The sequence below is a fragment of the Ischnura elegans genome, chromosome 8, assembly GCF_921293095.1.
Source record: "Ischnura elegans chromosome 8, ioIscEleg1.1, whole genome shotgun sequence".
NCBI classification, from domain to species: Eukaryota; Metazoa; Arthropoda; class Insecta; order Odonata; family Coenagrionidae; genus Ischnura; species Ischnura elegans.
The window spans coordinates 74,280,791-74,424,969 of record NC_060253.1 but is presented as its reverse complement, the minus strand read 5'-3'; the positions used below and the strand labels follow the sequence as shown (position 1 = coordinate 74,424,969).

At 37.4% G+C, this 144,179-nt stretch overlaps 4 protein-coding genes across 4 annotated transcripts; 3 read left to right on the top strand and 1 right to left on the bottom strand.

Moving 5' to 3' along the window:
• Nucleotides 1-28,677: 28,677 nt before the first annotated feature.
• Nucleotides 28,678-44,642, bottom strand: LOC124164095. The gene is made up of 4 exons (XM_046541267.1): nt 44,384-44,642; nt 43,126-43,890; nt 35,310-37,103; nt 28,678-31,656 (listed from the first exon to the last, which is right to left on the bottom strand). Exons 2-4 carry the CDS (start codon nt 43,810-43,812, stop codon nt 29,965-29,967), a joined length of 4,173 nt encoding a protein of 1,390 aa, XP_046397223.1. The 5' UTR covers nt 43,813-43,890; nt 44,384-44,642; the 3' UTR covers nt 28,678-29,964.
• Nucleotides 44,643-52,386: 7,744 nt separating this feature from the next.
• LOC124164097 (bladder cancer-associated protein) lies at nt 52,387-53,074 on the top strand. Its single transcript, XM_046541269.1, has one exon. It carries the CDS (start codon nt 52,504-52,506, stop codon nt 52,744-52,746), a length of 243 nt encoding a protein of 80 aa, XP_046397225.1. The 5' UTR covers nt 52,387-52,503; the 3' UTR covers nt 52,747-53,074.
• Nucleotides 53,075-54,824: 1,750 nt separating this feature from the next.
• Nucleotides 54,825-103,233, top strand: LOC124164096 (pre-mRNA-splicing factor ATP-dependent RNA helicase PRP16). The gene is made up of 22 exons (XM_046541268.1): nt 54,825-55,089; nt 55,161-55,284; nt 55,616-55,830; nt 58,194-58,413; nt 61,733-61,876; nt 63,181-63,296; nt 63,852-64,066; nt 65,548-65,736; nt 76,790-76,948; nt 77,264-77,422; nt 78,238-78,480; nt 80,195-80,341; nt 81,719-81,929; nt 90,563-90,781; nt 92,168-92,327; nt 93,112-93,262; nt 96,848-97,019; nt 98,038-98,179; nt 99,233-99,393; nt 101,589-101,743; nt 102,696-102,913; nt 103,036-103,233. Exons 1-22 carry the CDS (start codon nt 54,939-54,941, stop codon nt 103,118-103,120), a joined length of 3,756 nt encoding a protein of 1,251 aa, XP_046397224.1. The 5' UTR covers nt 54,825-54,938; the 3' UTR covers nt 103,121-103,233.
• Nucleotides 103,234-105,053: 1,820 nt separating this feature from the next.
• LOC124164378 lies at nt 105,054-105,604 on the top strand. Its single transcript, XM_046541687.1, has one exon. It carries the CDS (start codon nt 105,203-105,205, stop codon nt 105,587-105,589), a length of 387 nt encoding a protein of 128 aa, XP_046397643.1. The 5' UTR covers nt 105,054-105,202; the 3' UTR covers nt 105,590-105,604.
• Nucleotides 105,605-144,179: the final 38,575 nt, after the last annotated feature.

The window sequence follows — 144,179 nt, the reverse complement described above, 5'->3', positions numbered from 1 at the left end:
TTTTTCCTCACTTCATTTGCCCATTCTTGTTGACACTTTCCGTTGGTGTTTGCTTACCCTTATCCTGGATAATCGTTGTCCGCAACTTTTTCAACTTCAGCACACCTGCTCCTTAAAGTTCATTAATACTTGCATATTATCACGCCAGCCACCGCAGAGGACTTTGGTGTTTATTATTTCCGAATCATTATGATTTATGAGGGAAGTTGAGAACAATTTTAAGGAGGACTACTCTCGTGGAAAAAATTCTTTGTGTAATTACACTTTATGCACTCAAAAGTATCTGCATCTTATACGTGCGATCATATGTAGACTGTAGTATGTCCAAGAATATTTGAGTTTATAGGGGTAATGTTTCTGGGTAAACTAATGATTTTGTACATTTACCTTTGCATGAAGATGGACGCATAATTTGTTGGTGTACCTATCATTTTTATGGCTGTGCGGTGTACATGTGGGATTCCTCTTGCGTGTTGGTGAATGATCACCCCCTGCCAAACACCCTTTATATAGCTATCAGGGTACTATAAAGATGTACATTTGCTTTTGTTGCTTGTAACTTAACTCGGTGAAATATTCGCCACTCTTAGTATGGATTGATGGTGTACTTACTATAAAGTAAAGTAAATAAATAAGTGTTCACTACTGAATAGTGAGTATGCCCAGAAAAGAAATTTTCAATAGAGTTCGTAGCTAATAAATTTCAGCCTTTTGGAGGCTCTAAGGGAATACACGAATAAAAAAATAATTTATATTAACCATTCCCATTTTCCCATTATAATATTATCACTCTGATATATGGAATTACTAACAGCATCTCACATTTCATTGGGAAATCATTCTGCAAGAGTAATTTATGTAAGTTCTATCGTTTGCACGCACCTTAACTAAATTACTAGAAAATTAGTTCTTTATTTCAAAGAATTGGGTGCCAACCAGCATTGAATCTTAGACTTTATCTTAGTTCTTTCAAAGATTGTGAGAATCCACTGTAAATGTGCTAAAAGTCATTTTGACGCGAAATACAACGCACACATTATGTTTTAATTTGTTGAGCTTATTTTAGGAGTACGCTCTACAGAATATCCCCTGCCAAGCACCCTTGTGGTGGCTCGCAGGGTATTATGTAGGTGATTGGGGGAATAGAAATGCACGGGTTTTCGTCTCCTTAATCTATTCCAGCACGGCATATTTTCTGTTACTAAGCCTAGCACAGGTAGGTATTCATTCTGTCGGACATTGTCAAAGACCTTAGTATAAGTAAACAGCAGTCTCTTAAAGTTTTATCGGCAGACATAATGACTAGCTTGGAACAGGAACTTGTCATAAAGCCTCTGATTGCACATGGATCAATTAAAATTGCCTTCTTCACGTCACATCCTTCTCGTCAATATTCCGTATCTACGCTTATAACTCATCGATTTTTCTTCCCTTAGCTTAAAACTGCTCATTAGCGCTGCTTCAGCAATCGAGCACTTTCTATCTCTCTTCGGATTAAAAATATATTTTTAGAGATTCACTTTCTTCATTTCCCTCTCGAGGTATTCAGTTTTCAAAGTTGCCCCTTCTAAATTATTCCGTGAATGGCATTAAGATTCTCGTTATCGGTTCCGCTCGGCATTGAATCTACATAATAAATATTGAGGCATCTCAAGGGTGTTTAGTTTTCACCAACATCTTACTGATCACACGCGTTTCTTCCATTGATTTTTACCTTTTTTATGCAATGAGCCATTGTTTTATTTTAAGTCTGCAGTATTCCTTAGCATATTTGGAGTAATAACCATTGGAAGATTTTAGTTGTCTCTGTAGGCCTGTTTACACGGTACATTTATGAAACAGTTGTGTGCTGCATGAGCCGATGCATGCTAATTGGGATCTCAAACCAATTTTTTTTGGTGGTAAGACCTTATTTCAATTATTATACGCATATTTCGATAACCATGGGGTACGCATGTGGCGCATCTATTGCATGCTACATGCTGGTGATAAGTCATCCCCACAAAACGGCCTGTTGGTGGCTCGCAGTGTATTTTGAAGACCTAGGCATGTGCATGTAATAGCAATGAAAAAATATTCCACAGCCTAAGTGCACAAAAGGGAAAGAAAACTGGAGAGGAATCTCGAGTCCTTTGAATCCTGATGTTGCTGTTTCTTCGTTTATAATTGGTTTAATACATAATCGGTATAATTTTTAACTTCGGCTATAATTGATATAGTGATAAGATAAGAATAAGATAAGATAAGAATAAGATAAGAATAAGATAAGAATAAGATAAGAATAAGATAAGAATAAGATAAGAATAAGATAAGAATAAGATAAGAATAAGATAATGATGACATAAAATACATACAGTCTGTATTTTATTAAGCAAAATCGTAATGGTAGGGTATGTGCTACGCCAGCAATCATGAACTGATGAAAGACTAGGGAAGAAAGCCGACAAGAAGACTGATTCTGACCTATCAAAGGATGGAATACCTTTCTTGAAGACGAATGCGACGTAAGTAGTGCGAGGTGAACCAATAATGGCCCCTTTTGAAAATCAAACATTTGTCATTACCTTGTTTAAGCGTGCTAAATTTTCCCAGCTTTCAATCCAGTTATTGATAAATACATTATATTACCACAAACATCCCTTTTTATCTCTGAAGCCGAAAGAATTTTTCTCGTTAAGCCAGGAAAATGAGTTCTAGGGCTTACACGAATTCTAGAAATATGCCCGCGCCCTGGATTATTCACGTCTCATCAGGCATTGCTCTACGAGGATTAACTACACAGTGGCGTAGCCAAGGGGAGGGGGGTTACAACCCTCTCTTGAGCCTTTATAAGAGGCGCCAAAAACGAGTAAGATGGCCTCAATAAATAACTTTTAATAAATACTAGTAAAAAATTACTGTTTTTGAGTCCTAAAAACCACGTTTTCAGCATCAAAAATCCCAAAATTTTCCGGGGGAGGATCCCCATTTACTCTGGGGTGCTTCCCATACATCCCCGGATGGACCCCGAAATCTCCGGTAAACCCCATCCCTCCCATTTCAAATTCCTAGCTACACCACTGACTACACATACATACTTACGAAAAGTCAACTGTGGTTAAACTCTAGAAATTTTATAAAGATACTATAAGAGACGGGAAAAATAATTTTAATCATTAATTATTCCTTTAAGTCTCTCCACAAGTGTGGGTGTAGAGTTGCGCGGCTTGCAATAATTGCAATAATGAATGTAAATAAAAATAATGCGGGTAACAAAATTTTGTCGAAGGTAATGAGGATTTGATGGTTAGATTGCGGTCGAAACTATTTATACTTTTGTTTAAAGGTTTATTCGGATACTGCATCGACACAGGGCCTGGACGATGCATCTATTCTACTCTGAATGGCTTCCGCGTTTAGCTAGTCGAGCGTTTAGCTAATCAGATAATGTATCATCCTTTGAAAGGAAGAGGACTCCATCGAGATGTCTCCTCGAGAATTGGCGATGCGCGTCGTGATGTTCAGACAATTAAGTGAGACAGTTTTAATTGGTCGACGAAAATGACTTCCTTCGTGATCACGCGTTCGTTAAAAAAATAAGACATCACTTCCTATGAGGAAGTAATCATTTCCGTTCAAATCGCCGACATGTTGTGATCACCTCCGTGACTCTCGCCAAATGGGAAATGTAGGTGAGGATTTAGAACGTGGAAAATGACTCACTATTTGAAAAGGGAAATAATATTGGTAGCGGAAGGGAGTATTTGGAATGCCGCAGTAGTTATGCTTTGAAAATTATTACGTAAACAAATGCTCTGAATTGAGGCTAGCGTGACTTCCTACCTAGATAGAATCAACCCATACACTTCTAAGAACTACAGAAAACAAATCACAACTTAGTAGTCAGAGAAAATATAATAAAGTACAAGAGATAATTAAGACAAGCTGTACAAGGTAAACAAGGATATTCGATTTGAAAACACAAGTTAGAAGAAAAATAATCTTGAGGTATTTTGCACCATCATTGTTTCCCTTTCCTCATCCGGTCGTTATTTTCAAGCGAAGTGCACGGGAGAAATTTGAGCGTTTGGTTCTAACGCGCCCATCGGAAGTTTTCAGTGTTGCATTCAACCACTAAAGGAGGTACGTGAATTGCACCAGTTGAGGGAACCCAGAATTCCTCTTTACACGGCCGTACTCGTCAAGGAAAAAATGCACAGTTCTCAAGGATAGGATAGTGCAAAAGGGTCGAGAGCCGATTGTCATTCGTCGGTAGTCAGTGTCTAGCGGCCGTTGTGCGAGCCACGTCGAGCTAGTTGGTTCTAGATCTTTCCAGTGAGTCGTAATAATCGTGAGTGTGAAGGTGTGTGACAAGTGCCTAGTTCTCAAAGAGTGCCTAGCATATTCTTGCCCGCGTGAAGTGAGCGCAGCTATGATTGAGGAAGGCGAACCATAACTCCCCTTTCCACAGAACGAAGTACCTCAATTCCCTAGTGCTATTTAGATGTGATTTTTTTTTAATACTTTTGAGACAACATCCCAGTGGATTTCGGTGGAGACATTTTCGTTTGTCAAACACGTGTGCCAACCCAACGCCCAACAGACGCTTCCGAAGTTGTAAAAGTGCTGCTGGTGCTCTCCGTGTGTACCTACAAGTCACCAATTTCCCTGATCCCTGCTACCGCTGTTATTTCGTGAAAGAGGTAAGTGCTATTTCACACCTAAGTGCTGATGTCTGATGTAAGTCAGAGCATGAAATGTCGTTGCTTCGGTCACAACGCTCTGATGCCAACGTTCCGAGTGCACGTACACTACGCCTTTGCTTGAAATAGAAAGTATCTCTGTGGACAAAATTGAAAGCTTCAGGTGTAAAGGCATGTTTACACGATGTATTAACACGTTCGACTTTATGTCTGTTTGCATGAATGATTTTTGTGGACAGTAGCGGAACATGTACGAATGCATGAACTAAATTAGAACAAAGTCTATTTTCTGTGCATGCATTCGCACAATTTGGTGCGCAGGTTACACGGTGAATTTTGGCGTTCATTCTCGCGTTCATACATTTAGACATTAACCCGTACGTGCTAACACTTTGCGCGCCATGGGCGTAATATTACGTTCTACTAATCCTTCTGAGGATTTCCATGGACGTAATATTACGTCTTTCTATTTTATTGCTTTGTTTGCGTGAAGATGTAATATTTCGCCCATGATACTTTTCCAGTTTACTGCTTAGTGGTTCTGTTATTTCAAAAATCAACTGCTCCATGGAAAAAGTTATTTTAATGTCTTGAGGACGAAAAGTCCTCTGTAGCTACCGGCACCCTTATCTCAGCCTAATTAGTGTGAAAATTGAGTGTGAGGAAAGAACCGTTCATTGAGGTATTAGTGACCCCTTTTGTCATCCAGGATTTTGAATGATTTGCTTGGAACAAAGCTTTTGTATGATTTCCATGGCTTAAATAGTTCAAATTGAGCGTAATAAAAAATATTATGCATTTTATGGCGATACATCATTTGTTGCAACTTTTTTTTATTTTTCGAAAACAGTTGGTTTTCATTATTAAAATATATATTTAAAAGTTAGCAATGAATGTTATTCAACTCATTCATGAAGAAGAGCAAAGTCCATTTTTATTGCAATACACATCGATATAAATATATTTTTGATGATGATGTTTTAAAAAAATTTGCGAATTCAGTAAAAATGGCTGGATTTTTCAGTAGGGCTTAAAAATTAGTGGCCGGCACTCAAAGTGTTAATGTATCGTGTAATCAGACCTTCACACTCAGAACATCGAGGCGTGTGGTTGACCATGAAAAGGGACTTGAGGAGGAGGACCGGCAGACTGTGTATGTGAAATCTGGAGACGTTCCCGAACGAATTTGTTTGACGCTGCAGGCTCTCCACGACCGACGCCCCATTTCTCGATTTATTAAAAGCTCGCAAGTGCTTTTATACAAATGTATGAGAGCAGAAAACGAACTTTCTTACAACGCTTGGCATGCTTCTTTTAAGTAACAAAGCTCTTTTCAGGGCTGCAGCTCATATTTTTTGTTTTGCTTTGATTTATGTGGCGAAGCAATTTAATAGTGGTGGCAGACTTGTAAATAATCACAGGGTGACCCAGCCAGATCCCAAGCAAACGCGATGGAGATTGTGGGTAGAGCAAATTATAGATATCAATGATACTTAGCTGTCTTTACTACATTCTAAAACGAATCATTCATTGTATAACTTATACAACTCGGCTATGAATTGATAAAATAAAGTGGCACATCCAGCGTCATTAAACCTGTGTCTGTCCCCCTAAATAATCTATTATATTGGAGATATAATATAAGGATATATCAATAGATAGATAGGAGCACCACTGCAGACAAACGCCCACACAAGAAGGGGGGCGTGAGTGAGACTAATGTCATATTACATGGAAATTACAACATAGCTAATGAGATACCATCAGCATCAAGAGAAATTTGAATGTAATATTAATGTGATTTACGTGTCCCATTATTGGTGTATTATCTCAGCCAAATAGACCTACAAAGGTCCCTCCTCTGTACACTCCTATATCCATTCAAATAATACCCCGTTAACTTCTTTGCATATTGCAGGTTTTTCCATTGATCCAAGAAATTAATCTATCGCTTTGTACACGCCTGATAAGTGCATTGATACGTAAAGCCGATGTCCCACGGTCAAATTTGCGTCAAAATATTTTGATCAAAATTTTTGTCCAAAAATTTTGATGCAAATATTTTGATACAACTGGACTGGGGGTGTCCCACGATGCATCTCATTTTGATCAAAAACAAACGAAAGACGATATTTATGTAAACAACTAGGAAACTTGTGGAGGTGGAGGATTCTTTCTTTTTAAGCAGGCGAAATTGTTTGAACAGGCCTCTTGAACATTAAAGATGCGAAAAAAAGAAAACAGAAGGAATGCTGAACTTGGCCTTGGCTGGAAAAGGGGTATGAAAGCGTTGGAATAAGCATGCTAAACATGTTGGAGAAGGAGTTGGTCGCTGATGTTCCCGTTTATTATCGATAATAATTGACGACAAGTCAGGATATTTTCATGTCCCTTATCAGCAAGGTTGAGGGCAGAATAAAACGCCAGGATACAAACGTGAGGCAGTTTATTCCCGCGAGGAAAATGTTATTAATAAATGATGGACATTGTGGTTGAGGAGATGTTATGAATAGTGCTGTAAGCGTGCATTTAAATCACATTTTTCTCTCCTAATCTAGCAGTTTATAAAATAAGGTCCTTATCCTATAACCATAGTAATAGAAACGGGCAGCTGTAGTGTTTCACAGGTACAATCGTCAGTTCATATGAGTCATTTCTCCAGCTGCTCGCTCGCATTTTATGCCTTCCATAAAGCGTAAAATTCGGCCTCGATACCTTAAGTAAATCTTTCATTATTTCCAAAACATCCCTCCTGGGATTGCGATTCTAAAGATCGCTTCCTTTCTATTTGAGATCAACTGATTATTACGGATTTCCTAGTTGAGAGCTTCCATCGCCTATCACTAAGACAAATTTTTGCTCATATTTACCTTTAGGGCCACACCAGGCGATGAAATAGACGATCACGAACGTATATATAAATTTGAAATAATGTTTTGTGAATTCACTTCGTGGTATGGTGATATTATAAATTTAAAACTAAACCTTTTAGTATTCCATACAATACTAATGAAAAAACTCAACCGGTTTCGATCTTTTCAGGTCCTTACCTAGAGGTTTACGATTAAGATAACGACCTGAAAAGGTGGAAACCGGTTGGGTTTTTAATGCATACTGTGTGGAATACAACAAAGTTTATTTTTGTGTCCATAATATACATAATTATTAATTAAAATACTCATGCAGACGATAAATAAGTTTAACGTATTTGGCCTGTGTGTCAGCGCTTGGCGATGCTTTTTTGTCAAAGGCCCCGTGATTGGTTGGTTTCATCCAATTGGATGAAAATTTAGAACCTGTCCTATCCATTTGTACAAATCGGTGATTTGTACAAACGATAGGACCAAAAGCCAGTTGGACAAAATTTTGACCGTGGGACAGGGTGCGCGTCAGTTGCATCAAATTTTGATCAAAATATTTTGACGCAAATTTGACCGTGGGACATCGGCTTAATGCGTTGAATGTATTTGATTCACTCCAAATTCCCAACTAGGGGGATTCCCACAAGGACGAGCTTATCTGAGGAAACTTAGACGGACGAGTTCAAATGTAGATTTCCACGGTGCGGTTCGATTCGCTTCTGTCAAACAGTCGAGAGACAAGGTGCGTATAATAGGCACCTATTATGTGCACCTTGGTCGAGAGATATCTGTTCATATTAAGGGATCACTCAAAATCTTCTCTACCCGAGTTTTCGTAAATGTTGTTCATTGCATTTAGAGGCGCGCATAGCTGCGCGGTATGGGAACGCATCCAATGAGCATCTACTTCGTAGTCTGAAAAATAAAGTAAACCTATTAATTATTTTGCAAATTCAAGAACAGTATATTTTCCGGCGAAGTTACCCATATCTTACGAAGGCCCACATACTTAAGTAGATCAGATCAAATAAATAAAATAAGAGAGATAGACTGTAGAACAGATAAATCAGAAATTCGTTTTTTCCACGATCAATAAAAGACTATAAAGCCAGCGTTAGAACTTACAAATAGGTTAGTAAACTTTTAGTGTAGCCTAATAACTTATGTATTCCTTAATGCATATTTCTGAATTAGTAGTATTAGTAGTAGTAGTAGTCCTAGTATTTTTAATAGCATGTTTTTTGTGTTGAAGATTTGTGTATTGGCAGATTTCCTTTATGAGTAGTTAGCAAGCTTTGCCTTGAAATGGATGTGGAAGTATAATGTGTTAGTATGCGTAATAATTTTATGACCGTGTGGTGTATACATGGGAATCATATTGCATGATGGTGATTGATCACCCCCTGCCAAATTCCCCAGCGGTGTGTAAAAACTCTGTTCGGGATACCGCGCGGGTAAGATCATATGAGAGCGCCGACGCGACGTTTCGGGTACCGACTCATCGACTACCCTAGCGGTGGCTCGCAGGGTATTATATATATGTAGACAATTTTATTTCACTGTCGACTTTTATAGAGTTTGAAAAATAAAGATACCCGCATTTTTTTCGATGACCTCTCGTGCGATGAAAAATCAAAAGCCATAACCGTTTGATGATAAGTTTACGTTACGAACTCATGCGGTGTGGATCCACCGCTTCTGAGCTACTCCTCGGCTTCGTGCATCAGCACTACGTATTTAGTTTTAGTTTATACTCTTTGAGCGAGTCTCCCCGAACGAGTAATTGAACCTTGATTCTAATGACGTCACCAGCTCGAATAAATTGGGCGAGAACTTTGGCGTCTTCTTATTCAAACTTAAAGAGGGAATGGCCGTTTGGGGAAGATTATTTTCGTCGAGTTCTATCTTTCCTTCCATGTACGGGATTTTTATAATTGAGCATTAATTTATACATATCTTTTTTAATTTACTCCTATACCACCGAAAGCAGCACCATTGGCCTTTTACATCAGGGTTTTCCATCTTAATAATCAAACGTAAACGAACAAGTATGCTTTGGATAGGGTCAAATTAACCAGGCGAGAATCGGGCCCGCGACCTCTTGTGTTGCAGGCAAGGGAATTATCCCACCCCCAACGGGGCCGGCAGTGACTTGGAGTGTACTGTACATACATCTACATAATACCCTGCGAGCCACCTAAATGGTGTTTGAGGGTGAGTTTACACCAAAATGCAGCATGTAATATGCTACGTATTCATAGTCGTCTAAAAAAATAGGCTGTAACATAATCACGCAGGCAGTTTGAGCTCTCACAGATCATGCATTGTACCGTGCTAGTTCACTGAAACCATGCAAAATAATACAAATTATTAAATAAATATCTATGCAGTTGCATGAAACTAGTCGAATGCCGAACAGCAAAACGAGTACCAACAAAATCAAACTAGAAAATAAAATTTTATATTATTTTTACGATTTATAATTTACATTAAAAAACATTTACATAATACCCTGCGAGCCATCTCTGGGGTATTTGGCAGGGGGTGATCAATCACCAGATGTAGCATTCAAGAGGATTCCCACATCCACACCACACGGACATAAGTAGAAATGTTACGCATACTAACAAATAACGCTTACACATTTGCCAAAGGCAAAACTTGCGAACTACTCATAAATGCAACATTCATTTGGTGGATTCGAAGTGAACGACCCTCTTGCGACCATAAGATTTTTAACTGAGTATTTGCCCGTTTGTTAATGAAACTTTCATTTTTGGAGACAATGAGTTCCTTGCACCTAAATGTACACTCACTCGTCTTGAGTAAGTTCAAGACGAGTGAAAATCCTCGTGCACTCAATCGAATCCCTTTGACCGCGTGAGAAACTGAAAACATGGAACTTCTCGATACGAAACGGAGAAGAAGCCATTTCTTTTCTCAGGATGATACTTTTAAAACGCCGCAGGGATAGGATGGTCGCATCGCGAACATCTTTTCCTCTTTCCGAATATATGCGACGGCACATCTTATAATAATGGGTTGCAAAGTGAAAGTTCCATAGTCCTGTGGCAGATGAGTGCGTTACCAGTTTTTCCGTAATCGGTCACGACTTGCGTATTCAATATATATTTTTTTTCGGGAAAGTGAAATTTTTACCTTGACTCGTTTATGCTTTATGGAGATATGAATTTCGAGTATTTGCATGAAAGTATAATTTCTATCCTTGAGAGTATTTGCATGAAAGTATAATTTCTATCCTTGAGAAAAATTGCACAGAAATACTACGTGTTCATTCGCTAGTAGTAATGTGCTATATCCTTCGGAGTACACTTGAAGATATAGTTTTGATTTTTGTCACCGCAACAAATTTTCAAATTTAAATTTAGATCGCCATTAAGCTATAAATTTGTTCTTTATCTACATGAGTAAATCTCATCATGTTATCGTGACTTTCATGTTTAAAGAGACTGAATTATTTGGGAAGAACTATATTTGGGCCCAAAATAAGTTTTGTCTTGGGTAGTGTTAACCATTTTTTACTCCTGAGAGCAACGAAACTCCGACGCCTACTGCTCCAGAAGAAGTTTAAATCAGTCTTTATAAATAAATTTTATATGCCATTTAAATGTGCTGTTATTAAGTTGAATCCAAAGTCGATTGGTGCCCGTCAAATTTCATTTGTTCTTATTCTATTTACTGCTAAAGGTACTGTCATCGATTTCCTTGATAATATTTACCCCTCTTAACAAGGCTATTAGATATTCATGCTTATCTATCCTCTAGAGATAAAATCCATGAGAGCCTCGCTTCACCTCCATGCAAACTTAGTTACCCCTTACCAAAGAGGCAGGTTACTCTGTGATATTACTTCAGCAAAGGAAATTTTTTTTAATGATTAGCATAAATCCAACTTTTACGCGTGAGACGTTTATAAGAGCAAAAAAAATTAATCATCAAATTTTGATGATCAAGTTTTTTGTTTGTTTTGAGTTTGATTTGACAAGTTTTTGTTTGGAAAATCTAAAGATCCAACATTAAATATTTAAACTTTGAATCGCTCAGCCCAGCTTCAAGACATATTGCAGACAAATTCTAGAGTTACGTAATTTTAATAATAAGTTCTTATTACCACAGTAGTAATGTCGGATCATTCGTTTGGAAAATTATTCTCATTGTCCTTCACGTCTGCTCTCTTTTTTCAATAGTTTCTGTACTCTTTTAAGTTTAAATCTTCGATCGAATCGTCAAAATTAATGATTGCATCGTTATGGTGAAAGGGAGATAGGTAGCCTTTCACAAGTCGTCATGGAAGACAGAATATTATCACGAAAGTTATACATTAATTATCATCGATCGTATTCAAAATATTCTTGTTGAGTGACCTGCGTTAATTATCATTTTCACCTGAGAATGATCTGAGAAGGTATGTTTTATTCATGAATTCAAGTTGGGGAAAGGGAAAGGAGGGTATTCAAGAATGGATTCGTAGTATCCCAGAAGAAGGGAAAATAGATAGAGAACATACGTATAAAGTTGAGCTTTTCTCTAACAATGAGGAAAAATAGTAGTTACAATGGAATTGGGGTGGAATGAAGAACGCTCGTGTGTTCCGACTTGTGTTTCTTGACAAATACGGTCTGAATATAATTATCTTTTCTACAGTACCCGGTAGTGATGGGTCGATCATGAACGATTCGATCAAAAAGATTGAATCACTAGGTGAATCAAATGACTCATGATTCATTTCGTTAAACAAGTCGATCATCAATCATCAATCACTCCGACTTCCGGTTTCATATCAATCATCTCGGTTTCCGGTTTGATTCAAAATTTGGAACGACCTATGCTTAATCTCTTTTCGTCAGGGTAGAAATAGTTGTGATAAAATAAATACTATGTTATGAAGAACTGAATACTTGTGTAATCTTTTTCTTAAATGTTTTCCAGCAGTTATCAGTATTAATAACACCAATACACGTAAAAGGAAAATATTAAGATGACTCCTGTAGGATAACGTTAAGAAGTAGAAGTTAAAGCTGGTTATATTTTATTGTGCCGTTCATAAAATTATCCTGCAGATCAGATTCATGCATAGTGTGTGGTGTATTTTGTGTTATATTTTGATCAACTATAGTTAGAAATTATTTTATTAGTGTTAAGAAACTGTGGCAGTTTCGCCTTCCCAAATATTTTCATGACACTGCTTCCTTCATTTTTGCAATCTAATTTACTCATCTAGGAATTCACAATTAAAATAGTATATGAAATGATAATATGGATAGCAATCAGCGTTACCAATGCTCTTCGCAGATGAGGCAGTATTTATTCGATTATTCAAAGTGATTTATTACATCCATTGATTGAGTCTTTTCGATCATGATTCCTTTTGAGTCTTTTCAATCATGACTCCTTTGAGTCTTTTCGATCATAGTGATTGAATCTTGATTTGAGTTTTTTCGATCATAGTGATTGAATCAATTGATTGAATCACTTATGTGACTCGAGTCAAAATGATTGAATCACTAAAATGATCGATTTTGCCCATCACTAGTACCCGGATTCGTGGCTGTTATTTTCACGATGGAGTAATTTTTTGTGATTCACAAATCTGGCTGCCCTCGCTAATAGTGTATTTTCGCTTACATCGGCTACCGAAAAATATGCCCAGTAGTCCTGATGCATGAAGAGATGGGCAAAAGTGTCTGTTTTTTCAAAATGAATAGTGGGGTTTAACGCTTTATGATATTTATAACTCTGATCTTACATCTATAAAAGATTCATCAAATGAAAGAGCAACTAAATTTTTTTTGTCTGTTGGCAACAATCCGCATTTGCATTCAATGTCTCCACCGTCATCCGCAAGAAAGCGCAAGTAGCAAAGAAGACTAGTGAATAAAAAGCTTTTTTTTGTATTTCAGTTTGCAAAGACGGAATCTGTAGTTACTGTGCAACGTGTAGTTCCTGTTCCGTATTAGGTTCGGTGAATAGCGGAAGTAGTGGTGCGTATTTGGTGAGAGATAACCCTTGCCACGTAATTGAACTTTGGCAGAACAGAAGTTCTCGTTGAGCAGATAAAACCCCTGACACACACCATAGATGTGGCTCACAGGATATCATGTCATTGAAGTTTTCTTTTTCAGCTATTTTTCTCACTATTTGTGGAGTTCCCCTGTTAGAGTTAGGTTACTTATGTACTCGGATATCGTCTTGCATTGGCGAATATATTTGTAGCTCCTTACACTTAAAATGAGTTTTTTCCCTCTATTTATCTTGAAACAAGCCTTGAGAACTTTCTCGTATTGCCATTAGTTCCATTCTTTACTATTGGGGAAAGTTTTGATGACTCTTCCCTCTGGAGGCCCACTTGCGAACCCCAGCACGACACATTTAATGACCACAATCAATCGCTATCAGCTAAAGTAGAAATTTTGAGAGCTTGAACCCTGCTAGAAGCATCTTGTACGGCCTTATACTCAGAGAGAGCATCTTTGAGCTATAAGCATCGGTTTGACATTAATGGCTATTTTTAAGACCCCTCTTAGATCTTATTTGGGAGTAAATTTGGTTGTATTTTGTTTTTTTTCCAAGGGGAAGTCACCTTATTATTAGAGGTCAGTACCCTCCGTGGTTTTTTATGGGCGAAATTTCTAATTTGGAAAAATAAGGTACAATACGAGGGTGGATAACAGTCTATAGCTGGCAGCCGCCGTATATCAGAAAAAATGCCAAATTCATTATTGACTGACTTTCCAAAAATAAAAAAATTTCTCCGTCCCGGACAAAAGTCACGAATCTTGACCCCCATCTCCATTATTCAAGTATTTTCCCAATATGAACAGTTGAATGGACACCTTTTTCCAATTATTGTGAGTGGGAATGACAAAACAAGTATTTTTTCATTCTTGCGGTTTCCATTAAATACGAAGAGCTCTGCTACAGGAATTAAGATTACCCTAAAACTACTCTTTTCTGTGTTATTAAATATATATCCTCGCTGAAAATATATGTATGCAGTTCTCCAAGAAAAATACAGTCATTTTCTTCAGAGTTGCACCGCCTAAATATTTTAATATTCTCTACAATTTAGTACCCTACCGTTACCAACACCGAAAAATCTGACTGAGCATTAATTTCAGTTCTTATATTTTTATCACCTTATTAATCCAAATAAGGGTATGTAAAAAGGCTAAATAATTAGCATTCCCGAAGTTAGTTGGCTGTTAATATGTTTATTATTTAATGTAAATCATTTATGTTATCATTCTTATAGTAAGAATTTTAGAGTAGTTCAAATACTTTAGTAAGAACTTATGAGATGATTGGGCTATACATCGAAAGACATTCTGCTAAAACTCGGAAAGCTAAAACGCTTACGGAAATGAAATAAACAACTAAATACGGACCTAGTGTAATTTGGTGGTGTATCAAGAATGCAGTGCAGCTTTTTCCATGTTTGATACTTGAACGATTCATCCTAAATTTGAGGCATAGACTTTCAAGTTTTTTAAGCTTAACTGTAAAGTACACCATATCGAAGCGTTACACTTTATTTTCCGACATTACATATAGGAAATGTACTTTCGACAATGTTAAGTTTTACGATGGCAATATTTGGGAATCATTTCTCACATACGTAAAATAAATACGTAAAATAATAAGTATTCAAATTTTCTTTTCTACGCTCTGAAAGGTCCTTTTATATTTAACAATCCGAACCTCCTACTTTTCAGGAGGAAAAACCCGTTATACAACTTCACATCCAGTCAATAAGCGGGAAGTATTCCTTTCAATTGAAAACCGAAAGCATGCATTGAATTTCGAAATCTTTACGAGGTATTGAAGGCCTTACTTTGTGCGAGGAGAGGCGGCAGAACTTCAATCAGGTGCGACCCAGATAACAAAAAGATATGTGGATATGCCCGGTCAAGCTTCGCGGAATAGCGTAATGAGTTGTCCTCTTAGCTATTTACCGCCTACTTAGAGTTAAGGGTTTGAACTACCGTTGCACGGGTACCCCTATTCTGGAAGAAGATGGGGAAAACCATAGGGGGCTTCCGGAGTGGCAAAAACCCTATACCCCACAGTGAGAGTGGAATGTGCTCTTTTTAGCACGTGTTTTCTTTTTACGGTATGCCATTTAGGAAGTGGAAGCGGTAGATGGCCCGCGATAAGGAAGAGGCTTGTGCGAAAGGGTCGGATAAAGGCCCCTTCGAAAGGACGTGGGAGGGCCTTCAAGGAGTAAGCAGCCACTGCATTTCTCATTGTCCCGATGAGTGCTTCCCGCAGTGCGGGGAAAACCCTGGCAAGGACAGTGAGGGATTTCAGCGAGTTCACTGAACGACGCGACGGGGCGCGCACGTTCTTCAGACCATACCACTCTGGTCCAAGGTTAATGTCATGTTTTCTACTACGCGCGTTTTCAGGTTCGTTTCGAACTCCCCGTTTCCACACAGGGGTGCCGGTGGTCAGACACAGGGGTGCCGAGTTATAAAAGATATTGGGGGGGGGGGGCATAGCAGTGGTCTTGCCCCAGAAAATTTTATAAATAGTGAGTTTTAAAGTTTTTTTTTAAGCATTTTAGAAGTGACATATGATCAAAATTAGAAGTCTCAAAACTCGACTCTCGATAACTGGACACTCTGGGGAAAATCGACAAGCCTGACACATTTTTTTCCTCACCCTCACAAAGAACTTTTGAGGGGGCCCGGGCCCTCTCAGGCCCCATGGAGCCGGCGCCACTGATCAGACAGAAGATACGGAAGTCATATGATAAGTCAGGCTATAATGAAATGGAATACATTTCTTTAACATGATTGTTACTTTTGCCGACCACAATAAGTTGATAGTTCTCATAGGAGAAACTAACCATTTGGCTCATAATGGAACACAATGGCAATATTCAGTACACTCAGTGATGGCAGTAGTTATAGAGTTCATACTTTTAGAAAATGTAGTGCGTTTCCTTATTGTACTAGAAAGAAAATATTTCCTGAGGTTGAGAAAGCCAAGGAATACTTCCTTACACAACTCACACTTCCAATATTTTTTACAATAATTTGATATCAAGTGACCTGGGTTTCAGAACAGAAAAGCCATTTTCTGTTCAATGAGGGATATTGCTATTGTGTTCCATGAGTTTCTTCAATGTCCGTGCCTTACTGAATATTTCTTATTATTCGCTGTATTTTGTGAAATTTATCAAAATATATGGAGTAACTAACGAGTTCCCCCAATTTACATATGGACTCATTTTGTTGACTGGAACATTCGAACAATGATATTTGTTCACGCGAAATTTCTGTTTCCTATGCTCGTTCAAAATAAACAGGCTTCATTAAAGTTGTTTGGGTTTATAGAAAATCGATATTTCCTATTATTTTACTTCGCTATAAAATCAACGTGCGTCATTCACCGAAAAATCTATCGAAATATATGCTGGGAAGTCAGGACCGGAATCATAAGCTGAGTTAATAAAATTGCATACATATATTATCATTTTCAGAAATACTTAAATTTTATCATTGTGCTATCGAAGCATTCACCTTTCCCGTTCTGTCAACTCAGTGAGTGTTCCCCAAAATTTAGTAGCAATTATATATTAACTTCAGCGGTGTTTCAGTCAATAAAGCTGTTGTATATTTTGTAATAACTAGGAGGAATCAAGTTAGAGGACAAGGAATATTGTTGTTTGCTGAGTTACAGGCAATCTTCCTCTGTTTTAAATATAACGTTTTGTTCTTTAAAACAGTATAATATCTCCTGCATACCTCTTACCGTAATTAAGAAATATTGTGCGTCTCCTTATTGTTCGAGAAGGAAAATTATCTTCCGACGTTGAGAAAGCTAAGAAATATTTTCTAGCACAAAATAATACACCATTTCCCGAGACCAATTCTGGTGCATAGCTCATCACTGCCCTAGTTTCTTGAAGACAATGTCGGCCACCCATACACCTACTGTCTGATCCTCTGGAGAAAAAAATGAACACGGGAAAATGTACGAGATCGCAATGCCACACACTCCCATGAAAGTCAGCTTTCACACCTCGAGTATATCGAAGACGATCTCAATGATTCTCATGGCAATACTTGTGTGTTTCAGCTCCGTTTCTTTCGCCAAACAATAAAATATAGAGCCTAATAATTGTTTTGCCTCGAGAGCTATTTCAAGGCTATTGCAAAAGCAAATATACTCTTTCCAATGATTTTTCATTGCTCCCCCATCAATTTTGTGACACCTAAGTGCTATTTTCTATTATGTGTGCACTCATTCATGCCCACGATTTAAACTGTGAATAATAATAATAAATAAAGAATAATAAATAATTTTATTACTCCACACACAAATTACATGACAATAGCAAAATTGAGTAATTTTAGGTAGCCGCGAAGGATAACCTGTTTGAGGCTACCATCCAAAATAATAATACATTATGCTTTACATATAGTGTAGCTCATTTTGTGTTACCTTGATAATCTATACTAACAAAGCTTAAGTGTGTACATGAAAAAAACAACTTAAGTAGTATTTATAATTCATTTACATCAATATTTTATAACAATATTTGTTATAAACTTTCTTTAGTGAGAAGCCAAGAATGTGCATTTTGCAAAACCTTTCTCAAAGACTTTGAAATAAAGCATGACTGAGGTAACAAATTAAAAACCTTTGGTCCTACGTACAAAAAACAAGAGAGGCCCATGCACATAATAGAGAAGAAGCGGAGCTCGCTCAGCATGAGATCGTGACGTCAGCAATTCCTCTTAGAATGCGACGTCGATTTTTCGTCACGAATATCTCAAGAAGAAGGCGACGATAAACAAACGGATAATATCAAATCCACATTTTTAAATTCTATCGTAATCAACATTCTGAAAAATTGGTGAGCGAGCCCATTTGAATGAAATCTATTCAGGTTTTAATTTTATATTTTTTTCAAGTGTCCATGATAGGTCGTATCGGTATTATTAATACTTTTGGGGGCTATAATCTTGTCCCCAGATTATATCTGAAGCGTAGTTACATTTAACTATCGTATTTAATCCGAGCAGGCACATAGCCAGGAATTTGCTTCGGAGGGATGCTTGGGTGGTAAATGGGTTTCCTGCACCTGTAATTTTTTTTTTCAATTTTCATTCATCGGATACCATTAAATTTAATTTAATATGCTATGATTTTCATTTGGAAAATGTTAAAATGTGTAGTTATTTTCGATTTTCATCGAATCGGCGGTAGTTATTATTTATGGATTGGTCTCAGAAGGTGTTTTTTTTTGTTTTCCAAACCCGCCTGATTTTATCGAAAAAAAATTAACCTCTGGGCACTGGCGGTGGTAATTAATATTATTTATTTATTTGCATCAAATTCAAAAACAGTCTACAAGACCTTTTACATTGGATTTGTAAACAAAGGGTTAAATGATAAAGTTCAACAAGAAATAACAAAAACACACTCAAATATCACTTATTATTTCACTTACATGACCGACTCATCCGCTCTTTTTAAATATAGGGAGAGAGGGAAGAGAGAATGAGGAGGGATTTGGTGAAGAAGTTTTCTGATGGCGGTTGTAAATTATGAGATTATTCGATCTTGAGAAAATTTCGGATCTTATCCTGATTTCAGCGCACAACTTTCAGCGAACAGTCGGTACAGCGAAAGTCAGAGTCTAAGTACCGTAAGGTTAGTTTTCTCCCAGAAGGTTATGTATGGCGGGCGGTCGCTACAGAGGAAAAAATTCGGGGTACCCAAAGCCCTGTCCCTGGCTTACGTGCCGGACGGACTCTCGAACAAAATTGTATACTAGGGGCTGTTGATCATGTCGCGAGATATTGTTCGGAGGACTGGGTCTGCATTCATGTCGATGGCATTAAGCAGCTGATGTGTCGAAATAAGCCGAATAATTAGGGCAGCAGTGCAGTTGGAATTCCGTTAACGCAAGGTCAAAAATGTGTCGCTAATGACACAAGTAAATAATCACATCGATAGGTCTCCTTTCATGAAGAATGGAATTCGCTTACTGTCAGCCGGAAAGTAGGAAACATAGCCAGGTCTTTGTTTACATCGAGTTGAACAGACAATTGTGAAATGTGGTTTATGGTGTCCCACTCAACAGTGGCAGTCAATGAGAGAGTTAAAGTAAACCTTATTTTGTTAGGAGAATACATTACGCCCCAATAGCTACCCAATATTGGGCAGTGTTGGCTCTTCATTTACACCACTTATTGGGTATATGATGGCAATGAGATGAGAACCAATGCGTAGCCAGTGCAAAGGCGTACCCAGGATTAAAACTAGGAGGGGGGGGGGCACCGTGGTCGTTCAGGCTGTAACATTCTAGCACAGTGAAGGATAATGAAACCAAAATTTTCAGAAATTTATGACAGCGCTTTATTAGTTATTAAAATTTTTGCTTGAAAAAATAATTATTATTATTTTAGTTCTATATCTTAAGCTGAGATCATCTTTCTTGAAAAGAAAATATTTTCAAAACTTTCGTTTTGAGCTAAATTTATTTTCGCTTCCGGGGGGGGCTGCTGCCACCTGCTACCCCCCGCCGAGTACGCCCATGAGCCAATATCTGACTTCTGGGGGAAACTAGCCCCCCACAATCGTCCTTGGAGGGGGGAGCAATGATGTGACTGCGGATATTTATTATAGAGCGTGTATGAAAAAATTGGTGTCTCTGGACTCAAACAAGTGGGCCTTGAATTTGTAAATGGGAAAACTATCATGGAAATGTGTGCGCTGATGCATAAAGTATTAGTGAACATGAGCCTATCCAGCGGAGGGCAGGGGAGACAACTGCCTCCCCTCTAGAAGCGAAAATAAATTTAGTTCAAAACAAAAGTTGTGAACAAATTTTCCTTTTGAAGAAAAATGGTATTATTATAAGACATGGAAGTAAAATAGAAATCGTTATTTTTTCCAGCAAATTATTATAAAAACCAATAAATTTCTGTCATAATTTCCTTAAATTTTGGTTTCATTAACCTTTTCTGTGCAAAAAAGCTACAACTTGAACGACCACGGCTAGTTTTGCCTCCCCATTTAATTTTGATTCTGGGTACGCCCATGTTAGAGAACTCTATGATTAACCATTAAAAATATAATACGGTAGCCGATATTAAGTTTCACGCGAAAACCAATGTCACTAGATATTGAGTTTCGTGGGGTTGCCAATATTTGGCCATTATGGGCTTTCATTGGCTGCCCATGGCCAATGAAAGCCCAAAATCCCATAAGTCTATCTTGATCCAACATTGGCCCAATAAGATAGGATACTGGGGATACTAGCTTGCTTATATTGCTTAAATGGTAATTCTCAATATTCATGAAGAACGATTGGCTATTTTTACGCGTGGATACGGTGTCGAAAAGAAACCCAAGAAAATATTTTGGGTGCTTGGTCACAAATTTGTTCCTCAATGTAAGAAATTTATTGCTAAACTAAATTCTGTCAGAGCGTTTATAGCAACAGAAATCGACACATCTTCGTATAATATGCGTGCAAGCATCAGCACAGAAAACTAATAGAAAATCTTATTTTCATACGATATATCAAAAAATATGCCAGACGCTGTGGGTCAATGCTAAGGCTCGATTTGACAGTATACTATAGCTGACACACCAACCTATGACCATCGCGCTGTAGCGCTAGACCTGCGCTTATATGTTTCAAAAAAATATCCGATGTAAGAATTCGTGAAATGAAGAAATCGAGATACGACATACCAGTTGAAATATTCGTCCAGAGGGCTCTAAAATACCATTTTTACCTTAGGAAACGTTCTAACCGGGTCGAAAACCTCAAGCATGCAATGTAAGTGCATTTCGGCCCTACAGGCGCCTCAGACACGACTATCCGTCGTCTCACGAACCTGGTGCTTTTTTATATTTTTTTCCTCACATTTTGAGACCAGTAATTCTTAAATCGGATCTTTTTTTTTTAATATAAGCGCCGGGCTACCGCGGCGGGTAATTAGTGGAAGAGGAGGAGGGGAGCCTTCCAGGTGATTTTTTAGATGTTTTATTTGAATTTCTTAGAAATCGCGAATTTTAGCGAAAATTCACAACATGAAAATAAACCGGAAAATTTTTGCAACAAAAAACATCCGTGTCACTTTTTCTCGAATAAAATATGCATAGCATGTACGAAAGATCGCGGTACGCTAAAGATACGGGGTACCTTTCCCCTCTGGGCGGCGAAGGCGCCCACGGGGGGCTAAGAGGGCGGGTCCCCCTAATGAGCACGCGCGCTGCGCGGCGAGACTCAAGTGTAATGTTACAGTTATTTGAAGGCATTTTTCATATCGCGAGCGTATATATAATTGATAAATTGATTTAATTTCGTTCTCCTAAAATATTTAGTTTTATCTTATACATCCATAATAATGTAGGCCATCGACATCATTAAACGATACTAATACCTTATGCCACAATGTACTACTACATATGTGTCAGAAAATGTTAAAAAAATAAAGCACACATTCTGAGTTAACTTTTGAAAAAAAAATGAACTTTGGGTAAAAATAAATAAATATCTCATACCGTGTTCAACGACAACAGAACAGCTTAGATTGATTATCCCCAAGCTTCAGTATTTTTTCCATAATTTCCCATGTACTTATTAATACGTGAAGTAGTGTACTTATTAATACATGTAGAGACATATTGATGGGAAGGCCATGATGAATGCATTATATACATATTAATGTATTAATCATTGGAAAGGCATAGGGGCTCTCTACGTTTCGCCAAATTAAAATTTTGTTTACGTTTAAAGAGGGAGATCGTGGCAGTGAAATCCTGAATAGAAGTTCTGCAACCGCTAATGACGAAAAAATACCATGCATTCTTCCTTCAAGTTTCTTGCAGCGCAATTAAATATACTTTTATTCAAGTTAATAATCGCTCACTCCTCAAAAACTCAAATTTTCCACCTTTTAATGCTGGTAAAAAAATGAGCAACGAAATGCCCGAAATATTTACCCGCGATAATTCAAACCAGCGCTGCGTACTGAGCTGGTACCATGCCAGGATGTTCATATCGGCAAACACATTTGCAGGTCTTCCAAATCATAAAATAACTATAGAGTACGTGAAGTAGGCAAGAGGCGTTTTTTCAAGATACTCACTATCTATGATTTATAATAGGTTTCTAAGAGATTACATACCTAGGTATTAATGCAATCTATTTTACTGTTAGGTTCTTGTCAAGGGAATTAAATGCAAAAATTATATTAATAAACCTAACATCATATCAAAGTGTAATTAAATGCTATCGAGTATGCAACAAAGGCAAAGGCTGCCCAACAAACTAGTAGAGAAATTGACTTAGGTCAAGTAGGTTTTAATTTCAAGCAATATTTATGTCAAAAAAATAATTGTAGTCACAATATTCCAAGCATGTGACTTATGATACTTGGAAGTAAGACCTGGCACTTAAAGTACGTAAGTAAAGTCTGGCACTTAATCTTGTGGTTGACAGAGTGCAAAATTTTCATAAAGCTTCTAAATGAATAACATAATTTATGCTTAGCACCTAATTGATCCAATTTTTAGCCATCATGCTATCAATGATTAAAATTAATTTTAACCAGCCAATCAAAATCAGCTCTCAGGTAGGTGGATGACCCACTGACCAATGGAAATATGTATATTGCCATAAATGAAGATTGTTTCCATATGACTTCAATCAGCTGAACCTAGGACACCTAGCACACCTAGGTTTAGTAACTACCTATGTTGCCTTCTGTATGCCAGTAATTAGGTCTCTCTCCTTTGAAAGCAGTAAAGGACGGTATAAGTCACTTGCTATCCTATGTCAAATGCTTTTAAATCTTGAGTACATAAAAGGAACTATATATTTCCAAAAAGTTTATAATAATCTTTCAACAGGTCATGGTTCAGATGCCTTTATCCTGGCTTAGATGCTGACAGAAAATTTAACTTTCAGCAGATGTAGTTATTATGTATCAAATCTATACAAGATTTTCAGATAATATTTTGATTTCTCAGAGGCTTTGGGGGGGATACATCCCCTCATCCCCCCATAGTTACGCCACTGACGTAGATACTAAAAAGAATGGGCTTGTTCAACCATTACTTTTATTGTGGTAGAAATTGAAAAATGAAGATCCATATTTTTCTATTTTTTGCTCCATCACCTACTTCTTGATGAATTCATATTGGAAAATTGACTGCCTTAACTCTTTCACGGGTGTCTTCATGCAGTGGCATATTTAGGGGGGGTCATAATTTTATTTTTATTAGTTTAATAATTTTTGTATCCTTGTAAAGGTATGTAAATGCATGGCTACAAGTCCTAAACGTGAGAAAAGTTGGAATTTTATTTATCTAAAATTGTTCAATTTCATCTGTTGTCAAGAGTTCATCCGAAATTTTCGGCCCCAAAATATGTTGAAAAATGAGTATGTATTTTATAAACATTTTTTAGGGGAGAACTGCCCTCTCTCGTGGGGGGTATTCCATACTCCCCAGGCCCAGGTCATGACACCCTTTATAATTGATGCTGAGTTCGCCTCTGTCTTGATGTTGTCACGACCTCTTGTTAAGTGGGTCACCGTTGACTGTTGATTAGCTATGAACTCCTTTCTTCCTTTCATTCAAGGGCCTTATGTAGCTTATTGTTACTTACCCTCTTGTTAGCAATTATTTCCCTGATAATCAAAGATAAATCATCAAGGAGTAAATGCATAAGAACAATAACTATTTCCCTAACTCATGAAAATAAGGTTTTAAACTTTTGTGTTTTCTTATTTTCAATATACCAGAGAATGATCAAATGGGAGGATTTTTTTCTATATCAACTTATCTTTCCCTTCCATCTACCAAATTATTTTAATGAATTGCAATTTTGGGTCTGAGTGAACAACCCCAGTCGTGATGAGTATGACCAATTTTGAACTTTAGGCATCAGCCAGCAGGTATTATTCCTAAAGAACATGAAATATGTATTAGGCTCATGCCTGAATCATACAATAATTTTTTCCATTCCTTTGAGTGATAGTTCCAGCAATAAGTTTTCAGGGACTGAAAGATCAGTGATCACTCAAACCATCATTTTCTGAATCACGCGGTCATAACCACCGTACCTTTTTCCATTGCTTTACCATCACATTCTGTTTTACACAACTATTTACAATTGTTGTTCAATTAAAAGCCAAGCATAGCATAACAATCGCTGTTAGTGCATTCTGATTGGCTGAAGGACATTGCCAACTATGGTTTCAGTGATAGAAAAGTAAGCCTAATTCATATTTCATGTTCTCTACAAGATGGGACGTGCTGAGTGATGGAAAAAGGGATAGAAATCCCATCCTGCGAGCCATTGCCGAAAAGGGTCATGAGAAATGGTATTTTTTTCTGCCATTGCTGGAGCTGTCCCTTGGAAATGATGGAAAAAATGATGATTCAGGCTTTAAATGCTTTGGATGTGGCATTCAGGGGTCCTCCCCCAGGAAAATGTTTTCAGATAAAATCCAGAAAAAAGTTAATAAAAAATAGCAATTTCTTTAGAAAAAATATAATGAAAAGTGAGAATTTCACAGCTTATAAAAAATAATAATGCTTGATGGTTCTGTTATCTATTATTTAGTGTATTTTTTCCTTGAAGCCGTTCTGAAAAAAAACCTCTAAAACAGTCTTTTTGAATAACCCTTTGAAAAGCATCAAGTTCTTATATCTTCTGACACCTTTATTTTATTTTTTATATAATCTTATTACACAGAGTATGTCGTAAGTAAAGCATCCTATGAAAACGTAAGATTTTATAATGACAAAAAATACTGTGGTTCAAGTACTCTTGGGTCTTTTTATTACACTTTTTCTACACGCTTCACGATAGACATTGCGAGCATTGCGGGGGTCCCCTAAGCTCTGGGCCCTAGGCGATCGCTGACCAGCCGACCTGGCCAGACCACCCCTGGGTCCAAGGATCATTGCAAATTTGTATTTGGTTGGTCGAACTCGGTGCAAGGAGAAGGATTGGGTAGATCTAATGGGAGTGAGGGTACACTTGGACACAGGTAGTTGAATAGTATGTGGTGAAAAGCTTTTCATTTTACAGTTTTTCTATCTTGTGATTATGTCTCACGAGCTGATGTAGGGCACCAAGTCTACTTCCAAATAATGTAATAATAACACATTCAGCACGGATCATGTCAATTGACGTGGTCCAGTCCAAGCCGAGATACGGAGCACGTCAATTGACGTGCTCTGCCGGTCGGACAGCGGACCTTTCTCCGCCTCCGTACGTGACTATTATCCACTTCTGAGTCTTTCGATCATGTGCAAGGCCTTAAGCAAGCTTCCCTCTTTTGACCCATGTGTGCCGTTTGTAAATAGCAATAACAGTATTTGAACTGAAGTTATGGTGCGAAAACCTCTCTCTATTTTTCTTTCTTATTTTATCGGCCGATTCCGATGACGTTCATGAAAATAGGGCCCGCATTGAATGTGTTAAGCATATACTTACTACAAAGAACAAAATCTCATTATTGAGACTTGATGCCACTGCCTTGCATGAGGGAAAGGGGGGTTGGCCTGAACAAGGCACACTTTCTGGGTGTGGCAGCTTGGAATATGTTTTAGGTTATAAGACATAAAGAGGCTGGCCTCAGTGGCGGTGGGGTAAAGTCCTCGCGTGCCCAACTGAAGGTCATGGGTTCCAATCCCACCTGGGTAGGTGGTATCTATCCAGGATATGGATGTTTGGGATGAACACTGTTTATGTTGAAACACCTGCTGTGTGCTGTTTACGGGGAAGTTGGAAATAAATAAATAAAAGTAAATTAAATATTTTTCATGTGCACGAGCTCATTGTTGCTGATATAATTTTTTTCTAAACGTTTCCCAAAACAGTGCTGAATTGATGCCATGTCACTGGTGAAATAATTCTTTTTCTACTTAACTTTACCTACCTTCACTTTGTTCTTTCATTTTCTTGACCTACAGTATGATTTTTTATGAAAGAAATATCTTCTTCATAATCTTATAACATCTTAAAGGCAAATTGGCAAAATTCTGAGAAAGCGGTAATGATATCAGGAGCTGAAGGATATAGGGAGCAACCGTTCCAACAACCCCAACAAGTTTCTTTTGCCTTCCCCAGATCATCCTTGTACTGCTGAGTATTCCTAAGTCCTTTACTCCCTGACCCACCCTCACTACCTTTAAGGGGTCTTAATGGTAGATTTAAGTATGCAGCTATTTATCTTACAACTTTTAGTTTCAGCCACTGTGCGGAACGTATTCTCGGGGAATCAGGGGCACAAAACTCGGATCAACTGCCCTGGACATCATGCAATGTGGTCCCTCACTTTCAACCAAAATCTCAAATCAATTAAAGAAATCCAAAGATGGGAGGAAAAGAAAGTGTTCAGACAATAAATAACTTTCCCATTCAACAATTCTCTAGTGACTGTAATAAGGATAATTCTCTTGATAACGCTCCCAGTAAGAGGAGCTTAACATTGGGTGAAAATTTTTTCCATGCAGCATTTCCCGAAAGGAACATTTAAGATAGATGAAAGATGGTGTGATAATCTTAAAAAAAAAAAATGTTCTATTGCAAGTTTGAAATTAAAGAAAAAAATATATATAGATGCCACCCTCATTTGATGATTTCATCTCACATTAGTCTAGGTTCATTTACTCTTTTGGGGAGAATGGCTCATTAAGGGAAGGAATTGCTCCCAAAAGATTGAACTATAAGGAAAAATGCAAGGCAAAAGCAGGGGACTGAGGAGTAGCTGAGAAGGCGTAATATGATCGGCATGACCTCATGACATCAACAACTTATCTACAAAAGAGTTAAGGGCATCGACTTTACCCCTCACTCAGCTCAAGAAGTAAGTGATGGATCAAAACACAGTCTTTATTTTTCAAAATATTACTACAATAGGCAATGAAATAAAATTGCTTGACTAGGCCCACAACTAGAGGGTGTATTTTTCTTGCTATTCCAAAAAAATGCATACAATACTTCATTAAATGAGCACTCTAAGCCCGTGCATGTATAGAATAAAACTGATTTCCGAAGTCTACAGTCTTTCGTGGGAGACTGAGAGGATTGCAAAAAAAGAAGAGTAAAATATAAAAATATATAATTTGAGCATATTCGTTTACTTTTTATTTTTCATATTGATTTATTTCATTCCCAACGTTTTCTATAGCCCCACTTAACTGGCCTGCTGGAGAGTATGACCCTGAGGAATACATTTTATTTAGCCATTCAATAAGGTTTGAAGGAGACCACACACAATCCTTGACAACTAAAAATTGTTGAAAAGGTGAAATTATCTGCCATCTATTGCTGAGAATCACGTCCTATGTCATCATGTAAGCAATTCATAGGGGAAAAGAATCAGACGGAATTCACAGGTTATACAGGGCAGGATAAAAGCAAAACTTAGAGCACATTGAAATATTTGATACAATGCAAATGGACAGTTGACTCATTCACAAAAATCACACAATGCACCCTGTAAGGGTTGAGCTGTGTCAGTCGTCCTCCATATTATGATGCATAATAGATTGCTTAAACTCTCCTCCTCTACAGGATAAACTCCCATGTTAACCGTTGACCCAAAATACTTTTCTGTGATATTGACACCTCATTACTGACCCCAAATTGGCACTGATTAAAGGACACCTTATCTTTACCGCGGAAGCAAGCCTATGTTCTAAGCAAACCCAATCACATCCTGGGATGAACCCTTAATAATTTTCGTTTTATTATGCATTCATCCATTTACAACCACACATGAGCAAAATACCCCTGAATATTATCAAATTGATTTTTTGCTTACCTAAATAGTGGCTGTAACTTCTTTTTTAATACTTAGGGAATATGGAGAAGAAATGAATGGCTAGGTGCATGATGACATGCATACGTTAACTACATCATATGATTTTAAAAGCCCACCTCACATTAATAAAAAAGCCGCTTTCCTTTTTAAAAAGTAAGCATTTTGTAATACTTCACCAAAATGAGACAAATATCACAAGATGCAGTATCACACGGTTGAAAATTTATTCTACAAATAATGGTTCATGAAAACTATTTACTTATCGTAAATCATCCCAAAAAAATGAAACAACTGCATAGAGTTTGCATGTTTCATATATTTTTTGCAAAATTTAGCAATGCCTTAAAGTTGATTATAACCAGGCAATATTTAAAGACACAGAAAGAATTAAGAATAATTTACAGGAAACAAATTTTTATATCATCTACAAATCATAAGGAAAGGGAAAATATAAAAAAAAACATTGCAATGAGAAGTCCCTTGCCAATTCCTTTGCAATACATTTGCAGACAAATATTTGTTAACAGTTCAAGAGATACACAATTTTCTTTCAGAATTCCATGGTTTATAACCACACCATACACTTAAAAGATTTTGCATGTACACACTCACACATACACACGTCCGATAATTTTTTTGTAGAAAGAGAGGTGGCTTGGGTTTCTTTTCGCGGATTAGGAGGGAAACATGTAAATATATATCAAACAGAAATAAAACACTGATCACATTAGACACACAAAAACCAAACAGGAATTGAAGTTGATCACATAAATATGTAAAACCAAAGAGGAATTTTTCTTAATAAATTGATCACATATACCTGAAAGAATGAATTTTATAGTTTTTTCCTGTAGGGTCCTCCTGTAATCTCCAGTTCTTGTATTTAACAGCTTGAGGATGCCCTAGAAACTAATTCCCAACAATTAGGGACATATACATGTAACGGCATCTAGTACTCAGCCATTCAATTCACTGGGAACACAAACATAGTTTATTTTTTATTTACTTGTGTGCAGAAAGCATATCTCTTGGAGCTTGCTTAATTATACACACAATTTGAAATATTTGCTTTTGGACAGAGTTAATTGCACCGTAAATAAATATAAAACCATAGATTATCCAAACATAAATTTCTGTATTTACAAAACAATTAGGAAACTTTTGCCTTCTCATCACTAAAGAAGTTGCACATTCTGCGTCAATAATAAAATTAATTCATAAACTCCAAGTATTCAAAATGTGAAATTATGTACAAAAATTCATATTTAATCTCCAATGAGGCTAAATTTCTTTCCTAAAAATTTGCGGACAAAAGAAGAAAAGAAATTTTCCTCCAGAAAGAGCATTTTCTAATTATGTACAAAAAGATATTTGCTAAATATGATGCACATAAATGAAATTTCATAAGCATCCAAGACATACATGATAGGTCCCAATTTAACATATTTCCAAGGTCTCCACTAAAAAAACCCTGTTTGAACTGGCTTCCCTGCAACTCCACAATATGGATTTCACAAAGAAACACCTTTTTCTTTATTCACAACTTATTGATTTAAAACCACATTTTCATGCTGAGAGCCACACTTAACCTTCCGTGTTGACAGGTTCCCTAGCATGGTGGATGCGAACATGTTTATTCATGTTAGATTTAGTACCAGATGCCTTCCCACACACATGGCAAACATAAGGTCTCAGTCCTGTGTGAATCCTGAGATGCTCCTTCAGGTAATACCGCCGATGGAAACGCTTCTGACAAATTGTGCACTCAAATGCCTTCCCCGTCTCATGCTCCCTAGAATGTCGCACGCAGTTGTACTTTCTCATGAACCTTCGGCCGCACGTGTTGCAGACATAAGGCCTGACCTTACGGTGGGAACGGACATGGGCAATGAAGTCAACTCGCCGGTGGTAGGCTGCCTTGCATGTCGCACACTTGAATGGCTTTGAGTGGGGACTGGCATGAACCCAGCGGTGGAGCTGGAGGTTCCACTTGGTGGCAAACCCTTTTCCGCAGATTCCACAAGAAAAGGGCCTCTCCCCAGAGTGGACTCTCATGTGGATGTGGAGGGAGGACTTGAGGTAGACGGCCGAACACACTGGGCACTCGACGTTGACGTCCTCTCTAGCTCCGAGCGGGACATAACGCCGGTCATGGGCCTGCCGTATGTGACGCGTGAGGCCTGCACGGTGCACAAACCGATCACTACAGTGGGGACATGCCTTGGGCTTGTCCTCGTGCGTTTCCTTGTGCCACTCAAGCTTCTTCACGGAATGGAACACGGCCCCACAGTGGCAGAAGAAGTCCCTGACTTTGCGCTTGACTTTCAAGTGGTGGTGCTTGCGGTGCTGAATGAGATTGCTGTGGCGGCGGAAAGCTCTGGGGCACAAGGGGCACTGGAAAGGCGTGCGGCCTGTGTGGGAATTGAGGTGCTCCTCCATCTTCTGGTTGGTGACAAAAGCTTTGTCACACTGGGTGCATTTGTACGGCCTGACACTCAGGTGGCGCTTCAGGTGAAGGCGGAGAGACTGCTGTCGACAAAATTGTTTGCCACACATTGAACACTCCAGGGGGTGAACAGTTCGGACATGGTTGGTGAAATCAGCTGAGTTGAGGAACTTCTCTGCGCATGTTGGACACTTGAATCTCGAGTCTCTGTGAGCAGCTCGGCGATGAGCAGTGAGAGATCGTACAGAGGGAAATGAGCGGTCGCAGTCGGAACAGGGGTGAGTTAACTTGGCGGCAGCAGCTTGTCCTGCTTCCTTTGAGTCCACTAAATCAGTGGAAACCTTGGACTCATTTACATCCACATCTGCGGGATCCTTGGGCTCCATCTTAGCCTCCCTCACCTCTGACTTCACCAACGGCACACCCACTTCTGGGCCAGCCACCAAGCTTGGCTGCTGCCCATCCCCTTGGGCGGGAGGGACAAGAGAGCCATCTGCAGGAGTAGCTGCACCCATCGCCTTCTCCCCCCCATGCTTCTCACGCTGGTGTACCCTCCTCTCCTTAGGGCAGTTGAATACTTCCAAACAAGTCCAACAGTGATAGAGTCTCTTGGCCTTTGTCTTTGTTGCAGAGTCTGCGGTAGCCTTAGAGGCACTCCCAGCAGTTGCACTCTTCTTCGCACGCGGCTTCTTCTTTGGCACTGTTTCTGGCATAACAGAAGGGACAGCAGGCTCTTGTCTTGCCTTGAAACCTTCGACGGGAGACCAGGCTTCACCTCCAGGCAGCAGATCACATTGTGCACCACCTTGGCGGGCAGAAGCTGGGAAGAGCTGTGAATTAAACAAGAGTGCAAAAAGGAGTCAATTATTTGAAGACACCAGCCATCCTATAGAGAGTTTGACTGAGACAACAAAACTACATATACAAAAGCCAACAGTGAAAGCCACAGCTTTGAAAACTAAATTATAAGCAAATTTGTTGAAGTTCGAGTTGAAGGGAAGAACAGCAGGGGAAGGGAACACATAATGAAGGATCAAAGATAAAAGAATTGTGTTAGTGTTAACAAAATGGATGGTAGGAGAATGGAGAGGAGTACTGCATCACACCAATCTTAGGATAGCTAATGAAAATGATGATAAAATTATGAAAATCAGATTGGGTTATGGATCAATGGAAAAGAATTCTCACAGATATGAATTCTCTTTTACCAAATACATGCATAGTTAAAATCTAATATGAATCCATACCATTGTGAGGCACATATTCTTTTTGCGCAACTTACTTCATACAGTAGATACCATTTATTGTGACAGGCAAATCTTAAAGTAGTAGGCAGCACAGTAGTTGAACGTTGAGAATAAGACTTTTGATATCACTTTTTTAATTGACATGAGAAATCACCGATATACCTTCTAAAACATAGAATTCATACCATCTAATTTAAATTGTAATCAACTGCCTGTCCTTTGAAAACATTAACTATGCTCATACATTTCTATCCCCACCACTGTTCATATCTAGGATTAAATGTAGTAATAATATGGTGTCCAATCATCATAATTTTTAATGCCATTGTAGTAACATAAGTTGCTGAACAAGGTTCAAACTGGTTTTCCCACCAATTACTTCAGTACCAGTTCTTCTCTGCAGAGGTTTCCATAACTGCAGTGAGTGAGAATCAAAGAACCAAATCATCCAAAAAATTGGAAGCACTCTTGTCATACAATCCCAAATTCACATAACCTTAAAATAGCTTCTTAAGGTCTGGTTACACGGGGCATTAACCTGTACGAGTTAATGTCTGCTTGCATAAACAATTTTTGTGGACTGGCACAGAACACATGAACCAAATTAGAACAGGTTTTATTTTTTGTTCATGCAATTGCACAAGTTGGGTGGTTGCACGGTGCATCTTTGTGTTCATTCATGTGTTCATACATTTAAACATTAACTCGTATAGGTTGATACATCGTGTAATTAGGCCTTAACTCTTTGGAAACATTGATGGCAAGTTTACTTTCTAAGGAAGACTAAACTACATATATGGATGATTATTGATGATGGTATGGGAGATTGATTTTTACCAGTAAAAATTAATCTTCCATGCCAAATATGGATTTAATTAGGCTGGAATTGTCATCAAACCCCTCATTGTAACGAGATGAGTTACTTTCCAAAAGTCCTAATTAGGGATGTGCGAGTACTCGAAAATTCGAGTCAAGTCAAGTAGTTGGTATTCGACTCGTATGTTTTGAGTAGAATTACAGATGTCGAGTAGTAGTTAGAGAGTAGTTTCGGTTATAGTGCTGTTGAGGCCAGTAAGTTCAGGAAACTGCCGACAGGAGGCTCTATCATGAAATTCATTCAATAATATCGTTTTTAAATTTTTAAGTCGTCGTAATTCCTTGACCCGGGAGTTTCAGCTTGCTGTATACATAACAGTCGACTACTATAGTGGTCCGCGTGGGTGCCGAGAGCGGCTGCTGACTGTCTTCCGACCCGGCGGCATATTCCGAGTGGACCGCTGCATCGCTCATACTTTCTTAAGCAATACATATATACCCTACTTACTAAAATGCCGAGAGAATAGGTAATCGATGCCAATATTTCTTTGAAAGAAATGTAACTTTTAGGCTTTCGTGGACAATGCCCATTTTCTTCAGTGTTTTACATCACAATTAGCACCATCTCTTAGCATATTTGAGTACTAAGAGTACTACGTGCTTCCGATGTGAATTTTCGTTTATTTCTTTGTTGCGTTTAGCCTCCTTGTAATTACAAAGAAATAGTGGCTAATTTTCATTAAAGGAAGTGGGAAATAAAGAAACATTTTTTGGTCAATAGTTTGTTCACTCTGTCAATTTAAATTCTATGAAGATTAATGATCCATAAAAATTGTTGATATTATTTTTAATAAAAATTCCCAAGGATCCCAAATCTTGCAATTTTGGCAAAAAATGCTGGTTCAGCCACACAAGTGTGTAGCGAAAGACAATTTTATGCAGGCAGTAATACTGTAACATGGAGAAGTCAAAACCTCCTGCCTGAAAATGTAGAGCAATTGCTTTTTCTGCAAGAGAATTTGAAAGGATCAAACATTTTATGACTCAATCATTAATCTTTATTACAATTGTGCTAATGCATATACTCAGGTTTTTTTAGTAGTTTGAATACATAAGTAAATTAAATCGCCAACATATTACGAAAGGTTAATTTATTTCAATAGTCCTTATGGAACTATTTAAGACATATTAATTTTCCTTCAATTCCTAATTATGATAAATTAATGATAAAGTTCCACATTATCTTTTCCTTTTTACATTAGTCTGAGCATTCAGAATAGAAAACTTACAGGGGAAATGGAAAAATGAGAAAATGTTGGAGATCAGAAAGTACTACTCGCACATCCCTAGTCCTAATGCTTGGCCAAAATTTACAGTATATTCCTTATAAAGTCACCATCATCATCAATCGCTAGCTATTTATTGATTAGTTAGATGCAACTCTTCACTCAGTTCTCCAATCAACTATGTCATCTTTTAAGACTGACGTGATTCTTCTGCTTCATATTCCTCATCATCTTATTCATATATGTACATATCTTATTCAAGGATATTGTCTCCCAACCAAAATTGATGAGTATTCAGTTTCGGAAAAAAACATGAGTCACTAGCACTGGAATGTCTTCTCTCAATACACATTACTTATCTCCTGGAGATACATATTAAGCAAAAATGAAGAATTATAATCGAGACAATATAGTTGCTACTGTAGATGAACCATGATGGCCAATACAATCAGGGTATACAGCCAATCATAGCAGAAAAATTCCTGGTTTTCCAGGGAAATTTTATAAAATTCCAGGGTTAATGTTACATATTTACAGCGATAAATAAGAATTTTTAAACACTCAAAATTACTTAAATACTTTTTAATAATAATATTTATGTATTTACAAGGACGAAGAATATGTTAGTTAACACACATTGTCTCTAAAAATTTAAATTTATTCAATGCAAGTCAAGAAGCTGCTTCAACCTCTTAAAGTATATGTTGCCGTCACCTGGCATTCTATTCTTAGCACTTTTGAATCTTACTTGAGTCAAGGGTTCTAGAAATTTTGATACTTTTGCCTTGCCTGACATTTCACATTTCGTTGCAGCTGTAAAAATTCTAATTGGGTACTGCACTTAAAATTTTGACAGACACATTTTAGGCCAGAAAATGGGTGTTGAACTGGCAAATTTTTATGTGAAATAAAAGACTTTAAAATTCCAGGTTGGAGCATAATTCCATGAAAAATTCATGCGTAATTACAAGGACTAAAAATTCACGCACAATTCCCAATTTTTCCGGTCGCTGGACACCCTGACAATTGTAACTTCCAGCATGAACTTGAATTAACCAAAACGATAAATCCTTAAAGAAACAGAAAAAATGTGAAAATACGAATGAAATGTTTTCTGCAGATCAGCCAACTTACCGAAAATCCTCCAGATGTCCAAACAGTGGATCCCTCGGTCTTGGGCAGGGGATCTTCAATGGGTCCACCATCACTACAGTTGCTTCCACTACCCATTCCCTCCTGTCCAGAAAGTTCACCTCTAGGGGGCATGGCCTCATCAGCTATTATATCAGACACTACAAGGCCCTCCTCTTCCAGTATTCCTTCTGGGATGGAAATGTCCCCATAGCTGCCAGCCATTGGCCCTAAGCCTTCGAAGATTCCCAACCTCTCCCTCATTTTGTCAGTCTGCTCGATTAGCCGAGATGACAGAATGATGTTCATCCCGTCAATCTGAAAGATGTTAACCGGGCTTGGTGGTGCAGGGAGAGCGTTCTCAGTGTCCCCTTGAGCAGGATTTAGGCTCGCACCTCCAGGGTGAATATTGGAAGTACCCTCCAAACATTCATCTCCAGCAGCCACAGGTCGACACTCCGAAAGATTTGGCCGACTTTCCTCCGAGCCACAAGGCCTACAATCCTGACTGTATTCCACTGTGACATTATCCCGCTGTTCCACCCCCATGACATCATTGGTCTCCAACGAATGGCCCCCGAAGTTCTGATCCTTGACCTCATCAGTCATAGCTACAGCCTCGGATGTCGGTACCCAGCACTCGGAGTTCTGGACTTGATTGTTTTCGTAATCCTTCTGCTCTCCATTGTACTCTACTTGACTTTCCTTACCATGCTCTACAGCCCTGTTGGTATCCCTGCTTTCATGAATAACCCCGACCACATCTGCCACAGTGGGTGGATTCTTAGAGTTGTCCTTATTTCTGGCATTATCCCACTGATTGAGGACGATAATCTCCATGTCCTCACTATTTTTGCTATCAGCATTTTTCAACGGATCTTCCAAGGGACCATCCATCTCTTCATTTTCAAAACAACAATCTGACTGGAAGTGGTCGTCATCTTGATCATCATGGTTCATTCCTTGTTGGGCAGAATGCACAGTGCCTTGGTCCGTGTCCACTGTACCTCCATTTTGAGGAAATAAGGAGAAGTCATTCCAATTATCACCATCTTTAACTTCATCAACGACTTCATTCATGGGACTTATCACAACCCTCTTTGGCTGCCCATTATGTGAGGCCTCAGCACAATTGTCAACAATTTCAACACTCTCCTGGTGCTTTGTAGTGAAATGCTTTCTTTGTTTTTCGAATATCGGTTTCTCTGGATGTTGTGAACTACCCACAAATGGCCCATCCATTACCCCATGGTTTTCTTCAAAAACTCTGTTAATCTGCTCCGGGATACTTAACTGTTTCGGATTTTGCAGTTTATTCAACATCCTTTTAGGCCCTGATTTGTCAGTAACTGGCAATAATATTGTAGATCCTGGTAGAGAAGGGACAATATTTCTATTTGTACTACTATGACTCTGCTGACGTTTAGGATTGGGGGCCTTAGTGAGAGACTTTGTCCTAGGTCTTCCACGCCGATTAACTCTCTGTTGTGATGGTCCAAATCCCAGAGGTAGAGAACCACTCTTCATCGCAAACTGGCCACTGGATGATGGGATTGTGTTTTGATGGATAGTTAAATCACGAGGGAGGTGAGACAAATCCAGGCCTCCAGTTCTCTCTCTTTGCATTGGCTCAATTTGTTCACGTACTTCATCAGTGATAACTTCTTCTGGCTGTGAAAGCACTTGATTCTTGTTATCATCCGTCCCTCTTTCCTTATCCTCGACTGGAACTTGAGGAATTGCAGCAGCCACTATGGGTGATGCTGTAACAACCTGCTGAAGCACATTTGTTTGGACCTATAAAAGAAGAAAAAGATGTGATAAGAATTGGTGACCCTTTATGGTGAATAAAAGCTGTAAGCTTTATTTGATAAATATCATTGCCCTATTCAGTTTATTTATTTCATCAAACACTAATTTTCTGATCATCAATGGGTTACACATTTTTACTATCGCTTAAGGTTAGTAGGGATGGTTTAAGATAAATAGGGGAAAGGCAAATTTTTTTAAGATGCCTAGAAGAAAATGTTGCTATTCATTTTAAACCCATCAATCTGCAGGTACACATACATGGGGAAAACATACAAATTTGAATAAAGAATGGCTTAATTTCAAATGAAAATGGCAGATAAAATTGAAGAAATTGAATCTTGAAAAAATTGAAATAAAAAAATTCCTCTCCTTTACCACTAGGCCAACTCACTCACTGACTGCAACGGAGTTTCATTACATGCTTTTCTAAGTCATGCAAGGGAATGAACCAGTCTTCTAACTTCACTAAATCAAACTGAATGTTAACACTGGCCTTATTTGCTGAGATATTCTGGTGGATATTTTATATACGCATGTCATGTTTGCTATCTCTCCTCGAAAAAATTCAGAATTAATTGTAAAAAATATACTTCGACGGATTGACTAATTTACGAGAGAAAGTAAATTGAAGTTCTGGAGGTAGAATTATTATTTAACATGAGCTGCAAAATTTATGAGGGCGGAAGATCTACAGAGAAAAAATCATTCGCCTTGACCGGGATTCGAACCCGGATCCCCCGATTTCCGGTCGAGTGCTTTAGCCAGTTAAGCTACCGAGGCGTCAGTCTTCCCTGTGGATATTTTCGGACACTACTGGAAAAGATGTTGCTGGACTGCTGAGCATATGATGCCACAGGCAGTCCAAATCGTGCGCACAGCGCCACAGCCGGAGAGCAGGCCCGGACATAGAACACAAAGAGGTGTTCGCCGGAAATCGGGGGATCCAGGTTCGAATCCCGGTCAAGGCAAATGATTTTTTCTCTGTGGATCTTCCGCACGATTGTGCATTGTGGGTGACTCTCGTAAAAGTTATCACCGCTGCTAGTCCCGGTATACTTTAAATTTATGAGGTATTAAACATTACACATATCTTGCATACATATCCCCCTAATAATGCTGCAATAAAAATATTGAGGGAGGTGGGAATGTTGTTCAAATTTCTGTCCTACAGGTGCAATTGAAAATACTGAAAGTCAGTCTACAAACTGTGGAGAAAGTGTCACCGCTTTATTTGTTGCAGTATTGTTGAATCCGACAGTACATTCCCCTGGAATTGAACCAGCATCAGATTTTCAAAACAGGACTTGAATGTTTTTGACATAGAACGTGACTTAGTCACACTTTAGAAAAGAATAAATGATAAAATGATATATTTCCATGCAGAATATGCGGAAAAAAATGACTCAATTTTAAGTTATATTTAATGAAGACTTTGACAAATATGGAAAGGACGATGGCCAGATATCAGCTGTAAATCAACGAAAAGAAGACTATGGCACTAGCATGAAGCAAAAAAGAGGAGGCTGGGACAAGCATTAAACTAAGGAAACAAAAGCTTGAAGACGTAAAAGAGTTTTGTTACCCAGGAAGCCGCATAACCAACAATGGACAAACCATGAAAGAAATAGTCAGTGGAATAGTGCAGGCAAAGAGGGTTTTCGATAAAAAGAAGAGCCTCCCTACAGCTGAGAATACAGGCATTGTGGTAAGGAAGCAATCATGGAACAAGTTTCTCTATGGGAGCGAGGCTTACTCATTGACAGCAGCTGAGAAGTCAAGAGCAGAAGTTTTCGAAATGTGGTGCTACCAAAGAATGATGAAGATAAAATGGATACACACAGAAAGAAATGAGGATGTACGATGAATGAAAACTGTACTTTGTTTTTCCACATAAGCAAGGATCCACTGCCTGAGGATGACGCAGTGCGTCAAAGCCGTGGTCGTGATTGAATAAATATTTAAGTGGAAAAACAAAGTACAATTTTCATTCATTATGAGTAAATTCCACAAAGTGACGCCTCAAACCATCAACTTTAATGAGGATGTACCATGAAGATAGGGAGAAAATAGAAGTCTTCTAAAAACCTTAAGGAAACGCTAGCACAACGTAGTTGGATGCATTATGAGTCATGATGGCCTGATGAAAATAATTGTAGATGGACAAATAGGGGAGGAAGGGTATGGGATGGCCCCGATTGAGTTACATAGAACAGGTATTCAAGGATGTAAAAGAGAAGAAATACGTCCAAATGAAAAGGCTAGTGGATAGGAGATTGGAATGGAGAGCTGCATCAAACCAATCTTAGAATTGTTGACGTATGATGATTTAAACTGATAGGCTTGTGCCACATCACATGCATAGATTAACTCTTCCCAGGAGACAAGGTATGAATAAACCTTGATCACATCATTTATTTGTCTCCCCCTTATTTCCCACTTAGTATTGCAAATTATTTATTTTTACATGTTACAAATACCAACAATAATCTCTAAAGGGAGGAAAATAATCTGTTGAATCATTTCCACATTGAACAATGTCAATTGGGCCCATACTTCACTCAGGGAATATATGGGATCTGACAAAGAAAGACTTAGTCCATTAACCTGCTACAATAGGAAGGAAAGCTATAGGATTTGTCAAAAATTGCAACAAGCAAATAGAGAGTGTTAAACATATTTTATATGAGTTAGGGATATTGCTTAGTTGATTATTACAGTTGGTACTTATTCTCTCTATGGAGTTTTCCTTCATGTTGTGAAACTGACAGATAGAAATAGATATTGTTCCCATCAGGGTGACCATTAGTAACCTCCAGTTGGAAAACATTTCACCACATTGACTCTGAAATTTTAAGGATGGTAGTATCTGGACAGAAAGCAGAAATGATTACTTTCAGCATTGAAAAGGATACAGAATAATGCTGAATACCGCAAAAAGCATCACTATATTATCATTACTTGTTTATTTTGTAAATTATGCATGAAAATATCCACTCAATACTAAAAAAAAGCATTAGGACAAAGGCCAATATAATTTTTTTCTAAATTAAAGTAGAAAATCCTTTAAACACCATAATTTTCTTTACTTGTATTAAAGAAGGTATTTTCTCATCACTGGAGGAACCAAAACACAATTAACTCTTTTATTAATAACTAATCGTCTCTCAGGTATTTAGATTATAAGATAGATTGCCATCCGGTAGATTATTTACATTGCATTTTCATATCTTGTTCAGAGAATTTCAACATAATTTCCAGATGCCCTCAATGAGCAATACGCTCAAATCAACTTTCCCTAGTGTCAAACATGGGCATTTATGTATAGCTTATAGAAGGCTACTTTTAAGATATGATCTCTCTTCTGAGCTGACAAAGCTTGAATGCTTTAGACTTTTAGCGTAGTTTCATTCACATTTCTGTAGAAAAATGTAATGAAATATGTCTACAAGTAATTATGGCAATAATAATGTTAAGTCATAGTATGAGTATTAAAATACCAAGCTAGTTTTCCGAACCCTCCCCTTAACATGAGGCAAGCTGGCGAGACAGGATAAGGAGAGTTCTGTGGCAGCGCATGCTGCTGTAATATTTCTTAACTTTAAGCATTCGTAACTCCCTTCCTAATTGATAAAGCAATGAAATGAAAAATAAAACGAACTTTTTTTCATCAAATTTCAACTGTATATTCAAGGGCCTAAATCATAGGATACATGAACTGGCAGGTGACTACTTTTTACACGACAAAAATTCCAAACTTTTTGTCCTGAAGTCATTCAGTTACACAAATGCAGCTTTATGAATCGATCATGAAGTTAAGCACTTCCTCATGGAGAATAACTCAATAAACTTTCTGTGAAAGTTTCAAGCAAATGCTGGGAACAGTAAAGCAGTGGCCGGAAATTGAGTGAAAAAAATAAAGAAAACAAATCAGTGTAAGTAGTGGAAAATAACAATTTTTTTAATAAATTGTATTATTTACTTAATGGATAGATATTCCCTTCATTAATGAATCGTGTACTCATGCATTGAAAGGCATCATTATAAGTTGGATAGTACTGTTTTTATGATTTGGAAATGAAACAAAGGACAGTTGGTGGAAAATAAGATGGGAAACTAATCTCCATAAGAGTCCATACTGTCAACTAAATGTGAAATGCTCAATGACGTGCGTTCACCCTAGAGGCCATAGGAAGGCCGCAATCCTGGAACAAAGAGAGTGTAAAGGGGTCATTCATTCAGATTCTATATTGACAATTCATGATAAGAATTTGGTAAATGAAATGTGGAGAAAAATTACCACAAAAAAGCCATTCAACCAATCTTTTGTAAGAATGAAACAGAAACACACTAAAGTTGCAGCCCACTCATAATGAGCTGGTGCCATCATTACAGTGCTGGTTCATTAATAGGTTCAGGGTGAAAATTCCACTGAGGGAAGGAATCGACCACAACAGTATGGCCAGCAATGAACCATGTGAAGCCAGAGCACATTGCACAAGGTCAAGGAGTAGCTGAGAAGCCGTGACTTGCATGCCACTAGTTAATAACATCAACTTATCTGTACAAGGGTAAAGGCCGTCAAATTTTCATCATGAATAGCTCAAGAAGCTGGTCATGGATAATAAGATGGAAAAATATTTCATAATTAGGTAACATCATAAATTAATTATTTAAAAAATAAATCTCCATTTTCAATGAAATCTCACAGTGGGATTGAAGTAAGGTTACAATCACCAGTAATTTCAAACCCCCAATTATCCGTCATCAATTATGTTGATTTTTGCAGCTAATCTGTTATGAACTCTATGATATTCATAGTTGAAGCTTATATTTCAACATGTAATCATTCTATCACATATATTTTTTTGCAGACGAGAACTAACTTAGTAAAAGAAGTGGCCACAATGACCGAATGTGCAACACGTAAACAAGATAGAATCCTCGATCACTTTCATGGTTTCCAAAAGCAATACCTTTAATGATATCCGGATACCTATGCAAAAAATTCCTATCTACCTGATTCAGGCTTACGTTAGGCATGCATTAATAGAAAAAAGAATCAGAAGAAATTCTTAAGCAATAATTTTTTCCTGCTCATGGAGACTGAAATATCTTTACTTACTTGAAGATAGTTTAAAACATGGTCCTTATATACGTATATATGGACCATGGTTTAAAACTTCCTTTGATCAAGAAACTTTCTTTCGTCTTATTACATATGTAAAGGTATAACATTTACTTCTCACAATAGAGGATTTAATCAATCAACATCATGAGCTATTGATGAAATGCTAGCATCAAAATAATCGATGAGAATAGTCTCTTCTGAGAAATGCTGTATGTGAAACATTTTGCTCAACTCATTTGAAATGTACAAGAAAATTAATCTCTCGACAGATACAACTATAATAAATAATAGAAGCTACAAGAACCTCCAACCAAAAATCACAGTCACTTTCCCTTTCAAATGACAAGCTCCTCTTATTGTTACATACTACACATATGTGAAATAACTACTATGAATTATTTAATTGATAGGGAACAAAGTTGCAAGACTAAAGTGATTACGCACAAAATATAACGAAAAAAACTTTTTTTGAGAAATAATTTCAATAGCAAGTGCTTTTGATGCAAGCCGTGAATGAATAATCTCTTAAATATAATGAAAATTTCGACAGGTGATTCAGCCGCCCAAATGACTTCATGAAGTGATAATTAAATATTATGGTCACAGGTAGGTAGAGAAGAGTATCATCAGGAAGAAATTGTTGGAGCTTGTTCGAACTTAAGTTTTTCGGAACTACAGCACCCTATTAGTTCTATCCTATCTATAATACAGCAATTTCATTGACTGCAGAATCAAATAGACACCACTTCAAAGAAAAAACAGCATTAAGGCTAATAGTTACTTCACTCCACGACCGAATCTCAACCAAATTACTTTTAAATTTAAATGTCAATAATGTTTAAAGCGTTTGCTTAGTAATTCACTCAAATGTTTCATTACCTGTTGGCACGTTTGCAAAGTAGGTCCGATACCAATGCCAGCTATAAGTCCTGATGTGGGATAGGGCTGACTTCCAATTACTTGGTCCACCGAATAAGGATTAAAGACCATTTGAAGGACTGAATTACTGCTGCTGCTACTACTACTGCTGCTATAAGCAGCATATTGCTGTTGAGGACTCATGGTAAGCAACAGAGGGCCGGCACCAAACGCGCCATCCCCACCACCACAGAACTGCTGGTAAGCAAAAGTACTAGCGTACTGATTTCCAGAGCTGCCCAAACCTATAGTGAATGGCTGCAACGGCGCAATGGGAGTGGAGTTCTGGTTGGTAGTGGTAATAGCATTTGTTGAAGGAATGGCATTGGGTAAGGTTATTGAGCCTGGGATTCCATACGGACTAGAGACTGGCACAGATGCTGAAGTCGGTACAGATGCTATTGTCTGCAGTGGACTCGTAAAGTGATGAACAGGTGTCGTTGAAGTCTCGATGCTGGGCTGAGTGGCAGTAATGGGGTCTTGAACACTATCACTTGTCTCGTTCCTGACTGAACCGGGCACTCCTAGAGATGCACATCTCACCAATGCTTCAATAACTTGGTCTTTCGGGTGGGTATTGAGATGGTTATGTAGCGTGATGCCCTCCCGAAGGTAGAGCGTGCAAACTGGACACACATTAGGATCCATTTTATCGTGTGTTGAAGAGATAGGCGGTATCCGATAATGCTGCCCAGTCAATCGGAGAGATCCATCAGGTAATCATTACTGAAACGCAAGAAGAATGAAAATTGGGGTAACTAATGCGGAAGGGTCAATACACACTTAAGCATAAATAAACATTGTCACAGTATTTCACAGCAAAGATCAACTCATCGGCTCAGATGCAGGAACACAGCTAAATATAGACTAAAATGATCAAATACGGGTCAGACTAAATTTCCTGAACGCGTATGATTGATTTTTGCATCATGGCCAGCATTAACAACGATGCTCACAATGACAGCGCTTCAATATATCATCTACATGATAACAAGTTATACATATAGTAGTCAAGAACAACTGGAATTCGAAGAAAATGCACGCAGAACTAAATTTTAGGGTAAGTTTTCTTAAAGCTAGAGCCAGAAGTAGAAAACACGAAATAACCTAAACAGGCTAGCAGGTCAATAAAGGGGTGACGAGGGGCACCATCTTTCTCCCCAAACCAAATGCTACTGTTTAAGTGACTACAAAACTATGAGATCAACTGGATACAAACCTTAATGTACCATATTGGCGTCAGAAGGTGGTATAAGTATTGAGTTTATTCTTTTTTAAATGATTACTACACAGGATCATTTCCCTAGTTGGTGTTTCTTACTCGCCATCCGCCATGTTGCGCACTTACAGAAATTTAATCCTTGGACTAGAATTCAATATTTGATTTCGCGTCCCTTAAATAATGCGAAATTTTGTTTAAAGGCTTATATATTTTGATTACTCATTATAATTCTTTACTTCATATATTTTCTCTGAGTAATCATGAAGGAAACTTTGGAATGCATTCCGAAAAAAAAGTTGAAGGAAGTTGTAGTTGTCTCAGGAGAGGGTTCTGCTTGTTATGATATTTCATGCTGGAATTTATTTCCCGATTGTATTTATTAATGCTTTTTGTATAACCTGGACACTAATTAGCTGTAATGGGAGAATGAAATGTTATTTTTTCTTAAAGTTTATTTGAACTATGGAGTGGAATAACAATCGATTGTGAAGTTTATTGGTTTACGTCAATATGTTTGTCGCCAGTTCGTCGCCGAATATGCTGAAGTTTATCTCCAGTTCTATTAAGAGGAGCGTATCTTTCAGTACAGTTATTATTCTCATTAAAATTTATTTTCCTTTATTAATTCGTAAAACTATGGCCAACGTTTTTACTTTCGCCTCATTGACCGCATTTGTTAAAGGAAATAAGTACCTGCAAATGTTTGTCTGAGTGCAATGATCTCTTGACGGAAATCTTATTGCTTGTATTGAGATTATTTTTCAGAGTTATTACCTCAATTATTTCCTTAATTATTTCCTTCTTATCTTGATATGTCTGTGCGTGATGGATTTATCAATGACAGTGCATGGGTTAACCATGTAGGAGGAAAAGGCTTTTTTGGTTTTTTAAAGTTGATTATATGTTGTTCTTAAGATAAGTAGCCACAACGGTAATGAAAGGTGAAGAAAGTTCCAGTGTCTCACGGAATAGAGCATGATTTCATTAATTGATTGGTCATTATTACTGAATTCTCGGTAAGATTGGCTACGATATGTCTGCAATTATCAATAAACTCTGGCTATATATTTAATTTGACCATTAGATTTACAATTATTTAGTCACAGTAAGAATTTAAGTTAGCATTCTAAGTGACTAATTATCCTTAGTCACTAAATACCAAGTTGTATTGTCCCTAATTATCCTTACTAATTACTGGAGTTGTTGAAGACCTGTCAACGGACTTAGTTTAGGTGTAGTGTTGTTGAAAAATCCCTACGGTTGTTTATCTTAAACCATTTGAAGACTAGAGGAGGTTTCATTTTAGTAATTTCATTGTAGCCCTTAATTGGTGAGTGATATTCCGCATTGGAACTTGTGATAGTCAAAATAATCTGTACATCAGGAGAACACAGAAACGTTGGAAGGAAGGTCGTTACTGGTTTTCCACCTAATTCAATTGCTTAGCCATGAGCAAAGTCCTATCGGCTGATCCCGCACTAAATGTCCGGAGTAGGAAACGAATTGGTGTGTTTGCTAGGATATTGGCTTCCCACTAAGTGAGCCCTTGTTCTAAACATTGGTGGTGGCTTAGATTTTTCAGTTTCAGTCAATCCCTTCGAGTGTGTTCAGTGGAGGGCACTTCTAGGTCAATAATTCATCTTTAGGTTGGGACATAAATCTGGAATCCCCAAGTAGACTAATGCCAACTACCAGCCAAATAAATTATGATTTCAACATTATTTGGGATGTAGTTGATTGATTTAAAAATTATTAAGTGATGATATATTTAATTGTGGTCGCCAGAGATGAGGTTGTAGGTGAATATTTTATAATTTAAATGGAAATTTCACCATAAAGCGGGGACTATTTTTGGGATAGATATTGAAATATAATAGGCCCAATCACATAATTGTTTAACTTTCTCCTTGGTTCAATCATCCAGTGCTGATGATGATGTGTACATCTGCATAAGTTTTAATTTATATATTTCTGCCAGTCACCCTGCAAGTAGCCTCAGCTGAAGTAGGACACTAAGAGAACGGTGAAACTGTTGTTTACTGGGCCGGTTTAGGCTGTAAGCTAAGTATGCCGCCATGTAGGGCACAAGGTGAAAGGGGGCACCTAAGCGCTCAGCCCAATGTTCAGTACTAAACAATCTTGAAAGCTAACTTGTGTTTTTCATATTTATTGATTTATTTGCATTTTTACTCTGAATTTTAATACATAATTAGTTTTTAAGCTCTAAAAATATCACACTCATTATGTTTAAGAGCACGAACTTTATAAGTTCACGATGGTATTTAAGTCTCGACCTTACTATAACTCGGTTCATTATATCTCTGTGGGTGAGCTGGTGTGGCTAAAGCAAGTAGAGATGAGGGAAGGGAAAGTTTCTCGACTTGTGACTTTGCCTTAGCCAATCTGCAAACAGTAGGCGTGGCCTCGGTGAGTCGCACTCAGACCTCCGCTGAGTGAACATCGTGGATCTAATTGTGGAGCAGTGTTGCCAAACCTGACGCGTTCACCTTGTATGTGACTAAGTATGCCTTCCACCAACGGTGCCCCATTCAGTGCAGTAGCTGACAATGTCATTGGCTTCTGTGAAAGGATTATCCCCAATGGCTTCCAAATGAGTAGGTATATTGTCTCGGTGCCGGGGTCAAAATACATGTGGTCACCTATGACTCACACGTTTTCAGTGACAAAGTAGGGCGGCTATGTACATTTGGCAACGTTAAGTTCGCTCCTCCTCTCTCTCGGTGCAACCCCTCGCCTATCAGCGAAGCCATGCGAGAGTGTCCGGGCTCTCACGAAAGCTCACCCGCAGACATAAAGTGAATAGACTTTAACTCTCAGGTTATTTTTGAGGGGGGAGGAGGTGGAATGTTGTCCGCTTGCACTAGAAAAATGTGTAGAACCAGCCTTGGTTGTTTATTACTTACAACTGACATGGATGCATCCTGTATAATATGTACATCATCATCAACACATCACCATAGACATAGGTGGATCTAGGGGGGCACAGGGGCATGTGCCCCCCCAGACCCTTAAAAAATATGCAAGATTTTTTATATGGTCCCAATGTCATTACGCTCGTTATGTATTACGAGGTATCCTTGTGCCCCCCCAGAACAAAATCCTGGATACGGCCTTGCTTGTGCTCCCCCAGAAAGAAATCCTGGATCTGCCCAGGTGACCATAGAAACATATGAACGAGCATTCAGTGCTGATTTTCTCACGCCCCAAGTGGGTTTGAGTTGACGAGAGGGTTGTCCTCCCAGACCAAGTTCAAATCCCAGCCGTGGCGGAGATATTTCATAGACTGCCCAATCCCTGCTCATGTTCTTTGTGTGGGGCACTTAAATTTATTCATTGTGCTTCATCTGTCAGTTGGGATGATAAGCAGTGTTCCCCTTAGTAAGTTTTGTTCTAAGTAAGTGAATGGCAATGCCAGGTTTCTCTCCACCTTCCCTTTCATGGCCTTGCCTCATGCATCAGTGATCTAAGATAAAAGTAACCACCAAATACCATACCAAGCAGTGGCACAGTCAGCCTGGGATCAAATCTTGGTGGTGGTGGAGATTTTTCAGAAGTTGCCTGATCCCTACTTGAAAGTTTTGTGTAGGGCACTTCAAGTAAAACACTCAGTCTGCTGGATGGGACATTAAGGCATGGTCCCTTTGGTACCTTTCTTTAAGAGCAGCCTAATTTTGATGACTACATAGACGTCAGGACACAGAAAGCTGAAGTCCATGGTTCAACTCGTGGTTCCTGGGAATAATGTTTCCCCCATAGCAATTTAAGTGAATTTACTTGCTGTTTGCATTGCAGGCCTGAAATATTTTAGACTATTACTATGTGTGGCTTTTGCACAGGTTTGAGGCTCTCAACAGGTTGTGGTTCCATGGATGTCCTTTCTCTCCTCTGTTGCTATCTTTGTTGGATTGCGATGGCCTAACATTTAGTGCCCAGTGCTTAATTTCTAAAATGTTAGGTACTGGAACACATTAAATCACAATCCACATGATTTTCAAGCATAAGCCTCCCCCTCTTAAAATTTCTAATTACTTTAGACTTGTAGAAAGAGTAACAATCAGGAACCATGTTTTACCAATTATTAAAATGAAATTTTTTGGCACAACCCAACCAGGCCCGTGCTGGACTCCTTCTCAGGGCAGTGGACAGCCATATGCAGGGGTAGGACTACCGGGAGGTGTGGGGGTGTGGAATATAAGAAATAAATTTGAAATTTTAATCCTTACCCTCTTGAGGTTGAATTAAATCTGTAGCGATTGCTATGCTGAATAACACTTTTGTAATGATTACTACGCTGAATAACACACTGGTGTGGTTTTTGCAGTGGAGTTTTTAATGCCACTTTAAATTACAGACTGACTAATTGTAGGCCGAGATGGCTTGTTTATATAGTAATTCCGAATGCCACGCTGGAACTTCCTGGAACATTCCAGATTTTCTATACTGCGTGTTGTGGCAGATACTGTGCCGCACTACTCCCCCTCTTGGAAGAGAGAGAGAGTGTTGACCCCAAAACGGTTCGGAGGACGGACCGGGGTCACCAATGTAGTGATTACTACACTGAATAACACTTTCGTAACGATTACTATGCTGAATAACACACTGAGAGAAGCTCGGTTTTCCCATTAGTTTGCTATTAACGACAGGCACTAATGGGACCATGGCTTTAGGTCCCATCTGATGGACAAAGTGCCATACTTGAAATGTCTGCCATCGTGCAAGGAGCAGGCAGCCTCTGAAAATTCTTTGCCACCATAGGGATTTAAACCAAGACCCACTGGGCAGAATGCCACCATTCTAGCCTCCTTAACCAACTGACACCCCCATTCAAAGGACTCAGATGGAGTAACTTTTTCAGGTCTTAACAGCGTAATCAGAGGTCTTTCTAGTCTGCCCAGGCTGAGGTGATGATAAAAATTTCACCTCTGCTACCAGATAGCTCTGTTTTCCTAAGGTCCACCCTTTCATTGCACTACACGCTTCAATATCTAAGGGATTTTTTGAAATTCAAAGGAGTTTGTTCATAAATAAACTTCTTAGACTTCATGAGATTCAAACATTTGAATATTATTTATGTATGAGGATGCAATATGTTCATAAAGAATATTGTCATCTTGTAAATCTGGATATGCATTTTTTTCCCCACAATTAGTATTCCTTTTTGTATCTCCAATGAACTAGTCTGCATTCTTCATTATCATTGTGCATCAAATTACACAATGGAAGAATTGAACTCTATGTTGTTTTATTTATGCACAGCTTTTGGCCCTCAATACCTATATCCTGTGAGTTGCTACATCCATTGGAAAGCTTGAATGAGGATAATTTTTTCTTTAATAAATTTTCCGCTCTCTGTCACAGCCTGAATTAATTCCAAATGTTCTGAATTTATGTAAATTTATTATCCACAAGTTTCTTTTTCCTTTCCTTTTTCTGCCCTTTCTGAGTATGTGCAGAATATCAGAATGGTAAGGGAACTGCAAAAGATCAGGATTGCTTTGTTATTTGAGTACGATTAAAAAGAAATGTGTATGGCTAAGCTTCAATGTTATGACATTGACTTTTGACTGGAATGGATAGGAAAAAGGAACATGTGAATGTGCATATTCAACAACTCACTGCCTCATTGTGCAGTCTCACTGAAAAAATAAAATTGTAAAAATGGAATGATAGGATTAGAACCAGAAATATTCATGTAAGCCTCACACCCATATTTGTCATCACTTTTTGGGAACAAAGGTATTTGCCTTAAACTAGAACTGCAGTATTGCATTGCTGTAGTAATAATTGTCCATCTCATAAGAAAAGAGTGATTTTTGTGAATTAGTAGGCTGGATTTAACCCTCTTAGCGTATTACTTGGAGTGGTATAATTAGCAAGAATTGTCATTGGTATTTAAATAGAATGTAATATCTTCAAAAACATATTTCTGTGATTAATTTCTTTTATTTTTCAATACGTTGCTTTTCTTCTTGTATCGCAAAAATATTTATTGTTGCTGTATAATTTATCTTCATGATTTAATCTGAACTACAGCTGCTGCATAATTATTCATTTGAAGAATCACTTAACTCAAAGCCTATATGGATCAGCTCGTGGCACTTTTCTGCAAAGAAGCGAAAGCCATTAATATATTGGCCCACAGTATTAAGGTCTTTTACACGGGGCACATACTTGCACAATTTGATGTGTGTACGAAGGTGCAGTCAAAATTGCATCGTGTAAATCGGTGAATTGCTAGAACACATGCGAGAATGTGTGGACGTGAGATGGCAAAATGGCTCCTGTTCTAATTTCGTTTATGCATTTGCACAATTCCACGCCATTTTAGAAAGTAATGCAAATCTAACCTGCGCAATTCCGTGCCCCATGTCAAACGGCCTTAATTAGTTGTTAGCTCTGTGTATGTGGAGCTTGACAGTTGAAGGGCCAAGCCTTGATGGTGAAAGCTCTGAAATGCTGGCTAGTAACTCCTCCAGAGATACAGAGAGGTTAGCTAAGCAATGATTACCACTCCTGCAAAAATACTTTTTGTATGGAACTAATATGCACCTGTTCTCTCCCATGGTCATAGCCAAGGAATGTAGATGGGGAGGGAGTATACAGGAACCCTTAGCTATGAGCATAGCTTTCCCGTGTTCTGGCCAGAAGTTTTCAAACCAGCATTGGTCTAGTTTATTAGCTCATCCTTGAGAAAAAATGGGTTTAGAGGAAACCTTTCTATAGCTAGAGGGAACTACTGCAGGCTTGGGAGGGGTAATTACGCACGTTCTCATTAAGTCTGAATGGTGTGGTATTTGCATCCATGGATGAGGTAAACAACAGCTTAGAAAAGAGACCCATCAGGTACGGTTTAGAGGAAACCTTTCCATAGTTAGAGGGAAATACTGCAGGCTTTGGAGGGGTAATTACGTATGTTCCCCATAAATCTGAATGGTGCAGTATTTGCATCCATGGATGAGGTAACCAACAGCTTAGGAAGAATGGAAAGATGAAGGGAAAACAGGCATTGGCATTAGTCTGGTCTTAACAAAGGGTACCAAGTGGACTATAGCTTAAAATCTCACCGGAAGGGTTGTCTTGTACTTGAAGTGCCCGCACTGAGCACTCAAGCAGGTATTGTTAAACCCCCCAAAAATTCTTCGCCAACTCTGAGAATTGAAACTGAGGTCGCAAGATGAGAAACCAAGACTATTGACTTACTCAACCTCGGTCACGGTAAATGAATTTTCCTCTAACAAGTACCTAAGTATAAAGTAATTTTTGCATTGAGCTCATAAGTTACCAATTTTTCCAGCAAGACTAATGGGGTTATATGAATGGGAAAATGTTTCCTTCGACGTTGCAGCAACAAGGTAGAAGAATCTGATGCAGCTGTGAATAATTAGTGCATCTTTCACTTCTAGGTAAACGAATTGTCACAATGGCTTGAGCACTATATATATCGTTCGCGACGTTTAATAGGTAAGGAGGTTTGCGAAGATGTTTTCGGGATGACATAAGGAAAACATTATAACATCCAGCCATCAATCAAGGAATGAGAATAAATAATTTGTGATTCTGGTAAAAAGCAATGCATTAACGAGATGAAAAGTTCTTTGAACTCTCGAGAATATAGCATTTTGCAATAATTTGCACTGATAATAACGAGGTGTGATTCTTGATGGTAAGGTAGAAAGATATGGCAATCGTGAAAATGCACTTCTGCTGCGTAAAGAATGATGAGAAAATACGAGATTCGCAATGAAAGTCGTTAAAATAATTTGCACATCTGCTTTAGCTGTTGTGGAAGAATAAACATGAAACACAGCGCGATGTCATAAATGGTCTCTATCATCTTTGATCAGCTATAGAGATATATAACTTCCGCCATTTTTCCGCTTCCTTAATACTTACACCAAATAAAATTTTCTTCGATATCGACAATGGTGGGGAACTATTCAAATTCATATTGTTGATGTTGGTCATCTTGTGCTCAATTTCGTTATTCATTTTAACTACGTCATTCCTCCGTGCAAGACAAGACATCTACGTCTTGTTTAGCATTCTTGTGTAAAATTCCTCAGCAATAATAAATCGTTGTGGTGTAACAAGGCAAAATGTATTGCTTACAGTGGTTAATTCCAGTGCTGTTGATTCCCAAGCCAGTGAATCCGGCGTTGATGCAGACCCATGTTATGTTCATGCTGCTGTACCTCACAGGCTTTTTTCTAGAAAGAAAACCATGTACGATTTGCAGTCTTCTGTTCCTAGCCTCTGTTTCGCTAATTTGTTACAGTGGAGTTGGGAATTGCATATTTTGGAGCAACAGCTGTGATTCTGTTCAGTGTGAAAACGGTTGATGCCAGAAAATTTCTTGGAAGAAGCTCAGTGCTGCATTAACGTAAACAGTGCAGCGAAATGACCTTTATGCCCATACATTCATGATTACTTGTTTTGAAATGAATATGTGATAATAATGTTTCATTAAATCACAACGTAATCTGTTAGTCGAATGGGTGGCGTTCCATTGTATTATAAATTGTGATTCAAGTTGTTACTCTCAATTTCTGGAAAGCGAATTGAACTGATAACAGCAAGGTGATACTTTTAAGGTGAACTCATAAATTATTTTAATTTGTTTGAAATAAGTTTATTTGACTGATGGTAATAAATTTTTTGTTCTGAAAACATGAGAATTCGTAATTGAATTTCTCGCCTTATGCCCTATGCAAGTTTACTTGATGTATTCACACATCAGTACCCTTAGTACCAAGGCCCTTAGCACTACAGTTGACTATAATGCTTTGAGGATGTTATTGGAGTATTCTGTGTTTCCCCGAATACGCTCTTCGTATGAGTGATTCTGTGCGAATGTGGAAGGAAAACGTGTGAGGGTGTCGTGATAATGTATATAATAATTGTTATGTAACTTAGGTTTAATCAGTTTGTTTACTGTTGGATATGGGAACCATTGCCTCTGTGTAAGGTTGAATGTGGTCCAGAGTAAATTTTTAATTCAAATATCTCAGATGTCTTAAGTAATTCCGTGGAACTACGATTTATGCTGTGATTTGTTAAAGAAAGGTGGGAAGGTTCGTCATTCATCCAAAGTAAACGAGCCCCAGAAATATTGCAGCTTGGGTTCCTATTTATCAGTATAATTTCAATTGCGACGTTTTCTTCATGACTACTCTTGGTAATGTGAACGGTAACCTGAAATACTGTGACGTTGGATTACTTTAACCCCTTCTAGGTCGTGAATGAGGTCACCAGTGAGTTCAGCAGATGCCCACATTAAAAATGGGTAATGAATACGTCAGGTTCTTCTTGTCATTGTATAGTGCCAGCTGATCTGTTTGTCGGATGCGCTTGTAATTCGATCAAGAAAAGTGTGGATATTAGTAAAAGGCGAACCCCTAGGTTTTAACAATTGTCCTCTTGATTATATAGTTTCGTAGTTTTATTCCTGATTCAAATAGAAGAAAATATTTACCACTCACAGTAGCTCAAGTAGATAATTTTTTCATCACTCACATGGTCACTGGGCAAATACGTTCTGTCTTGAATGAGAAAATATCTTACACGCTCTACATTCTTAACTGAAACCTGCCTCCTAACTCTGAAGAGTGTAAGCAGAACAACGCAGTAAACCGCGAAGCCGCTTCCTCCAAAACCGCGAATATAGTTAAAGGCAAGTTCTCAGATCATGTGAGAAAGAGCGTAATAATCGTTGAAGTAATAAGCTCTATCTTAATATGATAAGATACGTAAAAGTTGTATTAATAGTTAATCATTTGATGAAAATAATTTGCAACATTGGGTTGGTCTGCGTACTCGTCAAAATGTATTGACTCATTGGTAGCACGGCATCGTGACTTCAAATTACTTTAAGCTATTATGGGTGCATGCATTCAGACACGTCAAAACAGTCCTGGATAGCACGGCCACCATTTTTATATGGCACGACGTGTTGCTGTTCGTCACATTTATTGTATTGACAAAACAATAAATGCACAAAAAATATATAGGGGCTCCCTGCTACGCCAGGGATTGTTGATGACTTCCCATAGGTACTGGTGGTTACAGGTAGCGCGTGCCGTGCCATCCAATGTCGGATCCTCAGAGAAAGGCCAACGGCAGGATTATGGAATATAATCATTTCTATAAACGTAACAATTAGGTGGGGAATTTGTGGTGCTCTTATCGTTTTATCGCAGTTTCCCTTCCGAGCAGAATTAGCCTCTTGACAAATCGTCGGAGAATAAAATGTTAACGCTATGTACTTTGCATTTTATCACAGGGAAATAATAGAGGTTTGCATTTTCTCTGATCTTTTAGCATCTTTTTACTCTATAAACCCATGCATCATTCTAATCTCAGTTTAAACTAACCCCTCTCGCCCTCAGCTGATCCGCCTCTTCGAGAATGACGTCATCGCTACAGGTTCGCAGCCTAGATTGTCACTTGTTGGTTTCTCATGTTGGGATCCCGGAATTGTAAATATAAACACATTTCGCCAGGCACAACTTGAAAGAATTGTAGTGTGATAGAAATGGAAGAAGATGATTCGGATATATATAGATTAGAAGGGAGTAAAAATGAAGTTGGGGGATTAATCGTCAAAAAGAAGCCTGTCGCTAGTGATCCTACTTTTAAAACTCCTTTGCCTCGACAGTCGTTGTTAGGTTTGGACAAATTAGCTGGTATGTAACAGTTTATACCACGCATTCACGATCTTTACGTGCAAATAACTCATGATTTATTGTTTCAACAGCTTTAAGGAAGAAGGAAAAAGAAGAAGAACTTGAGGTGGAGAGAACGAAACACTTATACAGAGTAGCTGAAACATCAGATGATAGTAATGAGGAATTGCAGAAGAAAAGGCGGCATAATGATCGGTAAGTACATAATAGTTTTGAAATAAAAATGTGTAGTGCTGTAAAGTCATAATGCCTTTCTTGGAATGAGTGACATGGAGTTGTCAATAGCACTCGGTCACGTAAAAAAAGCAGTTTTTATCAAGGAAACCTTTATCGAAGTTCATTTTACCATTTTGCATGTCCTTTGGATTATGAATCGCATTATCGAATTAATTACAATTTTTGATGGACATATGTATCAGTCTGTGTTTGTGTTGAGTAAATGATCTTCACTAAGAAATCAGTGTAAATTCACTAATGTTTCACCTAAGTATTGCTTGTAAAAATGGTTTAATTTTTCGTCTTGAAGTCATTACCGGGAATCGCGTATTGAAACCCCTACCCATACTGGTGGAATATCAGATGAAGCAAGAAAGAGATTGGTGGAACATATGAAGAGAAACAAGGAGAGGGGTATTGCTGCATCATCATCTAAGGATGAGAGGAGAAGAGAAAGAAATGGCAGAGATGAGCATAGGGATAGGCACCGTAGTAGGTCTCATCACAGAGACTCGGATGAAAGAGGTAAGCTTCAATTTCTTTCTTCAATCATTAATTCAAGACCTTAGATGAATAGTAGTAGTAAATACTTAGTGAGACTGAAAGTTGTTTTTTTATCAAGAATTCCCAGTGCCCGAGGACATATGATGAAGAATATGATAAAATATTTCCATTATTCATCTTCTAGTTATTGATATTTGGAAACTAAAGTGATATGCAATTTCTTCACCGTAAGATGTTATATAAATTACATATAAGTTTATATTTTAGATGATTTTAATTGCTCATTTGAATAAAATTTCCCATGCATTGTCTTTCATATTCACCTTTTCTAAATCTTCTGATTATATCTATGTATTCCCAGTCTTTCCTAGCTAAATGAGATGCTATCATCCATTAATTTATATGGTAATCACCATTTATAAAACTTGTCAAATATAGAAATTTATCAAACTTTATGTGCAAAATAAGTTTTAATATGCTTTAAATGTATGTAGTTCAGTATGTATTGTTATGCATAATAAATAAATACTTGTTATGATACTATTTTATTATTCTGAAAAAAAAAATGATTTAACAGTAATGCTAAAACAATGAAGATATCTTCAATATGCCTTAGTATTAAAAAACCATTAATTAAATGCATGAAAATCTTAACAAATTACTATAGAATGATATTTAGTTTTACAATACAGTAGATAAATACTACAATAAAATGCATATCAAAAATATCTTGCACCTTTCAATGAATACTCAACAAATCATCAATGTATTCGATGAAAAATCTAAAACTTAACAATATAGCTAGAAAGGATAATGTAATAGCAATAAGAAAAGTGATGGTAACTCTTGTGAAAAATTCAAATACAAATAAACAATGCAAATTATCTTGTATTTATCATTGCAATGTTTTTCTGCTTATAGATTTTTAGAAATATGTGCTATTCGCTCAATGCCTGCACTAATTGGTGTAGGGTTAGCTAATATTTATAATCAGGTTTCCCCAAGCTTGCAGGACAACCTGTGTGACCCTTTTTTGAGTTATTTTAAATTGTCAACACATGTGTGTATGGTTTTTGGAGGTCAGCTTCCCTGTCCCATCCCTCCCTATTCTGTGTGCTCGTTTGCTTTGGTATGAAATGTTTAAACACCCTACTTACATTTGAAGAAAAAATGCATATTCTGTATTGCTTAGTTGCAGTCAACATTTAAAGCTCATTCAGTCATTAAGATTCATTCAATTGCTGTTTCAATGATTTCCTAATTATAATGATGGTTATAATATTTACTTTGTCATTCATGATTTGTAGCATGAAATAGGCATTGCATAACTCTCCACTAAATTTGCTCATGGTGTGTTTTGTTGTCATTGTGTGTTACGAAATGCATTTTGTGCAAATGAAAGGTCATGGAAAATTGTGCAGTATTTGCATTAATGAATGTATACATGTGATTGTTTATATGAAATTTTAGTATTTATGCTATTATATCTTCTCATGCAGTTCATTATCTAGAAAAATCCTAAATTAATCAAATGATTCCATATCCAGCTTTTCTGGATTTATGGTCCTCTACTGTACAAGAATCTTAAGATTTGATTACGTTGGATCTATGATTTGATTCTTAAACTTATAATGTAATAAGTTGTGTTTTGTGAGTGAGGGGAGTGTTTGACTTGTGAGTACAGCAATTGGCCTCTGTCTAAACGGTCCTGGTTTCAAATTCTGGGTGGAGCATTTGGGCAATCCAAATAAAAAATCTTCAAAGTCAGTGGTGAAGAATGGTGACCCCTTAACTTGAGAGTATAAATTTCACATGTGTGTGGCTTTGTCTGTGCCGAACTTTAGACTCACCTATCCTAAAGCCTGAATCATATAATCCTTTTTTTCCATCCCTTTCGAAGGATAATTGGATTGCATGTAGAGATCGTTCCATTTATGGCGGAAAAAAGGACCGTTTCATGCGATCATTTTCTGGGATGGATCGAGGGATGGAAATCCCATTCATTATTCCATTGCACAGAACTTTCCTTTTTCCATGGCTGAAATTAAAGCGGTGGCACTGTCCTTCAGTCAGTCAATTAGAACGCACCTCTACCAGTGATTGTATCGCCACGCTTGGCTTTTAATTGAACAACAGTTGTAAGTACGGAAAGTGATGGAAACAGGGATGGTGGAAATGACCATGTGATTCAGAAAGTCATTGGTCAAGTGATCATTCCTTTGGTCCCTGAAAAGCTATCAGTGGAGCTATCACTCTGAGGGATGGAAAAATTGATTGTGTGATTCATACTAAACCAACCCTCAGGTTAAGTCATTGAGTGGGTGATCCATTCATTTGTGAGTATCTTGATTTGAACTATTGTGGATTTGCATTCATACCTTCAGCGAGAAAGCGGGAGAGGAGAGAGGAGCGTCGCAGTCGAGAACGGGAGTCATCGGGTGGTTCTTCTTCTAGTCGAGATCGAGGGCAAGATAGAAGACAATCTCCCAGCAACTCATCTTATTCTGGCTCCAGCCGTAGCTATAGAGATTGGTCAGATTCATCTCCTTGCTTCCGAGATGAACCCCTGACGCCATCTTATAAGGTCAAGGATCCTACTTCCAAGTATGTGACAGTGATGATTTGATTTCTCTTGTAGACTTTTGTGGTCATTTTATGTCTGATTTTTTTTATTGGCTAAAACAGCTTTTCCAGTGAGCTAGAAAATTTGCGAAACTCCCAAAAATTTTTAATTTTGGAAAACTTAGGGAATTCCAGCATTTCTTTGATTGCCTCTGAATATTTCAAGGTAGCCTATTTTGCTTACAATTAGTGAGGTTCTGTAAAATTGCAAAGGTATCTGGAAAGGATGTCTCCAGTGTTTCGGCGTGATTACTGAGGACACAAAGAGCCTGGTGTTAAAAAAATTCTCTATAAATGGCCATTTGGACATTCATCTATTAGTGCATTGCAATGCTGAATTATCATAAGACCACCAATATCAATGTAGCTTAAAGAAATCTGGGCTCATTACTAATTCCTCCTGCCGAGTCACCCTTTATTGGTGGTTATGAGCAGTGGTGTAGCCAGGAACTTTGTTTGGGGCAGGGGAGGAGGTGGTCCAAAACCAGGGGGAAAATTTTTGAAAAACAGGGCACTAAGTAGCGGGTGTTAAACTAATTTTAACACATTTCCAGATCGAAAAAAAACTTCATTTGTAAAAGAAAATTTTGTAAATTATGATTTTTCAATATTTTGTTTTCTTTTATGGAGAAAAATAATTGTGTTTTTATATTTTGGGGGGGTCTGGACCCCCCAGACACCTCCCCTGGCTACGCCACTGGTTGTGAGGCTGGTTTGCCATTTTCTTAACCAATTTGGGTCTTCATCTTCAGCTATGTTCATGGACGTGACAATTTGAAGAGAATGGGGTCTTTCACAGAAATCATTGCTTCATTCATAATTCTTAGGATATGTGATAACATGTGGTAACAGCCAAAGAAAAATGATTATACTCTACGCTGCTCACTTGCACTTGTAGTTTAACTTTAGGGATATGTCTCTTCATCTCTGTTTGGGTGACCTCATTGTTTCCCAATCAATGCTCGCCAGGAATCTTCCTTTTGAAGGAAATCTCATAATGGAGGGTTTGTCATTCATATTTACACTATGTCTCCATCATGTGGTAGGGAAAAGTGGGAGGTGGGGTTGGTTAGTGACTTGGATGTTGTTTCATAGGATTTCTGGAAGCTACACGCAATATATGTAGATATCAATGTCCCTTATAAAATTGATATTGTCTTTCTATTGAATATCTATCACTTCTCTGACAAGACAGTGATTAAAAACTTTTGTTTTGGAATACGGATCAAATGTATGTCTCAATGCTGCATTTTCAGTCACCATGGACTTTGTTGACTGTCCCAGTCTTTAGCTCTTTTATGTTCCTTTCATGTTCCATTTAAACAAAGAACGAAGAAAGAATTTATGGAGTAAGGAAAAATATGTTTAAGTTGTTGCAGTGGCGTAACTAAGAATAGGCTTTGGGGGGCCTAACCCTCCCCCCAGGCAACAGGGGGGTCCGGGGAAAATTGACATTGAAAAATGGCATGCCTGGAAATACATTTTAGATCATGAATAGATGATCTTTAACTTCAAGTAGATGCAGTTATTATATGTGAAAACTAGACAATAGTTATAAATAATTTGTTTATTTCTCCGAGGGTATCTATCCCCTCTCGGTGGCGGCGGGGTAACGTTCTCGCCTGCCAAACTAGGGGTCGCGGGTTCGAGTCCCGCCTGGGTAGGTGTCCCCGGTCCAGGGCATGGTCGTTTGTGTACGTTTACTTGTTACATTTGATGAACACCCCGGTGTAAAATGGCCACTAAGAGCTGTATCCGGTGATTTGAGAATAAAATAAAATAAAAAAATAAAATATAAATAACCCCCCCTCAATTGTTACGCCACTGAGTTGTAGTAAATTTGAAAAGTTAGTTGTATCATCATTTGCAAAGTTAGTGGGGAATGTTTTTCAGCACCCACGAGGGAAGCTGTTAATGATAGCAGTAAATTTCCAAACCTTTTTCCTGTGAACAAGTCAACTTATGCAATAAGATGAGTGTTCATAATTATCAAGCTATTGTGTTCAGGAATTAAGAAATGGTGGAGGAGCCTATTCTCAAACTTTATTGTTCTAGAAAATTTCCAGCTTTGAGAAAAATGTACCATAAGTATGTGCAAAAATGAGACCTAGGCATGTGCTCTGTCGAAAACAATGACTGGTCTAAATTGCAATGCTATGGCTGCTCAAAATTGTGTCTTGAGTCTTTTAAAATTTACTTTGTAGATACAGACTTATTATTTAATATTTATATTGTTCTTCATTGCAAATGGTTCTCAACTTTCAGATGCCCATTTGAACTTACCCCTGGTTACTGCTGCTATCAGATTTACAGTCGCACAACTAGTCACTTGGTGTCTTCTTTAATACTTGGGCCTTTTTCGAGATCGTATTCACTGTAACTTTGAGCAAGATGAGCTGTCTGGCACGGTATCAGATTAGTAACTAGAATTCGCAGAAGGCACATGCTGGAATTTTTGGTGCCTTGGCAAGGCAGTGGCATGAATTCACCTCAGAATTGAACAATGATTTTAGATTTTGTACATCCATGTAACATTTTGCTCTGGAGGGTAGCAAAGCAATGGAATCACCCATAAGGTGATTGCCCATTGCATTTTGGCTGGTCATGAGCTGGAATTAGAGTTGCAGCCTACGTTATCTGCGCCCAAATGCCACTGCTGACTAGCCCATTGTCCTTGGACACCAGTTGACTTTAAAGGAGCTCTGTGCTACCGGGTGTGGTTCTTGGAAATCAGCACTTTAGGTTTTTGAATCTCACAATATCAGTTCTAGGCAAAATGTATACATATTTAATCATTAATTTCCCTCAATTTCCCAGAGCTCCATTTTCAGTCATAATTTCTAATTTATGACATAGATACCAACAGAGTGTGCGCTGATGTGCTGTTGCACAATTACAACAGCTATGACTTCGTAGAAAATTTGGGGATTAAATTTTAGCTTCACAATAACGAGTTTCGCATTAATGAATGTGCTACTTTTTTTGAGTCTCTTGAATTTCTTTAAATTGATGTTCTACTGGACATTAATTGTTGTATCACCAAATTTTCCCAGTATCTATCAGGCTCCTTGAAAAGCCTGGTGTCGCCCTACTTGAATGTTTAATTTGACTTCATCCCTACCATTTTGGCTGCCTTTATGATTATGAAACAACATTCAGATTTATTCATCCCCTGTATAAGTTATCATTACTATGAGGTATGAAGTATGTGGACCTTCCTTACAAATCTTAATGTATGTAAGAACATCTACCAACATGCATAGTTTTGGTATTAATCCTGGAAAAAAAACTCCATACTTAGGACTAGCTGGGATGATGATGATCCAACTCCTTCCCGTAAATCAAGTTGGGACCTTCCCACCCCTGGACCAACAAGAAGTTCATCTGAAAGAGAGATTTGGTCAGAGCGTTCACAAAGGAGTGACAGGGGATATCATTTTGATAGGTAAGTTTAATTTTTTAAAATATGAAGTGTCTACATGGGAATTTTTCCTGGAATATTTTTTCTCTTTTAGCTGTAATTCAACAATCAGAAGGCGTAGAACAATATAAAGTGGCACAATATCTGTAGTTCTTTATATCACATATGTTATCATATTTACTCCTGTTGGCAATACCCTCATCTTTCCTGCATAACCCAGCTTTTTGATTAGTTAAAGAGGAAATCAATATATTTTCAAAATCGATTTTTAGCATTGATCTTGCCTTAGTTTCTTGTAACAGTAGACTGACAACAAGTTTGTCATTAAATTTAAATGATAACATAAATGAACATTAAGTTTAATTAGTAGCTTATTAAGAGTTAATGTGTGTAAAGTCTAATTAATGCTTTCTTTTAGTTTGCATACATTTAGAATACGTTGCAGAATTATTGCAGATTTATATTATGTTGTAGTAGACTTATATCCCTGTAACCTCTCATTTGAATTTTAAATAAAAATTTCCATGTGATTTCTAGTTTTTTTAGCATTTAATAATGGGAAGTAATTTTTAAATATTTTAATTCTTTTGTTTTCAACCGTGTTCCATTTCCTTCACCTGAAGCGTTCCTCTCCTTTTCATTTAAGTAAGGATGAATTCTTGCCACTCAAACTTACACATATATTCTAATTATGACCTTGATGTAACGTGTGAAGTTCTATTGAGAGTCTGTGGAATAGTATGTAATAGTATGTATGAATGTAGTTTTTCCATTTTCTATCATTGTATTAAAAGGGATGGGCAAGATCTTTTTTTTTGTTGTTCGGATTCCAGTTTGTTACCTGTTGTTTATTCTTGGTTTGGGATCTCGGTCAAAGTTCTTTATCAAGTATTTCCCTTCTATTGCTTCATTGAAAATTTTTATTTTTGATTTTCCTTATGGTATTATGAAAGTTACCAGAAATTACTTAACAAATTACATATCTGGAGAGTATTAGATCCATAATATCACTATATTTTAATTATGTTAAGTATACCATGCTCAAGAAAAGTTTTCCAATAGTGAGTGCCATATATTATTCCAGCACTGATTCATTTTGGCATCTGTACCTGTTCTTATGCCAACTGCAGTAACTTGGGGAATGAAGAACAGAGGAACTGAACTGATCCAATCATAGTCTATAATCTAAATTGTCTGTGGCATATTCATACATGATTTTACTTGGCTATAATTAGGTAATAATAACAAAGCCAATAAGATTTTTGGAAAACTTAGTCGATGTATTTCCCTTGCATGAGGCACATTCAATCTTTTTTTCTAATTAATAGATCTGAGAAGCGCAGAGGAATGGCTGGTGAGAGTCCAGCCCCAACTCCTGCTCATAAATATAACAGTTGGGCCAAGGATAGAAAAAGTACAGGAGCAACACCAATCGTTGGGCGAGGTGGGTGCTCTAAGTGTATATTGTAGTAATATTTACTTTAGCAATGTTATTCCATAGAATTGTAGTAGAGCCTCAATTGTCCATTGTTCAATGTACTATTTATTAAGTCATGCAAGTATTACCATCCTACCCTGTCCCCTAGAATCAAATATAATCTTTGTAATATGTTTAATAATAAAGTAACGCATTTGTACTCTCCCTTTTCTACCATCCTTAATTCACCCTTTGCTACCTTTTCCCAGTCTAAAAATGTAGAGTATTTCTATGGAATGGGCACCATAGAATAAGAGAAAGCAATTCAGAGAAACCATGGGAAAAATTGGTAACATAATTATCATACATTTTGGGATTCTATTTGCACCTTCAAATGAGTTGATTTTGGGCTTTAACATTTTTCCAGGATTAGGTGAACATTTAAATTCGCTGATATAACATTTTATTCTAATAGCTGGCCTTTCTGTGATTTAACAGTGAGGGATGTTGACATATCATTCGAGGAAAGTTGAAAACTCTCAATTACCCAAAACAAAACCCTGTGGCATGCATTATTTTCAGAAAACAAAATCCAATGGAATAGTGGTGAAGAGCGTGAAGTTTGGGAGGAGGAACAGCGCCGCTTGGATAGGGAATGGTATTCTATGGATGAAGGTCATGATGATGCTCATAATCCGTTTGCTGGAATCAGCGAGGATTACACAAAGAAGAAGGAAGAGCAACTGGAGCAGCGAAAGAAGAAAAGAATGTCTGCTCAGCAGAGACAGATAAACAAGGTATGAACTAGTCTACAGCAAATGTGGATTACAGGCAATTTTCTGGAAATTCTTAATATTGTTTAAGTAAGACATTGGCTATTTTCTTGCAAAGGCTTCCATGGTGAATACTTGTTGTCAACATGATATTCAGGCTTTCGCCACATTTTTTGGTGTCTGTTGATGGCAGCTGGCAATTATGCTGACATCTTCAGGTCAATCCTGCACATTTTTAGGCCTTAAGTACATAACCCGAAGATGCTGGGAGAATTGCTGGTGAAAATTTCATCATCAGACAATGTAGTGGAGGTCTGGAATGCATGACTGCATCATTGGCAAATACATATTTCCATTGAATTAATGTAATGAAGTATGCTTACCCCTCTTTAATGCAACTTATAGCAAGTGTACATCATAATTCTATGAAATAATCTGTACAAGGGGGGGCCCTAAAATAACCGGACAGAAATCGCTGCCCTCGTCACTCTTAAAGTATGGGATTCTCCCACTTTAAGAGTCACACCCTTTCTTAGTCAGTATACGAAATGGTGTGACTTTGGAAGGTTATAAGGAGCCTCTGGACAGTTTTTGTTCGAAGAGTTTTTTGACATCTTCGATTTTGGAAATGGCTGATATTTGAGAGCAGTGAGCAACTTTGAAATTTCGTTTGTACTCAGTAAAAATGCATCGCATGCGGTTGATATGAAGTCTGCAGTTTAGAAAGAATGTGCCTTGGAAAGAACTCAAGTGATATTCACAATATAAAAACATGGAAATAATTTGTGCTTTAGGGAACAAATTTTTCTGTAGTACACAAGCTTGTGTATGAAGATAGGAGGCATACTATTGATGAACTTGCTGAATAATCTAGTCTTTCGTGGAGTGGAGTCTAGAGTTTCGTGGAGCAGCACATTTTATCTGAAGGTTTACAAATGAGACAAGTTGTGGAGAAATTCATCCCCCACTTGTTGACTCCTGATAAAACTGTTTTTGGCAAAACCCTGTATGACACTGCTTCCTTACTCACCCTTCTCATGAGATCTCACACCTTGTGATTTACCGAATGAACGGGAAATGTTTTGATGATATTCTGGAGGTGAAAATAGAATCGAAGACTGCGTTGCAAGGCATCAGAAAGGACGAGTACCATACGTGTTCCTCACGGTGGAAAAAAGGTTTGAACCAATGTATCAGTGTTAATGGAGAGTACTTAAAAGGTGACTAACGTTTGTAAAACAAAAAAATGAAAGCCGAATTTTTTCAAAATTTCGTCCGGTTATTTTTGGGTACCCTCTTATACATTGTTATTTGTTTCATGATATATGACCATGTGATGAAGTCCTGTTAATGTGGTGGTTAGCATCAACTGAAGCTCATGTCTATATTTTCCTTATTTTGGGACTGTATGCTCATTAAAAATTATTTTATGCCTCCAAGTTAACCTATTTATTAATTGTTTGTTCAAAAATGTCTAAAAAATCAAGCATCTTTTTTGATTTCAGGACAATGAACTCTGGGAACGTAACAGAATGCTTACCAGTGGAGTTGTGCAATCAGTTGATGTTGGGGATGAAGACTTTGAAGAAGAAAATGAAGCACGTGTCCATTTACTAGTTCATAATATTGTCCCACCATTCCTGGATGGACGTATTGTCTTCACGAAGCAGCCAGAGCCAGTTGTGCCTGTTAAGGTTAGTAATAATGAATAAGCAGAATGAACTATTTGATTGCATCTATTTGAAAAGTGAGTTCTTCACGTGTCTTGCATGTAGAGCTTGGTTTCATTAAACCTCAAATTTTAAATATATCATTTTCATGTTTAAGAAACATAACTATTAACACTTTCGCTGCGGCGGACGCACCGGTGCGTCCTGCGCAAACTATTATGCTGAGCGGAGGACGCACCCGTGCGTCCTGCTTCGACCCGTTTTCAAATGCCCATAGAATCAGCCGAGAACGTCTTGGGCGCTCCAAATTACCTCTCGCTGCTCTATTACATTCCGTACTATTTAGTGTTGGCCGTCGTTTCTAGGAATCACCTTTCATTATTTAGGTAATAACCTTTTCATCTTTTTTCTATTTTTTCGTAATTTTTATGATATTTTAATTTTTCTGACCTAAATTGTCTCGGAACCGGAGATAAATGGGTCTCGTATGCATTATAAACTCTTCTAAATATTATTTATGTCCAATAAAGTTTTATACAGTGCAACCTCGATAAAACGACACCCCACGGTGCACCAATAAACACTCGTTATAGCGAATTGTCGCTTTACCGGAGGTGGAGCAAATAATAGCCAATATGTATGCCTGTTGTGAACAGTTATACAGGAACAGAGTGGTGCGGTGACAGACAAATTTCTATCTGATAAACGTAAGCATAAATCCAGACATAAGGTGATGCTTATTTGCATCACTATATTTCCTTACTCAAACAACGACTAATTGTTTGGTGTTTTCTTGGCCATGGTGTCTGCCATCAAATGCTTTCTATTCATGCAACTCATGGACGTGCGGGTATGCTGACGACTGCTTTCTGCCGCCCGAGGAATAAAAGAAGATCAAGCAATTACAGAGATTAAGTAGTCTTGATGTAAGTTTTTCCGGCGATGAAACCCTCGCTAAGGCGAGAGCCAACACCAAAAGGGCCTCGTAAAAACGAATTTTTTAACACACTAATAATAGGGTCAATTGACAGTGCATCAGCTATATCTCGTAATAGCGGGGGTCTCGCTATAGCCCGTACTCGCTTTAACGAGGTTCCACTGTATTCAGTTTATCCGAATATGTGGAAATGTGTCGATATATCCGAAGATTGCAAAAATATGTGAACACATTGGTTTGGACAATTGTCATGGCTGCTTCTTTTGTACATAAAAGATATAACGTTTAGCTATAATAAATCCTTTGAAAAAGTAATACGCGTGATTGAGCCAGGTTCGATGCCAGAATTTTCTATACATGTCCCTTTATCGTGCATAACGTGGAAAAAGTTAGCTCTAAGAAATTATCACCATAAGGCATATCGAGGGACATTATGTAGTACCATTCGATAATAATGAATTATAATCCATTGCACTCTTCTTTTATTATTCCATATAGCCTATTGATTATGTAAACATGCCATAATGTTGCCGAATTTTGCTGAAATATAATGAAAAATTTTGTTGAACATTCAATCACTTGTTCCATAAAACCCCGAAACACAATATTATAAACAACTGTCTCGTTATATTACGGTTCAATCGCAAAGGCTATGTACTTTGTTAAACTGACAGATAGGTATATAATTACCACTCTGCGTATACATTACACACGGAACTGAAATCGACCACCATTTCAAGATAAAATATTTTACACAGGATCCATTAGCATTGACCTTGAGAATGAAATTCAATGCCGGTATGACGGAAATGTCACACCGGGAATTCCAAGACGATCACGATAATGTGTGAAATAAAAGGGTAATATTTCGTCTCATTTCATGCGGATATCGTTTCGTATGGCCTATAAAAACAAAGTCATCGAGGCATTCCTTTCACTCTCATCCCTCCACGCCCTCTGGCCGAAATTTCATTGCAAGTACGACGCTGCCACAGGAAAGTACTAGGTGCTCGGGGCCTTCGGAATAGATTGATATGCTCGATTTTCGGAGATATCTATCCTCTGAAGTATCATCGGAGGTGTCAACGGTTACCTGAATATCTTGATTTTTTCCCATTACATTAGATGGCTGAGGAGCCAGTGGCATCAACGTCTGGTTCAGCGGGAACGCGATGAAAAAAGAGATGAATATCCTTAGAGAATTTTGAAGAAAAAGACTAATTAAGAGTTTATGGATATCCTTATGCAGTTTGATGAGGAGATGGACAGCAAGGAAGATAATGCATCCCAGGAAGGAATTCCAGAGGAGTCGTCCAAAGAGAGTCAGGAAGAAAACGCCCATGCTTCTTCATCAAAACTGTTCCGAAAGCACTCAAATAACTTCGATTTATGGTACAAAGATGAACTCCAAGTAACAGATATCCCTTTTACTGGCACCTCAGGACAAAAATTAAATGTTCCCAGCGGGAATCCTTACGACTTACGACTCATTGCCAATGATGTTTTTTGAGTTGCAACAGAAACGAATATCAATGCTGAATATGTGGTTCGAAATAATACTTCTCCAAATTCGAATATCGTCTTGGAATAAGTCTTGAGTCGAAGATAATTGGAAACTTTTTTGACCTTCTATTTCCGATGGGTTTTATTTCTCTTAGTAGATTATAATATTATTGGAAAAAATCTGAAATACATTATCTCCCTGTTTTTTCCATATACATGTCTCGAGATAGCTTTTGAAAATATTCCGCACTATGCACTAAGATAGAAATGTGGTTTAATGCGAACACTTACCCAGTGATCCATTTTACAATATACGACCCTTGCATGATACATTCTATGCAAGTATGAGTGAATTGTACTACGTGGAAAGGGCTGTGAGTCTAGACGAATCCATGGTTCTATGGAGTTGACGTTATCCACAGTTACTATTAAAACAAGTCATTCCTTACAAACGTCACAAATATGAAATAAAATTTTACATGATCACTGAACCACGCGGTTTGGATTTGGATTGCTTGATATATTGTGGCACCGAGGGTAAAAAAGTGGGGGGAGCATGGAACGCAGAGAAAGTCACTCATAAATTGTTGGCAAATTTAAAAAATAAGGGGCACGCTGTGTACAGGGATAACTTTTACGAACCTTTTCCATTGTCTGCAAAAACATGCTGTACAGAGAAAACATACTGTACAGTCATTCTGATAATGAAGAGATGTGAAGATGATTTCCTCCGAGTATGGACACGATTTTGCGGGCAGGCGGGGAAGGGTTTCAACTAAGCCCAGTATGGTGGACGATTACAATAAACATTTTGGAGGCAAAGACAAGACCGATCAATTGTTGTCATATTATCTTTACGAAACAAAAACTCGCCGTTGGTACCTAAAGCTGAGAATATACTTAACTCAGATAATAATGATTCATTCTTTCATTCTATACCAAAGATTTAGTGGGAAACGTGTAAATTTGTTAGAATACCGCGATGAATTAATAAACTATACTATAAACATTGCTAAATGTCCAACCTGAGGTAATGCCTTCAATGAGTTCCCCTAAACATGGTCACTCACCACATAATTTGGAAATGAAAAGAAAAGGAAGAAAGAAGTGCCGAGTATGAGCCAAAAATAGAGTGAGGAAATATGTTAGCACTTACGATCCAGGTTGCCCGTAAAAACACGGTTTTATGCTTTAGGATATTTTCTAACATCTTATATTTATTGCTGACTTAAATAGCACTCTTCATTCTAGTGTTTTTTTCAGGATGATTCTTGAAAGTTATCCCAAAACCATGAGTAAATTATGAGTTTGTAATTATTTTACGAGAAAATTATATTTTCATTAAAAAAATTATCATTTTCGAATACTCCAAAATTTTAAAACATCTATTTATTTGCAAAATCAGTCGAATAATAAGAACGTTAGATGAGAATTAAGGGAGATAAAAATATTTGTGTAGCGGGTTGCATAACGCATGTGACACGGGTTGCATAGCTTTGGCAATGCTGTGAGCGGCAGACGCACCGGTGCGTCCATCGTTTTATTTGTTTAAAACAATCATAGGATTTTTATTATTATTTTTTACGGTATCCATAGAGACATATCTACTTGGTTATGCAGAAAAACCACTGCCGCTCACAGCGATATTTTTCATCAAAATGGCCAGCAGCGAAAGTGTTAATAGTAGCTTAGCTTTACATAGGTTTGACTTATGATTGATTTAACATGCATCCTGTGTTAATTTTGCATGTCCCTTTTTACATTTTCAAATTTTTCCAGTTTTATATCCCCTTACACAATGAGTAGGGACATGCAAAAGTTAAGATTATTTTATTAATCGTAGAGGGCGTAACTTGGTGGAAATCCATAATATCACGAATACAAGAATCAAGAACTTTGCTATTTCCACATAATATTTTATTAGCACCTACCATGGTTTCGTTACAGAGTAACATTATCAAGGTGAAGATTTAGGTAAATTGACAGTATATATATAGCAGGAGCCGTTGGTTAGGGGGAGGTAAGGGTTGGGGTTGGGTTTGGCGTCACTGTAGGTAGGGTGGGTGGAGGGGTGGATGAGTAAGGGGGAAAGTAGAGGAGGGGGGAGCGAGAAGGGTAAAGGTGGTCGTTAACAAGGTATGAGTCCCTGTGGCTTAAAATTTCCAATTCTTCTAAAGCGTCTAATCTCCGTCCTTTCTTCTCAAAATGCAGAATGGTAGGGATGAAGTCACTAATGTGCCCCATGTCATTAAGGTGTTTTGCGAATTGGGAGTGATCCTTCCCCTGTCTATGACACATCTGATGCTCGGCTGCCCGGATGGAAAAACTCCTCCCTGTTTGGCCGATGTAAATCGCGTCACAGTCGGCACAATTTAGACAGGGGAAGGATCACTCCCAATTTGCAAAACACCTTAATGACATGGGGCACATTAGTGACTTCATCCCTACCATTCTGCATTTTGAGAAGAAAGGACGGAGATTAGACGCTTTAGAAGAATTGGAAATTTTAAGCCACAGGGACTCATACCTTGTTAACGACCACCTTTACCCTTCTCGCTCCCCCCTCCTCTACTTTCCCCCTTACTCATCCACTCCTCCACCCACCCTACCTACAGTGACGCCAAACCCAACTCCAACCCCAACCCTTACCTCCCCCTAACCAACGGCTCCTGCTATATATATACTGTCAATTTACCTAAATCTTCACCTTGATAATGTTACTCTGTAACGAAACCATGGTCGGTGCTAATAAAATATTATATGGAAATAGCAAAGTTCTTGATTCTTGTATTCGTGAGGTTATTTTATAGTCGAAAGTGGTGATATGTTTTTACAAAAGCGATGTTATTTTGCCCTGAAATCAGTGTTATTTTAACAGCAAAATATTTGATGTTGATTAAGAGCCAGGCTTTCAGTGGCCCACCCATTAGGTACCCTAAATTTAGGATATTATTGACGGGGGATAATTTAAGCAATAATATACATGGAGTATTGACTGAATTCACCTATTTTATATACATATTTTATCCTTCGCATATCCATACATCCAGCTTTCATAGAGAGAGAAATTACTTTTAAATGTCTGTAATCTCATATGAAATATTGCTATTGTGACCAAATTGTCTTCTTTTAGATTTGTTCTCTTACCTGTTAACGCAGTACTATGGCAGGAAAGAAATCTTTTTAAGTCCCCATTTGCTGATGGGCAGGGGTGCCAACTTACAAAAAATATTGGGGGGGCCCAAATCGGGTACCTTGCCCCGGTAAATTTTATAAGTAGTGAATTTTAAGTTTTTTAAGCATTTTAGAAGAGTATTATGATCAACATTAGAACCCTGAATGCTCGAATCTCGATATCTGGACACTCCGTGGAAAATCGGCAAGCCTGATACATTTTTTTCCTCACATCTGTAACAAATTTTTGAGGGGGCTCGGGCCCCCTCAGGCACCACGGAGTCGGCGCCACTGACTATACTCTACCGATTCAAAAGATGGAGGGAGAAAAAAAGTTTGATGGTTATTGGTGGTGCTTTGGTAGGCGAGGTTGATTCCTGGTGCAGAAAACGCGCGGAAATCCCAAATGCACGCCTGCGCCAGGTGTGCGCCAGGCGCCCTCCCTGGGTGATCGGGCGTATAAGCCACGGGCTTGGGTCCCGGCCCGGGTGTGTTGTATCCCTAAGAGGGTTCACCTAGAACCCTCATAGTCTCTGCTGAGGGGGTCCAAATTGCTTAAAGGCACTCAGATACAAACGATGTCTCAGACAATTTGAGCTCCTGCATTACTTAAATTATATCCATTAGGGCTATGACTTTTTTGCAACCCTATGCTTCTGTGCTATAAATTGATGAACATTTGTTCAAAAGTGAAGAAAAATACATTATTTCTTTTTAGTTTTTGAAAAAGGTAGCCCCCAACCCAAAAAACTATTTTTACCATAATAATGTATGTGGTGAAAATATCATTTTGTAGCAGTTTTTTTATTTAAATTACAAATTAAATTATAATGATACAACTTTATAACACTTATGTAGTAAAACACATCTGTCCAGAGGGGTAGCAATGGGGGAGGTCTGGGGGGTCCGGGCCAATCCCCACCACGGAAATATAAAGCAATCCTTCCTTCATAAACGAAGAAAAATATTGAAAAATCATGAATTTACAAAAAAATTATTTGACAAATGAAGTTTTTTCGATTATAAAAAGTGTTAAAAGTAGTTTAAAACCCTCTTCTTAGTACCCTGTTTTTCAAAAATTTTCTCCCCTGTTTTTGGACCACCCCTCCCCCGAATGAAATTCCTGGCTACGCCACTGGATCTGACTAATTGTAAGAGATACAAGTTTTGAGTAGCGAGGTTCTTTTTTATGGCAAAAGAATAAATGACAAAAGTGCTAGTATTGCTTGGGAATTCCACCTGGCATTACTTAAATTGGGTATTTTCGGAAACTTTACATCAGGAAATCTTCCAGTTTCTTCAAAAAAACGGAAAACCCGAGTTTAATGAAATGGACATTTCATATCATCACATCATCCTGATGATTCAATAATCTCTTCTTTACCATTGTTAGAATTCATTTTTAGCTGTTTATAATTATTGACAAGTTTCGGAATAAATGGATATACAATGTTGGGAGATGTCTCGTTTTCTCCAATTTCAGTATCCATTACCAAGTGAAGAACTCGATCAAGAGCATGGTGCTGACAGGCAATCAATTGTGGCTTTTCTAGGTTTTTTTTTTCAACTAACAGTGGATAACAAATCCATTCCTTCTTCCAGTATTCATATTAGTAGTGTCCGCAACAATCATCTTTACACTTTTCAATAAAATTTTCCATTCCAATTTCCATTAATTTTTTAAAATGAAAATTTTTTCTAATTGTAGCTCTTTCTTCTTTTATTTTTATGGCTTCTTTAGTAGTGGATCTGTAAATACTCGACTGTGAAGGCATATCCACATTAATTCCATCTTGAAATAGCTGTTTACAAACTGCTGATGCTTTGCTGGTTGATATATTTAAAGATGTTACTAATTGTGTTGCAATTTTGGTTTTGATGTACTTCTTACATGTGCTTGCAGATTCTTCTTCTTCGGACTATTGATATTCACTCTCAGTCTCTGATACACAAGTTGAAATTATTGTTGCAATTGCTGTTGATGAAGTAGATCCCAATTGCATTTTTCTTCTTTTGGATGGTTGGATGGATTCATTGCATGCAGCCTTTTCAGTAGTATACCCCGCTATTCCTTTACTCTCACTCTGTAGATGATATAACTTTCTGTCCTCACTGCACAGCCATTCACCTTTTCCTTTTGTTATATTTAATACTTCACTCAATGAATAGTATTTTCCTCGCTTCACAAATTCATCATATGTTTTAGCACATGTTACTACTTGATTTGATAAAGTTAGGAACTTTAATTTGTTTCGCCACAAACTTATAACTTCTTTCATAATCTCTTTCATTCGTTCCTTCCTTCCTTTGATAGATGGTCCAAGGGTTAGATAGTGGCCAACAACTTGGATTGTCAGTGGTGCCCTGCTGTTCTTTTCCAGCGACTGTTCTTCTAGTGGAACAGTTCTTCTTTTCCTATGTGAATCTTGAAATTGAGTAAGATTCTTTTCCCAGATCTTCTTGTTCCTCTCATTAGTAGTTGCACTTATCTAATGAGACATAATGATTTTAAATTGCAGTTGGAGACTTGGAAAAAATTAGGAAAAAATTAAGAATAACAATTAATAAGAAGGGCACAAACTTATACAGTTACATATATACTTAAAAATTGGAGAATGCTCTAGAACTTTCTGGACACTTCCATTAAGAAATATAAAGGTCAATACTGTCATAGAAGACTTCAGATAGTCTAACAAACATCCAGACTACTCAATAGAGTTCCATAATACAGATTGAGATCTTTGAAAAGACTCTTAGAGGACAGGGATCCTTGTATATGACTGAAATTCTAACTATCAATTTCTTGTTGGGGGTGACTTTTTTAAAAAAGAGAACAAAAATAAGACTTAAAAAAGTATTTTTGGGAGAAAGTTCATCCTTTTGTGGCACAGGAAATCAAATGAAAAAAGAGTCAAAAAGTCATTTCTACTGAACCCTGGGAATTTTGCTTTTGTAGTAATTTCTGTAGTTCTCCCAACCCCAAAATCAATATCTCTGTCTCCATTGAATCGATGCCATGAATTTTTTTGTCTTTAAGTCAGGGTTCACGTCTGTAGTGGGAACTTCTTGGGGATGAAAAACAGATCTTTTCAAGTACCTATTTTTCTGCTTAGGCCTTCTACCATAAGAGAACTAAGTTTGGTTGATGCCTTTTAAGCCATCTGCATTTGTATTGACTGTACAGCTGCTGCTTTAGAGGTTGTCATGTTTTGCAAATGTAATAGGTGGTTTTATCGAAAAAAGTACTCTTGTGAATATTCTCGAGGCTCATTTTTAACTTCCTTAACTCTTTCGAGATGGTAGAGTTCTCTCCTTAACATGAATGCAGGACTGAGCCCCAAGAGACACTTCGGCCCCCTCTGTATGGAGAATTTATGTTGCACATTTGTTAAGAAGGGTCTTGCAAATAGTCACACTCTCTCAATACCAACCTTTTTCAATCCTTCCTAGTGGGGACTCCGCATATATCAGACTCCGAGGGTAGTCAGGCTCCCTCCTTTCGCAGTTTATAACCCTACCAGCCTGCATTGGTTTGCTGTTAACTCATGCTTTGTTTATGTGAATTAGCTATATGGATGAATCGTTGCTTGCACGTAAATTGCAGACTTCCGATTTAATTCCTCATTTTATTCTGAGAATTTTCTAACTTTGAACGAAGTTCTACCGTCAGTATTACCGGATTTAATGCAGTAAGAATTTCCATGTTGATTTTTACACTGAAATCGAGATAAATGTTAATATTTATGATAGAATTATATTTAAAAATTGTAAACTCTGCTCAAAAGACAAAGAATTCAATTGTTAATTGATATTTTTTGAGAAAGAAGGGAATATTTATTTTGAAAACTAACTGAATGAACAATTGTATGACTACGGACCCTTGCTACAAAGAGGAGTAATATAAGAGGAGGGGTCTGTTACATGCTCCCAGATATCGGCAGTATGGCCTGTGTTGGGTCCCGAAACTAAGACTTTGCGAACCTATAAATGTCATAAAAGGAGGAATGCAAGGAAACATGTATTTTCAGCATTTGTCAGCCTAGGTAGGAAAATCTCAGACAAAAATTTTCTGCTTTTGTCTCCCGGGTCAAGAAATGTCCCGCCGCATATTTTAGTTGTCATTAGCGAAAGGGTTAACTCTCTATAGAATGTTTGTGCATTAGGATAGTTTCAACCCTTCAGTAATTTGATTAAGTCAACCAGCAGATTCCCATGGCATTTTGGCTACTTGGTAGACATCATGTGAACTCGGTTTAGACATCCTCCGGACAAACAAGTCCCCTTATTTCCTTGAATTGTTTCCTTATGGAAATCATGAATTTTTTTACTGCATGAGCCGCTTTCTGACGCGACGAATTTCCGCGGGCCGCCGTTCATGGCACATCGCCATGAAATCCAGATAGTCGTCCTGTTGGAAAGCGGCCTGAATTTCACGGTGCGGTGCCCAGGAACAGCAGCCAGCAAAAAGTCGTTTCAGCTGAAAGCTGCCTCAATGTAGCACCGTGTTTATTTCATGGCATAGACGGTGCACCGCCACTTTTTGTCGATTTCAGATGAGCCAGCTTTGCTTTGGCCGTCGTCAACAGCACGGTGCCGTGCTTTCAAATAACCATTGGTTTCAATGGATGTCTTCAAAAATGAGTCGAATCGTGCAGTTGATGGCACGGCATTATCGATGGCCACCAAGACGCCCATTTCAATCCAGCCCGGCTGTGCGCCGTCTATGGCGTGAAATACAAATATGTAGTGCTAACTTGAGGCTACTTTCAGACGCGACGACTTTCCGCTGGCTGCAGTTCACGGCATGGCTCTGTAAAATTCAGGCGTCTTTCAACCAAGACATCTCTTTGGATATCACGGCAGCCGGCTAAAAGTCGTTGCGTCTGAAAGCGGCCTTTGATTTCATCTTTCGACAAGAAATGCATTTTTCAAAAATTCTCTTGCGAATATTGTTTTTGTATGAGTTTATTTACATTTATTATGAATATATCAGATCAGTTACTAGTTTTCTTTCATTATTGATGCTTCATACTCTCTGGAATATTTTATTAGCACTGAATTAGAGTTGCTTAAAATTTTATATTAAAGGTTAAAACATTACTCCATGATTCCTCGCTCATGACTAATTTACAATTGCAGTAATTCCAGTGATTTAGCATCCGATTTTATTTATTTTATGAAGATCGCAGAGAGTATTGAGCGAAAGTGAAAATCATGCACGGATAATCCGCAACACTGATATGCCGCAGCTGGATAATTGGGAGTCTGCTGTACGGAGAATAGAATTTACTGTACGATTGTTCCTCCAGAATGAATTAATATAGTATTGCAAGGCTCTACTGAATAGCTAAAATTTTTTTATGCAAACCTTAAATACCCTTACAGGTACAAATGCTGCATAAATCGATAGCAGATTTGGGTTGTTATGTTTTATGACCAGAATTGACTGTTTCTTTTTCACAGGACCCGACGTCAGACATGGCCATTGTTGCCAGAAAAGGTTCTGCTCTTGTCAGGGCATTTCGTGAGCAGAAGGAAAGAAGAAAAGCTCAGAAGAAGCACTGGGAACTGTCAGGAACCACTATAGGGAATATCATGGGTGTTAAGAAAACAGAAGAGAAGGTAAGAATTGACGGTGATAGGTTTGTGAATTTTATCTCCACTCATGTTTGTCTTTCGTATAAAAAAGTTACTATTTTTCAAAATGCAATTAATTATTTTGAAAGTATCTAAAAAGAATATCAGTTTCTTGCCAAGCATGTAAATTTTTTAATAAGATTTTTTTTGAGTCCATGTTGATTACAGAAAGACTTCTCCGGAAATCATTAGCATTATCACTTTATGATTTTGAGAAATGGACCTTCAATTGAAATTAGTTTTCAACCCAATTATTCTCTCCTTAGAAGAGTCACTAACTATAGCATTTTTCTTCCCTAGGACGAAAAAGTCAATGACAAAGATGAAACAGATTACAAAACTGACCAAAAATTTGCTCAACACATGAAAAACCCATCTGAAGCCTCAAGTGACTTTGCAAAGAAGAAAACCATACTTCAGCAGAGAAGGTATCTTCCAGTATTTGCTGTCAGGCAAGAGGTGAGCCATCTGTTTTGTATTTTACTTGTCTAATTTAAGTTGAAGTGCCATATCTCTGTAGGAACACTTCACATTATTTGTAGTTTTCATGTCAGTAAATGGCTGTTATTAAAGACGATGCTAGTTTTCTATTTCTGTTAATTGGAGCTCCACTGTTGCACTAAACACTTTCCCAGTGACCAAAGTGAATATATAATGAATTATAATGGAGCTATTCTCTTTGAATAATTTTTGTACATAATGATTCACCGAAGTCTTAAAAATGTAATTAATTAATTCAATAGATTGTTAGAATTAACATTGACAATATTTCAATTTATATTATATATTAACAATCCTAATTTTCATTAAAATAAACATTTTGATCTAAAAAGCTCATCGGAAAAATGAATTACATTCATGGGAGTGTACATACAATTAATTAAAATTTTATCAGTTTACATGGGTGATATTTTCAAAATTTATATAATCTGAAAGATTTGCATGAAAATGGGACTGGAATTCAGCTTACATGTAGGTCTCATCACATTGATGAGTATAGTTAGAAAATTGCATTATTTCTCTTTTTTGGTATCGTTTTAGATGTTGTGCATTTAAATAAACATACTTTTTTCCCAATGAGTTGAGTACAGTCAAGCAGGCTTACATTAAAAGACATAATATTTGTGATGGTTCACTGATAGTGGTTCCAAAATCTGATCACATGGAGGATACTCACTGCATAAAATTTAGTCGTCATTGAGAATTCTATACTTCTGTTACTTCTGTTCTTAATTTTTGGTGCTTAAATTTCTTATTCATATTTTTCCTGGCAGCTGTTGAATGTTATTCGTGAAAACAGCGTGGTGATCATTGTTGGTGAGACTGGTTCTGGGAAGACTACTCAGCTGACCCAGTATCTTCACGAAGATGGATATAGTAAATTTGGGATGATCGGCTGCACTCAGCCAAGGAGAGTGGCTGCTATGTCTGTTGCCAAGCGTGTCTCTGATGAAATGGGTACCGCTTTAGGGGAGGAAGTTGGATATGCCATCCGTTTTGAGGACTGCACATCTGAGGTAGGAGACTTGTTTTGTACTTGTTTGTGTATCCTTCAGAGGATGGATTCCTCCCTCTTGGCCAGTCGTAGTTTGTTTTTGGTGACGTGTTATCCAGTGACGTCATGGCAAAATTAGCTGTGCCAGAATGCACAATCCTTTACTTGAAGTGAAATATTATACTGTGTATTGCAAGGTACCTCGGCATATTTGAAAATAAATTTTTGTTTTGGTTATGAACGTAAATATTAGAAATTTTGAGGCAAAAAAAAATTGTTAAATACAGTGGAACCTCGTTAAAGCGAGTACGGGCTATAGCGACACCCCCGCTATAACGAGAGATAGCCGATGCACCGTTAATTGACCCTATAATAAGAGTGTTAAAAAATTTGGTTTTACGAGACCCTTTCGGTGTTGGCTCTCGCCATAGCGAGGGTTTCACCGCCGGAAAACTTTCATGAAGACTCCTTAATCTCTGTAATTGCTAGCGATCTGTTAGAAATGAAGTTAATGGAGTGCTCAGTCTCAAATTTATGTGGTAAACTGTCGTTCGATAAATATAATGATTAACGAAACAATGCTTTGCACGATTTTTATTCAGTGCGGCGCTGATAAATTGTTTGAATAGTTAGTCGTTATTTGAGTAAGGAAATTTAGTGATGCAAAAAAACATCGCCTTTCGTCTGGATTTATGCTTACGTTTATTGGATAGATGTTTATCTGTCGCCGCATCACTCCTGTTCCTGTATATCTGTTCGCAACAGGTATATTGGCTATTATTTTCTCCACCTCCGGTAAAGCGACAATTCGCTATAGCAAGTGTTTATTAGTGTACCGTGGGGTGTCGTTATATCGAGGTTGCACTGTAAGTTATTTGACTATTATGTCTTTTGTTAACCAGTGCCAGAACAGCGTTCCAGCACCATGGCACCACTGGTGTTATCCACTCCTTTAAAACTTTGCTATCATCATGAAATTGTCAGAGTATGTGGGTTAGACCTTAGTCATATTTGCGTTTTTATCAAATATAAAATATTTACATATAAGAAAATACCTAGGCATTTATTTGGCTTAAATTTGTCATACAGGCAAGTGTTGACCATGATCTACTTTATATCCTCTGAAAATTTCAAGATGTAGGCAGGCGTTTTAAGCAAGTAATCCATCTCCAAAAAAAGACTGGTCAAGCTCTCGCTTTTTGAGTGACATTTTGTTGCTTATGGTATACGTTAGTTTTGCAGTGTAAATGATCTTAATCTGAAAGTCACCCAAACTCCTTACAGTAGTAAATTTTCTGAATCATCTCACCTTTGGAGGCTCAAGGATATTTTTTATTTTACAAAATTTTATTATTTTTTGGTTGCGAGTGGAATGCATTGTTTATGGTATTTAAAATTACTTCAACTTAGCATACAATGTTTTTGGAAAAAGTACGATTTTTGATTTTGATTTTCTTTCATATAAAGTGCATTTTTATGTAAATATGAATGCTATCTGTTATGTTCATAGACATGTTTACCCTAGTCCCCCTAAAATGCATTCTATAATTACCAAATACATGGAACTACAAGTAGTAGCTTTACATATGTATGCATAATACATTTTCTCATCTTAAGAGAAATCATTTTGCTGGATATTTTTGAAATTATCACGTACATTGTGTATATATGTGAAGTATTGTTGGGTAAAATATTATGTTGTGTTATTGCTTTTAAAATAACCTTATATTTTTCAGAAAACAATCATTAAGTACATGACAGATGGTATTTTGTTGAGGGAATCTCTCAGAGAACCAGATCTTGACAATTACAGTGCCATAATTATGGATGAAGCTCATGAAAGGTCCCTTAGCACAGATGTTCTGTTTGGATTGCTTCGTGAGGTAAGACTGTCTTAAGTTATTTGTGTACTAGTATTAGTTTTACTTATGTGTTTGGAATAAGACATAGCTAATCACCTCGGTAACTGGGGAAAATTACAACTCTCTACCCAGCCGAGGAATTCTGTGTAACGTTCATGACATCATTTATGTTTCCATATCACCCAGGCAAATGATGATAAAGAAATGATGTGAACTGTAATGAATAAAATAAATTTTCCAAAAAATTGGTCATGAATATTTTTATGTTATCTCTGAAAATAAAGCTTTTATCATAAAAAATATGCCGGTAAAAGTTGAAATGTCTACGATTATTTGGATTCCATTGTAAAAATACGCTACCGTTCTCTTTGTGGACAGCATAAAATAAAGTAAACATACCTCAAGCACAATCAGCACAAGTTTCAGATCCCTTCCATCACTGCACATTGCATTATTCAATGTATTAATTGTAATTGCAAAGTGCATCCAACAAAATGTTTGTGTTGTCATAGCTCATTAACTTAGTAGTGGTGATCCTATGGTTATAGGAGAAAAAATGCTTAAAGTTGTGTCACCTCCTGAAGTATTGCAGATTCCACCTGAAACGCCCTGTACATAGTGATAAACACAAACATGCAATATAAATTCAATGGAGGGGAAAGATAGGGTTAGGTTGACATAGGAGCCAATACAAAGTTCATGAAGTTGACAAAACGACTAATTTTATGGTTGGCAGAGTCATTTGTGGCACTCGCGTGTCTTGATTATTGAATTTTTCATAAAACAAAAAAATAAGAATTTAGATTAAAATTTCCTATAAAATAATGTATTATTCATTATTGTGGCATGTACTGAAGTCCAGATATAAATTTTCAAAGTACAGCAGCATACATAAATTTTGATGCCGACAGTAGATTTGCCTTGATTTTGGTAGGGGTCTTTGAAACAGAAACCCCTTTGCCTTGGGACCACGAGAGTGTCTCCAAAATTTTAAGAGTAATATGCCCTCACACATTTTGTAAAGAACTTTGACTACTGAAATTCATGGTCTCGGAACCATTGAAATTTGCATGCGGTATCATAATTTTAGTGATATGATATCTGAATGCCTAAAGATAATTTTTGTGAAGTTCATACATACCTCTTAATTCTCATGTGTAACTTGCAATAATTCACCTTTTGTTTAATGCACTTCCAATAACTTCTAAAATTTTGCAAAACAAAACATGTTTTATGTGCATGTTATACTTTAGAATTTATGGTAAATCATTTATGGTGTGTCTGTTTGAGGTGCTAAGCACACTCATTACCTATGAACTTATCGCCCTCACCCCCCATTTTCTGGTTAGATCTATTTGACTAATATCTTTTTGCTCTTTGTCTCAAAATTGTTTGCAGGTAGTCGCACGAAGGCATGACTTAAAGCTAATCGTAACTTCAGCCACTATGGACGCTGGCAAATTTTCTGCTTTCTTTGGAAATGTTCCTACCTTCTCTATTCCTGGTCGTACTTTCCCTGTTGAAGTTCTATTTGCCCGTAACCCTGTGGAAGACTATGTGGATTCTGCTGTCAAACAAGCTTTACAAATTCACCTGCAGCCCAATCAAGGTGAGAATTTATGCATTTATCAACACAGGAGTTGGACATGCTGTTGATTTCCATGGTTTATGGGCAAAGTTTGTGAGTTTGATGTTGATTGATCCTTAATCAGTACATGCGTGACTAACAATAATCCTATGCTTTTAATTACTTTTTCTTTAGATTTATCTCTGACTGTTACTGCGTCAGAAAATGAAGTACAGGCTGTGTTTATTTTACTCTAAGGTGTCATGTTTATTAACACTTTCACTGCTGGCCATTTTGATGAAAAATATCGCTGTGAGCGGCAGTGGTTTTTCTGCATAACCAAGTAGATATATCTCTATGGATACCTTAAAAAATAATAATAAAAACCCAATGATTGTTTTGAACAAATAAAACGAAGGACGCACCGGTGCGTCTGCCGCTCACAGCATTGTCAAAGCTATGCAACCCGTGTCACATGCGTTATGCAACCCGCTATACAAATATTTTTATCTCCCTTAATTCTCATCTAACGTTCATATATTTCAACTTATTTTGCAAATAAATAGATAGGTATATTTAAAAATTTGGAGTACTCGAAAATTATAAAATTTTATTTATTTTTAATTAAATAATATTTTTCTCGTAAATAATTACAGACTCATAATTTACTCGTGGTTTTGGGATAACTTTCAAGAATCACACTGAAAAAACACTAGAATGAAGAGTGCTATTTAAGTCAGCAATAAATATAAGACCTAAGAAAATATGCTAAAGCATAAAACCGTTTTTTTACGGGCAATCTGGATCGTAAGTGCTAATATATTTTCTCACTCTATTTTTGGCACATACTCTGCACTTCTTTCTTCCTTTTTTTTCATTTCCAAATTATGTGGTGAGTGAGCATGTTTAGGGGAACTCGTTGAAGGCATTACCTCAGGTTGGACATTTAGCAATGAGTTTATTGATTCATCGCGGTATTCTAACAAATTTACACGTTTCCCACTAAATCTTTGGTATAGAATAAAAGAATGAATCATTATTATCTGAATAATGCATATTCTCAACTTTAGGTACCTACGGAGAATTTTTGATTCGCAAAGACAATATGACAACAATTGATCTTGTCTTTTCCTCCAATATGTTTATTGTAAGCGTCCACCATACTGGGCTAAGTTGAAACCCTTTCCCGCCTGCCTGCAAAATCGTGTCCATACTCAGACGAAATCATCTTCACATCTCTTTTATCCCTCCATTTCAAAACGCACCCCCCATTATATTGTAGCAAGCCACACATTCACCCTTCTCTAATTTTTAAAAAATATATCCGGGTTATTTTTCCTTTTCATTAGTAGAATGACTGTACAGTATGTTTTATCTGTACAGTATGTTTTTGCAGACAATGGAAAAGGCTCACACTGTCGTAAAATTATCCCTGTACACAGCATGCCCCTTATTTTTAAAATTTGCCAACAATTTATGAGTCACTTTCTCTGCGTTCCCTGCTCCCCCCACTTTTTTACCCTTGGTGCCACACTATATCAAGCAATCCAAAACCAAACCGTATTGCAAACAAGAAGTACATTTCACTCATACTTGCTTGGAATGTATCATGCAAGGGCCGTATTTTGTAAAATAGATCACTGGGTAAGTGTTAGCCTTCAACCACATTTCTATCTAAGTGCATAGCGAGAAATATTTGCAAAAGCTATCTCGAGACCTGTATGTGGAAAAAACAGGGAGATAATATATTTCAGATTTTTTCCCATAATATTATAATCTACTAAGAGAAATAAAACCCATCGGAAATAGAAGGTCAAAAAAGTTTCCAATTATCTTCGACTCAAGACTTATTCCAAGACGTTATTCGCATTTGGAGAAGTATTATTTCGAACCACATATTCAGCATTGATATTCGTTTCTGTAACAACTCAAAAAACATCATTGGCAATGAGTCGTAAGGATTCCCGCTGGGAACATTTAATTTTTGTCCTGAGGTGCCAGTAAAAGGGACATCTGTTACTTGGAGTTCAGCTTTGTACCATAAATTGAAGTTATTTGAGTGCTTTCGGAACAGTTTTGATGAAGGTGCATGGGCGTTTTCTTCCTGACTCTCTTCGGACGACTCCTGTGGAATTCCTTCCTGGGATGCATTATCTTCCTTGCTGTCCATCTCATAAAACTGTATGAGGATATCCATCAACTCTTAATTAGTCTTTTTCTTCAAAATTCTCTAAGGATATTCATCTCTTTTTTCACCACGTTCCCACTGAACCGGACGTTGATGCCACTGGCTCCTCAGCCATCTAATGTAATGGGAAAAAATCAAGATAGTCAGGTAACAGGTGACACCTCGGATGATACTTCAGAGGATAGATATCTCTGAAAATCGAGCAGATCAATCTATTCCGAAGACCCCGAGCACCTAGTACTTTCCTGTGGCAGCGTCGTACTTGCAATGATATTTCGGCCAGAGGGCGTGGAGGGATGAGAGTGAAAGGAATGCCTCGACGACACTGTTTTTATAGGCCATACGAAACGATATCCGCATGAAATGAGATGAATCATTACACTTTTATTTCACACATTATTGTGATCGTCTTTTAATTCCCGGTATTACATTTCCGTCATATCGACATTGAATTTCATTCTCAAGGTCAAAACTAATGTATCCTGTGTAAAATATATTATCTTGAAATGGTGGTCGATTTCAGTTTCGTTTGTAATGTATACGCAGAGTGGTAATTATATTCCTATCTGTCAGTTTAAAAAAAAATATAACCTTTGCGATTGAACCGTAATATAATGAGACACTTGTCTATAATATTGTGATTCGGGGTTTTGTGGGACAAGTGATGTTCAGCAACATTTTTCATTATATTTAAGAAAAATTCGGCAACATTACGGCATGTTTACATAATCAATAGGCTATATGGAGGAATAAAAGAAGAGTGCAATGGATTATAATTCATTATAATCAAAGGGGATTACATAATGCCCCTCGATATGCCTTATGGTAATAACTTCTTAGAGCTAACTTTTTCCGCGTTATGCACGATAAAGGTACCTACATGTGTAGAAAATTCTGGCATCGAACCTGGGTCAACTACGCGTATTACGTTTTCAAGGTATTTATCATCGCTAAACGTAATATCTATTATGTTCAAAAGAAGCAACCATGACAATTGTTCAAACCAATCTGTTCACATATTTTTGCTATCTTCATGTATATCGATACATTTCCACATATTCGAATAAACTGAATATAAAACTTTATTTGACATAAATAATATTTAGAAGAGTTTTTGATGCATACGAGACCCATTTATCTCCATTTCCGAGACGATTAAGTTCAGAAAAATTAATATATCATAAAAATCACGAAAAAATGGAAAAAAGATGAAAAAGTAGTTACCTAAAAAATGACAGTTGATTCCTAGAAACGACGGCCAATACGGAATAGTACGGAATGTAATAGAGTAGCGAGAGGTAATTTGGAGCGCCCAAGACGTTCTCGGCTGATTCTATGGGCATTTGAAAACGGGTCGAAGCAGGACGCACGGGTGCGTCCTCCGCTCAGCGTTATAGTTTGCGCAGGACGCACCGGTGCGTCCGCCGCAGCGAAAGTGTTAAACAGAATTTACACAAAAAATTAATTTGTGCAACTACTTTAGGACAAACTTGAGGGATTGAAGTTGAAGAAAAAACTCCATTGAAAACATTTTTGTTTGAGGGGTAGAGTTGGGACTAGAGCAGGAAAGGGAAAATTAAAGTACTTAACTTCATAAGGTTCAATTTTTATGCTTAATGGATGCAACTACCTACGTGTAATTTCATAGCTGTATCTTCAGGAAAGGGTTCATTGAAGTTATAGATTTCACAATTTGTGTAGCCTTACCTTAGCAATCTGTGTAGTTCTTACCAAGCCATCGTTTTGCCTCTTGGTAGGTCATTTTTTTTTCACTGTGGCACTGATCAGGAAAGTATGCCACAGTGAAAATATCGTGAAAACGAAAAACTTAAATTAACCTTAACATAAGTATGTAACTTCATGTCATATCTATAAAACTTAATTAGTGAACTTACAAAGTGTAATAGTTTCCTTTTCCTGGATGGAAAGGTTTCACGGAGTAAAGCTTGAAGCCAATTGTAGGAAAGAGAGAGCTGGGTAATGTTTGAAGGGAAAGGCTAGGGAAGTGATTGATTTATAGTAAAGATGGGTCGAGTAGCAGATTTCTCGAACTCGAATATCGAAATCGAATATTAAATCATTGCTCGAATATTCGAATACCTCGAATACTAAACAATGAATGTGGGAATGTTTGACTCGGTTGCCTATGAAGCAGGAAACACAAGATTTTGGGAAGTATTTTTGATTTCCTTTAAAGAATTCGAACTGGAATTTAGCTGATTAATGGAATGTTTCAATTTTATGGAAACAATTGGGCATACAGTTGATTCAACTAACATCTATTTCAAATATTCTAAAGGCATATAGTTGATTCAACTAACATCACTTTCAAATATTATAAGGGGACACACCACCTCGTGAAAAATGATTGCATGCTGTCTCTGCTTTTACACTGCTACGATGGATTTCTGTCTGATGCATACATTCTTTCTACTAAACGCCATTTCAGCGGCACGCCCATTTGATACTCGGCTTCATCCAACTTCTTATTGTCAACAGGTAACTCACTTTACCCCCACTCCTGCTGTCAAGTACTAGCGGACAATCTGTGGCGTTTTGCAAAATACACGCGCATCTCCACCGGATTTTCTTCAATTATTTTCAGTCCATCTTTGGAAGTTCTCACGAGATAAGAAGATGAATTCGAATTGTCATCAGGGAGAAACCAAATATCTTGAGAAAATATCCCTTCGTCTGTGACTGTGGCAATAGAGATTTATAGCATAACTCATAAATTGTAACTTGATATATGTTTTCGAAAAAAAATACTGCATCAAATTCCGAGAAGCTCAGTTGCGAGAATATCGAGTTTCACCAGAATACTCAGTCTCCTTTGTATTTTGACATTTATTTCCTCGCGTAAAATGCTTAAGTAAAGTCAGAAATGCGTTGTGTTTGGTCTTATTCTTTTTTAAATTACGCGCACATTACTAATATTTCAATCCAATAAAAGTGTAATATCAATTGCCGAATGTCATTGTTATACAACTTTTGGGCTAATAGGTGATTCATGCAGCAGTTGACCTCCAGAAACTAGGAACTTTGAAGCAGGTAGGCTGAAAAAGGTCAGTGGGTGAGAAAATCGGGGGGGGGGGCGCGAAACACATTTCTATTGTTCTCGTGATATTGATTTTTTTTTGTAGTTAAGGTCTTCGTAATATGATACCTGTGCGAGCTGGGGCCTTTTTTATTTCAGAGAAGAGGAAAGCCTCAGAGGGGGTTGCTAGTGCTGAATGGAGAGGGATAGCGGATCTTGGGAAATGCGCTAATGTAACTATCCCACGGTACTCATACAGCAATTGACCTCCAGAAATGGGGAACTTCGAAGCAGGTAGCCAGAAAAAGGTCAGAGGGTGAGAAAAGGGGGGAGGGCTTGAAACACGTTTCTATTGTTCTTGTGCAACTTGATACTTTTTTCGAAGCTATAAGGTCTTCGTAATACAATCCCTGCGTGAGCTGGGACTTTTTGTTTGATTTCGGAGAAGGGAAAAGGGTCAGAGTGGGTGAGGAGAGTGCTGAAAGGAGGGGGATAGCGAATCGTGGGAAATGCCCTAATGTTGCTATCCCACGGCACTGAGGTTCTCCTGGTGGGGGAAACCGGGGATTTTAAGATATTTTCACCCAATCATTTTCGGTTCCCCACGTCGAACTCTTTTCACCACTCCAATCCATGAATTTGATGTAGTTCGTCAACTTGCCTATAACGGCGCTGCATGCACTAAACGACTAGAGTTCTTTGCAATTTTCCGAGTCAACTACCAACGACAGTGTGCGACAGTGTATGGCGCGAAATTCAAAGTATTCGAAGTATTTGAGAGTGTACCTTTAGCATAATTATTCGAGACCTCGAATATTGAATACTTTCTAGTATTCGAGGTATTCGAGTATTCGCAGATACTATTCGCACCTCTCTAATTTATAGTCAAATGAAGAGTCAATTGAAAGACAGGAATATCTGTAATTTTTTCTGCCACGTGGATGATCAGATGCAGCCACTATTTTCAAGCTGTCAACAAAGGGATTCTAGAAAAGGCGTGGAATAAAAAGGCTTATACATTTGTGCCATTGAATAGAAAAGATTTTATCAATCCCAACATTTTTTTAATCCATGTTAGTAATTAATTTAACTTTACCTATTTTCTGCTTGATGGTTGATATATAGGCTGTTGTTAGATGTGTGAATACTGCCACTGACTGATTTTTTAGCCCAACTTTTTACAGTCATAAGACTTAATTATTATGTACTTTTATATAAGTAGTGTTCAGCACCCATGATTCTTGGATGGGTTTCAGCTCCAAACTTAACATCAGTCCTGGGAAGAAATCTGGATGTATTAAATGGAATTAGGCACAGGAAATAATTAAAAATCTGAAATCTTTCATGTCTACTGAAACCTACCTTGGCAGTCTTTCCACCTCCCTGCGAAAATGATCATTATGTAAGGTTTATTTATTATAGTGAATCATAATGGTTTTTATTTCATCAATATAATATGCAATCTGTGGCACATGCTATTCCTAAGTATGGTACCCAAATGTGTTGCTATCCACTCCTTATGAAATATGTACTGCTCTATATGATTCTTACGTGATGATAAGGCTGTGGTAAAGTAATGGCTGAGGAAGAGTAGCCAGGGGGTTCAAACTCCTCCAAAAACTTTAGAGGATGAAGGGGTTAGGGATATGTAGGTGATTAACCTCACTTCAATAAATTAAACGGAAGTAAATCCGACCACGTTTATTTGGATGGTTAGCGATACAGTTCGTCTGTGTCTCAAGTCCTTCTCCCTTGCCGTTCCGTGAGCGTCTCTGTCGCGTCTCTCTCTCGCGGTGCCTTGCTGGCGCTATGTTCCGCGTACCCTGGCAGCAGCGGCAGGGACCTCAGGGTCCCAGGGCAATGACCTCAACCAGGTGGCTGACCTTGGTGACGGCGCTCGAAACGAAGGGCTCCGCTACAGAGGATAAAGACATATGCTTGGTTTACAAAGGATATAAAATAAAATCAGTAGAATGGTCAAATCCATCCTAATAGCTTACAGCCAATAAGAGTGAATTTTGAATAATTGATGTCAGTGAAGTGTCTTACTAAACCTAGAGGGTGTAGTTAATTCAATTGACCACAGCTGTATGTCCAAAAAATGAAAACCAATGGCAAGGCGGTGTATGGTAAGGCAATGGGGTGTATAAAGCAAATAAACAAGTTTATGAGATACATAAATTTATGTTTGAAGCTTGATGTTAACCGGTACTTAACAATAAAGAAAAATATCAACATTCCAATTAGGTAAAACTGACTGTACCTGTGCCTGAAGTAACTCAATCCAGTGAAAAAATGACAATTTAAGTGCAGAGTTATTGAGAATATAAAAGAAGTACAACATACATTCAAAGATCTGGAAGAATAAAAGTTGGAAAAAACGCTTGTCTTGCTTCTGAATCATGCGAAAAAGTGGAATGAAAACAAAAGTTTCAATTGCAAGATATGATATCACTACTCAACTGTTTCAGCCTGTGCTATGATTTTGAAATTTTGTCTTTCTGCTTACATCTCCCATTGGAGGCAAGTTATTTTTTATGTCTTATGACATTCGTCTTATGGCAAATCTCCCATTGTAGACCAGGCATCAAGAGTAGTCTCCCAAAATTTTTGGGGGAATTCTAATCCCTTGGCTACTCCTCCCCACAGTGGCGTAGCCGGGAATTTTGTTCGGGGGAGGAAGGTCCAAAACCAGGGGGTAAATTTTTTGAGAAAAAAACAGGGTACTAAGTAGAGGGTTTTAAACTAATTTTAACAGTTTTCATAATTGACAAAACTTCATTTTTCAAAGAAATATTTTGTAAATTCATGACTTTTCAGAATTTGATTTCCTTATGTAGTGCAAAGTAAGTGTGCTTATATATTTCAGAGGGGTCCAGACCCCCTGATCCTCCCCCTCGCAATGCCACTGCCTCCCCAGCCATTAGCTTTTTACAACCTTACTGCCCTAAAATATGCCTCTTTTCCAAAAAACTCTCATCCACAATCTATCTATATTTATATTAATGATTTATAATCAAATGGGAAGAATTATAGTTGCTAGCACGGTGATCAGCTTGTTGGTTTATCTAGCCAATGGTCTGTGGTTTAATTCCAGGACCAGAAAGCCTTTCACGTTTGGACATCTTTCAATGCTCTACAGAGCTGTTATCTGAGAGTAATGTGTATCAATGGGTGAGTCGGGAAATGGTGTGATCAACTGTACTCATGTATTTTTGTCTAAATGTTAAGGGATTAAATGGTAACGAGTACAATTTCATGCATGCACCTTTACATGCCCATGGATTGAAAGTTAATCATTAAATTGACTATTTTAGTTAAGTTTTTTCAAATCATTTGAAGAAACATTGTCTTCTTCTAATGAGTTATTTATGGCACCAGTCTACATGGCAACTTATAGTTTTTGCTTGAATTCATCCGTTTATGTAATTTTCTTTGTTTTTGCTCCAGGTGACTTGTTAGTTTTCATGCCTGGTCAGGAAGATATAGAAGTGACCTGTGAAGTTCTGGCTGAGCGCTTGGGGGAGATTGACAATGCTCCTCAGCTGTCTGTTCTTCCTATATACTCACAGTTACCTTCAGATCTTCAAGCTAAAATATTTCATCGTGAAGCAGATGGACTACGAAAATGTGTTGTAGCTACAAATATAGCTGAAACCTCATTGACAGGTTTGACTCTTTTAATTTTGATGCATGCTTTTTCTCTCCACTCTTTCAAATTTTGTTTTCTTTTTGTTTCGACTTGCTTAATTTTGAAAATTTTTCTTTTTAAGTTCCATAACTCTTTCATAGGTATCGGTAAAAAAACTTGGAAATCCTTAAAATACATATTTAATGGCCCGAGGTGTTAGCTATTCACTGTGTAGCACATTATTCCCTGAAGTAGGTAATTTGTACTTCTGCATTTGAAGTTGGCTCAGAGGCAGGAACAGATTGTCAGTAAATATTTTCAACAATTATGAAGTGTTGTCTTTCCACAATATTAATTTTTTTATTTTTACTATATACATAACTATGTCTTTTGTTTTATGTTGAGGTTTATCGGAACCAGCTATGAATTAATTGTCTAGTGAGTCATTTGATGAAAATTAATGTTCTCTGTATATCTGTTGGAGAAAATTAAGTAGTATAGAGTACCTTATTAGCTTCATAAAACTTGGAAATTAACCATTCTGGCAGGTTTTAATTTGAAGATATATACTTACTTATTTATTGAGAGCAATATTTCATATTATTCATTGAAAGAATCAATGCTAAGAACACTGCTGTAACACTCCCATCAAAGAAATGACCAAAGTTCATTTAGTGTTGTTTTATGTGAAAAATTATTCATTCATAGTGGGTACTTCGTCTATAGATAAAGTATTTTGTCAGGAAATGCTGTGTTGGGTGTGAATCGTATAGTACAAATTTGTTTTTACAGTGGAACCTCGTTAAAGCGAGTACGGGCTATAGCGACACCCCCGCTATTACGAGAGATAGCCGATGCACCGTCGATTGACCCTATAATAAGCGTGTTAAAAAATTCGTTTTTACGAGACCCTTTCGGTGTTGGCTCTCGCCATAGCGAGGGTTTCACCGCCGGAAGACTTTCATGAAGACTCCTTAACCTCTGTAATTGCTAGCGATCTGTTAGAAATGAAGTTAATGGAGTGCTCAGTCTCAAATTTATGTGGTAAACTGTCGTTTGATAAATATAATGATGACAAAACAATGCTTTGTATGATTTTTATTCAGTGCGGCGCTTATAAATTGTTTGAATAGTTGGTCGTTATTTGAGTAAGGAAATTTAGTGATGCAAAAAAACATCGCCTTTCTTCTGGATTTATGCTTACGTTTATCGGATAGATGTTTATCTGTCGCCGCACCACTCCTGTTCCTGTATATCTGTTCGCAGCAGGTATATTGGCTATTATTTGCTCCACCTCCGGTAAAGCGACAATTCGCTATAGCGAGTGATTATTAGTGCACCGTGGGGTGTCGTTATATCGAGGTTTCACTGTATTTGTTGTGTTGTCAAACTAAACTTGCTAAACAAATTTATTTCATTTTCAGTGGATGGTATCATGTATGTTGTTGACTCAGGATATTGTAAGTTGAAGGTGTATAATCCAAGAATTGGTATGGATGCTCTGCAGATTTATCCAATTAGTCAAGCCAATGCCAATCAGAGGTCAGGCAGAGCTGGGAGAACAGGCCCAGGTCTCTGTTATCGGTAAGTCGTAGAAATAGATGAGAGATACATATATTTGTATTTTTTGGAATCCAATTATGTATTTAGGTGCTATTGAAAAATTTCTATTCCTTTAACATTTATCTTTGGTGGAAAAACATTACAGTAATGAGACTTTTTCTTGGTATTACATATTTATTTTTTTATTACATTCATTCATTTTTCTTAGTATCTTAAAAAATAGATACTTTTTTTACTGCTGCCTGAAAATCATGTCTTTAAAAATGTCAAAAATTAAGTATTTACTCTATGTAAGTGACTAGTGCAAGATATAATATAAAATTAATGATAATTTTTAACACCTGTGCTGCTGTTATAAATCTGAGAATACATTTTTTCTAAGTTATATCTTGGGTAGAGAAGTGTTGTCAACCTAAAGCTTTAAGACTTGCATTGTGTTTTTGAATGGTCTTCCTAAGACAAAGAACCAGTTATTGGGGAGATGAGGTATAAGTATGGGTGGACTTTTATTGGAGATATATAGTGTGCTGTTGGTGCTGGGTGGTTGCTACCATTACATTGTTTATCATAAGAATGGAAAAATATCAATTTGGGATGTTAACTTAATATAATGTCCTCACCTTTAAAGATTATACTATTTCCCTTAAGGGCTGCAAATTAAATTAACCATATGACTTAAACATTCATAGTCGGCAGATAAAAGAAAAAGAATATTTTCAAGTTCAACACGACATGCTTATTTTTCCTTCCTTTTGTGAGATGTAATTGGTAATGTACCTATAATGTTCATATTTCATCTTATTAGGCTCTATACTGAGAGGCAGTACAAAGATGAGTTGCTCGTTACGACTGTACCTGAAATACAACGGACGAACTTGGCCAACACAGTTCTTTTGCTCAAATCATTAGGGGTCCAAGATCTCCTTCAGTTTCACTTCATGGATCCTCCTCCCCAGGTAACTTGTTAACCTTTGTCTTGTTTCTAGAGTTCTGCATTACTTCAAAATGGGCTGAGCGTGGCAGTGCTGAAATAAGATATTTGATTGGGCAGTTGAGTTGCCAGTGTAGGGAAAGGAACTGGCCTCCCTGCCCTGTTGCATGATCTCCATTTGCTATTAAGCTGCATATGTCATGAATTCTACTTGTTATAATTCCACTAACCCTCTATTTAGAGACTTAGTGATTTATTAATGATTGTGAACTCACTCACTCCTGTGGCCACTCAAATTCAATTGGATTTTTGGTCTCGCCAACAAGTTTTCCTCAGACCACTACATCCTCCACCATGTCAATCTCTTCCCCGAGTCTTCTCATGTCTTCAACCTCTTCGTCATTCCACCTTAGTCTTGGCATTCCCCATGGGCACCTTCCTTCTGACTGACCTCTCTACACTCCTGTTATCATTTCATCCTCCTCCTTTCTTCTTACATGACCTATTCTCCTACTTATCACAGCCACAATATCTGGTGTTCTGCACAGGTTCTAGAGCTTTCTGTTTTTCAGTGAAGAGAGTTTGACGATTGTAAAAATTATGATGTTTCAAAGTGGTGCAGTGGTTTAATTTAGTCAATTCCTCAAGACTGTGCTATTTAGTGGGTAAGTTACAGGATTGTGTAAAAAGAAAGGAATGAAATGTATATTATGAGAATCCTATGTGAATATATGAGTGCATGGGGTATTTACAGAAATGTATTCCTGGAGGCAAGTCTGCTAGCAATGGCGCTGACTCCATGGGGCCTGAGGGGGCCCGAGCCCCCCCCAAAAATTTGTTATAGATGTGAGGAAAAAATGTGTCAGGCTAGTCAATTATCCCCGGAGCGTCCAGATATCAAGATTCGAGTGATCAGGGTTCTAATGTTGATCATATGACTCTTCTAAAATGCTTAAAAAACTTAACATTCACTACTTATAAAATTTACCTGGGCAAGGTCCTCGGTTTGGGCCCCCCCAATATTTTTTGTAAGTCGGCACCCCTGTCTGCTAGGTGTGTGAGTATGCAAGTCTGTGTTTTATTTTTCCTTTTGCCATTAGTTTTGTCTAATTTGCATGCTCCATCTCTTTCCTTTCACCCTTTTCTCAAGGGAGCACACCTCCGTACAGGAAAATCTAGCATTTGCAAAGTTATCTCTACTATTGGTCCTATTATTCAATGTAAACTCTGTATGGCGCTGCATACATATACATATGACATAAAGGAAGTATGGAATAAAATTATCATGTAATACATATTTTAAAAATTGTTGCTAATATTGTACGAACATCAGTGAAAACTTTTGAATTATTCTTAAGTGTTTTTAATAATGTAGCTATTTATTCTTAAATTAAGTCATGCATACTGTTTATATGCACTATAAAGTACCAGCAACTATTATGTGATGTCTTACAATGAAACACAATGATATTCTTAACCCATTAATCCCCAACATTATTGAATAGTAATTATTAGAAAAAATCTTTGCTTCAGGATAATTTTTTTTTTAGGTTTTCTGACTTTCTGAAATACCTTTAGTTCTTATTTAGTTATTTTTGTGAAAATTTTCATGAAAATAATAATTTATTTTACTTCAAAGTTTGCCTATTTCGAAGCGTTGAAGTACTACCGATTGTAAATGATGTTTCACAAAGATTTATTGAGTAATCTTATTAGAGGTAATGTTTTCTCTTAGTTCTAAGTTTCTTTATTATTCATTATGTTTATTTTTGTCACGAACTTTAATCGATACAGGTATAAATATGGTTGTTGTAAATAATGTTGCGTTTACGCAACGATGGGAATTCTATGGCAGACCAGAGGGCTTTTCTCAAAGCATAAAGAAACTCATCGGTATGGCTAATAATCGACAACATAGTCTTTTGGAGGCAGTTTAGCTGCATTTTTGGCACTCAAAAGGTTGTGAGTTTACAAAGTAAAGGGTGAATGGCATTTTGAATTACAAGATGTCCAACTGTACGAATTTTACATCGAACACTCTGGTACTTTGTAGAGTCAAACTGTTGCACGTATTGTGGAACTGATACAGGGCAATGTCATTCCCATGTCGTTGAGTGGTAGTATTACTTAGTAGACATTAAATTCAGCTTTTGATGCATTCAGTTTTGGAGACGGTAGAATGAGAGGCTGAGAAACGTATTAGTTGAAGCAGGATTGTGATGAAAGGTGGAGTGTTCCTCTAGTCGCTCCTTGGAATTTTCTCAGTGCAATCATGAGTGACCTATTTCTTCTTCTATCGCTTAGGTGATGTAAGGCTAATAACCTAGCTTCATTTGGGTTCGTATCAGTTAAATAGTCCTCTGAAAAGCATCTTTATCTCTCTTCCAAGAATTATATCAATAATACCACAGTAGTTATTGCTCGGCTTTTTGTAAAATAATTCATCCAGGGGTTTCATTCAGACATAAAAGTGAAGAAAATTTTACCCGTTATTTCTACGCCTCAGACGTATTTTACAGAGCTACAGGAGTTTTCCTATGCAACAGGAGTTACAGGAGTTTTCCTTTCAAGAGGAGAAGAAGCGTAGGCCATGACACATCGCCCATGCAGCTAATGTTAGGGGCCTTGAAGCGGGGCTGGACGACATGGAAATAGTATTCAAAATTCACTCCACAGTCAACTGCCCAATTGGTTATGAAATACAGCGGTTGATTTCACCAAATAAATAAGCGAATAAGAATTCAGTAGCCATACAGCATTCTAAGGCCCTTGCGATAGGTATTGCGAAGTTTTAAGATAAGAAAAATGTTTACAATGTATGTGCAGCATCCAGTCATCCGTTACTGGGACTTGATCTGTGGAACCTCAGATTTGTAGCATGATACTTTACCTGCTACACCACTGGAAAGATTGCCTTCCAAGGCAGTCTCAATGCCCAATATCTCGGCTGCGTCCACTAATGACGAGAGTAAACTCCATTCTAGGTGTGTCGTGGGCGAAGCAGACTTCGGAGAATATGGCGAATAATTCATAGCTGGATCTTTTGCGCCTTGTCATAATGCGATGGATATGATTATTTCCCCATTATAAGGGGCATATAGTTTTAAAATTCCCGGTTGTATGAGAGCATTACGAGGGCAAAATTTTGGAAAACAAGTAGTTCCTGAACTGGGTGCTCTCAGATGCCAATGAGCTTTGCATTAATTTTTTCCGCCACTGTACATAGAGAAGTTGTCTTCAAGTCCAGTTTTTCCTCGAATGCCAGCAATAAAGTGAACAATTACTCTTCAATAATGATCAAATTCATTAATACCTGGGAATGCACTGGAGTATTTGTGTGTACTATGACCAAGGGCGAGTAATAAAATGTGAAATCATGATGTTCTGCAGTGACACCTATTTCTAAGTTAGTGACTTAACTTGCTTAACTTAGCCCCCTTAACTTTCCCAGTAAAGAGCATGGCCTTAGGAAATTCATTTTAGATTGCTATCCTTCATTTAACTATTTATTATATTCTTGAAATTGAAAGCTATACTATGGTAATCAAATTTGTGTGACAGCACTTAATATTGTATGTATTTAATTGGAATCACACATCTACCTCTCCAGGATAACATATTGAACTCCTTGTATCAACTCTGGATTTTGGGTGCTTTGGACAACACTGGAAACTTAACACCTCTCGGAAGACAGATGGCAGAATTTCCTCTGGATCCTCCTTTGTGTCAAATGCTGATTGTTTCCTGTGAAATGGGATGCAGCGCTGATATACTTATCATTGGTCAGTAATTAAAAAAAATAAAATCACCCAAGTCATTTGACCATGAAGGCATGAGATATAATGGGAGTTGAAAATTAATGTAAATCCTGTATAATTGACCATGTGCCACATGGTAAATTATTTTTTTGCCTACATTACAACTCTTTGACTCTTTGAAGTTTGATTGTGCAATAATTTTCTTGAATCTTATTAGAAAAATTGGAAAAGGTTCAAAGCATAAAAAAATTAAGGATTGTTTGCATGTTAAGGCATGTAAAAAAACAAAATAAGGTCCAATGAGGAAGAAAAGAAGCTGAAATGATTTAGTATTCCCCAAGTATGGTACACAGTTTGGTGTTTCAGTGTTTTCTCATTGCCAGTCTTAAGATTGATGTTACGAAATTTGAGAGAAAAGGAATGTTTGAACCTGGTGATGGTAGAGAAAAATTGGAAAAGAGAACTAAAGTATCCTAAAGAATTGCAAGAAAATTAAAGTTTGTTCAAAATCCTGTTCAGAAACTAAATGATCCATATCCAACTTTTACTGGTAGGATTAATATCAACTGCTTTGATAGACCAATTGCAAATTTTGGGTTTCTTGCCTTGCATCCTTTCACTTTACATAATGTTTAATAACAGGCTCATAATTCATCACAAACTGCTTCATGCGAGCAAACCGAGTACATCACATTGTTTTTTATTTGAACTGGACAGGGAACTGCAAGAGAATTGGAGGCTGCATTTTAGGCCCATAATGATTGAGCTATTCAGGACCGGTATGTCTCTGAGTGACACAGGGGATGTCATTTTAGAACCTCACAATGTTTATAAGTCTAACAGAAACAATAAAATATGAGAGATATTTTATTCTTTTATTGTATACTTAATGTCTCAATGTGGTGTGCAGTTTTCTCTTTCTGTGTACAAGCAATGAAAATCAGGCTCTCTAGTGGATGGAATTAAGGGTATCATAATTTTATCATATTTTGGGTTGGATGATTACTGTTTATGTACTTTGAAATTTCTTGTTTTATTTCAGTGTCAATGCTGTCAGTACCATCAATTTTCTACCGTCCCAAAGGCAGGGAGGAAGAGGCAGATTCTGTGCGTGAGAAATTTCAAGTTCCTGAGTCTGACCATTTAACATACCTGAATGTTTATAATCAGTGGAGAACCAACAAGTAAGTGATTCTCTGAACAAGTACATACAGCAGACTCCTGATTATCTGGCTGCGGTTTATCAAGGTTGTGGATTATCTGTGCATGATTTTCTTTTTCGCTCAATACTTTCCCCGATCTATAATAAAATAATAAAATCGGACGCAAAATCATCGGAATTACTGCATTAATGCTGGGATAAACGGGGCTTATTATTTCCGTTACAATCCTATTCGTAGAACAGAAGCGATTGCAGGCTAGCTGCATTCACAGGAGCACCGTATTCTTGTTTTCCAACCCTCGCACTGCGTGGCCTCGCTCCGTGATTATGGATACAAGTCCCGCTGCAATTGCTACCCGGGCAGCTTATGCGAGAAGCGACTACGTGGCGTGGTGCCTAACAGTGTAGTTTCTGACGTCGAGCAGTGGTTTTAAAGCATTCGTGCAAACCACTTTTCTGTATCCGTGATAACACAGGCACCGATGTGTGGTTTTGGAAACCAGGCCTTACATGGAGCATCAGTAATACGAGCACAGCCATTTTATCGCCGCTAAAAAGATCACGAACAGGCAAAGAAAGCTGTCATTGAGTCCAGGAAGCACTCTCAAATAACAGAATAACTGCATGAATGATAATACATATATTGTTTGTTTCACGTAAATTATGAATATTGCAGGACATTTAAGTGAAAGCTCGGGTTATCCGTATTTTCCGATTGTTCGTGCTGTCTCTCCCCATCATAGCCTGTATAATCGGGAGTGTACTGTAAGTGAATCTAATGAAATATGCTGCACAATGAACACTTGGATTGCCATTACCTTCTTCACCAAAGAAAATTATGTCTTTGAAAATGTGTATTTTCTCTACATTGGGCTAGTTAAATGAACTGAAATGTGATGCTATATTTTTTTGAAAAATTAATTTAGCTCTTTGTTAAATAGGTATTTTTACTTGTTTTCATAGACTGCATTTTTGGTACAAGAGAAATTCTATAGTCTTAAAGTATATCACATTATTATGTTTCGTTTATTTTTAATGTCTTACTGATTTTACTTTTTTTATTTTACTTATATAGTTATTCTTCTGCTTGGTGCAATGAGCACTTCATCCATATCAAAGCAATGAGGAAAGTCCGTGAAGTGAGGCAACAGCTGAAGGATATTCTTGTTCAACAAAAAGTGGATGTATCTTCTTGTGGAACAGACTGGGACATTATCCGGAAATGTATTTGTTCAGGTTGGTTTGAAAACCCCTTAAATAAAAAATATCGGAAAGCAATCACTGCATGTTTGATCATAAGTGATAGCTATAAATTGTTGGTGATGAAGGAATCAGAATTAATGGTTGTGTTTTTGTGGGAAACATTATGCTATTCAGTATTGCCTCTCTGGCAAATTTACCTTTTGTAATGAATTCAGGTACAATTTGTTGTTAAGTCACTCCTCGGTATTTGTCATGCTGATAAAAACTTTGGCTATGTTATGGTTTCACTGTTAGAATTGGTCCCAAATTAAATACTTAAGTACAATTTAGTTTTAAACCCATGGCTATTTTGCACTTTTCAGCCATGTTCCGCACTCAGGAAAACTAGGAAGACTTCTCTTAGACATCTAAAAAAATCTCAGACAATTTTAATATTGCTGGAAATATCAGGGAAATCTCATTGAGATCGTTCATTGACTGTAAAATTCAATATGGTATCAGCACATAAAACAGCAATGAAAGTAAGTTGTGATGTGTAAGGCCCAGGAGTGGCTTGGAAGAAGTGACCCACATGGCTGGAGTCAGTTGCATCATCATACGTGCGTACAGAAAGCATTAAGGCTGCCTATTTTTGGCTGCAAATAAGTAGTTGGGAAAATAGGGGTATGATCAAAAATCAGAAAAATAAGGTCTCAATCAATTTTTTAATCTGTTTTGTAATCACATTAAATTAAAATTAAATTAAAATTGGTGAATTAGCCCATTATTATGTTGCTGAGTTTGCCTCAACATTATGAGTGATGTGAAATGTAATCTCGATTTTTGGAAGAAATGATCAGGTAATACTTTAGTTAAATGTAACATTTCAATGCCTATTTCCACAGGGATTTATCAAATGCGATGCATTTCATTGTTGCAGCAGCATTATCAAGTGCATACAAGATATATCAGGTATTGCACAAGCTATAGGCAATTCTTTGTTATGACCTCAAAGTGGCTTTATGCCTCAAAGGCTGTCCTCATGAAAATCAATGCATTGGATCCCATAGAAATAAAGTTTGGAACAATCTGGTGCTTTGTGTGTTGTGTATGTTGCCCCATTTCAGAAAAATCGAAATACTTCTTTAATACGTATCCTTTTTAATTAATAACTTGTAATTATTTCATGGTAATATAGGCCATAAGGCAATACCGATACAAAGATGAAGAATTTATCTGTACCTCGGAGGTAAAGGACACTATGTCCGTTTTCCTAATTTTTCAGGAGAGTTTTTATAAGATAAGATATTTAAAAAAATTAACAGGGATAACGAGAAGGTTAGGTGAGAAGTTTACAAGATTTTAGTATCACATTGGTATTTTTATAGTATCCTAACCCTCTGGTAATCACAGGTCAAATAAAAAAAAATCATAAAACTGCTCTCATGAAAAATTAGGAAAATAAACACAGTGTCTTTTACCTCCAAAGTACAGATTTAATATTACTTTTTCAAGCCAACAATTGTAATTTCTCTATCAGGTAAAGTAGGTACCTACTGAAAATGATAGCTTGGTATAGTTTGTGATTGAAGTATCAATCATCTTTTGCCCCTATTTTAATATACAGTGTTGTGAAATGACATGTATTTCCTGTAAGTATTTGTGCAGTAGCAAAAATAATTGAACTGAATGTAATCATAGTGTTTTTCAATTCTAAATTTTATTTTCATGGTTGTATTTCAGTGATTTTTTTGATTTAAAAAATTTAACAAGGATAACCAGAAGGTTAGGTAACAAGTTTACAAGATTTTAATATCACAATTCTATTTTTATAGTATCCTAACCCTCTGGTAATTACTGGTCAAATTAAAAAAATCATAAAACTGCTCTCATGAAAAATTAGGAAAATGAACATAGTGTCCTTTGCCTCCAAGATACAGATTTAATATTACTTTTTCAAGCCAACCCTTGTAATTTATCTATCAGGTAAAGGAGGTATTGAAAATGATAGGTTGGTATAGTTTGTGATTAAAGTATCAATCATCTTTTGCCCCTATTTTAATATATGTATAGACAGTGTTGTGAAATGACATGTATTTCCTGTAATTATTTGTGCAGTAGCAAAAATAATTGAACTGAGTGTAATCATAGTGTTTTTCAATTCTGATTTTTATTCTCATGGTTGTATTTCAGTGATTTTTTTGATGAAATTTATCTTTTGAAAATTTCTGTAAATCTTTCCTTTACAGCTTACTTTCATCAAGCAGCTCGTTTAAAAGGAATTGGTGAATATGTGAATTGTAGAACTGGAATGCCCTGTCACTTGCATCCCACGTCTGCCTTATTTGGCATGGGATTTACTCCTGATTATGTTGTTTACCATGAGCTCATCATGACTGCCAAGGTAATAGTTTATGATTTTAAAAGAGTTTAAACGAATTCTTATAATGAATGGGAAATTAATTTTTGGAAGCATTAAACATATTGCTTTTTTGGTAAATATTTTACATATTTTTCCATATTACATGCAATACTCATGACTTTTTTAAGAACACTATCGTTTTTTGTTAGGCTATGTTGAAAATCTATTCATAAATGAGTCTAATTCATATATTCGCTTATGTAATATAATTCTAAATAAATGTAAAAATGTTGGTATAAAGAATAAATGTTATGAGAGTGGCTCAGGCTCCATGATGTTGTGTAATTAATCTAATGTGAGACTACATTATAACTACTTAGTGGTCTGCACATTTTTCAATCTGAAGTCAAATTTTGTTAAATTAATGTGTTTTAAATTATAATAAAGATAATAGTACATAATTATTTAAAAATATTTTAATGCGATATATGTGAATTGCATGTGAAAATTTGAGCATTATTATTTCAAAATTTATTATTTGTACTAGAATTTCATGTGGTGTTCAAGATAATTTAGCTTATTTTCATTGCCTTGAATTTGTGTACGCTGGCAAGTACTTCCTAATGTGTGTACTTTTTGATGGGACATACAGGATTAATTGTATTTCCATTCAATTTCTTCAATTGAAGTATTTTCAATTGCTTTTGAATCGATGTTGCATCCATGAGCATTGAAAGTTGCACTTTTAAAAATTCATGCTGAAGGCATGGCTTGGTGACAATGAAACAAAATTAGTGACTGTGCTATGAATTAAAAAAATGTTAACATCATTTTTCTAAAGCCATAATACTTCATCCAAGCCAAGACATCATCTGAACTTATCGTTGATATGAATGTGGGACTCATTCCATTTGTTGTTTTCACAGCAAATCTCATCTCCCTCTAATTTTATGCAAGAGCTAATTACTGTTTTCAATTACCTTATCCTTCTCAGGAATACATGCAATGTGTGACTGCAGTTGATGGGCACTGGTTAGCTGAGCTAGGCCCAATGTTTTTCTCTGTGAAAGAAACAGGCAGGTCAGGTCGGGACAAAAGACGGCAAGCTTTGGAACACTTACAAGAAATGGAAAGCCAAATGAAAGTAGCACAGCAAGAATTGCAGTCCAGGAGAGAAGAGAAGGAAAGGCAAGGACAAGCCAGTATTAGAAGGTAATTATTGCATTTAAAAGCAGTAATATGAAAAATGAAACTTTTAGTAAATTGAATGGTATTCTACGATTGTTGTCACATCGCGTGAATGTGCTCAATAATGTTTTTTATTTATTGTTTAGGGTTGAAATTGTTACTCCGGGAATACGAGATCCTGAATCATCATCTAGTACACCACGCCGTACACCAGCTCGTCTAGGGTTGTGAAGTTTTAGTGCAAATACTTCATTATGTACATTTTTTATTTGACCGAGTGAAAATTAATCATGTCATGATTCATCAACTATTTAAGAATAAAATATTTTTATTTCACTGAGTAATGTGATCTTATTATTGGAGAGTATGGTTTGGCACAATGAGGTATATACTGTGGCACGAAAAGAGACAGTCTTTTAGCCATTTTAATTTTTCATTCTACTTGCCTGATGTAGTAACATAGAGTGAGTATTATTTACTTACCAAACTATTATATACTTACTCTACGGTATGAACCACCATTAGGCTGAAAGTGGTGAGTAAGTATGCTTTATTAATTTAGTGGTAAGTATATGTATAAATAGTGTGGGTCACCTAATTTACTGATTTTTCCCATTGTTAAAAAGACAGTCATTCTGATTATCATTTCTGATGCGTATTATGATCAATTTTTTTCATTTATTATCTTCTCAGCAGTAATTTGCTATGTTGCTGTTGTAGGCAATGTAAATTGCTAGAGCTTCTTTTTAGCTCTTAAAATGGAAGATATTTGAATCTTGATTTTATTATATGGTTCCATATTCTCCCACTGGCTTGGGAGTTAACAGTTTCTGAGGCGTAGCAGAGTTGAAGTGTAGCTTAGATGTGATGAACAAAACTACTCTATGTGACGTCCTTAGATAAACCAAGCCATTAGTCAAAATCATCCTCAATTGCACAGGTTGTATGTCATGATTTTTATGTGGTGTGAAATAAGTAAAACCTACTATCTCAAAAGCTGTCTCTCAAACTTAGGTAACAGAAATTATTGGAGTGTCTTACCTCAACAATTGAGTGCCAATTTACTTGAAGTTTTGACCAATCATAGCTAAGTACTTTCTCCACTTGGAAAAAATGGAAGTTGTGATGATGCTCCTCCAGGTATGTCTGTACTCACTGGACCGTCTTGCTGATGCAAACGTTACCTTATTCACATCTTGGTCTTCCCTGATCCTTTACCATGAGGAAATGGTTGGGAAAGAATTTTACAAGGGTTCTGATCTGCTCTCCCCTGGCTCTTAACAAAGAAAAGATTGGGAGTGGGCTTTTCATTGACTGACTGAATAGTTTGGAAGCTACTGCTTTATTATGATCTTTTTGTACTTAACAGTCAAATTCACAATGGCAGTGATATTCTATCAATATTTTCCAGCCTAAAAAGTAAATATTATGCAGCAGTAACTTATCAATGGTGATGAAAACACATTGATACTTGTTAGTCGAATTTTTATGACGAATGGAGTCCATCGCCTATGCATGTCATTTGTGAATATGCTGCGTATTGAGGTTGGATAAGTAGGTACCTATGCATTTAATTGTTCGATTTGGCTTTTACTTGGTGAAAATTTATGCTGAAAGAATGTAAAGAACCTTTATAATTTCCGCAGAAATTTTTTAATAGCACGACGCGTTGGCGTCATTTAAGAACAATCCACTGAAACATTTCTGTGAAAATTACAAAGGTTGTTTTTATTCATTCAGGTATGCATTGGTTAACCAATAGAAATTTTATATTACTACAGCCTATGAAGTCGATGACATTTCATTTGTGTTGATAGATAATTATGCAATAAAAACCTTTTAAATTGTTGTTCGTGATTATTTCGGCCGATTTTATGGCATTGTCAACGCCAAAACTTTAAATATTAGGATACCCATACGGATAACCCCATACTTAAACATTAAGTTAAGATCCTTGAATGAGTGTTTGGGAAATACTGACATATTTGTGGGAAAAAAATTAAATAAATGCATTATTAGATATTTTAAATTCATAAGTACTCACTACAATGTGATAAATACATTAATAAATAAATGTTCCAGCATTTCTGTGATTCAAAGCTCGCTCTTAATACATAGGCGCATGAGTCACAGTCTATTGTTTTGTAGAGGTCGCTCCGCCTGTCATTCGCAATATGGCTGCCTTCTGTGAGAGCAGTCAGCTATTGTGAAGTTAAATAATGTTTCATTTTGCGTGTTTGCGTAAATAACAGAGAAAAGGGAAGGTTCCGGAGTTAACTGGGAGGTTTCACCGTTTAAAAATTGTCGAGTGCGATGGGTGCTAAGGCGAGCACTGCGAATGGTGAGGGAGCCAGTCCGCGAACTCGGACCTTCTCTACGAGCAGTAGTTCTGAAGTCGTAGGAAGTACTACAGAAGGTTTCCGCATCCTTCGCGCGATTCCAGGGACTGTTTCCAGTGATCGTCAGCGGGCCAGATCGCTGTCAAGTGTACCTGACAGCCACTCAAGTCATGAGGCTATAGGAATACCGAACTCAAGTGATGTTGGAGCGTATGACATATCCGAGTCTCCTGAAACTGACAGTAGTTCTCCTGAAGACAATGTCTTGGACAGCCCTCTTGCTGCAAGTATCAGTCTTGGCCGTGTGTATGCTGCTCACTCCTTACCTTCCCACATATGGTCATTGAATGGTAAGTGCTGACTGCTTAACATTGTTTCATAAATAAATATTGACTTCTGTCGGTGCTTCCCCGCTGGGTGAAAGATCATCCAGTCATGGATCCTCTGGTTATCACGTATTCATTTTATGTTTTCTTGAGTTTCGAGGAAGCAATCAATGTAGCAGGAAGCGTAGTTGTTGGTAAACAAGCTTTTGATCACCGCGCCTGCCTTATGTTAGTGATGTTCAATCCGTCGGAATTTTTTGTTTACAATAGCTTCCTATCCTCGATCGAACGTCTACGGTTTTGGCTCTGTGACGATATTTTCAAGGTACAAACGTTGTGTCAGTTGCAAATTAAAACGGTGCTGGATTGTATAAGCAGAAAATGTATCCTTTGTTTACCTCTGCTCTTATTATTTGGTTGCTAGTAATTTATAATTTTGCTTGTAGTAGGGATCGATATCTTGGTTTTCGTGCCAAGAAATATTCTAATGTATTAATCGTGGTTTGCTATTTTGTTGCGCATGTATTGAAAGATTTTTTTTTGAATGACAATCTAATTTTTTGTTGCTCAAGACATCAGGCTTATGAATGTTTTCCTCAAAGTATTATCGTGTTCGGTTTTCCCGTCGTCAAGGTCTGTCATTTTACCAAGGTCAATGTTCTTTCTCACAATCAATAGAGATTTTTTCTTCGCTAAAGTTCCTGCTTTGCTGCTAATTTTTACTACTGAAAGCAGGCATTAAAGTCATTTTTGTATAAAAATAAAGTTTCATTGTATTCTATATTCCTTTACACCTCGTTTAAGGCACTTGAATATGCTCCATGCTGTGTGTTCGATAGTTGGGTATATTTTTTAATTTGGTTCATATTTTTTCCTCAAAACTGATTTAATATTGTAGTTACGTGTTTTACCATCAACTCAAGGGAATTTAGCCTTTAATCGTTTGAATAGTCTAATCGTTTGAATTACTGTTGTATGTTGAGGCATTTTTCTTCGACTTTTCTTGAATTCTGAGGCAAACTGGAACTATAAAAATTTAAATAAAGTCTCTTTCACGCGTTCTTAGTGAATTGAAAGGTGATTTTTTTGTTCAGTACGACTTGATGGAGGTCTTGTCGTCTTTTCGGGGATTTGTCTCTGTGTTCTTGCCTGCGCCTTAGATTGTTGGCATGAGTTTGAGCTAATCTAACAGTCGTGTTTTTGTTCTTTAAGTTTTGGAGGAAGACCAAGAACCCCGTAATACTCTATAGTATTTTCAGTTTATTTTACTTATCGTATTATGTCATCTGTTTCATGCAAGAGATATTTTATTTTTTTATCACACCGATCAGATTTTGAATTTTGCTTCGCGCCGAACGTATGTCTTTTGTTTCTGACGCGGATCGAAATCCTGTATTTGAACCCAACTTGTTCTCGCGCGTTTTAAGATAACAATTCTGAGCCGAATAAGGGTTAGAGTGAAGTGAAATTTTTGTTTCTAGTAATGTACCTGATACGAATGCTACCTTAAATTCCGTATCTCCTTAGCGCGTGTTTTATGTTTATCCTGTAGCCCTCGTTATGCGTTAGCCGTATGAAGATTTGCCCTCCAACAGGTAGCCGGCAGCGCGTGAGTTGGGTACCTTAATGTGTATTCGAGTATTAATTTTAATGTTTTGAAAGCTAGATGAATGTTCTTACTCTTTCGATAAGCTTCCATGTGAACTCTCTTCTAAACATGTCGAATTTCCCTTCGAATTGAGAGACTGAGGGAGTTGGCAATAGAAAATGTGGACCGCAGAAGTGGCGCCCATAGTTGAGAATCCTCTAGACCGACATTTTGGTGATATTTCAATTATTTATGTCAATATGAACTTGGCATAATGTCGTTGTTGATTGATTGCAGTTCTGTGGATGTAATCGATATAATTTACTGGTTAAAGTAAGTTTAAATGGAAGTTGAACTTTCTGTATTGGTGTAATTAGCTTGATGTATCTGTTCCCTGATCATATTTCTTTCTACCGCTGGGCAAAATGCTACCCTGCCTCAATAATAGCCATGAAAATTCTCCTCTTTCTTCCTTATTTGTGTTTGCACAGCATCCTTGATTCTCTCACGTATTTCAGCTTCCCGTTTCTTGTTACTGTGTGTGTCAGTGAGAATTGTGAGAAATTATTACGTTCTAAAACTTATGCCTAATTTAATATGAAGTTTGATATTTTTGAAACGGTTGTTTTGTTCTTTGGATATTAGTGAGCTAAGATTTACGTTTGCTTCCTTTCAAGCGTTTGTATATTTTTGGCATACATATTACATAACATAATTTTATGGTTTTCAACACTCTTGCGGTATCATCTAGCCGTGAAATTTTTAAAGAATTTTTGTTTTGGTGCAACTTCTGTGCTTGATTTCGCTTATGAAGTCATTGTACATCCGCATCATTTTGCGGAGAATTTTGATTTAGACCATGTCATTTTTTATAACTGCCACTGAAAACATTGGCGTGAGGACGATGTTTTGCAGTGTCTTTGGTGTATTGTTTTGCGTTAGTACATAGTTACCCGACTGTAGTTTTGGCGATCCTACATCTTTCTATACCAAAAATATAACGATCTTGCAAGATCGTTATATTTTTGGTATAGAAAGATGTAGGAAGTCTCCACATAGTGTTGAACCGTTCGGTTTTATTCTCCTAGTTTTAAGCGTGTAGATTCTTGAACATGCTGAAGCGGAAAGTGTCAGTTTTAGACGTCTTATTTAACAAAAAAATATATGGGCTAGATGATTATTATGATAGCCTTATTTCTTGCATAGCTTTGATTAGCTATTTTTATAGTATTTTGGATTAAGTAAGGGCTTTTAATTGGTGCGTGATATCGATCGCCCTATGTGCCAAGTTTGCCCGAGTCAGAAATATTGTTGCTTGAGTCAGGAATATTTCTTGACTGCTTTTTCATTGCTGGTGGGTCATTAATATATTAATCGATTGTCTTTTTCCGCTAATTCCGAAAGGTGCATAAAGAGATATTATGTGATGTGATGATTCAATGCTTGAAAGTTAATGGTTAATTTGGTACTTTGGTAATTTTTGAGCCATTGTATTAAGCTGAAGATTGTAGTTCTTTGGCCGGTGTAAACGTTTCATATTGGTGAGAAGGAATGTACTGAAAACATACTCGACTAATTTAGGCGGGTTCACGTATTCTGCAGGCTATGGATGCAATCAGGGAATATTTACCTTGCGATTTATCCTTGGACGTGCTTTACAGCTCGCTTGCTGGGAAGTGCGTTCTTTTCTCATAGACAACCTTGTCCGAGACTGAGTAACCTATCCTTCAGGTGATACCGTTCAACAGCCTTATATTCGCTGAGGTTGGCAACCATGGGAGTGTCGTGCTCTTGGCGATATGGAAAGTGAATTTTTTTATTCTCGTGACTAGGGAATTTCTATGTTTTTTTTGTTCCAACTTCTTCCTCGTGCCTCTGAAGCCGTTGCATATAGGTGCTAATTATAGCGTTGTACGTTGGTTTCGGGATGGATTCGGGTATGCATTGGCGTCAGGGGGCCGTTTTATAAGCTAAAACGGGAGTGACCTTGCCCTTGATTTGGCTTCGTCATCTTCGAGGTTGGGCCGATTGTAGCAGCTTGCTTTAAATTAGGGATGAGTCGATTCCACTTTTTTTCTATCCAAATTCCAAGTCCGATTCTTTCAAATCGATCCCCGATTCTCGATTCCGAGCCAATCGATTCCTATTCATACTAACAGGTGGGTTATTGATTTGTCCATAGCGTTGCTATCATTAGCATTTAAGAATTGAATGGAAGAAAATGCCAAAGGGAATTTAGTGAAACAAAAAGTGTATTTACAAAAAATAGCGAATAAGTATTACATATAGTAATATATCCTCAGCTTTAATAAAGCATGGAACACTTGAACTGTTTCAGGCGTAAATTGATAACTTCATAATGTTCCGAGAACAATGGTTCCGGTGTTTGGCGGACTTAATGCCCCAAGCTTACAGTCTATTTCCAAAATATTTATCTTTCTGGAATCGATGGAATCGACTTTAGGCGTTCGATTCTCTGTTCAGATTTAATGCCTAAGAATCGTTGGAATCGTGAATCGACCTTAGTAATCGACTTATCCCTACTTTAAAGTTTCAGGACGCCAGGAGATGATACGCTCGCGAATAATACGTGCCGTAAGTTACGAACGGGATAAGTCCATTTTATTGAAATCGTGGGTAATTTGTGTGCGTTGATGAGGGGATAGATCCCCCCAAAGCCTCAGAGATATAAAAAAGTTATTTAAAACTATTGCCTAGTTTTGAAATTTAATAACTGCGTCTGCTTAAACTTAAATTTTTAGTGGCAAAATGATGTAAAATATATATCCAGGCATTTCATTTTTCAAAAATTTTCCCGGACCCCCCGTCGCCTATAGGGGAGGGGGTTCCTTTCGTTGGTCGACACCCCAGGCCATCCCATCCCTCCCAAAGCATATTCCTAGTTACGTCACTGATGCGGTGTTTAGTGGCGCAGAAAGTGTTACGTAGTTAGGTAGCTGGAGCAAGGGAGACGAAAATCAGATACCAAGGGTATTTAATAATAATGGGCCAATTTAACAGCTTTGGCCATTAGCACCTCAACCATTATTAAGTAAACGGCCGCTTACGTAATTGGCTCAACACTACGCATCATAGTCTCTGAATGCGGTGATTTTATTCATCTTATAATAATTGCATAATCGCTGTGTTGCGAATAAACATATCTTTTATACAAATTGCAGCATTATTCTTGTCATATGATAGTGTATCATTTCTCTAGGAACAATATATTTGGTTTCTCTAGTGATAGTCGCCTCGTCGCCCTGAGGACGGTATCGAGGTACTCCATCCTTTCCCTTCCTTTCGTACGTTACCCTCTGGAGCATGTGCGGGCTCCTTATCGCGGCGGCGCCTTTAACCTTTCCCTTCGTCTTCTCTCCTCCTGGGGTCCGGGCAAAAGATTCGGACTTATGGGCCTGGACTCATGAGTGTCTCCCCACGGGCTCGTTCAGGTTTCCGTTTCCGTTTAGGCTATAAAACCGAGTGAAAACACTAATGAAGCTCTGTTATTCGCGATGAATTTCCTCCACATCTAGCCCTAAGCGACAGTTATAATTGTTTCAAACAGTTTTTTAATTGAAAGAAAATGAATTCCCTTAGGCGGTACTCTTAACTGGCCGAAAAAGGGTGCGAAGGAAGGGTAGGGCGCTGATAAGTCAGTTGGCACTGATGGGGTGAAATACAGCAAATGTAATCTAAAAATACAAAAAAACACACATAAATGATCACTCACTCACTTGGCATATGTGCCAAGGGGATTGTATGTGCAGGTCTCAAGCACACACACAGCCAGGCTTACGACGTTTACATTTACGCCAGGGACCCACTGACACTAATAAAATAAGCAAAAATCAAGCTAAATAAAATTTATTGAATGAAATAAAATAACTTTGTTTTATCCCACACTTTATTTTAAATAGCACGACCCGGGTTTCTACATCTAGTGTTATCATCAGGTGACAGGACCTGATGATAACACTAGATGTTGAAACTAGATAAACAAAGTTATTTTATTTCATTTAATAATGAAGCAATTCCACAAAATAACGCCTGAGACCGTTTCTTATAACAAATAAAATGTTTATAATTCATCCACTTCTTTTTATTTTCTTCTTATGGCCATTGTGCTCGTTGGATGGCATTAGTAATCATAATTCAAATATTTTGTACTTACAATATGGATAGTTTTATCCATTTACGCGCATTATTCGCCATCATCATTTATGTAAACGTTCCTTGGTTTTGGGTATTTTTTGTTTGCGATGCTGGGGGTTTCAACCCTTATTAAAGTGTAAGATTAACAGCTGCAGTTATTCTTCACTGTACTAGTTGTATGAATATACCGTATGACACATTAATGATGCATGAAATATATGGTAAAATGGGTGGGATCTTGAAGGGATTTCGTTTGCGCCCACCTGGTGAATTCATTATGGGAAGCCGCTGTCACATGTTCTCGGTGGGCCGGTGTTAATAATTTGGTCAAGGCAATCCGAGAGCTTCAGGCGTATTTTATCCCACCTCAAGGTGTCCTTCTTTCTCCTCTGTTTGATTTTACGAAGCAATCCAGAGTTAGCTCCCGATTTGTGTTACCATCCAGATAACGAAAGAGTACGGCCTACTTAGGGGCTGCGGATTTCCAATCCAAAGGTCGTTGGTTCGAGTCCGACCTGAGTACAATTTCATGTGTGTTTTCGACTGACTATCTTTTAGATGTGTGTTTTTGAGACGACTGTTGGCAATATATACGTTATTATAATTATTAGAGTTACAGCTGGCACTGAGATTTGTGTCTAAATACTTAATGGAAGGTTGACAAATAAAATGAGCCTGGTTTTTTTTTCTCGCATTTATATTTGTGGATTTTTCTTTTGTTTCGTTGTTTAAAATCACATTGGGTTATCTTTTGCTGTATAAAATAATAAGTGCCAGAGCTCTCTTTGTAAATCGACCGATACCTGGTAAATAATCTACAAGATGGTGGGCCAGTCACCAGTGGTCATGGACAGTTAATAAGATTTTCGAAGGTTCGTAATTTTTCGTGCATGAATATTATAGGTTGAATGTTAACCGATAAGTATTTCACAAACATAAACCTGTTTGGAGTTTGATATTAGAATATTTTCTGCGGCCTAGTCAAGTTTAAAATTAAGCCATATTGTAGTATGCGCCCAAAGGACAAAAAACAGCCCTGAATTTATAAAGAAACATCGTCTACATTTCGATCGTCACAATGAGTGTCATCACACGTTTTAGTCCATGAATTATAGAATGAGTATTTGATTTTTTCTGTGTTTGATAATAAGTCGCTTTTCCATTTGCTATTGTCAGGTGGAGTTAGCTCTCTCTCTGAGTAAGAAATTTGAGTTCTTAGCTACAACTCGAAATTGTGACCCGCTGTTCCTAATTCGAATGTTTGGTGATTAATTTGCCGGTGTACAGTATTTATTTGTTTTTGGTATGATCTTAATGCATAAAATTTAGGTAATGGACTCCAAAACATAGAATGCTGTTTAAAAACTTTTTATCTCGTAAAAGCAAGCCAACGCAATCTATCATCGTGATCTTAAGTAGCATGTTCCTTCAGAACCAACTTAGTTGATCCGTCTGTCCAAATATTTTCCATAGAGTTTTTATGGTCCTTTTTCCTCCCCCCGGCGCTTGCGGCTCGCGGACCGACTGAGGCAAGGTTCGACTGAGGTAGCTGGCGGGGCCCTTGCGCCACCCTACGGTATACAGACTATATGGGGCGTTAGCTGATCCAGAGTCACGTAAGACCTTTTCGAATGCAGAGCTGTAGTGGAAAACGCATTCTTGTTTCATGTAGGATAGTTTGTAGTTGATAGAAATAAATTGTATTTATATTTTTTAAAGAATAGAGTTGTGTATTTTGTCTAACTTTTTCCATTTCATTCCAGTATATATCGTTTCCTCGTGTCCCGATCCGCTTTACTCACTATGTTTAATCTACCTAAGGAATGTTCGTGACGGATAAGGTATCATTTTAACTGGACTTGTGGAAAAATGACGCAAAACCTTGGTTGACGGAAAAGTTGAGTCCACAATTAACTTTTTTTTTCATTCTCTGGGATTAGGTTCAATTACTTATTAACATTTTTTATCAATATGACTAACAATTACAATTAGAATAAGGAACTAGTCATATTTACTAGTAAATTTACAGTTATTTTTCATAAACCTTTTTCAAATACTTTTAGTGTGTGTGGTGCAAGAATGTATTGTGTGTTTTTTAAGTCAAATGTTTGTGACGCTATTATTTTTAACAAATAATGCACGTCTGATACCGATGATTCCTTGTGAAATCGCTGATTTAGGTCCTTTGGATAACCATAGGCGTCCACCGGCCGTTTTTGGCAAGGCACCTTGGCTAATTGGTATCGAGGAAGTTACTGTTACTTAATGAAAACGATGGTTAGGTTACATGCAAATGTTACTGTCTCGGAAGTGAAACGATCGCAAGTGAAAATAATCTAAAATGTAATCTTTACCTCGGACTCAGTTATACGCAGTTTCTCCCCATCAATGCTATTTTATTACCTATTTATGATTGAGATGCCCGCACTCGGTGCAAGTTTTCGTCTTACTATTAGCATTGATCGTTGTGGAAGGGTTAAATGTGTTTTGCTTTGGGATATGCATTTAATAACCAGACTGTTACCGAATAAACGGGTGTGACTTCTTTTTTATGAAATATCTGTGTGTATTGTGTGCTTCATTAGTTATGAAGGTGGAATAAGTTTGTTGTCATTGAGTCGCTTACATGTCGTTATATTAAAACATGGCGTATGTTATTTGCTAAGTAATTCGATTCCGTTCTTTGTTTTTATTGTACACGCGTATTTCTGGAGTTATATGGAGCGAGGTCGCTGGATCTCCCTACCTCCTGACGTCAGGCATCATAATTTCTGCTGCGAAACAAGATTGGAGAGGAACAATGGTTCTTTATTTTTTAAACGATTCGCTTTGCAAGTGACACAAATTGGGTGGGTTCTTCCCCAATGCGGGGAAGACACGAGATGATGCTGGGCCCAGCGTGACCTTGAACTTTCTCAAGGAGCCTAGCCTTCCCCTCTTTTAAAGTCTCTTTCAGTGACGATGGGAAGGAAGACAATTGCCTCATTCTACACTCTTCATCGTTTTTGGCAGTGTTAAATTTTTACCGACAAAAATTTGGATGATGGATTGAAAGAATCCCGCAACAAAGATAAAAGCCAAAGCTTTACCATTTAGTTGATTTAGGCGTTCCTTGTACCCTCAAAACTCTTTAAAAATGTAAAATAGTGTGATAATTTTCCTTATAAATCGTTATGTTGGAATTAAAATTTTTATTTCCTGAGAAAGGCTTTTATATTATGTTAGCAACTGTTATATATCTTATTTTGGCCGTTTTATTTCATAACATTTCTCGTAAGTTTGCAAATACCCATTGCGCAATCCAATTCTAACAGTTATGGCTAAAAGTTGGCTTTTTAACCTGATTTTTTTTTGTAAAAAGCTCTTGTTTACGAAAACAATTCTCTTTTGTAATAATTCAGGTTTTTAATAGATTTCTAACTCGTAAAAAAAATCAATTCTCCAACATAATGCGCTGTATCTTAAAATAGATATTGCTAATCTGCTAAACTATTAATGGGCTTTTATTTCAGTCTTACGACCTCAGAGTAGTATTATTAGAACTAAAATAGCATTTTGGCTAAAATCATGTCAGTTGTTATCTCATACCTCTTTATGTGCATAGGAATGGAACCTCGTTATCAGTCATTATGTTTGAACTAATATTTTTTCCCTAAAATGGGTTATTGCATTACGTCGTAAGGCCCTGTTCTATTTTTTCTTAGAAACTACTGTCGTGGTACAATTTTGGTGCAGAATATAACGATCGCGATTATTATTTTGCTTAATATTTTCGGCTGTCTAATTTTTTACGTTAGATTTCTATTATTTCCATTTTAATTCACGGTGGCAATAATGGGCTAGTATTGAATTTTATGAATGTAACGAGGTAGAAAAGGCATTTATTGTACTATTGAGATCTGAACGTTTGGCCCGTATGCATTTAGCCTGCAATTGTATAACTATGACCACCCTTTATTTCTTCTATTCTCTGGTAGAGCTTTTGTTATTTCCAGTAAATTTTGGTTGATTATTATTGTTGGAGCCTGACCTGCCATTTCTTGCGATATCCACTTCTGAAGATGTAATTTTCTTCCTTCGAATGCTGTGGTAATTGGATAAAACAGATTATTTTTTTTACCTGTTCTCTGGGTTTAGCATTTTTGTGAATAGTTCGTATTTTTTGTAACCTCTAAGGAAATAAAATACAGGGTGAATTTGTGTATATAGAAGTTACGAAATAATATTTTTTGATTGAACATACAATTGCGTCAATTCCATCGTTTAAATGTTGTGTAGAGTTGGATAAAAGATTATTCTTGTGCATGTGCTATGGTTTTTAAATTTTTTAATTGAGTCTGTATTATTTTCAATGCACTCAGCGAAAATAATCGTGTGCTTAGGATAAATTTTGTGGAGTTTTAAGATGTTGAAGAGGCATTTGTGTTTGTGAACTTAAAAACCATCATGGAATTTTTATTGTTTCCCTTACCTACATGAAATGGGAGTTAAACGAAGACAGCGAATGCGCAAAACGACATCAGGGACTTCATTATCCGCTTCGATCGACCGGCCTGGCAGCATTCTGGGGTACGTCACACCGTCGTTCGTTCTGGGAGGAGAAATCTCTCTCCCGCTGCTGTGAATGGAGGAGTGCTAGCCTGCGAAATGTCTTCTGTGTCACCCTTTGATTACGTCGCAGTCGTTTAGGCTTTTATTAATATTCGGCGTTACCGAGATATTAAGCGTCTCACTGAAATTCATCCTGCATAAGGGTGTTATTATTCTTGAAAACTCGAAAATATGCCCCTGTTATTATATTCCGTCGAAAGCTGTCTGGCCAAAAATTGACTTATATCGTTGCAATATCTGTAAATAGAATTTAAAACTCGGAATTTAAATAGGGGTTTTAAGCCGATGCTGGTCTCGGAACAGAGAGCATGGATTACTACGACTAAATTATAAATGAAGCAAGCGGAAAAGTGAAACCAAGTTCATCACACTTTATAAAGCATAATAAAATGTAATTTAGGACCGTGACCATACTATATTTTGAGTTTTTATCAAATAAATGTGGCGATTGAAGTCGAGTCATTTACACTGGAAATAAAGTTAGAGTTTGATCATAAAACTTGAATATGCACAAGTATCAAAATATAAATTTTGCTGTTTCCAAATTAATTTTACATTTTTTTTTGCTTTTCAACGTGTCATTTCTGAAAGTAAAACTTCTTTTATCTGAGTGCGCGTAAGGTGTTTGTTTTGGAGTGGTTCAGTCTCTACCGACCTTTCATTAGGTTTAATGCTTTCCTCGTGAATTTAGATTGCAAAAATAATATTTCGTACTGCCATCTGGATCAATGGAAGACAAGAATCAGCATAGTTCTTGAGAGTATGAGAGAGCTTCAATTTTTTGTGGAAGGAAATTCGATCAGGTGAGAAGGGATGACGTAGGAATAGCTTATAATTAATTATGTAACTAATAATTTATTGAAAGGAAACGGGAGCATCCGGTTTGCTGGAAAGTAAAATTGTTTTGCGATAGTAAGAGCCTGTGTGATTTTTCGTTGTGGGCCCCTTACATTCGAAGCAATTCAGGTGCTTGATTTGTGGAGATAATGAATAGATATGTTTATTATAATAAGTTCACATATACTTGTCTATTTTTCATTTATTCACAACCAAGTTTTCGGCGCGTTATGCCATAGTTAGGTCAATTTCTCATGTTAGGCGAGTACATGTGTGATTAAAAAAGTTTATTAAAACATGGATATGCTACTTTCCTTATTTTCAATGTCTTATTACTTGTATTTCATTTTCAAATGCTGGTAACTGTGAAGTAATTCTCGAAAAATTAATCAGTAACACATTGAAGTTTCATTTCCCAGCGTGGGGGGAGTGAAGAGTTAAATTTACTTTAATGGAGCGGATTGCATGCGTTTAAGTATTTGCTCGTGAAGCATATTATTTTAGGGCAGCTCGTGGACTGATAATTGGGTTTGATTAAGGACTTGATTGACCTGAGGATGGATTGAAATCGGGTTGTTGGAATGTTTTGGCAACTCTACCCAGCCAGAGTCAGATGGCTAGTAAGTGAGGCTCGTTTGGTGTATAGGCTTATGCGTATGAGTCGAATAAGAATCGGTATTATCGACCACAATTTTCGTCATAGTGCTGCGATGAGTAGCGTTGTTGACTGTGAATGTTATCGACAGCGATAAGTCGTTACGAATCGCCATTGAGATGCGGATGGGCCGGAGCTAACCGCCTTATGTTGATGAGTAGTCGCTTATTATCGATGAGCCGATAAGAATTATCTTGTGTACTGATGGCCCGTCCGTCGCATACGCGTAATTACTTTGCATAGAGGTTGTCACATGCCATATGACGTGGAACTAATATTCGGAGTCTTAAGGGGAAGTATCTGATTGTCTACCTTAATAGAAACAATGGTGATTTTTGTTTTATGCTCAGGGAAAGAAATGCACTCATTTGTGGTCGTATTTGTGGTAATTCTCTTTTAAACCCTCTTTTAAACTTCTTACCGTCCCATGAGTGGACTGTTTCAAGCGATTTTTTATTGTCCTGCGTCATCTAAAACAAAGCATAAATACTCCACATAATAAATTAGGCTCTTCGTATTGTCCACCCTTTTTTAATGAGTTGTGCAAGTTTCTTTATTTTACACGGCATTCAATGTTGCTAATGTTGCCATCATCCATTTTATTTTTGAAAACTTTAACCTCTACATTGATATTTTTTCGCTCTAATCACGCATTCCGTTTGATTAAATTATAATGATTATAATGTTTTTTTAATAATCTTTCAACGAAATGTTTCGTTATTCAAAAGAAGGGCTTTACCTTGAATGAAGGAATGAAAAAAAATCATTCGGATTAAACGTAAGCTATCTGTATTTATTGAAAATGCATTAGAAATCTGAATCATTTATTTATTAAACTGATTCACTCAAATTATGCCTCAATCTGAAAGTTGAATCGGTTACTTGGAAAATGATACAAATATTTTAATTTGAGGTTAGTGCATATTATGTTGAAAAACTGTAGTTGGGATCTATAACTTTTCTGTCAAGTCGCAGCTCTTAAAAATCATGCGTAAGCATTGAAACCGGTCGAGGATGATTAAAAGAAGTGTGCAAAATCACTACAGTTGTTTCAATTATTACTATCCATGGACTTCCACAAAGTCAACTCGTCGACAATCAGTCTGGTGTCAAATCGCAATTTCATCAGAATTGTATTAGTTGCAATATTTCCCATGTATTTAAAATGGGACCCTTCTCAATATGAACGCCCAGGGGCGCCATTTCATGGCTTAAATTGGGGGTGGACTATAGTAATCAATTGCTCAGAGTTCTGTGCGTACTAATTATTGTATTCGACTATCGACGAAAAATATTTCTATCGAAACAAGGGTTCTGAAACAAGGAGGTACGTAGAAGAATAGGAGAAGAAAGGGCACTTTGGTAGGCCAATGAAGAACACAGTGGATTGGCCACGCGGCGAGAGGCAGCCATTACGTAGGAAACATAATGGAATGATAAATTGACTGAAAAGTATGGAGGATATTTTTCTTTGATATAATACCATGTAATGCATGTACGTACGTACTTCAATTCAAATACTGTGCCTAAAATGTTTCTATGTCAGCATGACCCTTTGTAAACGATGGTAGCCATGAAACAGGTTGTCTTTAATGGCTACCTAAAGTTACTCCTTTTTATGTAATTAATTCTATTCTGTACTATTTATTTTTTTTGGAGTAGTAAAGCAATTTATTTATTTATTTATATTTATTTAAAACATTTCTTAGAATTTTCTCTCCAACGATCGATTGGGAAAATTGTTGAGCTTACTAGCCGAAATGTATAAATATCCAGCTCTCGCTCGATGTGAGTGGGAGACAATGGTGGTGAAGTCGAAGTGGAAGCCGAGGCTCGTGACCCAACCGCTTGCTTTGTTATCGAGAAGGCGCTTATGTAACGTTCGCGGTGAAAACCTGTGTTACGGTCCAACGGATCGGAGTCCAACGTTTGGCTGTCACTCATCTAGTTCGAAAGAAAATGCGTGCGCGATACGTAACGTAATTAAGTTCTGAATAGGCTGGTGGGCTGCTTTCATTCGTTTCTCTTTCTCGTACACGAAGCAAAAAATCGAATTTCAATAGTCTATTGGGACTTATGTACAAAAAGGGGGTGGGTCTTCTTTGGAAAACCTGAAAAATTAGAGAAATTTCTGTATCTGAATTGTCTTCGATTGCCAGAAATAATGGCGAAAAATGTGGAAAAATTTTGTTTTATTTTTCCTCATCCTCTTACTGGGAGGCACATTTTCGATATTTGCCATCTCATGCCCAACATGTAATTAAGGTGTTGTTCCATTGCTGTTGAAATTAATTTTTATACATTTATTTTACTTAATTTTATTTTAGGTTAATATTTATTTGCATTTTTACCTGAATACACCTCGTATACTTATTTTTTTAAGATGAATAGGTATTTATTTTATGAGATGAATTTATTAAAAATATATTTTAGATAAAATTAATTTTATAGACCGTATTTTTATCTTAGTCTTAGGCTTACACCCGTATGCGTGACTGCGTAAAAAGTCACTTTTTTCATGCTCCGCTTTTAAAGTATTGACCACTCCCTACCTATGCCGTCACCTTCCTCAGTGATAATATGCTTCTTCTCACGAGAGCAGGAGATTTCTTTTCCTTCCTTTGAATCCACCAAATTCTCTTTTACCGTTCCACAAAGTTCGCGGCCTTCTCATGCCTTATTAGAGGATACCTCTCCTTTAAGTTTTCCTCACATAACATCGCCAGTAATTCTCTTGGAAGAAAGGCGGACCCGTCATTTTTGCCGAAGTATCCTCGACTAGGATTCGCCACGGCGACGTGGGTCAATTAAAATTGTAAACTAATACATTTTCCCGTGCTTCTTTGACGATTTTTCAATGATTCCCAAAAAAACTGGCGCGTACATGATTTTTTTCTGGGAGAAGGTTACTATGCTATATATTCAAGAATGATTATACACCATCTACATCAACGAAGATCATATGTTTTTAAAAGATTTTTTGAAATCGTATTTTTAATCTCTTTGCCCAAAATGAAAAAAATTGTTTAGCGGTGATATGTACTCAATGGTAGTAACATTTTCATGAAATCGTTGCTGGAGGGGATTCAATAGTTTTAAAATTTCTGTCGCATGATACGCAAAGCCTATCTGTCGGAAGAAAGTTATAACGCAAGAGGTCACCTTTCTCGATGACGCCGAAGTTTCTCAATTTCCGAAGATTTTTTCTCTTCCCGAACTTCGTCTTCATATGATATTCTTGGCCTCAGTAGATCAGATCGATGTTGGCCTATTTTGTAATCCATCCACCATCTTCCGTTGTCTCCTGTTCCTATGTATAGGTACTCTTTCGAAGGGTACTTCTGGAGACCTGACTTAAAATACGAATCTTGTAGAGAGTTTTCCGTGAATGCATGTGTTTCTGCAATGTAATGATAGTGCATTGAATATGGACTAGGACTATCGAATATTTAATATTGAATAGGAGATATTTGACGAATGAAATTACTGCGGACTGAAATTGTATTCATTAAGTAAGGTACAATACATATTCAGTATATAGGTACTTATATTTTTCGTATTCACATATAAGCATATGTTACGGCAGCGTGTATCTGGAAAATTTCCACCTTAAAACTCCATGAATTGCCTTGGACTCATTTTCAACATTCCATTTCGTTCCATTTGTTGGTTGTGTGGTAATTTTTAATCGAATAAGGGACGATTACCTAGCATGATTTAAAAAATGGTCATCTTTCACTATTTTTCATAGACCTTTTAAAGGATAATTAACTTTTCTGTCTGCATTTCTTTAAATCACTATAACTCTTTTCAATATTCATAAACTTTAGATTAGGTGTTTAAAATTGGGCTTGTATTTGCATGGCTAAAATTTTCATCGCTTATCGATGTGTATATTTTATTAATCAAGGGAGATTAACTGTAAATATTTAAGAGGCTTATAGATCGTTTCTCGTGTCGAATCCCGCGTGCAAGAGCTGGGAATGTTTTGGGAGTATGGAAAATGAATTTTGAATTCGTAACGGTCGCAGATAAATGTCAATAAAAGTCTATTTGAAGCCAAATCTTGCCTCTCGTGTTTCGTTTGAACTCAGTTTTCCTCTGGAAGTAGCATATAATTCATTCTTAATCGCCATCTTAGTATTCATATATATTTAATTAGTTTTCTTAACTTATTCATTGTTTGGTCGGAGGCTAATTGTCGCGTTACCACTTCTAATTATAAGGATTGAAGCTTACTTCAGTGGTAACCCAAGAATCGCATTATCATGCTGGAATATGATGGGGAATTGCGAAAGCGTGCATACCTTTAATCTTCACCTTGTGATTCACCTTTATACTGTTTAGCAAGAAATAGTTTTTAATTATAGCGCTGGGTTTTTTCTCCACAAAATGACTATAGTGTTTTCATTGATATCAATTAATTTAGACTTATATCAGTTTGATTTAATTGGGGACCTTTTCTCGTGTTTTTCATCGCATGGAACTCTTTTATTCATCATTGATTGTATAAGAAGGGCATATAAAAATGGATTTCCCATGGATATAAATTGTCTTATTCTGACTCGAAAGAGTGATGTAATTATTGATTTCCGAGTGTAATTGGAGTAGCTTCCCATTGAAAAGTAGTCATTGTCTTCGGCCACTTCTCGTAAATTATTTTTTTTATCTGCCATAATTTCTGCCCATCCAAATATTTGTTGCGTCATTAGAGATGCGTTTCAACACTCTTATGAAGGCCAGAGAAGGAGAGTGCTGGATTGATGGAAGGTTATTGGATAAGGGAAAAGTGTGACGTCAACTAATATTCCCAGTTACGTTCAAGTTCCAGTTATGACATAATATAGATAGTATTTAAATATTCTTGAATAGATAGAATGAGAGCCTTCTCCTAGAAAAAAATATGTGCATCAACTTTTATGGGAATCATTGAAACAGCGTCAACGATCCCTGTTAAATAATCATAATACCTTTTAACAGTTCGAGGATGGATTTCTTACAAATCTGATTTGAATACATGCAACCTGAGCTGCTGTGATGCTGTAGATCTAACGCTGACTCTATTTTTGGGAGCCATGTTCGCGGCGTAACTGGGAATATTTTTCAGTCGATTCATCGGAGCGGAATTCTGAGCCCACGAAGGATCTATGACTCGCCCACGCTGAGTTTCCTTATTTTTTTACTGGAAGTTGCGGCGAAGACTGATGAACTCCCGTTCTATCGAGTTGAGTTTTTATTTAAATCAGGTGTCCTGGTTGTGAATTGATAGTAATAGGATGCTAAGATTTTCAAGCTCCAATATTTAAACCTTGTGTGAAAAATAATTTCATGTATCATCTGTAACATTTATTATTGAACCTGATTATGAATTGAACCTGATTATGAATTGATTTATATTTGATTATGATTTTTAATGAGCGATGTGTTCTCTATTTTGGATTGAAGTAGACAATTTTAAGTGGAAACGGTCGTATTTTTTTCTGATGAACTGCAACAGTCCTTACTTTCGTACTTTTTTCCCAGGCGTTTCTTTCATTTTTGCAGAATAATGGAATGATCGTTTTTCATTTAATGGTAACGTCCCTTACCTTATGCATCATACGAATTTCTAATGAAATCTGATTCTTAAACGTAAGTTTCTATACCATTTTTATGTTGCGCGTAGCGAAGTCTACGCCCAAGAATGTTGAAATAAGATGAGAAAATTGCTTTCGTGTAGTCTTTATTATTTCTGTATCACTATACATTTCGAGGAAGATGTCCTTTGAAAGTTGTCAGTTGTAATAAGTTTAATGCAAACCATTGAATTGCAGCATTTAATATTCGTTAGGGGGGTTGATTGATATTAATGTCAACTATCATCATTTTAAACTTCATGAGCCTGGTGAAGTGGTGGATTGAGAAATTCTGGGGAAATTTAGGGGTATGCAAAAAATCACTAGATTTATGTTGTGAATGGTGGTTAGTGCACATAAAAAATTATTCATAAAATCATAAATGAAGTTCTTTCTCAATTAAATATTTACCCGTATAGAAGGTAGGAGGTCGATATTACAGCGGGAAATCTTTTGGTCCCTTGTTTCACGAATGAAGCGACTGAATTTTTCACTAAAAAATTGTAATGACTTAAAGCAGTTCGTCCCCGCGTAGCTTGAATCCAATCTAGGTTTCAGCATAGGATGTCATCATCAGGCTTAAATCTGTTGGGTGATTTGGACTTTCATGTAGATGGGGAAGGGGAAGACTTAAAAACGCGAACAAAAGTAATAAACGAACAAAGATGTTCGTGGGAGTGGCCTTGGGTAGGTTTGCGTCAGGGAGGTTTGGTTGAATCCCAATGATGGCATTATATGCCAAACCTTAGTCTGAGTCGTATGTAATGTGGACTGAAATCTAATTTATTTTCATTTATTTAACATCAAGGGTTTCCAGAGCGAGGAAGAATTGTTAAGGTTTTTTCTGTTACTAACCAATGTGTTGACAAACGTGTTTGACATCCTTAGGGCTTCGAAACAGAGGATGAAGCTCGTTGATAAAATTACCAATATATGCAAACATACATTGGATGCATAATTCTTGAAATGCGTACCAAAAAGCTGTTATTTATCTTCGAGTTTCCAAATGGGGTTCCAAACCCTGGATATGACAAATACATTTTTCGAAACGTTGGCAAAGAATTTAATGCTTTTATTTGCCAAACCTTAAGATAAAAGAGTAACTTGGCGGTAAAAGATGCACGTTCGTTAAATATGAACCACAGAGTAACGCCAGAGACGGTTTTCTGTGCACTGAAAGTATGATTTTTTTGTTTTACATTTTCGTTACTTTATTGTGCAAAATATGCCAATGCTCAGCTCATTTGCGCGCCCCTTTTCTTTTCCGTGGTGGAAGTGGCAACAACGAGTTCTGGCCCACCTGCTGGTAGCATTCAAACGCGATTTCGGAGGTGTTTTGTGGCGTAGCGCATTCATTTCGCCACCGGGAGAGTCCTTCCCTCTCTCACCGGTCGAACGTTTTGTTTTCCAACGCGTGTATCTGACTTTGACGCCATGAGCCAGCTGGCTACATGCAAAAAAGAGAAGAAGGAATGGACCACAATAAAAAGATTTATAAAAAAATTCGTCTCTTCCATCCAGCTTTGGTGTGACTCCTTTTTTTATTAATCCTTCAAAAAGTCATTTGCTGTAGAGGCCTCTCGAATCCAATCTTGCGTTTCGTGTCATATTGTTCGCTTTTTCTCTTGTTTTTGTTTTTTTTTTGCTATTGCGGATACGACGGCCATATGCTGCCGAGTGGTCTCTTTCGTCATTCAGTCTGTTGGTTTAAGTCCTTCAACATCAGACTCTTCTTTCCTCGGTTAAAGTTGTTTCGCGATGTTTTTCGAGTCCGGAATTCGTATTCACACGGCCTTTTTTCTGTTGAAATTCGCGTTTAGGCATTGCACTGCTGGACGCCTTAAGAAGACGCATCGCTCCCGCTATTTTGTCTTTTTTAAGTGGCAAATAATCGTTTAAAATATGAGCTCTAATCTTCAAATCTTTGGCTTATGTAGATTGGACCCTGGCCAACATTCACCTGTTGCACTAATTTCGACTTTACAGTTCTCAGAACATACTGTGATAAAATTATAAAATTTGAGGTGCATGAAATATTGACAAGATTCTCGTACAAAGTCACTTGTTTCTGCAGTGCTTTGAAATTCATCGTCGCCGACCGGCTTGGTGGTGTAACTGGCTAACACACCTGACCGGCAATCGGGAGATCCGGGTTTGAATGCCGGTTAAGTCAAATATTTTTTCATGGCGAACTTCATCCTTTGGTATATTTTCCTGTAGATAACCCCAGTGGCGGATCCAGGATAGGAACAAGGGGGAGCTAAGTGGAGGGGTGGCCTCCTAGCAGTAGGTAGTGGGGGACTGAACAAAATAACCATTGTATGTATTATTATTTGGGAATCCAAGAGGGGGGCAATCCCCCTAGCACCTCTCTGGATCTGCCGCTGGAGTGGAACATACCGAAAGCGTGTAAAATAGGCCCAAGTTTAGAGTTAACTTGTATTTCAATTCGTTAAAGTTAGCAAATTTAACGAAATTTATAACTAAATACTTTGGTACATAGTGGCAACCTCCAAAAATTTCGATTTTATCCAGTGTTTGTTTCGACCCAAAGGATCCGCCCCTCCCCTTACAAACCCCCATAGATAAATATTACGATTGTCGTTAAATGAGTTACCTGGTGGTTAAAGCGTGATGTCATTTCTGTGCTTTGAAAATATTTGGAACACTTTCGATTGTTTCCTTAACTTGTGCTAAACCTGTTCCGTTTTTCTTATATCGCGAAGCTGAACATTGGTCGTAACGTCAAAGCATGTTCTTGTTTGGTATCACCCAGGTGAAGTAGTCTTTGCAGTAATTACTACCAAGTGCTTGACGACAGAATCTTTTGTCCTAATAGTCACTTCCTCTTTAATTCCTCATGGAGGGTAGTTTTATATAAACGCCGATGGACCTTTGTGAAATTATTATCTTTGTTTGGAAAAGCGTTTACGAAGGCGTGGAAATCAAATAGTTCATGCGTTGAATTTGAGTGTTTATATATTAAACCAAATTAACTGGCTTAAGCCGCTACAAAAATATTCTGTTTAGACTTGTGAGATTCTTCGATTCTATAGGTGTCCCCCTCGAGAACAACTCTCTTGAGAGGTCGCACAACTATCGCCTTACGGCCTGTTCTTTTGTTAAATATTGCTAGTGATCCCCCTAGCTATTGCTAGTAGCTCCCCCCTTGTCCCTATCCTGAATCCGCCTCTGGATACCGGAAAATGTTGATGTGGGGTTATGGGGTTTACCTACTCCGAGAATTTAACTTGTTGACTGCTGGAACGTTTTTATACGTTTTGTTCGCTGACCGCGGAAAAAGTTTTTAAATGTTTGACCATTGCTCGACTACCATCTTCAGTTTCCCAAAATTTTTATTGCTCTTGGGTAGAGCACAATAGCACTTTCCACATTGTAGGGATCACCAGTGTTCCCACTTAACCATGAAAACCTTAAAACCGTGAATAAGCCTTGAATTTCGTCTACCGTGAAAAGACCTGGAAATAGCCGTGAATTTCGTCATATAACCTTAAAAATCTCTCAAACTTGATTGTAGAACTACGATAGACGGGTTAAAAGAAAAAAAAACGATATTTCAATCATGTTTCAAGGTCATTCACGTGCAGTCATAATGTCCACACATTTACCTGCACATGTGTATTCGAAGCGCAATTATTAATTGGTCCGTGTGCCATGACAGCACATTGACCTTAGCAGGCAAAAAATCGGGCACTTCTTCACTTCCCTGCCACCCTGCTCTCTCCATTTTCCCACTCACACCCTTTTAGCCGGACATGAATTTTGCTAACGATAGGTGACGTCATGAGAGATAGCACTGTCATTGCTGCGTTTGCATTCAAGGCATCTGTTGCGTTTGTTACGTTTTTACTTAACGTGCGGCCGATGATTGTTACGTTATCAATATTTCTGCCTAAAATGCCCTGTCTACAAACCGTGAATTTGATGACATTTAGACCGTGAAAACCTGGAAAAAACCGTGAATTTTATAATGTAGGTAGAGTGGGAACCCTGATCACTATTGCAGCTCTGCTCTCTCTCTCTTTTTAACTCTCCCTAACCATCCCAAAAATACAAAATGTTTATAAACGTTCAGCCTAAGGGTTAAAGATGATAGTTGAAAAAAGATAGCTGATAAATTTGGACCTAAAAAACTGTTTACTGTGTATAAATTTTGAAAATTTTTCCTTTTTATTCCTGCCTTAAATGTTTTAGTTTCATATAGTGGTAAATGTTGACATGGGTTCCACTTAGTACTCCCCGATAGTTTAAACATGATTGCTTAAGTTTTTGGCGCGTAATAAGTCACCTACAAGGCAGAATTCGACCGGCTGAGAGAAGTAATGCGTTCTGTTAAAGAGCCCTCACTGGATATGTGCAGCTATCTTTTTTATCAAATGTGGTATCCATCTCTGTTCTCTTATCTCCATTCACTATACGTTTACTAACATCTTGAAATTTACGCAAATAAATTAGGCCCTTCAAACTTTCGACTGTATCTAAAATTTGAAAAATTATCCTGTTTTTTCTCTGCTTTAATTTTTAAAAATTTGAAATACCGGAAAATGTTGGCATAGGGTTTACTTGATACATTCCGAGAATTTGAAGATGATAGTTGAAAAAGATAGCTGTTTAAGAGCTGCCAAGAGCGCTGCGGAGAAGATGAAGGAATCTTGTATAAGTATCGATTATTAGGTAACATTGCTTACCTTCTTTCTCTTGCGTGTCTTCGTCGCAAGCGTGCGTGAAAGCGGACTGATATCCTAGTAATGTTGATCGAAGGGAATAGCCGTGCGATCGGAATGAGTGACGCGGTGCCTGTCTCGGACATTCAGTCACTCCAGAAAGTTCGGAGAGGATTCGACCTTATGTGAGGAGGGGTCCTCAGGATATCGTGTCTTTCATTCTTATTCAGATATCCCATCCGATCAATCGGAGTTATTTTGTTTTGATAGGTTCTACAGAATGTTGTGGTATTGTCCCAACAGTTGGGTAAGGGACTACGCTGAACAATTCGCTTTCCGTTTCTTTCCATGACTTAACATGAGTGGTTAATGTGACTTTTATAATCGCTTATCAAAGAATTATGAGGTTACTTCGCCAGTAAATTATACTTGGTGACCGAAAAGGAATACCTTGCTCATTTTAGGAGACGTTTACTCGTGGAAATGCGTGATAAACATAATAAAAAAACCAGTTTATAAATCTCCACAGTATTTTTTTTTCAACCGACCAGCCTTTCAGTAGAGAAAAAGAAACATTTTAAATTTCCGCTGTTATTTTATTTCAGTCTACTCCGATTTTAGCAAATTTTTGGGCAAGGTAATATCGACAGTGGAAAAAATGCGTTGAAACTTCGGTCGATTGGATAAATTTGATTTTAGAAAATTAGTAGTTGGTTTTGTGATTATGCCCTACCACATCTTTGACAGTCGAGAACTCAGCGAGGAGGAAACAGGGAACTAAGTTCAATCTTTCTTCCTTTAACAGATGAACTGAAGTTTCATTTGGGAGCTCAGGGAAGGTATACACGAATTAGACAATCGATATGATGCCTCGCGAGCTCCAGGAAGGAATTACATTGCGCTTATTTTCTACTGTGAAACAATATTTACTATGAAGTATTTACCTTTATTAATTACCCAGTGTTCTATCATGATTCTTTTTATAGGTACAGATTTTTAAAAGTTTGGTATTGCACAATGGCCTTAGGGAAAAGTATCCATAGTGAAGTTACTCAATGGAACTTCCTCTGGTGTAACTGCCTAGTCTTAAACGATTTGTTGTATGTGCATTTGGTAAACTGATGTTTGGATTCATATAAATAGCAACGTCGAAAATTTATTTACACATTTAATTCATAGTCGTAAATTCGCTCACCTTTCGCTACTTAGACATTCAATGCGTTTATGAATTTCAAGTGATATCGAGCGTCATATATTCCTTGAAGTTCTAACGGTTATCCTTTGGGCTTGAATAATTAATGTTTATGTGTTGTTGGCCATTTAGACACTTCTTATAATATTTACCCCTGCACTTATTTCTACGTTCATTTTCACTTCATTCACAGTTCAGTTTAATTTTAGTTCTCTTTCGGCAGTGCTATCGTCTATTATCACATGTTTTGGAAGCCTGGGTATAAAAAGGCTCAAGTCATTGTGTTTTGCTTCAGAATGATCATTTATGTAACATTAGCGACATCAGTAAGTTTATTATTGTAAAATTTCTTTTTCGGCTTGTAATACGTAACCGCATTATCAACGGACAGTATACACATATGTATATTCTTGCCTCGCTAATTTCTTATTTGTCTTTACGACTTCACCTCTGTTGATTTCCAGTTTTGGTAAGTAACCGAGTAAAAGTAATTTGATTACTTCTAACTATTACTTTTGCTATAATATGTTCTTGTAACGATTTATTATTTATGAAATGTAATTAGTATTTTTAATTTACTCCGTACGGTGAAAGAGGAATCGTTACTTTCGTTGCAATCGTCAATTGGTCGTAATCGACGTTTATTTAATCTCTCTGGCGTAATTTGCTCGTTTAGGTTCAGACCACCTTATCTTGTAGTTTTCTTATGTTGGGTACAAAATATGACATCCCTTGTGTAGTACAGTGGTTACAATTGTATGTACCGCAAGTAAAATTGCAACTTCAGCAATTTTTCACGGCTCAATAATTCCTCATTTTTTCTCCAATATTCGACAGTTGCCAGGTGATCTCTAGAGTGGACAATCTTACAAGAAGTCATTGTAATTTTACTGATTACTTTTTAAAATCAGTGATTTGTACTCGTAATTGATAACTTTTTTACGAAGTGACTTTAGTAGAACCCAGTTACTTTTTCACAGTACTTATACCAACACTGTTGATTTCCTATAGTGTTATAATTGAAGTTGAATGTAGTGGATGTAATGAATGGTCGCAGAAATGTGTGGATTTGAGAAAAATTAGGTCGTGTGACGAAATCAATAGTCGTCTTTTTAATGAGGCGTTTCAATAGGCGTACGGAAGTGTAGCCTAAATTATTTTCTCATATCGTTAAAAAAAACTAAGTCATTGTCCCCCGTTCGTAAAATGTTTTTCACTCTCTTTGTTCCATGCCCCAGTTTTTCCATGTGTGGCAACGTTGCGGATAGGATTTGTTTTGTTGTGATGTTCTAGCGGCACCCTTCCAATGTTGAGACCTTTTCGGAAATAAACTTCCTCTCCCTGCTAGAGGCCCTTATGACGTTGAGGAGTGTTAGGACCTTCTTCCGGAGAAACTTTTATCGTGGTCTTTTCTCGGAAATGTCTCTTTCTTAGAACAGTTCGATAGGGTAGCCTTCTGTTTATTCTTTCTTCTAAGGCTGGTGAGTTGGCTTTCGTCCATGAAGATATTTTATAGTAATCAAAATTTGCTCACTCATGGATTAATTTGTAATGAAAGATACTTATTTAGTACTGACGTTATTTTTTGAAATTTTTTTTTGGCTCACTTCAATGATTTACCTTCGTATTGTCAAATCAGGGACTTCGCTTTCAATGCTCGAGGGACTTATTTTTTCAGGTGTGTCTTCCTGCCTAGAATCTTAAGACGTCTCGTCAAGGGTGTGGGTTCAAATGTCGGCTGAAGTGAGTTGCCTGTCCTCCCCTTTCATTCTATGCATAAACTCCTCACTATTCTAAATACACCTAAGTCTATTGCACCTTTTCCGATACGTGTTGATTGGATGGCATGTAAATCCTCATAAAACTCTACAGGCTGTTGTAGAGGAACTTAATAGAGGATACTATAGGATTAGAAAAACGTTGAGGAATTGGTCTTTATGAGGGAATACATGATTGGAAACGAAATCACAATGCTGTAAATAATACCGTATAATCATTTTGAGGAAGATATTTTTTCAAGAAAATGTTTGAGTTTTTGGTAGCTGTATTTCAGTACCTGAACGAAATCCGCGATGAAAACTATCATTCATTAAAGTTTCGGCTCTAGTAATCTCTATTTAAGAAAGATTAGGATGGCTGCCTTGGCAGTAGTTAGTCACTGTTGAAATGTTGCCCTATAATTGCTCGTCTGTGTTTCAGGTATTATTGAAATGGTAGGGGTGATCTCGATTTGTTTTTGGTCTCACTCAATTTTTTGAAATGTATTACCACCTATGCATTGTATAGTTCGAGAATCATTTCATTGAGCAATAATTTAGCCTTAAGTTCATTTGGTAATGTTGATCAATTTTCATTTATTTCTGACATGGAGACGAGTGCACCAATCTCAGGTAAAAATAGAAATTATTTCATGAATTCAGCTCAAGAAGATAGCCTTAGTACATAGGTTGATTGATATTGCTTGCTAAGGTTTCATTTTCATGTATTACGTAATGCAGGGGGTGAATGATCCACTCTGAATAGTTCTTTTTTCCATTGCTCTCTTCCAGGGATTATTAGGACAAAAAAGTCCATAAGTTTTAGTATTTTTCAAACTTTTGGAGCTTAAGATGATACGGAATAAATTTGATTCAAATTAATTCAAGATTTCATGGGGGACTTCCTGCACCTTTTTAGTCATTTCCTCTCGCTGCCTCGTTTCTAGGAGCAGATCTTTTGAAAATACTTAATATATTTCGTGCTAGGTTTATTTATAAGATTAAAATAGTCTGGAAAATCTTCGAAACCGTCGTCGTCTCTTCTATCTTTCGCGCTAACTGAAGCATATTTAACCTTAACTTATTTAACATGTTGAAATGTATTACCACTTATCCATTGTATAGTTCGGTAATAATTCCACCGAGCAATAATTTAGCCTTTAGTTCAACGGATAAGCTTGAACATTTTTCATTTATTTTGGGGAAGAGTGAAGGAATCTCACGCGGAAATAAAGATTTGATTAAAACTATCAAACTGGTGTGATAGGGAGTACTTTTGTTAAGTAGACTTAAACTTTGATGTAAATTACTAAGCACTTCATTTATTTGACCAAACGCTCTTGATATATTTCATAAAAAATTTTGATATTTCATAATTTGGTCAATTGTACGAAAGAGTTTGGTAAAAATAACTGAATTTATTCAATAGGATTCAGAGTTTGGTAACTTTTATCGAAGTTATGATTAATTTTACGAATGCACTTGCTTGTTTGGTAAAAATTATCAAACTCTACATTGTTATGCAAATTTGGTTTGATAGAATTTAGTAATTGTTTCGTAATCTATCGAACGGTCTGTCGCTCCTCTTTTGTTTATGCCAATACACATTTGCAGTTGAAGGATCCTTAAACACGCCTTACATAAAAGATAGGTTGGTAGAAATGATTTTGTTTTCATTATTTGTGATGGCGATAACGTTTTAATTTGTTTACGTTCATTTTTCTGTTTATTTCTGCTTTAAATTGCTATGTTATCCGTAATCTGGTGAATCAAAGTCAATGATTGTATTGCGTATTATCATGGTTATTAAAGCTGTAAGGAGATTTTTGTGTATTTCGACACATTAAAACTTTAGTAAGAGGTATTCCTGAGGTATAATCATTCACGATCATGTTTAATAACATGTTATTAAAGTCGTCATACTAGATCCAATCCATGATAAGGATATCACCCAGCACGTTAAATTCATCTCTACATCGATGTAAAAAGCCTGCAAATAAAGTTTTCTTGCGCATCTGCACTAGCTATTGATAAGGAGTACCTACGTAATGCATCAGATCAATGTTTTTCTGGGTGGAAAATCTTTCATATGTGCACGCTACGTCGGTTTTATTATCCTTTTACTTTGGTAGTTTTTATCGAACTGCTGTGGCCAGTTAGTTAACAATTACTCAACAAGTTTGATGGTATTTATGAAACTGGTTTGGTAATTGTTACTGAATTTTTCAATGTGCCAAATGAACCGAAAAGTTTGATAAATTTCATCAGAATTCGATAGGTCTAACTAAACTTTTTTTTAGGTAGAATCTCAGGTAGTGCAGAATCTCAAGTAGAAATTATTTCCTGAATTTAGATCAAGAAGGCAGCTGCAGTACATACTTGGGTTGATTGGTGTTGCTTGTTAAGGTTTCATTTCCTTGTATTACGTAATGTGGAGAATGAATGATGCATTTGCCTCTTTTCAAGGCCTTATTAGGACGAAAATGTGCTGTATCTTTCAAACTATTGGAGCTTAACATGAAGTTGTATACATTTGATTCAAGGTAATTCAAGATTTATTCCGATTTTCCGTCCTAGGTTTATTTATGAGAAATTGTCTGGAAAATATTCGAAATTGTCATCGTCTCTTCTCTCTTTCGGCTGAAACTTGTGTCGGAAAGCGAATTTTGTGGGCGTTCTCCCTTGCCAGCCCCGGTCATCAAGTCAACCTTCTTCAAATTCTCCACGGGATCTGTCAAGGGGACTGACTGCATGGAGGAGGCCCAATTCCATTCCATAGAAGGCTGATTTCTGTTGCCTTTTCGGTTGTATTTTAATCGGTTTTCAAACACGTTCGCGGCGCGATGATGAGTGCATTGCGATCCACTTTTTTCCAATATTTTTCAGTATATAATATAATAATAATTCGTCTTTATTGGTCGAGATTGAGACTAGAGAGTCCCATCTTCCATCTAACCCAATGTCAAACATTAAATTTTTGCATTTAAATACACGTCAAGATGGTCATGACAGTACATGCAGAGAAATTACGTAGTACGCTTTTCAGTCAACAAACAACATTATAAGTTAACAAAGTTACCATTTACCAAGTGTAAAAAAGATGTGAGCAAACGTGGGAAATACCTAAGGGTATTGACTCTCGTCCTTACAGGAAAAAAACCCAAGAAAATGCCTGCACAAGAAGGAGGCGTGGAAAACCTGCGAAAACTACTGAGAAAGAGCTAATGTAAACATGGGTATTTACAAATACAATAAATTACAAGAAAATGTCACCCAGTACCTGGAAAGAAAAAGAAAATTAGATGAAGCCGGAGGAGATAAGTGTTGAATCTCTCCTGCTGTTCCCGTGATGTTACATGTCTCGTTGTTGTTCTCGAAAAAGTTTCACGTAGAGTGCCCTTTGGTTTGGTGGGAGGCAACACATTTAGGGGCCGACTTGAAGATTCTCTTTTTTAATATTCGTGGGGTCTGTTCTCAATTCCGCCCACCCTTCCTCCATCCAAAGGCAGCCAGGTTTCAGGCTCCACTTCCACATTTCCGCCATCGAGTTCTTCCGTATCCTGAGGCGAGTGATAATGAATCATGTAGCGGAAAGTCAATATTGTTCCACTCGCGACATGCAGTCACAGTGAATGATTTATTGAATCTGACTGTTCGATGGTGAGGATCTACCTATTCGATCGATGGATTTTTCTTCCTCATAGGAAAATCCACTCGGATTGGTCACGCTTGGTTTCGCTAATTAGTAGGGCCCTCTTCGCTTCTATAGCGTTGGGGTGTTTTTCCCTCGTCCCGTCCCTTCCGTTCCTATCCTTTCCCAGAGGCGTCGGCGGGCTCCCATCGCGGCGGCGCCTCTTTCCTTTTTCCTTCCTCTCCAGCTCCTCCCCGGGTGATCGGGCGTATAAGCCACTGGCTTGGTTCCTGGCCCCGGTGCGTTGTACCCTCGAAGGGTTCGCCCATAACCCTCATACTTTCTGTCCGATGGTTGAGGAACGAGTTTTTCATATCAGTATTCAGTTTTTCAGAATTGAAAACTAATGAATTGGATAGATCACGCCAAAATGTGTAAAAAGTTTTGGTTAACACCCCTAATTATACCATATTTCCCCGTGAAACTCGGATCAATTCGTCCGTCATCGACACGAGTGGCGACGTTTGTGAACTCATTTACAAGCGCGGTGGGAGACAACACATTTAGGGGCCGACTTGAAGATCCTCTTTTGTAATATTCGTGGGATCTGTTCTCAATTCCGCCCACCCTCCCTCCCTACATAGGCAGCCAGGTTTCAGGCTTCACTTCCCCATTTCCGCCATCGAGTTCTTCCGTATAATGCCCTTTTAACTTGATTTGCATCTGCTCCAAACTTCCACCATCCTCTCGTCCCCCTCTCCTCCTCTCCGGCCCCATCCCACTTTATCCCATCAACCCATCACACCTTTCCTTCGTAATCGCAGTTTTCCCACGTGATGGGCGGAAGGTGGTCACCATGGTAACCGTTTCGCTGCGTCGGATGATGCGAAATTGGCGGGTTCCCATGCGTCAGCTATACTAAAAACATCAGGGCTGCAGTGATTAGTGGAGGTAACGGTTTTTGCACGTGACAGCCAATATTGGCATTTTTTGTTACTGGTAAATAATTAATTTTACCTCCAAAGGCATTCTGTCTTACTTCGTAATTTATTTAAAGTATAAGATTTTTGTGGGGTTATTTTCGGTACTTTTGGTATTGAACAAGCTCGGTAGTATACATAGTAGTATTGAAGGCATATAGCCACCTCTTAATTTACTTTAAATTTAAAACATTGTTATAAATGCATAACAACCTCCGAACATTTTTACTTATATCTTAACAGATTTTATAAAAGCGAAGGAAGCATGCTGTTATCACTATAGTATTTTATGGAAAATTATCATTTCTGTAAGCCTCCGTAATAATTATCATTTCTGGTAGAAAATAATTAAGAATGCTACATTTTTATGAACTTTAAATGGTTTTGAGTATTCATACACATTTATAGTTTTTGGCGAAAATTTATCAGTAGATAATGCGGTTATCTAAATTTCATTGAATTTTTTCATTTCTATTCTTTAGGCGCCATAGTAGTCACTAGCATAAATAGGCAGAGATTTTTAGTAAAAAGTCGGAAAATCATTCAATCATCTCTATATTCAATGTCTATTATCAATCAATGCGATTTTTGACATTTTTTATTTTTGACAAGTGTGTCGATAATTGGTTCGCGATACAATATTTTCTTTAGCCTCTAGGGGCCGCAAGAAGTTATCCGGCGGGACGCGGGTTGAAGACCCTTGCCCTAGTCTATTCTACTTATGAGACTCAATGAGCCAAACACGTAGACCTTAACCAATACATCTTTATGTTTTTTTGTCACATGCGAAGAATTTCTCCTTCTTTCCGGTTCAGTGATTAAGTGTTCACTGTTTTTAGAATAGTGTAATTTTAATTAGCTAACAATTTGAATGTAGGCCCCTCTTAATCTTCAGGCTGAGGACTAGTTAGCGTATTAGAAAATCCGTTCATAGTTTTAACTGATAAATTCTAGTCCAGTGGTTGCGTACAGGTAGATGAGTGAACCGCATGGGAATCGGTCCGCTGAACAAAAAAGTTACCATCTCTTTTAACAAAAAAGTTACCATCTCTTTTGGGATCTTGAAAACAATGTGCATTAAACTTCATGCATTGTCTATTGAGAGACGTATTTTTGTGAAGTTCAAAGAGGCTTTTCATGCTGCGCCCTACAGCATTTGATTTTTTTCCCTATCCGTTAGCTGTCCGCGGACTAATCTTCGCAATTTCATCCTCGCCACTGACTCAGCCGTATATCTCTCATTCTTTCTCTCTCTTCTGGGATATCGGATTCGTGGTGAAGCCCTTTTTAACTTTCAATCCTTCGCGTTTCGGCCTTTTATTTTTCAAGGGTGCTTTGATCGTTTTCACGGATGAATTGACACGTATTCGTGCTGGCTGGGCCGTGGTATGGGATCTGGGAGCGCGGTTCCTGGGGAATACTCCTCGTCCGCCCTGGGTGATTCACAGTAAAAATAGATTTTCCAGGAGCGGTCTTGCGGCCGGCTCGATAAAATGTTCTCTCCAAGGTGGACTCACCGCGGCCTTTGCAGTTCATTCCGTTTGCTTTCCACTCCGAATGTGTGCCTGGAATCAAGGAGGTCCTGCCGCAACCGAACCAATATATACAGGGTGTTTCTGGAGGAATCTGCAATAGTTCAGGAGGTGGTAGGGGAGACAGTTTCAAACATTTTTCGTCCATAAAAATGAGGTCGCTACTCATTAGTTACTGAGCTATGGCAACGCAAATATTTTTTTGGATTCGCTTTGTAGGTACCATGAATGCAGCGGCGTAGCAACTGTACCGGTGAATCATGTTCAACCCAATCAGCAAGTTAGCAATATAATTATTATGGAGTGCATTAGTTTGTATTGTGTGGGTAGTATTTTGTTTATGATAGCAGTAACTAATATACTAAATTGAGAACATTGATAATAAGACAAGTATATTTTTTGAAAAATTTCTATTATTTTGTTTAATTAATTTTATTATTTTCATTTTAGGTAGCAATTTTTATCAGTTTATATACAGTGTTATCTTTACTTTTCTCTCTTTTTTATTATACATTACTATTTTTTGGACGTATTTATTCAAAAAGTTAAACTTATTCAACAATTGTTTGCTTTAAAAACTAGAAGAAGGGTAGGCATAGGAAAGGCTCGTAGAAGGGTAACTTGATGAGGCAGTATGTATGTTTTGGCATTGTTAGATCGTAATTCCAAGTATCTGAAAGAGAGTTATTGGTTGCACCAAGCCTGGGATTAAAATTACAAACAAACTGGGGCCAGGTTCACTGCTGTATATTGGTCGAAGGCGCAGCAGTTGGTTGAGAAAGAATGTCTTCCTCTCAGCGACATTGCGGAGAGAGGAAAGACGGGGAACAAAGCCCATGAACCTCTTGTGAATGCATATATTCTTTCATCGACCGATCAATTTAGTTTTTCGTCTGAGGTGGCGAGACGCTGGCTCACCGGATCGATTTCTGGACTGCAAGGAGTGTTTTATTTTTAATCTCTCATCGCTAAAATTCCTCTCGGTAGCGATTACTTTATGGGGCCCGTTTTTAAGCCTCCCCTACTGTCTGCCGTTTATACGATTATGGGGTGTGATATTGACTGGCGTTTAAAAATGAACCTGCTGTCAAGGCTCTGACTCCGAGGTAAGTCCATTGAACCAAGAGTTGTTGTAAACTTCTTTCGGTGGGTTTAATGTGTTGAAAGGTGAGCAAATTTTAATTACAATGCTTTTTGGATTTGGGAATTTATTGTATAAGAGTCACCGAAAAAATATTCTGAAATCGTACTTGCTATGATAAAATTATTTGTGCCTATTCTAAAAGGTACCTTCTGAGATCTGAATTATTACTTTTTTATGAATCAGGAATTGTGTTTATTAACATAAATGGTCCCAAAATTTCCGATTTTATGATTATTTTGATTTTGGGAATCACTGCGTTGTTCCTATTCTTCGGTAAAGCTCGTTTAAATAATAATACAAGTTTATCTAATTTTTGTTAAAATATCTATCGCAGGTCTGGGTATTAGAGTTGCCATTTGAACAGTTTTAAAGTACTTAAAACCTCCTAAAGTGAATCAGTGGCAAAATTACGCATTTTCACTTTATTATCGGTTTCTGAAAATTCAAAAATCGGTTAAGCATTTTAGGAGAGTGATTCTTATGATAAACGTTCATCTTTTTTTGCTAAAGTATTTTATCGCTAATATATTATGTTAATTTGTGAATAGTAATCAGCATAAATTTTGAAAATAATTATTGTTATTAGCTTTGGGTAATCAGTAGTTTCTCAAATGATTGAATACAGCATAGTCAGTGTTAAGCTGAACCGTGAAGAGACCAAGGAGTTGTAGCCAACCCTATTTAACTCTCTTTCATTTTTGCCTCGTCGTTGTATTTCCGCGAGATAGGAATCAATGTGGACGATAAGAAGACTCCCGATATCGTTTATTTTCCGAGAATTACGGTTATTTTTCTTTTGCGATTTTTAAACGTGGTATAATTTCCTTGAATTTTTATTTATCTCGTGGCCCGAAAGTGTGGCTTTCTGTGAGCTAATTTAGGTGGTTTTCCCTTTTCTGGAAAATCTCATCATCCTCACAATTTCAAGTTAGCGGTACATAACCCATGCGACCTTAAAATTTGGATGTCCATATTATTTTGATAGCTCATTCCGTATTGAGTGTGGAATCAAAATAAACTAAATGAGGGTGGAAGAAAAACAGGACAAGTATATTTTATTATTTATGCGTATCGAACTTACGTGCCACATACTCTACTTATGTTTTTCCGTGGCGTACGATGTTGTGTAATAAAGTATTTCAAAACAATAAATTCAGATAGATTTTTTTGAAAAGTTGGGCATTGAAGGGCTTTGTTTAGACGATTCACCTTGACATAAAACTTGAGCTACGTAGCTTATGTATGTATCATCTTCTAGAAAATTTCAGTTAAATTGTATTTCTAAGTAAATATCATTTTATAAAGGATGTGTTACAAACGGGAAATTGCTTCCCTTAGGAATCCAAGTTTTGACAGCAGAGGAAACCTCAGATGATAGCCCTTACTAGAAGATAAACGTGTATCTCCTGCCTACAAATATTTTCAAGCATAGTCAATGCTTTGCCATTCGGAAAATTTTTCGAAAAATTCGGAGATAATTTGAAAGTCATGTTATCTTGTAGTATTTAATTAATTTTAAGGTATATCTTTAACAATATTGAAGATAATTTTCAGTTATAAAGTTTTAGATTTTCCCTAAAATGAACGTGATTGTCAAATTGTCAAAGTTGTACGAAAATTTTGGAAAAGTCTGGAAACTCTGAAAAAATACGAATAGATGTAATCGAATATTTCTTGATTTGCGCCGTCACTTCATTAAATGACGAGGGAATTAATTGCAGTGGGCTCTTCGATTGACTTTTATTTTTTCGATTTGTAGGTAATGGCTCCTGGGACGGTAAAAAAAAATCGTTCTCTGCCGGTGTGGCCTTGACCCCGTTGGAGTCCTCTCTCTCTCTCTGACTCACTTCCTAGTTTTCGATTTCGTCCGATGAGAGCGAGAGTATAAGAGGGAGGGAAGTTATTCTCTTCCCTGGCAACCAGTCGGGGGGCGATCTGCTAATTGCGGTCACCAGTCGAAAGGAATCTGCAGTCTTGTCGATTGGTGACGCGACTCGATGCACAAGCATTCTCAGGTGCGCTTTTATCTGGGGTGTGCCAACAGTATTTATACTTTGTTATTTGAGTTCTCAAAATGGGTGTTTGGATGCTCTAGTGAATACTAGAATCATAATCATCGGTAAACAACCCTATAGTTTCAATAACTTATTTTACTAAATATTCAGAGAATAGGGTGGTTTCCTATTATTTAATTTATTGCCTAAATCGAAAGATTATTACTCCTGGGGTACGCACTTCACGCTTTTAGATTTTTAAATGACGATATCTATTTTCCGCGATTAAATGATAAGTGAAAATTTTCAAGCGCGCGAAAACTCGACGGCTATGTATGAATGCTGGGAAAAGTTCGTGTGGCGTCATTCTGGCTCCCGCTGCCGCCGTGTGAGGTGACCTTGGGGCGAGGATATGTGTGCCGCATCGCAGCGGCGCACATATCCTCGCCCCAAGGTAGCAGAGTACCCTGCTAGCAGGTAGCGCTTGGCTTAAATAAGGATTATGAATACCTTATCAAACGAAGGAAACTTTCCGACCATAGGCAGTTTTAGTAGGTGATTATTAAGAGATGTTTCCCTGAGCTCAGTGCCTCATGCACGCATTGGTAATCTCAGACGATGTAAAACTCCTATCTACTCGTATAGAAACTAGGTCCCTGTGACGTCGCGTGGAGTGGCATCGCATGGGCGCCATTCTGGCCTTTTTCAAATGGGGTTAAAATTGACCATTGTCATTCGTCTAAACTGGGATTTCTAAAACCAAATAATTTGTGTATTATGTATACACTAATGGTGGGTAACGAATCGCAATCAATGCCTTTCGTTATCTTTGATGAAGGAAACTACCCTATTGCTGTTTCAGATTTCAGCATGTTCAGTTTCCACACAGTTGTATTCCGCAGAGTTGAGCCCGCAAATATTTAAATCGTGAATTTCTGTAAGAGGACAGAAAATAATTGCTTAAACGTGGGTGCTGGGGATCGGTAATCCAAAAAAGTCATGGAAATAGATTATTCCTTTTGAGATGAGATTCAAGTGTCTATAAAGTATACTCAACTGGAGGTTCGACTGAGTGCATTCGATCAATTTTTAGGTGTTCTAGTCGGTGTGTAGTTTGCTCTCCTCTACTATCTCCATCTATGATTTATCCGCTAGGTTGGTGTTGGTTAAGGTAGAGCTCACCCCAGACTGAGTCATTGGCGTGCGGAATTCAGTGAGTGAGGATAAGGGGGCAAGTTTCTTCCCTTGCTGCATCGCCTTTATTGGTTTTTTGTTTGGGGGTGTCCTAAGGGTCCCGAAGAGAGAATTCGGGACTCCTATTGATCAGTAGGGCAACGCTCTGCATCGTTCCTCTTACTGCTGCACCTTCTCCCCATGAATTATTTTTCCGAAATTATTTATTTCTATTTATTCCCTTCAAACCCATTTAAACCTATTTCCATGCCGTATATTTTCCTATAAATATATACGACCTTGAAAGTTCCCTCAATAAGTAAATAAATTCCCCTAAAAAGTTCCCCAAGGCCGTACTCTACTGGGCGAACAAGGGGGCGATATCAATGAATGGGTGAAATACAACAACTTGTACTGAAAACACAATAATACACACTAACGTGAAAGCTCACTTATTCACCTAGCAGATTTGCCGAGGGAATAATTTCCGCGTAGGTCTAGTCACACAATCACTCAGGTGTAGATACTCCCTTTAACTCCCTTATCCAAAATGAATCTTCGATCACCTGCATTTGTAATCATTTACCTTTTTCTACGAGTCCAGGAGTGTGTTGTTACTGCGTCTCTAGTAATTGGCAAAATGGACAATAACTTATTAAAATACTAGCCGGCCACCCGGATGGGAAGGATGGTACCCAGGGAAGGGGAAACTTAAAGCTTGGAATTCATGGTCATCTTGACCTCTCAATGGGAAAATATAAAAGAACGTAAGAAGGAACACGATTTTTCGGAGTGCACGGTCAAAAGGACAGCAAGGTTATTCGTGGGCCATTTACCTGGGAACGGTGAAGTTGCGACGAAAGGCAGTATTACAACTCGTAGTCGCCAAATCGGTCTTCACCTCGCATACAGCGTGCACAATGATATACAAACAAGGTGGAGTGAATGGGGATGTTATCGGAAGGTGGGAGAGTAAGCATAGGGTGGGTAATGGGTGCTAGGTGGCGCTGAGCGCACGTGCAGGGATCGTTAATGAGAAAACAATAAAAAGGACGCGTCAGACGCTACCGAAAGTGACACTATGGGGCTTGGGAGCATGAGATGCACCTATGTACTAACGTATGCCGCAATCCATGCTGCCGTATGGAGACGCATTTGGGACATACTAACAGATATCCTCTTTTATGTATACAGATAACGTGGAACTCTTTTGTGCTAGTAAAAAAGCACTGCGGACGGCTTTCGTGAATTTATTTTGTAGGGCAGGAAATAAGCGTATGAACTTGGGTGCTGGGAATCGGTAATCAAATTAATTCATAGGAATAGTGTACGGCTCTCGTTGGCAATAGAACTATTCTTGAAGGTTCGCCAGACTGATATTATAATCAGTGGCATTCAGTTTTGCCTCCCAAGGCTGAAGCGGTGACGCCAGCAATCGAATGCGCTATTAGTGCAGTTCTTCTATTTAAAGTGAAAGCATTCGACTATAACAAGAGGAAGCTTGAGAAAAGGCAATACGGTTTGTGACGCTAGGCAGGAGAATGGCCATTGGAGGGATTTGGTTTTTAAAAGCCCCCATAACCAAAATGGGTTTCACATGCTTATTTAACATGTTTTATTTAACTGATAATGTCTCGAGGAAAATACTTACTTTATTTATAATATAATTGATTCGTCAAAAAGTTATAATATAAGATAAGCCAGCTGTTTTTCAGGAATTTTATTACTTTATTTATTATTATCATAGTAAATATTTATTTTATTAATAGCCATCCTTTGGTTCTCCGAAAGGAGCTGTGCTCAGAACATCATTCGAAGCTCGATGATCGTTGTAGAACTCTTTCACGTCGAATGGTGAAATATCTGTCCATAGTCTTTTCCTGGTTTGACTAGTGGGTTTATTATTGACGGAACATATTTAAATGATTATTCATCATGAGGAATTACCTCTGATAAAAGCACGTGGGGTTGAAAATATTATTCCCGTCTTCAGGGTAAACATGAGCAGTGTGAAATCTGTTTGTAGGCTTTTTGGGATTTGGTTTTTAAAAGGCTTTTTGTCCTATCAGTATTTTAACGCAGGATACCAGGCAGTGGCGGATCCAGGATTGGGGCAAGGGGGGGAGCTAAGTGGAGTTAAAAATTCCAGCAGCAGCGGGGATAGGAAAAAAATTACCATTCTATCTATTGTAAATTGGATACCATTGACCCGCCACTGATACCAGGTAACATAAATGAAAAGCAACTATATATGATTTTCTGGTCATCTTGAAGCCTATAAGGACAGGTCTTGAAAAATAATTCACGAAAATAAAGGGTATTTTTCAAGTGGTAAACACCTTTTATAATTCCATTTTAGTACTAATGATGCCTTTGTTTATGCCTTACTAAATATGCTCTATCAGTATTTGCTCCGTTGGATTCCATGCAGAGGTAGAAAGCCACGAGGATACGTGTTTACTGTTCCGATCATTTAGGTCGATTCAAGCTAACGGTTATTAAATTCCTCTCGGAATTAGTGTAAATACACTAAAAATTAGTGTTTTTACTCTGAAAAATCCCTATTTGACTTAATTTCTCGATGATTGTTTATTCCAAAAATCATTAATCACCAATTCCTATTTCGCATGCCGTTCAGAAATAACAATGTGTGCATTACCCCATGAATACATTTCTATAATGTTTATTGACGTCAAAGGAAAGAGATCAGCGTTTAGGGGACAGTTAATTTATTCCCTACTTCTCCGAAAACAGCACATAACGGCCTTTATTACCACGGGGGTTCCAACATTTACACAGCATAACGCAAGCAACCATGCACTGGATAGAGATCATCCACCCTGGCGGGATTCGAACCCACGACCTGCGGTTTGGAAGATGAGGGCAAATCTTATTCTTATGGTTACAGTGGGCAAATAATGTTCTTATTGTACATAAAAAAAATGAATCTGTTGGCCTTGATGGCGGCGTGGTACAATACAAACTTAAGATCGCGGGTTCCAGTCAGGGGCGTAGCTAGAAATTTCGTTCGGGGGGGGGGGGGGGGGGGGGGGGTGTCCAAACCAGGGGAGGGGGA

Excerpts from the sequence above, each read along its gene's own strand:
- LOC124164095 (XM_046541267.1), bottom strand. The coding sequence starts at position 43,812 with ATGGATCCTAATGTGTGTCCAGTTTGCACGCTCTACCTTCGGGAGGGC. Across the intron at positions 37,104-43,125 it reads CTTTGCAAACGTGCCAACAG|GTCCAAACAAATGTGCTTCA; the intron begins GTAATGAAACAT and ends CTTCTTTTATAG. Across the intron at positions 31,657-35,309 it reads GGACATCTGGAGGATTTTCG|CTCTTCCCAGCTTCTGCCCG; the intron begins GTAAGTTGGCTG and ends TTTAATTCACAG.
- LOC124164097 (XM_046541269.1), top strand. The coding sequence starts at position 52,504 with ATGTATTGCTTACAGTGGTTAATTCCAGTGCTGTTGATTCCCAAGCCA.
- LOC124164096 (XM_046541268.1), top strand. The coding sequence starts at position 54,939 with ATGGAAGAAGATGATTCGGATATATATAGATTAGAAGGGAGTAAAAAT. Across the intron at positions 58,414-61,732 it reads GTCAAGGATCCTACTTCCAA|GACTAGCTGGGATGATGATG; the intron begins GTATGTGACAGT and ends CTCCATACTTAG. Across the intron at positions 97,020-98,037 it reads CGCTGATATACTTATCATTG|TGTCAATGCTGTCAGTACCA; the intron begins GTCAGTAATTAA and ends GTTTTATTTCAG.
- LOC124164378 (XM_046541687.1), top strand. The coding sequence starts at position 105,203 with ATGGGTGCTAAGGCGAGCACTGCGAATGGTGAGGGAGCCAGTCCGCGA.